At 44.7% G+C, this 116181-nt stretch overlaps 5 protein-coding genes and 1 pseudogene across 11 annotated transcripts; 4 read left to right on the top strand and 2 right to left on the bottom strand.

Annotated features, from left to right (window-relative positions):
• Positions 1-14453: 14453 nt before the first annotated feature.
• On the top strand, positions 14454-23823 carry SMU1 (SMU1 DNA replication regulator and spliceosomal factor). The gene is made up of 12 exons (XM_071581269.1): positions 14454-14592; positions 14946-15156; positions 15263-15415; positions 16010-16120; positions 16531-16659; positions 17957-18076; positions 18469-18585; positions 18789-18916; positions 19636-19762; positions 21341-21508; positions 21794-21946; positions 22585-23823. Exons 1-12 carry the CDS (start codon positions 14567-14569, stop codon positions 22681-22683), a joined length of 1542 nt encoding a protein of 513 aa, XP_071437370.1. The 5' UTR covers positions 14454-14566; the 3' UTR covers positions 22684-23823.
• A 9396-nt stretch (positions 23824-33219) lies between these two features.
• On the bottom strand, positions 33220-41058 carry DNAJA1 (DnaJ heat shock protein family (Hsp40) member A1). Of its 3 annotated transcripts, none has more exons than XM_071580300.1 (9): positions 40951-41058; positions 40316-40531; positions 40056-40233; positions 38847-38951; positions 38517-38744; positions 37055-37169; positions 35022-35137; positions 34347-34447; positions 33220-33594 (listed from the first exon to the last, which is right to left on the bottom strand). In XM_071580300.1, the coding sequence occupies exons 2-9, from the start codon at positions 40445-40447 to the stop codon at positions 33376-33378; spliced, it is 1194 nt and encodes a 397-aa protein (XP_071436401.1). In that variant the 5' UTR covers positions 40448-40531; positions 40951-41058; the 3' UTR covers positions 33220-33375. The 3 variants fall into 3 exon arrangements, with proteins under 3 accessions (XP_071436401.1, XP_071436402.1, XP_071436400.1); XM_071580301.1 differs by having other exon boundaries at positions 40316-40528; positions 40951-41033; XM_071580299.1 differs by lacking the exon at positions 40951-41058 and having other exon boundaries at positions 40316-40586.
• On the top strand, positions 40761-51203 carry APTX (aprataxin). 3 transcript variants are annotated; one of them, XM_071580303.1, is made up of 8 exons: positions 40761-40824; positions 41775-41911; positions 42613-42659; positions 44262-44591; positions 46008-46067; positions 48763-48989; positions 50474-50577; positions 50856-51203. In XM_071580303.1, exons 2-8 carry the CDS (start codon positions 41782-41784, stop codon positions 51008-51010), a joined length of 1053 nt encoding a protein of 350 aa, XP_071436404.1. In that variant the 5' UTR covers positions 40761-40824; positions 41775-41781; the 3' UTR covers positions 51011-51203. The 3 variants fall into 3 exon arrangements, with proteins under 3 accessions (XP_071436404.1, XP_071436406.1, XP_071436405.1); XM_071580305.1 differs by lacking the exon at positions 40761-40824 and adding an exon at positions 40851-41108; XM_071580304.1 differs by lacking the exon at positions 40761-40824 and adding an exon at positions 41173-41648.
• Positions 51204-52227: 1024 nt separating this feature from the next.
• LOC139685033 (actin-like protein 7A) lies at positions 52228-54171 on the top strand (annotated as a pseudogene).
• A 2877-nt stretch (positions 54172-57048) lies between these two features.
• On the bottom strand, positions 57049-88932 carry ELP1 (elongator acetyltransferase complex subunit 1). The gene is made up of 36 exons (XM_071580298.1): positions 88735-88932; positions 87507-87659; positions 85749-85830; positions 83807-83887; positions 83390-83475; positions 82104-82203; positions 81156-81246; positions 80118-80241; positions 79400-79490; positions 78123-78353; positions 77720-77890; positions 77011-77110; positions 76183-76365; positions 75264-75370; positions 74664-74767; positions 73860-73913; positions 73656-73761; positions 72874-72989; positions 72142-72215; positions 71445-71523; positions 71094-71173; positions 70069-70209; positions 68884-68969; positions 67273-67421; positions 66297-66420; positions 65779-65876; positions 64457-64658; positions 63523-63584; positions 62934-62996; positions 62741-62801; positions 61866-61976; positions 61108-61219; positions 59757-59884; positions 59200-59354; positions 58115-58193; positions 57049-57189 (listed from the first exon to the last, which is right to left on the bottom strand). The coding sequence occupies exons 1-36, from the start codon at positions 88870-88872 to the stop codon at positions 57122-57124; spliced, it is 3990 nt and encodes a 1329-aa protein (XP_071436399.1). The 5' UTR covers positions 88873-88932; the 3' UTR covers positions 57049-57121.
• A 3235-nt stretch (positions 88933-92167) lies between these two features.
• On the top strand, positions 92168-113160 carry TBC1D2 (TBC1 domain family member 2). Of its 3 annotated transcripts, none has more exons than XM_071581246.1 (14): positions 92168-92443; positions 94082-94572; positions 95223-95355; positions 96287-96422; positions 98451-98587; positions 99198-99385; positions 100466-100852; positions 101652-101762; positions 104462-104649; positions 105894-106364; positions 107931-108051; positions 109010-109195; positions 109884-109972; positions 110666-113160. In XM_071581246.1, the coding sequence occupies exons 2-14, from the start codon at positions 94165-94167 to the stop codon at positions 110874-110876; spliced, it is 2766 nt and encodes a 921-aa protein (XP_071437347.1). In that variant the 5' UTR covers positions 92168-92443; positions 94082-94164; the 3' UTR covers positions 110877-113160. The 3 variants fall into 3 exon arrangements, with proteins under 3 accessions (XP_071437347.1, XP_071437345.1, XP_071437348.1); XM_071581244.1 differs by having other exon boundaries at positions 109851-109972; XM_071581247.1 differs by lacking the exon at positions 94082-94572 and having other exon boundaries at positions 109851-109972.
• Positions 113161-116181: the final 3021 nt, after the last annotated feature.

The raw sequence follows: 116181 nt of genomic DNA, 5'->3' as shown, positions 1-116181 counted from the left end.
AGACAGACCTGTTGGAGAAACTCCAGAGCAGGACCATCAAGATGATCAGAGGGCTGGAGCACCTCTCCTATGAAGCCAGGCTGAATTAGGACTGTACAGCTTGGAGAGGAGGAGGCTTCGGGATGACCTTGTAGCAGCCTTCCAGTACCTGAAGGGGGCTACAAGAGAGCTGGAGAGGGGCTTTTCATAAGGGTGTGTAGTGATAGGACAAGGGGAATGATAGGCAAGGGGAAATGGCTTTAAACTGAAATAAGACAGGTTTAGATTAGGTACTAGGAAGGACTCTTTTACTGGCAGGGTGGTGAAGCACTGGCACAGGTTGCCCAGAGAGATTGTGGATGCCCTATCACTGCAAAGTCAGTTGGATGGGGCTCTGAGCAACCTGGTCTAGAGGAAATTGCTCCTGCCTAGGTGGCCTTGCAGGGGAAAGGGTGGTGGGACTGTATAGTCTTTAAGGTCCCTTACAACCCAAACCACTCTGTGATTCTACAAGTTGTGTGAGTCACTCATGCCACTTTAACACTGCAAAGCTGCAGGATGCGTCCCACAGTTACTGTTCTCCGGAGGATGCTGAAGGTACCAGACACAGCAAACCTATCAGGAGAGAGGGTCTGATTTAGCCTGGTGGCCTTTCCCAGAGAGACAGACCAGGGACAACAGCTGGTATCAGATGAAAGAATGTTTCACATATGAGAATGTGACCAAGAAGTAGTTCCTAAAGGCTGCAAAAGTCCAACCAGCAGGGTCCTCAAGCTTTAGTAATACCTTATTGATTTTGTCTTGGCTGCCTCTGACAAGGGCCTGTGAATGATGTCCAAATGTGAGGGTGCAGGGAGAAACAAAAGGCCACAAAAACATAATTCCAGGGGTCGAGGCTGTGAGAGGTAACCTGCAAACCTCGTAAATACAATTAATCTCAAGTAGCCTGTAGGGAAGACTGAACCCATCCCCCTCACCCCTTTGCTTCTAGAGGCACTGCGTCCAGCCTGAAAGCACAGGAGATGGGCAGAGGCAGTGCTGGATGAAGCCCTGCCCAGCCACATTTTTCTGCACTTGTGCTGGTTTAAAGGTAAACCAGCAGAAGAAACAAACCCACCACAAGAGAGATTGTAAGTCAGAGTTACAATTTAATAAAAATATTACAATAAATGCAATAGCATGAAGAGAAAATGGTTTTAACCCACAAAACCCAGAAGTGTAACCCAGCACCCTGGGGCACAAACACAATGGTGTTTGTTAGCCCCTGTGCTGAGACCCATGTGGTTTCCCCAAGTCCAAAGTAAAGGAGGTGAAAAACCTGTTGCTACAGATGATAGTCACAGCCTGGTCAAGAGTGGTGGTCTCCTCATGTCGAGGTTCTGATCCTCCTCTGATCCAACAAGTGGTTCCCCTGAGTCCCAAAACCCCTCAGGTCCAGGTGGGACTGCCCAGTACCTCTCAGGGCAGGGGTACTCTCTTAGTTTAAGGGAAAAAAACCCAAAATGTTGATCAAAAAAACAGAAGAGAGGATTCATCCTCAATAATCACATCACTCCTTATTAAATTTGAGAAAAAAGAACTTTAATTAGAAAAATGGATATAAGAAGGATAACTGTTCTTAACTACTATATATACTGTAAACAGATCAGAGCAAACTACTAGCCCAGCACCAAATGTAAAAACAAAAGAGAACAACCCCCAAACAGTAGATTCCTCCTGGTACAGTTACATTTATGGACAGTGTCAGTGTCACACTTTGGCTGGCTGCAAGGTGCATTCTCAGTCTTTTCCCAGCAAGGCAGAGACAAGACTTATGTGGTACGGGATGGAGCCTTCTTCATGGAGGAAAAGCAGACTCTCTCTCTCCTTGTCCTTTGTTCAAAAGAAGGAAAAGCTGTAAGTGGAGGAATGGTGACAGTTCCCAGGAATCTCCTTGCCGTCTAAGTTGGTCCCCAGGAAGAAAAGGTCTGCAGTATGTTCCAAAGCAGCCCTGACTCTCCTCTCTCTGTCTCTCTCTGAAGCTCAGGGTGCCCAGAGGTGGAGGGGGAAAAGCAAAGAGCAGAGCCAGAGAAAGAGCTCTCACCACCAAGCAGTGGCTCTTTTTCTGCAGCTGCCCAAAGAAAAACCCCCAAAAAAGTCAAACCAGCAGACAGGGAAAAAGAAAGAAAAACCTCTCCCCACCCCCAGGTGCTGGGGTTCTGTTTTCTCACCTCCAGCCCACCATTCAGCTGGAATCTGAAAGTTATCAGCCATCTTTTGTCCTCAGTCCTGGCACTCCAAGCCCCAACCTTTTCTGTTCGTAGGGTGAGAAAAATTCTCTGAGGGACTCCTCCAAACACCACCTTCCTGTGTTTGAACCTTTAACAGGTACACAATGGGTGATCTCTGTGAGTCATAGGGTATGTTGGAACCATAGCTGGCCCATTAGCAGACATGACACCTTAGACTGCATGTGAAGGTGCTAGCAACTTCCTGGAGGGGAGTTATCACAGCTCTTATCTCACAGGTGTCTTTAACACCCAGCTCAGATCATGAAGGGTCAGGTGTGCCCTGGGCAGCTGCTGCAAATGGTCCATTGTTAACAGTTCTTGGGAAACGGCATAGAGATTTTAGGACACACAGCTTTGGTCCCACCCACACGGTGATAAACTGGTCCTGGCTTGCTGAACTAGAACAGTGTTATTTTCAGAATGGTGGTAGATAGAAAGTGGTCTGACCCTAGCACATTCTGGCCCTTCACTTTGGGGTGTCTGCCATTGGTTCATCCCAAGCTGAGCCATCCTTGCACAGCACTCTGCACCTCCATACTCTGCCAGAGGTCCACCTCATGTACCAGACCCAGCTGTGGCCAGAGATCCAGACTAGTCCCTCCACCCATCCTCCAGTCCTGCTTAGCTACCATGTAATGTCTCTCCACACCAGCATTTCTTCTCACCATGTCTCCTAAATTTCAGCCATGCCCATGTGCAAACTGCTCTACCCTTAGCTCAGCATAGCTTCATTCCCCACCAGAAGCTGAATCCTCCCTGCTTTGCTCCTACTTAGGTTTCTTCAACCCCAGGAATCCTCTTGCAGTCCAAATCTGGTTTCCCAGAGATGCTCATTACTCATGCTGATTATGCATTCCTGGTTGACTAATATCCCCCAAACCAAACAACCATCTGTGTTCACATATAAACATAGAAATGTCTTTCAGACCTGGTGTTAATAAAAGTTACTGATTTGCAATTGGGTGAACAAGAGGAAAACTGAAGAGAAGAGGAAATAGTTCCTGTATAAGAAAAATCTTTCTACCATAAAAAAATGCCTGGATAGCTCTCGAATCTTCTTGTATCTGAGCACAGAGAGGAGACAGTTGCTGATGCTCTGCTGTATTAGCTGTTGGTCCAAAATTTGTGCCTGGAACTGATTAAATTGAAATCCTTCTCATAGCTTCTCCAAAGTATTCCATCTATGGTAATTTGAATGCACTAGAAAAATCTTTGCCATTCTGGCATTTTTGGACTAAGAATAATTACATACAGAAACAACTTCAGACCAAAGCTCTTATTCTAATAGCAAAGACTCCATCTTCCATCCCTCCACTGGGCTTGCTTGTAAATTAGAATAAACACAAAACTTGGAACAAATGGAGACATCTAATTACTATGTTTGGGAAATTTTTGTTGGAAAAATAAAACAGTAAGGAGTTCCTTTGTTAGCAAAGAAAATGCTGCTTCTTTTGTGAGCAGCTTCCATGGTTGCACATGAGTAAGTGATTATCCTGTTACAATAACATCCAGGAAACTCTGAAAAAGCACCAGACATAATGCCATTGCAATGTCTTAACAAATCAAATTTCTAACCCCTGCTGTCAGAGTTATAGTATTGCTGGAACTACAGTACAAAATAAGGGCAGAGCTATAAAGATCCTCCTTTAGGGTAAATAAGTAACTTCTGCTAGTGTTTAATGCTGGTGTTGCACCAACAGCTTAGGGCAGAGACTGCTCCAGCCGTTTCAGCAACCCCCACTCCATTAGCATGAGAAAAAGAGATAGTAAGAAACCCACCCAGCAGGAACCACGGTGATATTTGGCAAGAACAACACTGTGGAAACCCAGGCCTTCAGAGAAAATGCCACCTCACAGCAGCAACACAAGCTGAAGGACAGCAGACAATGACAAAATAACTTCCATTTTCTTCTGACAAAGGAAAAGGCTGTGTTGCAAGACTCATTCTAACTTTTACCTTACCAGCATGCTGGGACTGATAGCCCTGGGAGGAAGCAGAAGGGACGGTGCTGCTGGTACCCTGCACCCTGGCACAACTCTCACAGCTGTCCCATTCAGGCAGTGGATTATTCAGGCCATACCAGCAAAGTGTATATTCCTCACTCCAGTGCCTAACATACAACAAGACATCTTGCCTGAACACCTGCACACTTCAGTCTCCCTGCTGGAACACTTGGGTTTTCACTGGTCTGTCTACTGGTGACCTCAGCATTTTTGTGCAAGGTCACAAAGGAATCTTTTCTGAACTTTTCTAGCACCAATATCCATTTCTTCATATTATAAAGCATCACCTTAAAGAGCTTTTTGGACTTACACCTATACAAGGGTCTCCAACATCCCTCCACTGGGCTGCCTGTGGTCCACCTGTACGGCCCAGTAAGCAGTTTGCTTTCTGCACAATGAGAATTACTTTTGGACCATGCTCAAACTCATGTTCAGTCACTTCCAAGTCCTATCAAAGCAGATCCACCAGTCACTACTCAGCCTGAGGGGGTGCTCAGGGTTATCCCTCCTTCACCGCCATGCACCAGAGGCTGCTGACACTTCTGCTTGCTGGGCTTTGTAAACATGCTTATGGTCCAGACTTGCCATTTAGAGACATTCCTCTGGATTGAGGCTCTGTCTTTCACCAGGTCAGTCTCTCCCTCATAATGATGATTTCCAGCACTGTAAAAAAGCAGAAGAGTATGTAAGAACACATCTACATTTATAGGTATGTGTGGGGAGAGAGGGAGGGAGGGAGGGAGGGAGGGAGGGAGACGTAACATTCATTCCTGGTTTCTAGAACTTGTCTGCAGACATGTGCTGTTGAACTTCTGCTTTTTTATATTTCCTGGTAAATGAAGACTTCCATTAAAAGCAATAAATACAGAAATGCCCAAAGAACAAAAGAGGAGCCAAAGTTTTCTTGAGGTTCTTACCTATAGATGCCAGTAATGAGACTCTGCAACCATTATTGGCCTCTGTTGTTGGCATGGTGCCGTGACTTGGCTAACAAGTTCAAACGGCCCAAGGTGATCAAATGTCGCATGCTGGATGGCAACCTGCCCTTTTGGTAAATCTCTCCTGGGGTGGCAGTTAAAGAAGGCTCTGCACAGCCTTCCCACTAAAACAGTACTCCTGCTATGGCAAAGTTGTTCTCAATAGATTCTTGTGCAGAGGAACAAGAACTAAAGCTAAGTGAACCTGCTATTACAGCTGAAGCCTGTGAAAGTTTAGGTTGGAAGGGACTTCTGGAGGTGCCCAGCTCCAAAGCCCTGCTCACTATGCAAACTCGTGTGTCACCCTGGACTCAGTCCTGTGACCCAGCCTTTCTGAACAGGTGAGAGCAGGAGGAGTTGTGTGTACACTTCACTACCCAAGTTGCAGTGAGATCTGCCCTGGGTATCTCCACTACCCCAGGGCCATCTCCAGCCCTGCCTCCTCTGCTGCTGTTACAGTAAAATCAAAAGTGAGCAATTCAGATCTATAGAAAACCCTGTGACACTTAGCTATCAGCCAGAGGCAGCAAGGAGCTCAGCTGCTGCTGGCTGATAGGGAGGAGGTTACTCCCCAAGAATTCACATAGTAAGAATTCACAAGACTCTGCAGGTGCACAAAAACAGCCAGGATGAAATAATATAAACATGGGACTTGTGAGAGATAGGTTTTAACCAACTGAAGTATCTAGTGTGGTGGTGTGTAACTCCTTAAGCTAATAAGCTGTAGTCCTAACCCTATATAAACTGTGTGCTTTGTGTAATAAAATGTCTTCACTATGAATCTCATAGATTTGTACTGTGAAGTCCTTTTTTTCTGTGAAAGTTTGTTTACTTTACTCTGCTTCAGATCTCTCATCCCTGGTTTGAATGGAGAAGGTTGGAGACCCCAAAAGGCTCAACCACGACCATCAGCATTGCTAGGGATCTGAAACCACTCAGGTGAGACAAAGTGGTTATAAACAGCAGTGGCTGAAGGTGCTTTACTAAATTACTCAATGAAACACTAAACACAATCTGTGGTACACAACTGAAATGACCTACAGCTTCTCACATTGCATAGATAAAAGAAAATACTACTTAGGTGCAAATACTCACAAAGTTTGTCATTTCTGGGACCTGGGTGCAAACTGACCCACCCTGGCATCTGGCATTCCCACCTCAGCTTAGAAAGATACTGCTGGCAAAGATGACAACTCAGCAACTGCTTTGCGTTTTCTGAATGTCAAATAGCTGGTTTTCCTGCCTATGCCAGGAGAAGCTGGGCTTCCTCCACTCGGCTTGAGATTCTGACTGTGAAAACTGTAAGAGCAGGGTCCCAGCAGATGTTTCCAATACTCTCAGTCTTTGACTTCAGCTCCTGTGAGGTATGTGTGTGCTTCTCAGTGACAGGGACAGAATACTCAGGGATCTCATTCACCCACCATGTTGCATGATGATATTACAGATATTAATTAAAAAAAACCAAACCACTTGTATTTGGAGGATTGTGCTTGTCTCCTTAATGTGCCTTATTCACTCCAAGGTTTGTTACTGTCAGGCTACACACAAAACTGCGAGGCCTCCACTGTCCAGCAGCAGTACAGGCTGCCAGAATCTCTCTGTCCCTGTGGCTATCCCTCTTGTAAGCCCATCATTCTTTTGCCATCTGGGAAAGAAGCCTGGCGAGTCTTCCCTCTGGCCAGGCTGCCACAGAGATGGGTGAGAGGAGTTGTGGTTCTGCACTCACTTAATCTGGGAAAAAGTCCTGTTCTCCAGTTGGATACTGCTCGTTCTAAGAGACAGCAGCTGCTCTCCTCCACTGTGCCTCTCAGGACATACCCAGAGACAGAGGCAACCAAAGAGCAGGTAGCTCAGTGATTTTGAGGCACCAAAACTGCTTTTGTTTGGAGTAGCAGAAGGAATGGCCTGAAGAGAGAGCTGGTGTCTGAAATCCCAGCTATCTGGATGCTTTCTTGCCATGGTGCACGAGGAAGAGTAGTGGCCAGTGTGTGGTATCGAATCCCAAATCCCCAAGTCTGCAACCTGGGCACAGACTCAGCCTTGCTGTGCTGTCAAACTGTTTTTCTCCAGAGCCAAACCTTAGTCATGGGCAGAGGCATTTCACACCAGCTACAGAGCAGTAAGATCACTGCTCGTGGAAGAGTAGACTGAGTGTCTTGCTGGTGTTGATGATCACAAGGCAGGGACTGAGACCAGGGCTAATCCTGAAGAAAGGCTGCCACCTGCCAAGCCACAAACACCATTCCCTGTCACTTCCTTACTTCTACCAATCCTGTTATTGCATCTTGCCTCATTTGTAAATGCATCCAAGAGCCCTGCCCAAGATTATGACTTGGAAGAATAACACAGCCTGCAAGTTAAATATACTCAATCCTATCTAACGTCATCAGGAAGTTTTGTTATTCATTAGTCCCCAGTTACATAGAAATTACTCTTCTCACAGTTCTCCCTTGCCTGCAGTCCTTAGGAGCAAAAGGTCTTGAATCAATTTTTGCCAGCTTTTTCAGCCTAATTTTTAATTTCACTTCTAACCTTGAAGTAGTTTTGATACGTCAGATGTGAAAATTGTTTCAATGAGTTGGTAAGTCCAGCTTGTGAAATAAACCTGTAACGTGGTCTCCCTCTCTAAGATGACACAGCCAAAATACATCATGTCACATTTTCCTTTCAGGAGGCCTCCTCTGCTCTGTATGCACCCAAGTCAATGCCTGGTTGTCCCCATATCACAAGTTGTTTAAGGACTTCAAAAGCCATGCAGATAAGAAGCATAGCAGGCACCTCTGTGAAAACTGTGCTGGGGCTCTATTGGTTTAATGCATCCTGTGCCCCTACACCAAAGCATAGCTGCCTATGTGGGGCTTCTGCAGACATGTTCTGCTAATTGCATGTGGAAATACTACCTGAAAGCAGTCCTTTCTGGGGACTCCAGCAACTGCCTCCATCTGCAAGCTGTGCTGATCTCCCCCCATGCTTCTCACTGCAAACAGCAGAAAACCACTCTGCAAAATGTGGTGCTAGCATCCCTAACCAGCCTTCGGTCAGCTGCTCCTCCCAGCTGGGGGCAGGCATCAGTGCCTCCAAGGTGCCTAAGCCAGAAGTCAGAGGGCTGAGAAGAAGTTGGTGGGCAGTCTGAGCATGGGTCCTTTACATGCTGCTACAGACCCCATGCATGCACTTGTGAGGAGCACCAGAAAAGCTGCAGACTCCCTGTCACCAGTGGTTTACTCGAAACAGAGCTCAGCCTCTGCAGCAGCCAGATTTGGTTCTCTTCCTCACAGCTGTGGGGTAGGCTTGGTCTGAAACAGGATTTGAAACCTCCAGCCTAAGGACTGCAGGTGGCCACTGAATGTAGGTGTGGGAAATCTCTGACCACACTTGGGCCAGCCTCTCACCTCTCAAAAGGAGAAGTGAGAATTCCTCCAGCTCCAACTACACTCATGTGAGCCACCTTTAGCAGCAAGGCCACCTTCCAGGGAGCTAGTAGTTTCTACAGCTCGCCTTGGATCCCCTCCCCAGAGAGGAGGAAACCCTGCACAGTTTTCAGGACCCTTGCCAACCTGCTGCACATATGTCTGGTGGAAAAGGAGGTTCAGCATATCCCAAGGAGGGATCAGAAAAAGCCCTTAGCTAATATCAACTGGGAACAGTCACTGTGTTTTGAGAGGCCTGTCATCTGAGGTGACCTCAACAGGCTGGAAGAATGGGCCAGAAGCCACCTCATGAAGTTGAGCACAGAAGACGTGATTCTTGCTTACCACTTAGTGCTGCTGAAAACTCATCTTTGTACTGCAATCAGCTTTGACCTACCCAGTACAAAGAAGACACTGACAAACTTGAGAGAATCAGCAGTGACTACCAAGGTGGTGATGAGGCTGTGGCACGGGGTGTATTGAGGGAACTGAGATTCTCTAGCATGGGAGAGTTCTCACAGGAGTAATCCACTTTCTGAATGGTAGTGTCACGTGAAAGGGAGAGGGGCAGAAATGCAAAGATTTCTAGTCCCACCTGCATTAATGTAAAGTGACAGTGAAGTCCTTGGGACTGTCACAGCACCCGGTACTAACCAGGGCTGACCCTGCTGAGCATCCAAGATCTGATGGGGTCGGATGGCAGGGAGGCATTGAACTGCCAGGGGATGGTCCCCACTGAGACTCGAACTCAGGTCCTTGGGATTCAGAGTCCAGAGTGCTCTCCTTTACACCACAGGACTGCCCAGTAGGGCTCCCTCTGTATTCCTAGAAGATATTGCAAAGGAGGTCCATGTCATCTCCACAACACTCCATCCTTTGTTAATCTTAACAGTCTGGCCTTAGCACTTTTGGAAAGCCACTGGGATGTCTTTGTCCTCTGACAAAGGCTCTGGGAGCACCCTTCCGGGGAGCTGAGGTGTTTCCCTCAACTCATGAAGACTTTATCAGAGCTATCACCCCACAGGTGGTCATGAAAAAAAATGGGGCCAGAGGGGCAGACAAGGACAGGACATGGGACAACATACACATGCTGCAAGACAGGACTTCCCATCTGGGCATGAAAAAATCCCGGCACTGAATGTAGTGCAACTCAGAGCTCAGATGTCTGTCCTTGGATGTATGCAGAACTCAATAGGTCCGAACACAACCTGATCTAGCTTTAGACTGGGGGGTTGGACTAGAGACCTAGCAAGGTGCCTTCCTAACAAGACCTCCTGGCAATCTGGTGTTACAGTGGGAGGGAAGGAATGTAGCTGCCTTCCTTTGGGGCTTTTGGTTTCCCCCTGCTCTGAAACATCACTGGTGTCCACGACAGATCTGAGGCACTATGTGCCTCTCCCTCATCGTGTCTGGGCTTTCCTCCTTGTGCAATGTTAACATGGGAGTTTCATGGCCTGGCAAAGGCTGGAAGGTGTGTGTTGCAGCAATCTGGCCTGGGAAAAAGGTGTGAAAACACAGCGGTGAGCTGGAGCTGACACCACTGTATTGCATGATGCTGTGCACTTCCAGCTGGCTCAGGAACTAATACAGGTGCTGCAACTCAGAGCCCTCTAACATGCTCTGGAAGACCTCCTCTACTACCTCGTTGAGAAGTATTTGTGCCTGGGCCTCTACAGCTTTACTAATGCAGAGCAGTGGCTGAGCAGTCAGAGGACTATGAGACCAGGATGGAAAATGACTGCAGGCATGTATTGAAGTATTCAGCTTGTCCAGCTGAAACAGATTTCTGCAAAACGATTTTATAAGGAATGAGGCATTTTACAGGAAGAGCAGGGCCTCTCCTCTCATTTCCTTTCTCTTCTTCTCCATGAACTTCAAAGAAAATAGAGGTCAAAACAGAGGCCAGGCAACTGGAACTGTGTTCCTGAGCCCTAATGCCTAATAAGTCCAAGATACCTTTTATTGAGTATCTTTCAGAGACTAGCCTAAATTGCCAAACTTCCCTGCTGTGCTGCTGAGGGTTGGATAAAGCCACAGTGTGGTCCACAGTTTGCAGAGCCCCAGCAGCACCAGAGCTCTCATGGGGGTGGCAGGTCTCAGCCCAAGTCCAGTTGTGACAAGGTTTTTCGAGTCCCTACAGGCTTCTGTGGCCACAGCTAAAACCCCTTCTCCAGGACAGGGATCATCCTCAGCTCTCTAGCGTGTAGTCCCAGGGCTGATGGTAACTGCAGCCAACTAACATCCCCCACAACTGTGTGGCTGCTGCCCCTCGTTGCGTCAGCTGAGGCTATCGAAGAGGTTCAGCCTTTTGGAATTGCCCTTCCGTAGTTTTAGGCTGGTGTTAAGCCCCCTCTCGCCTCACCTCATCTGAGCAAGCCAAGCTCAGCTCCTGCCAGCTCTGCCTGCAGGCCATGTGCCCCACGCTCTTTCGTGCCTAGAAGTTGTTTGCTGTCCCTCTCCAGCTTCTCCACATCCTTCCCAGACGGATACCCATAAGAAGGGATAATAATATCCCTTTGTGTCTCCTCATATGGCCCAGCATGTGGTCTGCCTCACCCGCAATGACAAACAAAGCTTGGTTTTGCCCAGGTTTAACTGCTCTCGGGCACCACACCCTAATTTCAAGTCACAGGTCTCTCCCTGCAAGACACCACTCTTGGGGTGGGTTTTTTCCTTTTTTTTTGGTGTCCCACAAAAAATATTCTCAACAACAGAGAAACAGAAACCACACAGGTTGTTTCCCCTGCACAGCCTCTCTCAAGAGGCTGACCTCAGAGAGGTGCACCTCATTTTGAGACTACAGTAAATGCACTTTGATGGAAGGACTTGTTTCTGGCCTTGTGGCCTGAAAGCTGAGAAAAGCAAAACTACCACTGCAGGTCACTAGAGTAATTTGGAGCAGGGAAAGGACATAATTGTCACTGTAAGCTTATATGGTCTCCTGGTTCTGTAGCACAGCTCTGGAGCATAGGAAACAAGTTTTGCAGCTTCTGAGGCAGCAGACAGTTGCATGTGAAGCCATATGGCTCTCTGGAAGGAAATGTTATGTCCTCCTGGATGTGGGGTGGGCTGTGATTCTTCACCCCATCTGCTCCATGGATTCAGCTCCCCAGCCACCGCAGATTGGTGACCTGGTCAACCTAAGGTAGGGCTCCTAGCCTGGTGCTCAACTGCTCTCCCAGGGAAGCAAGAGAGCATGGGGCATGTAGGAGGAGAGTGCAAGAAATTGACTACTTTTGAATCAGGAGGAATCTGAAAAATATTTCATTAAATTTTCTGTCAGAAAGAAAGGTAAACTTATTCCCTTAACAATTTTGATTCCAAGGCTCTTGCTCAGCTTCCTTTTAAAGAGTGTGTCTGGGACTGATGAGGCCTGGGTTCAGCTCCAGTGTACTGCAGATCTCTGTGCAGCCTAACTGCAGCAAGACTGCTTCTCTCCCTTTGCATCCATTTCCCAGTGGAGCCGAAATATATATTGGAAACATTTCCTTCCCTTATGTAATGCTTTGCCAGAGCTGGCATCCTGTGAGAGTTGGCTGGAAGGATCTCTGGAGGTCTCTAGACACTGGACTGCTGCCAGCACCAGATTAGATTGGCTGTAGCTGTGTCTAGCCACAAAGTTTGCTTCTCATGTGCTTGCACAGCACTTGGATGAAGTTCATGGAGAGCACAGGAAGGTTTACTGGGGTGTCCACCTCCCTTCACATGTATCAGGGAAGGAAGGCCAGAGGCGGCATAAAAACCAACATCTGTCCAATCAGTTGGCATCTTCACCTCTCAGAAAAATGCCATCCTGAGGACTGGGAGGTTCAGGAACAGGTAGCCTGACTGTTCGGTTTTTCCTGCTGGAGGCCAGTTAGCACTGGAGGGAAAGCAGGCAAGAGGGCACCAGCTGAATTTACTGAGGAATTGAGCCAGATTCCTATGTGCTGCCAGCACAAAAATAGCTGCCATGTTTGAAATTTACGGCTTTGCTTTGTTACAGTCTGGATCAGCGTTGTTTTCAGAACAACCTTCAACCCACATAAATACACCTGTCATTGAAAACGAATTTGCTGGAATAATTAGCCAATACTTCCCTGCAGTAATACCCTGTACACCTCTGTACAAGCATCATGCAGAAGAAACAACAGCAAACAAAATGTTAGCCATGTGCCTCGCTCACTATTTTTTCAGCTTCATGCTATTGGGTTACTTTTTAAAGCACTCTAGGGACAGAGACAGCGAAGAACAGCTTTCCTTGGCAAAGGGAGGCAGTTTCTCACACATGGCTCTATTTTCCATGGCTCATTGAGCAAAATGTACACGACTAAAAAAACAGCAAGAAACAAGTCCATCCAGGAGGGGCCGAGTACCGTGGATTTCACACCCCTATGCACTGGCAGTCTAGCACTGGTATCAGGCACTCACTGATAAGTAAAATCATCAGGCAGGTGACAAATAACTAATGCCAGGAAGACATGAGCAGCAAGATCCTCAGTGCTGCCCAGGAAGCAAGGAGCTCCTTTCCTGACAAGGGCACCTAACATGTAGGCAGGCACCTTCTACACAGCCAGGAGGGATACAGTCAGTTTTACACCTCTTGTTGCATTAACCAGGGCTTCAAGACTTTTGGCCTCGGTCAGAGTCTCAAGCAGCAAGGATGGACTGCCACAGCCACGCTTTGTGTGTCTAAAGGACATTGTCTTCTCATGCCCATCCCTGCACTACTGGAGGGCTCTGCACAGTAGAGCAGATTTCTTAGTCTGTAAATAAAGCAACCAATTAATTTTCTTACTCATGAGACATTACTTTGTGTACTGTCATTCTCTCATACATGACCACACTCTTGAAATGCAGAGCTCACAACAGCTTATTAAGGCTTGCAAGCTGCAAAAAACACTCCTGACTTGCTCTTGCAAACTGACACATGCAAAGAAGCAGAAGGCCAAGGAACTGTTCCATGTCCATGCCCAGATGCGTGACCTGCAGCCAGACCTGTCTGTGTCACCACAGAGAATCTTCTGGAGATCCCAATGGATGAAAGACAGCGGGTGGAATCACAGAATCGAGTAGTTTCGAGAAGACCTCTGAGGTCATCAAGTCCAACTTATGACTGAACACTACCTTGTCAACTAGACCATGGCACTGAGTGCCACGTCCAGTCTTTCCTTAAACACCTCCTGAAACAGTGACTGCACCACCGCCCTGGGCAGCCCATTCCAATGTCTAATTACTCTTTCAGTGAAGACATTCCTCCTGATGTCCAACCTAAACCTCCTCTGGCACAGCTTGAGGCCATGTCCTCTCATCCTGTCACTGACTGCCTGGAAGAAGAGCCTGATCCCCACCTGGCCACAACCTCCTTTCAGGTAGTTGTAGAAAGTGATAAGGTCACCTGAGTGACATTTTCTCCAACCTCCCTCAGCCACTCCTCATAGGACCTGTGCTCTATACCGTTCCCCAGCTCTTTTCCTTCTCTGGACCCGCTCCAGTACCTCAGTGCCCTTCATTAACGGAGGGGCCCAGAACTGGACACAAAACTCGAGGTGAGGCCTCACCAGTGCTGAGGTGTCCCTGCCCTGGCCCTGCTGCCCACACTGTTGCAGACACAGGCCAGGATGGCACTGGCCTTCCCGGCCACCTGGGCACATGCTGGCTCATGCTTAGGCAGCTGGAGCTGGACGGCGGCTGTGCAGGGACCCAGTGGCACCTCCGCGTTCCACACTCAGCGGTGCCGCAGCCCATCCATTCCGCTGGAGCCAATCCCGCGGGAGCGCCGCGCGCCCATGACGTCACCGCGCCAGCGGGGGAAGCGGAAGTCGGAGGGCGGGCGGAAGTCGCGGGGGAGGCCGCGCAGAAGAGCGGGCAGAGGAGCTGGCGGAAGGTCTGGTGGTGGCGGCAGCAGCAGCAGCGGTAGCGGTAGCAGCGACAGCGACCACTCAAGATGTCGATCGAAATCGAGTCCTCAGAGTACGTTCGGCGGCGGGCGCGGGGCAGAGGGCTGGAGCCGGGGCGAGGGGCGACCGCGGCGGCGCGGGGTCCCTGCGCGGGGAGCGGGAGTGGGAGGGCGGACCGAAGTCGCGGAGGGGGGGGTGGGGCAGAAAAGCTGGCGGAAGGCATGGCGGCGGCGGTGGCTCAAGATGTCGATCGAAATCGAGTCCTCAGACTACGGGCGGCGGCGGGCGCGGGACAGAGGGCCGGGGCAGGGGCCGGGGGCGGGCGCGGCGGCGCGGGGGTGGTTGTGAGGGGATGGTGGCCCTGGCCCCGGCGGCCAGGTGGATGCGGGGCCCGATCTTACCGCACGCTCTCCCGGCCCCCGGCAGTGTGATCCGGCTCATCATGCAATACCTGAAGGAGAACAGCCTCCACCGGGCGCTTGCCACCCTTCAGGAGGAGACCACCGTGTCTCTCAACACTGTGGACAGCATTGAGAGCTTCGTGGCGGACATCAACAGCGGGCACTGGGACACGGTGCTGCAGGCCATACAGTCGCTCAAGCTGCCCGACAAGACCCTCATCGATCTCTACGAGCAGGTGAGCGAGTGCGGGGTGCGTGCGGGCTCTGTGGTCCGTGTGGGAGCCTCTGTGTGGCGTTTTCCACTTGCTTTTTGGTGGTAAAGGCATTGGTCTCTCCGTGCAGGTTGTGTTGGAGTTGATTGAACTCCGGGAACTGGGGGCTGCCAGGTCTCTGCTGAGACAAACAGATCCCATGATCATGCTGAAACAAACCCAGCCGGAGCGCTACATCCACCTGGAAAACCTCCTGGCAAGATCCTACTTTGATCCTCGTGAGGTATGTTATGCTCTCTCTCTCAGGCACCTCTCCTGCACGACCCCCAGCGTCAGTCCAAGCTGCTGATGGCTCGTGGCATCTTCCTTATCTGTGTGCAAGATGGTGCAGTTTCCCAGTCTGATGATTTTACACATCTTACGAAGTGTTTGGGAAGTGATGTGTGACTCTTGATCACAAGGCAGCAGCAGAGGGGTGGGAATTTGGGGATTTATACCTGTGTTGTGCCCCAGGATAGCATCTGCACCTTGCTTCTTCTGTTTTATGTAGACAGTAAATGAAAATGCACCTTGTGCAAATAAAAGTACTGCTGTGTAATAACAATAATAGCAAGGCATTATTTCTGACTGCTTATGTTAGTCTGACATTTGTGGTGAAAGCCTGTGAGGGTAGTGGATAACAGGTGGTTAGTGGACTAATCTTAGAGGTCTTTTCCAGCCCTGATACTGTACCTTCAAGAGTTGGTACTATGAGAATTTTGAAGGCCTAATAGAAAATGGACATGGAAGGGGCTTCAATTCAGAGAAACTGAGATTTTTATAGAAAAAGATTATTATGCTTCAGAATAATCACCTCATAAAATTAACCCCTCTCTAGGCATACCCAGATGGGAGCAGCAAAGAGAAGCGGAGAGCTGCTATTGCACAAGCTTTGGCTGGAGAGGTCAGTGTGGTACCTCCATCTCGCCTTATGGCCTTGTTGGGGCAGGTAAGTCTTGGAAAAGTATTTTAATAGCCATGTCAGCTCCTTTACATCTTTGCTGCAGATAACTAGCTATAGTGTAGTTGATTCTCCAACTCTGTAAATGTAAAGTTCAAATACTACACATTTACATGTGGTATAGTTAATTTAAAAATTAATTTTTTTCCATGTGGCAAGGACTTAGCTGTTGTAGGAAGTCATCACTCCAGTGGTAGATTTCTTCCAACAGAAGAAACACTCAGCACATAGTATGCTTTTTGAAAGTTACATTCTGTAACGTGCTGTTTCTGTTGCACTTTCAACCCTTTTTTGATACTCAGCATGTTTTCATTGATATTCTGTGCAGACAATTATTTCCTGTACGATAGGTCTGTGTTAACTGATATCTAATGGTGTGGCTTTCAACTCCTCTAAAGGCACTGAAATGGCAACAGCATCAGGGCCTGCTTCCTCCTGGTATGACAATTGACTTGTTCAGAGGCAAAGCAGCTGTGAAAGATGTAGAAGAAGAAAAGTTCCCCACGCAGCTGAGCAGGCATATTAAGGTGATGTGTTTGCTTCTGTGTGTTACTGCTGGTTTTTCCTTTCTATGCTTTATGTTGGGGGGGGGATGGGGTAAATATTCTGAATTCTTCTGTCCCTTTTGTTGTAAGCCATCTCCTCCCTCCATTTTCCCCTCCTTACACACCTTCCTTTTCTCATCAGGAGACTCTTCTTCGTGGGAGTCTGAAATGAGGTCTTTTAACAATATTGAGTGCTTATGTATTTGTGATTAAGATAAATGTGTTGTTTCTTTCACTTCACAGTTCAGAATCAATCAGCTTCCAGAAGTTTATTCCCTTTTTTACTTGTGCAGGGAAATACTAATGTATTAAACTGTTTTTAGAAGTTGTGAGTTGGAACTTGTGATCTGATTTTGTGATGTTGGGTAACAGCTTGCTAAAAATACTTTGCTAGAAATTGTTTTGTTTACCAGTGCTGATACTGCATTTTTGTTTTGACTAGTGAAGATGTTTTTGTCTATACTCAGTTGTCATGGTGACTTATCCAATTTTTAAATTCCTATATTTTTAAATATATTAAAAGTTATCAAACATTCCCTGTGAAAGTTACACTAAAAAAAATCACTTCAAGTGAAGCAACTTACACTGCTTCAGAAATTTCTGAAGTCTGCTAGAGATATATGTTGGTTGTTGGAAAGGTGTTTGTTAACACACAATTCATTGCAAAAAACGAAACTATGACAACCAACTCAGCTGGTGCTGTAAGCATTGAGTGTTGGATGTAAGTTTCACAGACATTACCGGATCAATAGCAGGGGTTTTTGTCTTTTGATTTTTTTAAAATGCTATTATGTGTGTATTGACAGGAGTTTTAAGGCAGTTAAATGCCACCCTGACTCCCGACCCTGTCAGATCTCAGAAGCTTAGCAGGGTCAACCCTGGTCAGTACTTGGATGGGAGACCTCATGGGAATACCGGGTGCTGTAGGTTCTAGTCCTGAGGACTTCACTGTCACTGTCCAAGCTCACTCAGCCATGGCAGATAAACTTTAGGACTGAAACGGTGGGGCCAGTTCTGCGCACGCTGTGCCTCACATAAAAAATCCACTGTGCAGGCTGGAAGGGCACACCCACGTGGGGAGAGCCCTTCCCAAACCTTCATTAGTGAAGCCTGGCCATACATACACACAATACAGGGGGTTTGTACCTATGCATCAAATTTGTGAATGCATACCTCTGGGAAATATTTTTACCATTAAAATGAGATTACAATTTTATTTTAATGAGTTGTTTCTTTTAAATTGCATAGTAATATTTTCTTGTATTTTTCCATAAAACAGTTTGGGCAGAAGTCACATGTGGAATGTGCTCGGTTTTCTCCAGATGGACAGTATCTGGTTACTGGCTCAGTCGATGGCTTCATTGAAGTGTGGAACTTCACTACAGGAAAGATTAGGAAGGTAAGTTACTCCTTATTTCACATGGATGGTTCATTTGCCAGAGCACCTGGATTTATTCTGTGAGATTATTTTAGTTTCTCAGGGAATGTGAACCTGAGAAGGTTGTCTGCTTAGGAGATTCAGGTATTGATCTGGAATACTTACACAGGTTTAATTGTTTGGTTTGTCATGGATTTCCCTCTGTGATAACTTTTTTTACCTTTCTGCATCGGTGTTGCCTTTGAAATGGTGACAGTGGCAGAATTCTGTATTATAAGGCTATGAAGTCTGCTTGGTGATAGGTTGTAAAATGCAACTGAAGATAAAACTGCTGTAATATGTTTGCACTTTACCCTAAAATAGATTTCACTGATGTCACTGCTTTGACTGCTGGATCTTCTGCTTTTGTTTAGGATCTGAAGTACCAGGCACAAGATAACTTTATGATGATGGATGATGCAGTGCTGTGCATGTGCTTCAGTAGAGATACAGAAATGCTAGCAACTGGAGCACAGGATGGAAAGATCAAGGTACAAATCTTTTAGTACAGTGTGTTGGGAGAGGCAGTGATGAAAAATACTACTTTGCCAATTGCAGGCATGTTGCCATTCCATATTAAAATAAATTAATTTTAGCATGGCTCAGAAACAGATAGGTATTGGCTTTGACGATTAAACTGTGACCTCATAACAGAGGTAATAGCTTTTATTTCATCTGCTGTTTTCTCTTTCAGGTGTGGAAAATCCAGAGTGGTCAGTGTCTGAGAAGATTTGAAAGAGCACACAGTAAAGGTGTTACGTGCCTCAGTTTCTCTAAAGACAGCAGCCAAATTCTTAGTGCTTCTTTTGATCAGACAATCAGGTAAATAAACTGAGAAAGCTACAGCGAGGGAAAACAAAAACAGAATTTTCACATTAAGCAGCTAAACTGTAAAATAGTTTAATTTAGACAGTACCTGTAGAGGTCCTTAGTCCACTGTGCTTCTCAAAGCACAGTGAACCTTTCAGTTAGAACAGCTTGCTCAGGGCCTTGTCCAGCTGAGTTTTCAACATCTCTGTGGTTGAAGACCCTGCTGCTTCTCTTGCCATCTGTCCTGGGGCTCTACAGCTCTCTTGGGGAAAATCCTGTTTGGACATAGGGAGAGGCATTTTGGGTTGGTTTGATACTGCCTGTTTTTTTCCCCTTTTAACTTGTATCCTTTGCCTTTTGTACTTCATCTGTGAGCCTTTGAGAAGAACTTGACTCCCTTTATTCTATAAAAACATGGTGGGTAGGGATGTTTGACCAAATAGTTACAAGTTTTCAGGTCTTCAGTAAGGACTCAGATATTCTTCCTCTTTATTTTTTTTCAGATTCATTGCAGGGTGGGTTAAAAGTAAGAATAAAAATACTCAACCTCTGTTCTAATCTTAAGCTAACAGACAGCAACAACCTCATCAAACCCTTTTTCCTGCAGCTTTTAACACCTGGAAGATGTTGCTTAATGTTGGTGTAATGCAGTAATTCTGATCATGCACCTGCTTGGTGTCTTGTTACTGAATTGAATTTACTCATGCATTTGCACTTGTGTTATCTGACAGGATTCATGGTTTAAAATCTGGGAAAACTTTAAAGGAATTCCGTGGTCATTCTTCCTTTGTCAATGAAGCTACTTTTACCCAGGATGGCCACTACATTATCAGTGCCTCTTCTGATGGCACAGTGAAGGTAAGATGCCATTTATCATTTGTAAATAACTCATTCAGACTCTTGCTGTCTTGTAGCTCATTTGGTATAGTAGTTGCAGTCTTTGGAGAAGGACTTCGGGTTATCTGCATTAATGAGTCTGCCTGTGGCCTTTACTGTAGGTTGGTGTGAGAACTGATGAAATTTCATACTGTTCTTACAGTCTCTTTCAGAGCCTGTCTCTGCTGTATTTGTAAAAGAGGGTGTGCTGGTTTAAAGGTAACCCCTCAGGTCCAGGTGGGACTGCCCAGTACCCCCTCAGGGCAGGGATACACAATGGGTGGTCTCACTCTGTGAGTCATGGAGTACTCGGAATCATTGATGGCCCATTAGCAAACCGTGACCCCTTGGGCTGCGTGTGAAGGAGTTATCACAGCTCTTATCTCACAGGTGTCTAACACCCAGCTCAGATCATGAGGGCTCAGGTGTGCCCTGGACAGCTGCTGCAAATGGTCCATTGTTAACAGTTCTTGGGAAATGGCATACAGAGTTTAGAATGCACAGCTTTGGTCCCACCCACCCGGTGATAAACTGGTCCCGGCTTGCTGAACTAGGACAGAGGGGCATAGGTGCAGTACTTCCCTGCCTGTTCTTTCTTCTGGACATAATGTTGATCATGACATCTCTTGTCCTAGGACGAGGGCATTACCTTCTCTGGAATATTTGCATTTTCCTGTGTTGGTCGCTCACTTACTTCTTTGTGCTTAAGAATCCCTTGCCATGTAAACTGGATAATCTGACTTTAGTGGAGCTCATGGTAGAATGAGTAGGTTCAGCTTTTAGTCTCAGCAAAGTGTGGAACTGTACAGTTTGTAGTATTTAAGAGGTGCAAAGCATTATTACATAAAGGGCACTACTGACTAATTTTTTTAATATATCTGTTTCTGTATTAATTTATAAGTAGAGCATTGATGGAGTGCATTGAGGATGGGTAAATAGATTTTGTTCATAGATGTGCCCGGGAAACTATGATAGATTTGCTCCTATCAAATGGGATGTTACTTCAGACTTGTATCCTTTGCTTGACTGCCCCAATCATGGGAATAGCGTAAGAAGGTGGTTTCTTTTGGTTGTACGAGTAGGTACACCACAAAAATATTCCACAGATGATGAATGACATCTTATTTTAATATTAAACAAGTAGCAAATAGCCTGGTGTTGAGCCTGAGGTAGCTGTAGGCTGGGATATCCCACTAAAAGCAGTGAGGCTTTGCTTTGCAGTTTTCATGTCTTGTGTAAGGTAAATTGCATGTGTGGTGGCTCCACGTACATTCACAGATACCAGGTAAATCCAGAAAACAAGCCTGGACTCACCCCTCAGGGAATATGCTTAAGGTAAGGGAGGCAGACTGAATTCAGATAATGGAAGTTCACCTGCAGTTCAGTTGTAGTGAAACTGTTCACACTTCAGAATAGATGTGATAACTTTCTTTTTCAAAATCTGTATTAAGCTACAACATATTTCCCTCCAGGAGCCTTAAAAAATCTGAATCTTCTATCAGCTTGTTCTTGTTTTAATTTTTTAAAGCTCATTAGTTTAATATTTATTTTTATTACTAGGTTTGGAATGTGAAGACGACAGAGTGCTCAAACACCTTCAAGTCTCTTGGCAGCACTGCTGGGACAGACATCACTGTGAACAGTGTCATTCTGCTGCCTAAAAACCCAGAACACTTTGTTGTTTGCAACAGATCGAACACAGTTGTCATTATGAATATGCAAGGACAAGTATGTGATCTTACTGGCATCCTTTCACGTTTCTCTGTCATTTCCAGAATGCATAAATACCTAGTTAATAACCTAGTCTTGGGTTAAACCTGGTTTCTCTGGTTTGCTTTCATGACAAACCATCCTGTGCTCAGTTTATAGAATGCAGAAAGCATGTTTAGCTATGCATAGGAGACATCATGTGTTCTAAACAGACCTAGTACTGCTCAAATATTTTGCCCTCAACAGAGTAATGATATGCTGATGTTTAATCCTGGCAATTATTTTCGGGGGGTGTCTTTACAGATTGTAAGAAGCTTTAGCTCTGGTAAGAGGGAAGGTGGTGACTTTGTCTGCTGTGCGCTTTCACCTCGTGGTGAATGGATCTACTGTGTTGGTGAAGATTTTGTGCTTTACTGCTTCAGCACAGTGACTGGCAAGCTGGAGAGAACTCTGACGGTGAGTTTTTAGCTTTGAACTTTTGTAGAGATTGAACACAAATATGATGTAAATATTCACCATAACGTCCATAAGGAGCAATCTCAGACCAAGGAATCTTTCACGTTTAGTAGCTGTGATTGGTAACAAACATATTGCAAAACATTTGGCTATAGAATATTTTTGGTTTTTCAGAAGCATTTGTTTGTCAAAATTAGGAAAATACTCACTAAGTCAAGAGTGAATCGATTCAAACTTACGTTAACAGAGCATGTCTTAGGCTGGACTCCAGCAGGTGGAGAATCAGTTCAAGCTGTGAGATTTAAAGCTGTCTGGCTTAAATTTGCCTTGGATTGAACTAAAAGGAGTACCAGATTAAATGTCTAATTTAACAAGGAACTCTTAAATTTCGTGGATATTTATGGAAATATACTTTGACTAAACTTTCCCTTGCCCAACAAAAAGTAACTGCCATGTCACAAAAGTTATTGTGACTGGAATTTAATATTGGGGGATGGTATGTACCTCTGCTTTTGCTATATGCACAAAGCATGTTAAAACTCAGTCCAGCTTTCCTCTAGCTCTTGTCTGAAGAGAGTATTTGTCTCAAATCTGCTAAAGGAAGACTCTTCTGATGCATCTTTCTACTTATTCTCTAGGTTCATGAAAAAGATGTCATTGGCATTGCTCATCACCCCCACCAGAACCTGATTGCCACCTACAGTGAAGATGGCCTCCTCAAGCTCTGGAAGCCATAGATGGATGTTACATGAGCTCTGAAGTGTGCCTGTTAGTTGCAGGTTATTCGTGTTTGTACTTTAACAAGATCTAAAAGTACAGAGTACGACGCTTGCTCAATTTTTAGTTCAGGTTTCCAGAGAATTTCAATTTTACCCACCTAGAGCAGAGTGATGCATAAATATAGCATCAGTTAATTTCATAGACTTTTGTTTTTACTAGAATAGTCAAAGCAACTTTGCTGAGAGTGCTTTTTGTGTCTCCTGAAGTCTGTACTCTTCCTACAGTGTTTGTAAAAGTTGAATGAGCCAGGAGGTATGTACACGTATGAGCGTGTATATATATATATATATTCCTGGAATAAAACAAAATGTGGAAGCAATAATAATGAAGCAATGTGGAATGGGAAAGCTGTCTCTTGGCCACTGCTGAGACATTAACATAGTTTTCCTAGGAATGCAGGTGAGACTGTATTTCAGCTTGAATACAGGGCCATTTCTTGTCCATTGGGTTTTCCTCTGTTCAAGTTTCAGTATAATTTTTTGAATTGTGTTGGAAAATAGTGTCACAGTAGCTTTCTCTGAAGCCAGCACTTCCTAGTTTGCTGATGTGGCACTGACATACAGTTCTTTTTTTTTCTATTGTTTTACTCTGCTTCCAGAGTAAAAAGAATATTACTGAAGCTCTCTTCCTGTAAGTGCAAAATATCTTCAGACCAGTTGTAACTGAAAGAGGCTTTAGGGGATCAGTATTTTACAATGTGCAAAAGTTGATTCACATAGGCTGAGCCTCTAGTGCTGTGATAATTAATGCTTTACATAACTATATTTAAAGTTTTTCTCTTTTAATTTCATATGCCTGTGGGCCTAGTTAAGGTGATACTTACATCCCACAGATAAAAAGACACTTCCAGGCTCTTCAGTGTGGAGGACATTAGTTTATGATTTGAGATCCTATCTAATGCACACTGTTGTGAGTGTACATCAGAATCTGAGCATGTCTTTTCTAGGAAGCAGAAAAATGAGGTTTTTCCTGTAATGATGAGTCAAATGCTTGTAGATTTGAATCTGTCCACATCTCTTGTACAATGCTTTCCTACCACAATAATCTTTCAAACAGTAGTAACCTCTCTTTGATTTAATAAATTGTTCTGAGTCAAATATTTTGTCTGTGTCTATACTGATCCAGGGAAATACATAAAAAGTTCAGCTGGAATTCTCACATAGCATTGTTTATTCACTACAAATGTAGTGTTTACTTTTCTGTTTAGCTGTTACATTTTAATTTCCAAGTTGTTTTTTAGTTCCTTAGATATATCAATCAAGAGGGTTTTTTTACATAGCAAAAAGAGATTATTTTTCCTGCCTGAAACTACAGAAATATCTGAAAGTGGCACATCTGACAAGCTCAGTTGGCCATTAGTATTTTTGATACAGAAGAAGATTTTGACAAAGTATTTTAGTACTACCTAACTTGTGGCTCATTTTGTCTTCAGATTACACAGAATTAATTCTCAATGTGAACTATATCTTAATTATTTTCTAAGAGAAAAATAGTTGTAAACACTCAATTCTGACAGTTTCATTTGTTAAAGATTGAAATACATTCTCTATCTTACAAATAGCAGAAACTCTGGCATTTCTTATGCTTTTCTTAGAAGAGTCAGTTTATTGCATTAAATACTCAAGACAAAAAAGCGAAATTTATCAGTAAGTATGAAAGGGCAGTGTTAAAACTTACTTCTGGGACTGCAGCTGTAATTTATAAAATAGCTGGCACTTGGCACAAAAATGCAGTGTTAATCTTGGAAATGTTAAATTTTTTTAATGTAATATGCAGTTGTTTTAATGTAAATGTTAATTTTTTAAATCTAGGAAGACATTTTCTCTCTGGGCAACCAGCCAGGTGTTACGCCACTTTCCTCTCTGTAAGACTGGAACAAGGTGACATCTAGTGCTTTAACTCATATTAAAAAAAACTTTGTTCACCTATGGGCCTTGCTTTCTTCTTGAATTATTTTGTTTGGAGCTGTCAAGTTCTGTCATACGTAGACTGGAAAATGTTTTGTGCCGGGTGTACCTTGTAGTGAAGTTTGAGATCAGTTCATCTTCCTGTTTCTAAACTGGAGATCAATGAATTTCAGCCTGGCTCAGGTGAAACTGAGCTGCCTTTATGTGCTTGCAAAATGTTTATAATAGAGCTACTGCTATCAGAAAAAAATTAGTTTAGTTTCCTGAATAGTTATTCAAGTTGTGGTGTAATCTTTTTTTTAATGTTACAGGAACATATTTCCTGTAGTTGTGCTTTGATACTGCTACCAGCTTGACATCCTCAAAAACCTTCCCTTGTAAAATTTAGAGATACTACCCGAAAACTGAAGATTGATCTCAACAACAGTGGATTCTTTGTGAATGTCTTGTAAAGCAGCTAAATTCTCATGAGGCCTGGGAAAATAGATGGCCTCCAGGGCTGCCTGTCAAGCCACATGAGTCTACGATTCTGCATTTGCAGAGGGTTTGAACCATAAGCCTCAGTGAGGGCCTGCCTCTGATGTGGATCACCTTGACAGGACTAGTGAGAAAAGAAAGTTGTTACATACATTTATCAGGAAGATGATGCCAGAAGTCAGCTATAAATGCTTTGGGATACAACTTTTCTTCCTGTTCTGCCTAGAGTCTCTGAGGGTTTTGGGGTGGTTAGTTCATCTCCAGTTCCTGTTGATGATATTGGCTTCCATGTGTTCACTGGATAATTGTAAATAAATCCTATGACCTGGACAGTATCAGGGGAAAAAGCATAGGCTCTGGGTGAATCTGAAGGAGAAAGGTAGCTAAATGCTTTGGTTTTGGGGACAGAATATGAGTTGTGGGAATTCTTTGTCTCGCCATGGAGCAAGAGATGGAGGCATAACAATTTTACTTTAACAGGCACTTGTATCATAAAACATAGTAATTTAGATCTCTTCAATTTCTTTATTTCCCTTGGTGCATAAAACTTCTCCCTATATAGTAACAAATTCTTTTGATAACAGTCTTTGTTGGGCAGGAAGTGGCGTTTGCTTGTCTGGGAGCAGTCATGTGCTGTTGTGAGCTAGTCAAGACTTTCCTGTATTCCAAAATTAGAAGTAAATGTTCTTCCAAGTTTTATTCATAGAATGACAGGATGTCTGATGTTGGAAGAATGAAGACTCCGCCACCTCTCTGGGCAGCCTGTACTAGTGCTTGGTCACCCCCAGTAAAAAGAATTCCAACATATTCAGAGGGAACCTTCTGTATTTCAGTTTGTTCCCATTGTCTCTGGTCCTGGGCACTGCCAGATAGAGCCTGGATGATTCTTTGCACCCTCCCTTCTCGTATTTCTACACATCAGTGAGATTCTCCTTGAGTCTTCTCCAGGCTGAACAGTCCCAACCCTCTTAGCTTTTCCCAATAGGAGAGATGCTCTGGTCCCTTCAGCATCTTTGTGACCCTTTGCTGGGCTCTCTCCAGTACAACCCTGTTCCTCTTGTATTGGGGAACCCAAAACTGTTGGGCACAACACCCAAAACTCACACCCTCCATGTTCCTTCACCTTCTGTGTGTTTTTTCCCTGAGGTTTTTCCATGCTGTGAAGGTACATTGATGGTTTCCCTGAGCCTGAGCTGGTGCAGCACCCCTTCCCTGCCCTCCTGCAGCAGAACCCACTACTCCTGAGGTGGCACAGAGTGGTAGATGTTCCTGAAGCCCAACTGCCCTCTGTTCACAGTCTGTATTCCCCAAGGTTCCTTCCCCTGCCCTGGAAGTCCCCATGTGGTTCCTCCCAGTACCTGAACCTCCCCTGTCCTTGCCTTTGAGCCTAGCCCTGCCCTCAGATGTACTGTCCAATCCCCTCTAAACCCCAACCCTATCCAAACCCTTAAGACACTGATCTGACCAGAAATAAAGGCTTTTGGTGTGTTCACGACCCCTACCTGTGTCTGGATTATTCTGGGAGCTGTCCCCCATCCCAGTTCCGAGACAAAACCAGACATAGCATTCCAGGTGTGGGGTAACTGATGCTGAGTAGATGGGGGGGGGGGGGGAATCACTTCCCTCTGCCTGCTGGCAACAAGGATGGCATTAGCCTTCTTTCCAGAAAGGGCACATTACTGGCTCATGTTAACCTTGGTGTCCATCAGGATCCTCAGGTTCCTTCTCTGCTAATTTCCAGCTCAGTGGTCCCCCGCATGTCCTGTTGCGTTGAGTTGTTCCTCCCCAGATGCACTTTGCACTTCCCCTTCACGAGGTTCTTGTCAGCCCCTTTCTCCAGCCTTTCCAGGTAGCTCTGGATGGCAACAGAACACCTCACTTTGTAACAGCTATATTGTGGTTTGACCTTGGCAAAATGCCAAGTATTCACTACAGCAATGTAGCCTCCTCCCCATTCCAAGGGAAAAGGGAGGGGAAAACCCCCTGAAACTGCAACTAGAAAGGCTTATGTATTTACACAGAAAAGGGAAAATTAAAAGCAAAATGCAATATAACACATACACACAAGAGTAAAATATAACTTTCCACTCCACCAAAGCGCAGATCCCACCCCTCCAGCAGCCCCAAATAACGCTCAGTTCCCGAGAGAGAGATACTGTGACAGAGAAAGAGAAAAGCTACAATGAAATGTTTATTTCACTGAGATAGAGTAGCGATGAGACGGCAGTGAGACTTGCCTCTCCCAGAACATCTCCAGCAATATTCCCGGGACTGCAGCCATGGGAAGAAGAAAGAGAAATACCTCCCACACTGGTTTTATACCCCGGTTTGCATCATATGGTATGAGATATGACTTTGGTTGTTTAAGTCAGCTGACAACGTGTGTCCCTTCTTATCTACATAGCGCCTTTCAGGGCCTACTAAAACTAAGGCCTAAACTACTACTTCTCCATAGTTTTGTGTCATCTGCAAACTTGCTGAAGGTATATGTTGTCCAGTTGTCCATCCAACTATCTATCATTAATGAGGATGACAGACAGGACTGGTGCCAGTGCTGCCCCTGGGATATACTGCTAGTCACTGCCCTCCAACTAGACTTTGTTACACTGATCACCACCCTGCGGGCCTGGACATTCAGCCAGTTTTCAATTTACCTCACTGTTCATCCATTCCATTCATCAACAGTTACTCCATGTGGGTCTTATGGGACAGTGTGATAGGCCTTACAGAAGTCCAGGCAGACAGCAAGCACTGCTCTTTTTGTCATGCACCAATTCAGTCATTTCATCACAAAAATTTACCTCTGGTTGGTTACGTGTGACTTCACCTTGGTGAAGCCACATTGACAACTGATAGTTTTGCTCTTGATGTGCCTGGAAATGGTTTCCAGGGTTAGCTGCTCTGTTACTTTCCAAGGGATCAAGGTGAGGCTAACAGACCTTTATTTAGTTCCTTGGGTCCTCTATCTTGCCCTTCTCAAAAGACAGATGAGCCATTTCCTTTCCAACAGTCATTGAGTACTTCTCCCAGACACCGACTATCAAGAAGATCCTCCCAATGACATCTGCCAGCTCCCACAACACTTGTAGATGCATCCCATTGGGGCCTGTGGGTATGTGTAAGTCCAGTTTCCTTAAGTCTTCCCGGACCTGATCCTCTTCCACCAAGGGTACGTAATTCTTCCTCCAGATTTTTCCCTTGGTCTCTGCAACCTGGGATTCTCTGAGAGCCCATGTCATCAATAAAACAGACAATGAAGGTATTCAGGCTATTTTTTATCCTGACAGTCCCAACAAGCCCTTTGTTCTTCAGTATGAGGTCCAGCAGAGGACTTCTTGTTGGTTCCTCTGTCAGTTGGGTCAGGAATTTCTCATTGATGCACTCCATGAACCTCCTGGATTGATTATCACAGAGTTCTTAGGGTTAGAAGGGACCTCTGGAGATCATCTAGTGTTTGCCCACCCCCTACCAAGGCAGGGTCATGTACAGCAGGTGGATTTTTAATGTCCCCAGAGAGAGAGAGAGAGACTCCATGACCTCCCTGGGCAGCCTGTTGCAGTGCTCTGCCACTCAACATAAAGTTCTTCCTCGTGTTGAGGAGACCTCAGTGGCTCTCATACAGCTTACCCTCCAGGCCATTCACCATCCTTGCTTCCCTTGACATTCTCTAATAGATTTGTATCTTTCTTATATTGCTATGCCCAAAACTGCCCACAATATTGAAGGTGAGGCCACCCCAGAGCAGAGCAGAGTGGGACAATCCTCTTGACCAGCTGGTGATGCTTTGCCTGATGCCCCCTAGGACATGATTCACCCTCCTGGATGCCAGGACCCACTGGGCAGTTCTCACCCATAAACTCTCATTTTGTTCATCTGTCCCTGGGTAGAGCTTGATACATTCCAATTGCTCTCTCAGATAAAGAGCAACTCCACCACCTCACCTTGCTGACCTGTCCTTTCTAAAAAGTACATAGCCATCCATGACAATATTCCAGTTGTGATCTGTTCCATATCTCAGTAACAGCAATGAGATCATGGCCCTGCGACTACACATGGATTTTCAGTTCTTGTTTATTCCCTATGCTTCATGTATTTGTATACAGGTACTTCACAGAGGTAAATCAAGCAATGGGGTTCCCTAGAAGGGGTGTAAGAGGATTCACCATAGCCATAGACAGCCTCGCTGTGATTAGTCCTTAGATCCCCAAGTTGAGAGGCAGCCAAGGAACATCTGTCAGTGCACTGGTTGGTATGACCTACTCTCCGAGGGAAGCAGTGGCACAAACATTGCCAGTTCAGACCCCACCCTTGAGTGCTTCAGTTTAAAGCCCATCTCATCAAACTGGCCAGCCTACTGCCAAAGACTCTCTTGTCCTTTTTAGATTGGTGGATCCCATATCTCGCTAACAGGCTACAATCATTAAAGCACAACTCATCATTATAAAAGCCAAAACCTCTCAATGGCACCAGCCACAAAGACATTCTGGCTGGCCTGATTTCTGTGACGAGGAGGATAAATGAGAAGATGACAGGCACCAGCGTTTTTCATCTACCTTGGCAGGCCTGAATTGTCTTTCCTGATTCTACCTATTTTTTGTGTTGTGGTGTCATTTGTACCCACATGAAAAACTAATAGTGGGTTGGGGTACCCTCTTGACAACACCACAATCTCAGCCCCCAGGAGGCAGCAGCAAACTTCTCGTGACTGTCTATCAGCCTGGCAGGTGGGTGCCCCAGTGTTCCTTAACAGAAAGTTGCCCATCATGATCACTCAACATTTTTTACAGTAACCACCATGCACTGCTGGTCCAGGTTCTCCCTTCTTGGTCTTGCTCACTGACAATCTAGAGCCTTTAACAGGTATATCATGTCTAGTTTTGGACTGGATCTTGGAGGTTGAATTGGAGCCTTGCTTTTGTGGGTCACCAGTGTCAGAAGTGCCTCAGGCTCAGTGGTATCCACTGTAGGTGTGTGGTTCTGAACCCATCTATCTACTTTTGCTTTGCCCCTCTAACATTGCACATCCCATTAATGTCTGTTGTAATTCAGCCACCTACCACAACAGATAGATAGATCATCAGCCTCACCAGTGGAGTGCCCACCATCATGGCAGAGAGCACTTCACACTTACCTGAGGTGTGGATCCACTTGAATAATTACATCCTGCTGTGTTTTCCTGACTGGTAGTTAAGTCCCCCTTTGTCTGGGCACTATAGCAGTGTTTATCTTGCCTCCTAAGAAAACATTGAGCCTGGCATTTCTTGATAGAGTCGTCTTGGAAAAACACAGCTTAAATTAAACCTCACTTCTCTCAGTGTGTCTCACTAATGCTCTGAGTAGTAATCAATCACGAACATGTCTTCGCAGATGAAGTTGCCACTGAAAAAGTCAGGGCAAAGTTGCTTTCTTGTTTGACCTTGGATCACAGTACAAGTTCAGAGCAGATTTGGGATGATTCAGTTTACTCCCCTGGACTGAGCAAACTTCTTGCACTGCTGCTGGGTAGCAGGTATTCAAATCTATGGGAAGGAAAGGACCTGTAGTTTAAGGCCTCTGAAAGCAGAAACCCTTAAATGAGTCTGCAGTGGGTGTTTCACAGCAAACCTACACAATAAAGGAACTGCTGGATTTCTGGGAAAAAAAAGTCCTAGAAGCCTGGTGTGCAGACTAACCAACTTGATGATACGAATTTAGTGGTGTCAGAACACTGAAGTCGCTGCAAGCATCAAGTCAGATTTACTACACTGGTAGTTACAGGAACAGCTATTTTGTGCTACTGTATCCTCAATTTCCCCAGTTGCCCATTCGTTTCATTTCCCAAAATGGGAAACCATACCCCACACTAACCAACAAGAAGTCAGAAAAAAAAAGTCTTTTCAGTGGTGTAGAACGTTTAGCTGCTTACTTTAACTGTATGATACTCAAGAATATCATGAGAACAAAGAGGCTTGGAAGAGGCTATATGTTGTACTTGAAGGTCTAAGGCCTTCTTGCTAGCTCTTGCCATCGACTAGTGCTTCCTCTGCTGCCACAATTTCTTTTTGGGACATAGATTTTATGAGCCACCAGCTCATTTCAAAGCAGAATCCTAAACTGGTGGTTTCTGCTGCCTTTCCTGCAAAACTGTATTTAGGATGAAGATAGTGTGTGATCCCAAATGCTGAGTAATAGACTAAAATTCAGTGGTTTTTGAATTGGATGAGCTTTTTGACTGGAAGGGCTCCAAAAGCCTAGGCTTCTGGGGGCAGCTTCTGTTTGGCCAAGAATCCTCCTGGAAACTAGACTCAGCCCACCCTCTTTCAGGTCACCAAGCACAAAGCAGAATTGATCATGGTTTGGAAACTACATCAAGACCAATACCTCAACTATGCAGCTGTGGGTGTGATGAAAGGAAAAGGAAAGTGTTCCTGGCAAAATAAGGCTATAGAATTTTCTTTCTCTTTTAGTAATACACAGTCATCTGAAGCAAAATAACATCCCCATATCCTCAAGGCACTGCACAGGTGTTGTATGCCCTTGCTGTTTTAATCCTGTCGTTAGGAGAAAATACACAAGGGTGCTTACTGAACTGAAAACAAGTAGCGTATTTTACTGCTGTTAAGTCTACAGCTGTGCAGAAGTCAGCTCTAGACAGAGGTAGGATTACTTTCCGTTTCTCCCCTTGACTCAAGGCAAACCATCCTTCTGAGAGAGCACAGGCACCTGCTGGTAACATTTGTACAGCTCACTGATGAGCTCATTCAATGTAGAATTTGGAAAAATACTTTGCCTACACAATTTTATTTCTGCTGAGATGAAGAAAGAAAACAAAAAAATAGAGGAAACATGCAGGCAATCACTGTTCTGTGGATACCTGAAAGGGCTGACGTACAAAACCCACTAGCTGTCTTTATAAAAAGAAACTTGTAACACTTGGAAAACAGCTAGAGCTATCATCCACGAGTTTCCAGATATTCAAATTCCAACACATGTACTGTCACATAGTGGCTACTTACAAGAGTTCTTTGTGACTCTTTTGCTTCAAAGCATTATGAAAAGGATAAGCTCTGTCCCAAGCCAGATGGTTGAACAAGACTACAACTACACTAGAGGTTAAATCTGGACCTGTCTTCTCAGCATATTTTCTGAAAGGTCTTTCTAAGAGTTTTCTGTGAAAAGCTGTCTAAAAAGAAGGGGGTGGTGTCTTTAAACCAACATCTGGTCTAAGAAAAGACGCAATGAACAATTTTGTAATTATATCAGAAATGCTTCATCTACAATAATTAGAACATTCATACAGAATTTTCAAGACTCAGCTTAAAAGTAATGCATACAATACATTAATTTCAGGACATCCTAGACGCATTGGTTGGTTGTATTCACTAAGCTTCTTTCCTCTGCAGGATCACATGCACCCACCAACACGGCCAGTACGTCTTTCCGTAACACACCACTGAGAGGTATCTGATTTCAGTAACCAAGGTGGAAGTCAAGCATCAGTCTGACAGATCCCAGGCCCCAGGTGTGCTGATAGAGCCTAGAGATTTCTACTCATGTGCGGTAGGGTAGCAAAGGAACTCCAAGCAAGCACTGGCTCTAGAGGCAGTGTGGTGCAGGACAGCCACCAAACAGGAGTCACTGGTGAAGCAAAGCAAGCTCCGCATCGAGCTTTGGGGTCAGGACTAGTGCTAGCACACAAAGGACCACCTGACCTTAAGTGCAATAGTTCAGAGGGCTTGTGGATCACATGGCTTTAATGGGTGGGGCTGTAAAGATTGACCACATCCATGTCAGCTTCACATATCATGTGGCTGCAGTAGAGTCAGAGCCTGTTTAACAAACACCAGTACAAGCCCAAAACATTGTTATCCTAAGTGGCACAAAACTTAACTACATCTTACCATGGATTGTAAGTACTTGTGCATACCTTATTGACAGAGTATAAGATCTAGAATTCCTAAAAAGCACACTACAGAATCTTAGTTTAAGCCTGGGCAATCGCACACATACAGGAATTACAAGGTTTGGAAGAAAAGCAGGTAAGGGAGTTTTCTGGACCAAGAGGCAGGGGTGAAGTGCAATCAACTTCATTTGAGGCTTGTATCCTGGAGCTTTATACAAATTAAAAAGTCAGTTTAATTACTTAGTTTATTTCTTTATGCTTTTAGAAATAACTATGGCTGGATAGAACAACATATAGCAGGAGGTGAGGGCAAACTGTCTGTAGTCCTTCACTCATCCACTACTGCATACAAAACAAGCATCACAAGTTATTCACTGGCCCATTTATGATGTCTGGCATTGAACACCACCTTTAGGCTGATGCTCATCATCTTCATACACTTCCCCATTATAGTGGTGTTTTCTCTTTTGAGATGGATCAAAGTCCACTAAATCCACTTGTTCCATTTCCTCAGTTTCTTCTATTTCCTGCCTTGTAGGTAGCAGTTTTTCAAGCAGAGACAGCTTATCTGAGGAGAGGAAGCCACTCTCTGGGAAGTTGACCTGAAATCATGAAGAACTGGGTTACTCACGCCTGTTTGAATGGCTCTTACCATCAGGCTTACAGGTTAAACATCTGCCAAAGTCAGCTTTATCATCACAAATGACTTAAATCCAGAGCTTAAAAAAATTACTGATGTCCCTAACCTACTTTTTAATGCCTGCATGAAGTTACCTTCTAACTCTGGCAACTCAACCCATACATTTCTTCTGCCTCAGACTGCCCTCTGGAATCACCCTAGAAATAAGGCATATATAAAACACATATAATAAAACTATAGATTTGTGTATATATAAACACAAAATGTCAACATTACAGATATGGTTAAATATCTTCTAAGCCATAGCAGACAGAGCGTGCTGCTACAGCACCCAGCATTAGCTTCTCCCCAGAGAAGAAATCAGCATTTTCCGGCCTACTCTTCTGCTCCAGCACAGGAGAAGCTTAAGTTACTCATTCATCCTTCCTACAGGATGATAGAAACTAAAGAGCATGTCAAGCAAAAGGAAATTCAGAAGGCCACTGAAGAAATTCGTCTGGTACTCCCAGCACATAGTGTTCAGGAGGTTTTCTTAGTTCTGAACTGTAATTCTGCTTGATGGATTACATGTTCTCAACCATTGTAAAAAACAAATACCAAAACCAGACATCTGATTACTGCTATCTCTTCCAGATAGAAATAATGCTTAGAGGTTAAATTTTGGATGGACATTCAGTCCTGAACTACGCTATCGAAGTCAGTTGACCCACTTACCCTGAATTCTATGATCAGACGTCCTTTCTCATATGGTCTGCGATAAATTGGCATACCTTCATTCAACACACACTTAATAGCCCCATGCTCAACAACTTGGCCTAAAAAACAAACCAAACCAACAAAAAAATCACACATAAAAATGAAGGAACCCATGCAGGTAACAGAAGCAGTTTTAGTTGTAAGTCCCTTCAATATTTATGTAGGTTTCTACATTGTGGTTAGGCACCTACACCAATCTGTGGATCTCTAACAGGGAATTGGTGCCTGGTAACACCTGAGTAGGAAAGCAGGTTGATACTAAATTACACTCCTGGAACCTTGTTATGCTTCCCCAAGGAAGCTTATTTAAAAATTTAAGCGCTCCGTCACTTCCAAGACTGAAAAAGTAGTTTTCAGAGACTCACAGCCTTCAACTGTCATGAGGCATCCTCAGGATGCAACTATGTCCATGAGGTAAGGTCTCTTACTATGTCATATGAAAAGAAAGTTACTGTTGACTGCCTTCTGAAAATCCTTCCTTATTTTGCAATTTGTACTGCGAAGACTGGGAAAAAGAGCTTTATACCAGCACACATCCCTTGCACATCAAAACTGGATGTTTCTGTTCCTTTAGTTTCCAGCTTACATTTACCATATGCTACAACTTTCAAAGGAAAGCAAAGCAACTCTTACCAGGATGGGAGGTAATAATAATAGTCCTGTTATCCAGTGTTGTGATAGGCTTTTGAAAGCCACAGAGTGCTTCAACCAGCTGAATATCCATAGACAGAAGAAGATCTTCATCTCGTCTAAGGCAGAACAAATCAAACAACTGTCACAGAGAAGCATAAACAGTAAAAGGATCATACCCAACCTCACTATTTAACTTGGAAATGACAATAAGCTGTAATTCTAATAGAACCCAGGCAATTAAAGAATACCAAACACTGATGTAGCATTTCAAGCCAGCAATTAGAGGAATGATACACACACTGAGAGCCATCACTGACCATATCTGGCTATCTAAAGGTGTAGAAGTGTTTGCTAAAAAGAAATACATATAGCAAGGGTCACTTGCATCCACTTTCACTTCACTGCTCCTGTCTAATTCTAAGAAAAAATAATTTCTCAGCCTCATAAACACTGCAGCTTGGACAATTAATCCCTTCACTTTCTTAAGTGCACCACCTTGGCTTTACGTTAATCTGTTACCCCCACTCTGCTAAGGAAGTTTGAATCGGTGATGGCCACTCTGGGTAACAGTGTAAGCCCCTTTTAGAAAGCACCAAGAACTATCTGGAATAGATAGTGTTAATTGCTTTAACTGCCTATTCTGACTTCAGTGTGGCAGTGCTAGTGATGTTGACATGTCCAAGGGCTACAAAATCATCCAGCCTACTCAAAGAACTTTACAGCACTCACCCTGTTTTTAAAAGGTCACTAGAAGGAGACTTGCATGAAAAGTTAATTTTAGACTGACAGGAGAGGAACATCCCACTTGTGCGAAAGCATGACCTCAGCATAACCCCACAAGACCAGTAATATCAAGGGTTATCTAAGGACATCAGAACTGAAGGCAGTGGGCAGAAAGATGGACAAAAATAATACAGCAGAATTGTGACTTCAAGTCCCAGGAAACCATGAGAACACTTTGGCATATCTGATTCAGTGTCTGGTTTCACTGGAAGTTAAGAAAAATCAGCTGAGTAAGCTTATCCAAAGGAAACAGAACTGATGCTTAACCTGTGAGCTCGGTGCTCTTTGGCATAGAATTCTGGCACCAGCTTCAAGAGCCCAGTGTCATAGACAATAGTCAGGCAGACCAGCCAGTTTTTACAAGAACCTTTGGCTCACTGTTTCTGTTTACAAGTACAAGGTCAGTGGCTGGTGTTGAAACAAATAAATGCTTTGTCTAAATCCACTGATTGCCTTTTAACTGCTCTGAGCAGAAGCAGTGAGACACCAAGTACAACACATTTCTGTGAGATGATCAGCAGTTCTTTTAATTGGACAAAAATGTACTGGACAGAGCAATTCCACAAACAGCAACTTGAAACAGGGACGTGCGCAACACCGAACAGGACTGTTCAGCAACATAAAAAATAGTTGAGATGTGGTCAATGCTGCTTAAGACACTTTTGCATTCACAGTAGAAACAGACAAGGTCCAACTACCCTGCCCACAGCACTCAGGCAGGAAGGAAGAGCAGGAAACCACCTTTGATCAGAAGGGTGCATACACTGAGTGAGTTTGTCATGAGTAAGATCCCTGAACTAATGGAACACACTCCAAGTTCTCCATGCCTTGAGGCCAAGTGAACAATACACTAAATGGTAATTTTCTGAACCTACGTAACAGAATGCTTTCCCAGAGAGAGCAAGGGAACAGTCACAAATATTCAAATTACTAAACAAGATCTTGGTATTTGAGGTCTTAAAGACTTCAACTCTTAGTAACTGCAATTGGTTTTGTTTGCCTTCTATTCCCTTCTGCTGCCAAAGCCCACAAATGATTCTCTCATTCTACTACAACACAAGTGGCTGAGAGTAGTTGCACAGAATTCCTGCATGTCAGTGCCCCTCTGGCCAACCAAACAAACGCATGGTGAGTTCTAGACACATGATCATATTCACCAACACTCCAGGAGGTACAAGGTGAGAGGTAACCATGGAAGCATGTGGACAAGTATTGCAGAAATTAACTCAAGAAGATTCAAGAGTTTTTACCTTGTAAATACAGAGTGGTCTTTTTGATCCAAGACAATAATAATGTCCCCTGGCTCCAGACCTGGCTCTTGGTCCCCTTCACCATGGAATGTTATTTTCTGACCATCCTTCATTCCTATTGCAGAAAACAAAATCATTTTCCTTATTTTAAGTGACAGGCACCAAAAAGAAATGTTTTTATAGACACAAGCTAGTATCAAGAAACTTCTGGATCTTTAAACATCAGGACCTTCCCTTGAAGCATTGTTTTTGTTTTCAACCCATTCACATGTCCAGCAGATCTTAGTGGTGCTAACCTGAACTCAATCTTATGCCTCAGGATCACTCAGCTTCATTGTACTGTGAAAATAGACACTGAGGTAAAATCCTTAAGGGACCACAGAAAGCTTAAATTATACACAAAAATACTAGGAAGACCACAGAAACACTGTACAAACTACATTTTGAGAGCAAGCGACCAATAAGTTTTCCCAGTTTTATAAATATGTGGCAAATTTCTTTATGAAACATCATTTCTGTGACTGCCAAGCACAAGAAGCACTCCCAGTGGGCTGTAACCCTGTCAGATGCTTCTTCCACCCACACACAAGTCTGTCTAACAGAATTTCTTGCTTCCTCTTGATAGATCTGTCTGTTTTTCTATAAAGGGAAAGGAAACCCTTCTCAGAGATTTCCCTGTTCAAACCGTCAGTAATATATCCCTATTAGTCCTCATACTTACTATTATTGTATGATTTTCCCTGTTAAAACAAATTCAGGCATTGCACAAGCCATGCTTACATGTACACCAGTCACAGGTGATAACTGGGGGCAATGTGCTTGCAAGCTTGCTGTCTTACAAGCTGCGCTACTCCAGAGACTTCTCCCACCAGCTTTTGAGCAGCCCTCCCTCAAGAGATGCATTTGTCATGCAATCCTGTCATGTTCACCCTTCACTGAGTTTGTGTGTGGAGATGCATTTTGCCAGACAAGGAAGGAGAACCTGTGCCAAGCAGCAGTGTCAGGGTTGTGTAGTCAACAGAACTTTAAGCATGAGAGGCTCAGCACTGTCTCGGCACCCTGTCACTGTAGAGATCAGGTTCCCCTTCACACTAAAACACAGCAGAAGTGCTCAGTGTCTGTGAGATTTCCCTACAAGCAATGTAAAGTGATTAGGCTACCTGATCATGAATTGTGCTTAGAGGGCACTCAAAGATAATTCTCCTCTTACAATAATGCAAGTTCCAGAATTCACTCTTCGTTTATGTGCTCAGGTTTTAGAATTGAACGCAGAAGCAGTCAACCTTCCCTAGAAACAAGTCTTCCACTTTAAGAAATGTAGCAACAGGCAGTTTTGCTGTATGTGTATCCAGCAGTGTTACTCACCACATTGACACTATGTATATTCTAAAACTTGTGGTTTATTGCTGCAAAGTCAGTCAGTACATCCCAGTGCAATACTTACTTTAGTAAGACACCTCACCTTTGTCAATGTGAACTTCTAGGATCTTCTTCTCTCTAACGATTTTTCTGCCATTGCAGCTCTTACACCGGTCCTTGGGGCTGATGCGCTCCCCATGCCCCTGACACTCCATGCACACAGACTGGACTTGTTGCACCATTCCTGGTCCGATCTGGTGAATTCTGATCTGCATGCCTGACCCCCTGCAATTAGGGCAGCATTCTACTGCACCTTTCTTGCCACCACGACCTGAGAAAGAAATTTGAAGATGGCCATTATGTGCTGCCAGCAGGAAAAAAAAACCTGAAAACTTTAAGAGCAACTTGTGTTTAGTTTCAGTTTCACAGTTACCTTCACATTTGTCACAGATAACATTTTTCTGCAGTGCAAGTTTCCTCATCGCACCATTGTACATATCTTCTAAGCTTACTGACAACTGGTGGACCACGTTTTTACCTGTAAAAGAAAATGGTTACTTCTGTCTGAGAGCCTGGTCTCCAACTTCCCATGTCTCTAAGCTCAAGACAGGAAACCAAGTCTTTGGGCTTTAACGTTTAGTTTCAATAGAGCTCTGTGTTGTTTTGCTGGCGTTAGTCAATAGCCCCTTCCCACATGATTTCAAATTGGGTAACAATTCTAATGGCTTTGTTGTTATGAAGGACTTTCTGGAAACCAAAACAGTAATAGAAACAAAACATACAGAACCTCAAACATTTAAGTTATATAATAACGGACTCTTGTTTTAACAAGGTCACTGAACATGTCTCCTATAAGAAAGTGGGAGACACTATCGAGAATATGCACTTCAACCTTTTTTGTCTCCCCAGGGCACTTTATGGAAACAGAATTAAGCAATTATGTTTTTGCACTCAATAATTTCTTGGGACTTTAGCTGCTGCAGGCTTAGTTTTGTGAAGGATGCTGAGCTCTGGCTTACTAGGAGTACTTTGATACAAACCCTTTTTTCTTCACTTTGTCACCAGATCTGCACTACGAAGTGATGGGGTCTGCACTGCTCTTAACCACTTTATAGTTTTTCCCAGCGTGATTAATCTGGAGCATAACTTCTGAGCAACATTTTACTGCGGCTTCAACTTACTTCCATTGAACAGTACAGGAGAACAAAAGGTTTCACAGTCTGAATTTGATTCTGGTATTTATAGGCACAGTTGCTTGCAATTAAACATGGAATTCACATTTAGGCACTATGCTTACAATAGCAGGGTTAACAAATCAAGTTAAGCTACGTTACCCTCCCGTTTCCCATTCAGCCTATTGGAAGCTGGGCTTACGCTAAGGTAAAGGTTATTCAAACACAGCACCGGGTTAGCGATTAACAGAGGACAACGCTCAGGAGACCAAACTACCACCGTACGAACGAAACATGCTCTCTCTCCTGTAGATTCAGGCATAAGGAACGGCAACAGCATACTCTGATTTTGAGACTTAAGTCCGTAACTTCTCTTTAAATTCGTACATCTAAGGCATTCTCATGGGAGAATGTGACCCTGCCTACCACCGCGGACACGCTGAGAAAGTGTCGGACAGCCGGCACGTTACCCCGCCTCTCCCGCTGCATCCTCCCTCCTCCGCCGAAGAACATATCGAATATATCCATGGGTGACCCGAAGCCGCCACCGGAGCCGCCCTCCTTGATAGCCTGCTCGCCTCCTTTGTCATACAGCTCCCTCTTCTTCGGGTCCGACAGCACCTCGTAGGCTTGGGAGATCTGCTTGAACTGCGGGAGAGACACCGGCACTCAGACACCCGCAGCCCCCAGGCGGGACCCCCGTCCCGCTCCCGCCCCATCCCGCCCCGACCTTCTCGCCCTCATTGGGGTTCTTGTCCGGGTGGTACTTGAGTGCGAGCTTGCGGTAGGCCTTCTTCAGTTCCTCGGCGGATGCGTTGGGCTTCACGCCCAACACGTCGTAGTAAGTGGTCTCCTTCACCATGGCGATGGTGATGGCGGTGGCGGTGGGGGACGCCTGGGGCTACGGGCAAGGATCCCGCACACAGCGGCTCCGCTCCCGACTCTTCTGGAAAGTTCGGGTCAGTCCCGCAGCGCCGCCGCTTTTCACCCGACCCCGCCCCGCCCCGCCCCGCCCCGCTCCGCCCCGCCCCGCTCCGGAAGTTCCGCCCGCGCGCGCGCCGGGCGCGGGCCAGGGGCCCGCCAATGGCTGTTGCGTTGGGGAGGGTGGCTGGCCAATCAGCGCCCGTTCTCTCCTCCATGACCGCGTGCGAGCCCCGCCCCACCCCGCGCGCCGATGGCCTCGCGCCTGCGCGCCGGCCGCGTCCCGCCCCCGCCAGCGACAGCGCAGAGCGGCACCGGGTACGCAGCGCCGGCCCCGCCGCCGCCTCCCGGCCCCGCTCCGCGCCCCTTCCCTGCCCCCGGCCCCGCCGCCGCCTCCCGGCCCCGCTCCGCGCCCCTTCCCCGCCCCTGCTCCCGCCGCCGCACCGGTCTGCCGTCCGCCGCCTCACTCCGCGCCACTGCGCTTGCGCCAACCCCGGCGTCTCCCCGGAGCGCGGGGGCCCGGCGCGCCTGCGCCGCGGCGGCCACAGCTGCCTGGTCACGTGGGGGGCGCTGCAAGCAGGCGATTGGCTGCGCCGGCGGCGGTAAAGGACGGGGCGGGGCGGCGCGGCGGCGGGGGGGGGGGGGGGGGGGGGGGCACTCCGGAGTTCCCATGGAAACGGGGCCTGAAGTTGCCAAGGGGATGAGGGCCGTGGGCATGGGAACTCTGCTACGGCTGCGCTGGGGCCTTGCTTTCCACCGGCATGAGCTCACGACGGGGCTGGGAGGAGGAGCCCTCGGCGCCGAGCATCGGGCAGGGGAGGGGGAGGCATATTTTCTGTCCAGGGTCAAGTTGGTTTAAACGTGGGAGTTTAATAGCATTATCCGTGTGCTGACTGTCACTGGATGCGGCTATCCTCCCTCGTCTTCTCTGTCTACTGCTCTTTTTGTTATGGTGGTTAAGTTAGTCTCTAGGATTAACTCTCAGTGGGAAACAACACTTTTTTGTAGGTAGGCTTTTCTGTCAGATGGAGCTGTCAATCCAGTTGATTTTTCCTATATGTGATCTATGATTTTGAGAACATATGGTAATGTAGGAAGGAAGATGGGATTGCACTTTCAACAGGAAGCTTCTTGTACGTTATGTGAGTGTTAATGCTGTGCTTTGCCTTGAATTGGGGCAGCAGCAAAATTCCTGGACCCTACTCCATGGGAAGGTGGCCTAGAGGGAAGTGGAGAGTTGGTAACACACTGTTTATCTTGCTCTATAGCACAGTGATGCGTGTGTGCTGGCTCGTGGGGAAAGAGAAATGCAGTCAGCGAGTGAAGCTGCCACACTTGGAAGCAGTGGTAATTGGGCGTGGCCCAGAGACTGGGATAAGGGATAAGAAGTGTTCACGGCAGCAAGGTAAGGTGGCTTAGCCCAAATCCTGCTTTCCACATGCAGCAGCAACCCAACTTACCTCCTTCCTCTGTGCGGTCCATGGTGTTGCCTGGTTCTTGAAGTCATCAAGCTTTTTCAGTAAGCATTTAGGGAGAACTCTGGGTCCTGAAAAGTCTGAGACAGGACATTTCCCTTTGTAAACCAAAGCAGTGAACCTCAGTGTGAGTTCCCAGGCCCACAGTTGTGTTCCACGGCCTGCATTCTTGCTTTGTGAGTGGCACTTCTTCCTAGTATTTCACCTACTGATTTTTAGTATGATTTGTTATCCTATACATGAAATAACATGCTTTTTGAGAATATATGAAAATACCTGTGAGCTGTGAAATACTGCACATCTTCCCTGCCATATCTTTTGGCTCTCTGGACACAGTCCTGTTTCATGCCTTATTGTCATGGAGCACTGGTAAGAACGTGTAGGAGACCTTCACACAGTCCACTTTATTGTGAAGTAATTTTGCTGAGTGTGGCATGGCTCAGTGTGTGGGCTGGTTCTGTTTTACCTGTGCTCCTGGAAGAAGAGGCAGAAGAACTCTTTGCATACGTTCACGGCAATCAGCTTCAGAAGGAAGCAGACCTTCAAAGAGAGGAGTGCTTTCTGTGCTGGGTGGTTCAGCAGAGTTCTTTTTATTTACACTGTTTTTTGACACTTTGTTCTTTCTTTCCAGTTCAGTTAAGAGCGGATTGTAACAAGGGCTATGTCACGGTTAAGCAGGTATGTTTTTATGCATGGATGTACAGTATTTTGGATATTTACTGGGATGGTTGTTGTACTTAAGTTCACAAATGCCCCAGGTGATGATTCTGACCACTGATCACTGGGTCAGAAGGACCTGAAGCTGTTTTATCATCAAAGGAGAGCACTGCAAGTGGTCCTCAGAAGTTGTCTTTTTTGACTGTGTACCTCAGTGACAGACTTCACAGTTCCTTCCAGATAGGCTGAAGACTAAAGAGAGCCAGACTTGCAGCATCCAGGAATGCTGCTGTGAATCCTCAATCAGTTCTTCTAGGTGGCACATTTGGGAGATTTTGGAGTTCTTCCCCTAAACTTTTTTATTTGCCTCCTGAGCCTTAAACTTCTAAAGCTGAGGCAGCCCTTCATTTGAGGTTGTGCATGGACTACACAGTTGTGCAAGGATTTTGTTTAGATGGCTGATAAGAACCAAAGATATGGTTACTTCTCGGAAGGGATGGGATGTGAGACAGCACTGAAGACATTTTCATGGTACCAGCAGGATGGATGTAGGTGCACTCCCTCACACTTACGAGACCCAGTATCCCTGAGATAATACATAGGGAAAAATCTCTGGTTTCAGGTGCTGGGGTCTGTGTCTGCACCCACAGCATCAGCATGTGTGGACAGCACATTCTGCCTGCTGAGGAACGTCTTCTCTCCAAATGCCTCCAGAGCTCAGTAAGCACAGAGACCCCACCAGTATCTGGTGAATCTGACAGAGATCTCTCAGACAGTTTTTTGCATAAATCAGCCACAATTTGAATATTGTGTTACTGGAATCTCAGAGCTGGGAATATTTCCAGGTGATGGGTGCTAGCATGTTTTCACTGCCTGAAGAGTTGCTTCCCAGGTGACAGGCGTGCAGCACAGGGTTCCAGTGATCAGATAGTTTATTAGCCCAGGGAATGTGAAGTGTCCTTGACTTGAGCAAAACTGCAGACCTGTAGACTAAAGACATCCTGGCTGAATTCAGGCATGTGCTTCATTGCACTGAATACCAGGGGAGAAGGCACGGTACCACCTTGTGAAGCAGCCCTCACCTCAGTGACAAAGCTAAAGGAACACTTTGTGACAGTTAAAAATCCCAGGAGAGATCTGGTTTCCCAAAGCCTGTTTCATGCATAAACCTTACCCTAAAGCATTTTGCTGAAGACTCCTAATTTTTCTGGGGTCACCCTCACGATGGGGCAAAATCCATCTATCAAGCAGTCGCTGTAAGTTGCCCACACCACCTCTGATTGGACTAAAATGATTCATTAAAGCTGTTACTCCTCAGAAATAGTAGCTACTGCAGGAATTGTGGCAGAAATTATGCTGTAACTCTGTTGGCAGCTGTGCAGACCTGCAGGCTCCGTGCCTGAGGCTGTGTGCTGACAGCTGTGATTGCAAGAGGGGCCATAGACAGGTGTCCTCAGCACGGCACTTCCTGGTCTTCTCAAGCAGGTCGATGTGTACAGGGGGACAGTGAATACAAAATGCATTTGCTTTCCAGGATAATGGTATTCCAGGACAACAGGGCTGAAGTTGGCAATTCCACTTACAACATCATTTGCTACTATTTTTCCTTTTTCTGTCTACCAGATAGGAGTCAACCCAAGTAGCGTTGATCTTGTGAATATTGGCAAGGATGAAGTGGTGAAAATGAAGCCAGGCCAAGTTCTGCATATTGTGAATAACCTGTATCCCTACACGGTGCAATTTGCTGAAGGGTCAGGGAACAGTGTTACAGAAGCAGAAGAGAGAACACAAACCCATGAGATGCCATATGAGGACTCCTGTGAGCATGAGGATACAGAGCTTGTGCCCAGAAAAACTATGAAGATGGAGGTGGTGGATGCACAAGGCAGTTCTGCAAATCCCAAGCGAAGCAATACCAGTGTGTCTCCACACAAAGGAACCTCTAGCAAAAAGGCAAGTGTATTGGTATTAGTACTGATTACATAGTTCTGATTGTCCTGTGGTTGTCTCCTCCTCCTTTGGTGTTTTACTTTGCTGCTGGGGAGGTGTCTTGGGTGAACACAGATCCTCAGAGTACACAGAGCATGTGAGCTGATCTGTGCTGATGCAGAGACTGTGCTCCTGACATCACCCAGGCCCTGAGAAAGTTACTTGGGATCCATTCTAATCTGAGATGAGGGTTGGGTGTGTGCGAGGGGCCTTGCTTATAGTTAGTGAGGATTTAGTCTTTGGTTTCTGTTGCAGTTTGTTCTAGAAGGACAGTCCACATGAACTCAGTTTAATGGGAATCACCAAAGGATATTGTCCTGGCTTTTGCGGAGTTGCCTAAAAGCAAATGTACAGACAATGGAAGAATTTTTTTGCATGTTTGTTTTTAATTGCATAGGGTTTTTTCGCCTCCATATTTGTTCATTATGTACAGTAAAACCATGTTTATGTTAATGAATGTAACCAGCCAAAATCATTTGAAAGGGAGTTTTTAGCCCTGCAAATGTGGACAAAATAAAAGACTCCTTAATGCATTTGGAACTAGTGCAGTTGCTGAGGGAAAATGCACAGAAAGTAAACACCTCAGGGCAAAATTTCAGTCTCAAGTTGCAGTGGCTTAATCACTCCATTTGTGGACTTGGGCTAGTTATGTCAGGGCCAAAGTTGTGGAATGAGCAGGCAGACAGGACAGTTCACACTGTTTCTCTGCCAGCACTATAATAATGTTTGAACATTTTCCTCTACATGAAAATGATGCAGGTCATCATTGATAATGCTTGTAAAGTGATCTGAACAGATCAAACATCTGTTTTGAAAAAGGTACACTCAAGGTACCCCTCCTGTTAGGCACTGAGTAGCCAAATGAAGTGAGCTGCTAGTGCTGGCTGGATCTTTCTCTGCCTCTCTTGTTTTCTCTACAAGCCACTGCACAATATAAAAAAATCAGTACATCTAAGAGTGGGGCCACACACCACAACTACTTGTTCTGGGCAGAGCAGTATGGGATAGGACAATTAATAGAGCTCTTTGTACTTCCTTTGGCCCTTGAGATCTCCTAAGCAGAGGACCTTGTGTCCGTGATTTGTGCATGCAAATTATTAAATTAAAACAGAATCAGAGCTCCCTGATGTTAAATATCCAACGTTGGAAAGATTTAACTTTTCATCTTCACAGTATCTTGTTAAAAGTTTTCAAAAAAGTAGCTTTTTGAGGGCAATTGGAATAGGTGTGTTGGCATTTTATAAAATGGAAATAATTAAGCTGTTGTTCAGCTGTTATTTTACTCTTATATACTAATGGATGTTTTTAACTGAATCCTTTAAAATACATAATCACGTGCTTAATTGTCTAATAATTTATTTTTTTCCTTCTGTGCTATAGGAACATTTAGGACACTGGAGTCAGGGTCTAAAGAGCTCCATGCAAGATCCAAAGATGCAGGTGAGAGCTGTGCACTTGTATTTTACAGTAGTTTCTGTTCTAGCAAAGCTAAATGAGCTTGCTTTCTTTCCTCCTGCAGTTCATTTTTCTGGTTAACCAATGGAGTGCTGCATCAAGGGCTGAAATGTACTTGCATCTCTCTCTGTAGTAACATTAATTTGGGAGTCTGTACTGATTTTGCAGAGTGTCATTATCCTAACTTTCTTTGAGCGCTCTGTACTGTCAGATTTGGCCAACAGATTTCCAAAAGGTTGGGGGAAGAGCGGGGAGCTGTGCTTTGTTTCCTCAGGGAAACCAACTAAAACAGGGCTGTGGTTTGAGGTCAGTCATGGAGGTTCCCATTTCCTATAGTTAGCACTGCCTTGTTTGTAAGCTAGTGCAGTGTCCTGGTTTCCAGCAAACTTAATGTTGACATCTTTGTGCCAGGGCACAAGATCTGACCCCTGGCTCCTCCTCCACCTGGTTTATTTGTGCCAACAGGATTTGCCTGGGTAATTTCTTCTAACCTTTTTGCAGATGCTCCAGATGCACCTCCTTTGCTCAGCTTCCCCTGTAGCTGCATAATGCTTTTCCTTGAGCTCTTTTTTTTTTGTTGTCTTTTGCCTGGTTTTAGGGAAGTCAGACTCAAGACATAGAAATCTGATAAATGTCTTTTGTGGCTGCAGTGTAAACACACTTTCTCATTCTTGTGTTCTGAGAGAAACTTGAGAGATTCTTCCCCATTCATCTATACAACCTACTTTCATTTTTAAGTTATGAAAAAATATTTAGATATATTTTAGCTTTTTCTTGAACTCCAAAACAGGAAGAATGCTGTCCATCAATATTCCATTGTCTGGCCTGAAGCTTGGGACTGCTGAGCTGGGATTTTGGCTGGCTGACTACTGCCTGGCCATCTTATCATTGGAGATGTGTTTTCCCCTTTCTGCTTCTCATCCCGTCTTTCAGAGGGATGGGTATCACAGATACCTGTGATACTTGGTTCTTGAAATCACTGCATAATTTTAGTTGAAAAAGACCTTTGAAAGTCACCCAGTCTGACTCCTTGCACTCAGTGCGATTGCCCCAACCGTTGTCCATTTGAGTTGAGATGATCTTCAAGGGTGAAGATCCCACAGCCTTACTGGGCCCCTTTGATAAATTCAGCCCCTCAGGTTGAAAATGATTTAGAATAATAGAATTGTAGAATATGCTGAGTTGGAAAGGACCCACAAGGATCATCCAAGTGCAACTCCTGGCCCTGCGCAGGACCATTCCCAAGAGTCACATCACGTGCCCAAGAGTGTTGTCCAAACCCTTCTTCAACTCTGTCAGGCTTGGTGCTGTAACCACTTCCCTGGGGAGCCTTTCCAGTGCCCAACCACCCTCTGGGTAAAAATCCTTTTCCTGATGACCACCCTAAACCTCTCCTGCCTCAGCTTCATGCCATTTCCTCCAGTGCAGTCACTGGCCACCAAAGAAAAGAGTGCCCCTCCTCTTGCCCTCACAAGGAAGTTGTAGACTGCAGTGAGGTCTCCTCTCAGTCTCCTCCAGGCTGAGCACGCCAAGTGACCTCAGCAACTTCTCACAGCTTCCCCTCCAGGCCCTTCACCGTTTTTGTTGCCCTCCTTTGGACACTTTGTAATAGCTTGATATCTTTCTTATATTGTGGTGCCCAGAACTGCACACAATATCCAAGGTGAGGCTGCCCCAGTGCAGAGCAGAGCAGGACAATCCCCTCCCTCGACTGGCTGGTGATGCTGTGCCTGATGCCCCCCAGGACACGGCTGGCCCTCCTGGCTGCCAGGGCACTGCTGACTCACATTCAACTTGCTGTCAACCAGGCCCCCCAGGTCCCTTTCCATGGCATTGCTTTCCAGCCTCTCATTCCCTAACCTATACACACAACCAAGGTTGCCCTATACCAGGAGCAGAATCCAGCACATTCCCTTGTTGAACTTCACATGGTTGGTGATTGCCCAGTCCTCTAAATTTGTCGAGGTCTCTGCAGGCCCTTTTTGACTTCAAGGGATTCAACAGTTCCTCCCAATTTAGTGCCATTAGCAAACTTGCTTAGAATTCCTTCAAGTCCTGTGTCCAGGTCACTTATGAAGATGCTGAAGAGCACAGGGCCTGTGATGGGACCCTGTGGAACCCCACTAGAGACAGGTCACCAGCCGGATGTCACCCCATTCACTGTAAGTCTTTGTGCCCAGCCTGTGAGCTAGTTGCTCACTTAGTTGACAACTAATCAGAAGGTCCCTAATTCTTGATTTTTTATTCCAGTCTAAATTGTTGAACTGGATGCCCACTGTCCTGGAATCGCCAGCACTTTCTGCTCATAGGATTAAAAAAACCTGATGAAATTACAGAAATTTTTGCTTGTTTTTAAACATGAAGCTTACTTCTCATCCCTGAAGTACAATTTCATATAGCACTAACTAAAACAGTGTTTTCTTGACCAAAAATACAAGCATAAAATGTAAGAATAGACAGTTTTTGGCTTTTATAAAATATATGAAGAGAGATGGTTGGAACACTTCTCTAAAGCTGCCTGGTTCATGTTATGGAAGAGGGTGCTTATCTTGGAACAAGTTAGTTCCAGCAAAAGTTCTCCTTGGATAACATCTCAAAATCCACTAAATATGGTGCTTACAGGAATAATATAATTAACTTTCAATCAGAAAGTAATCTAGTTATTTGGTTTTTTCGTAAGGTTTACAAAGATGAAAAAACTGTAGTTATCAAGGATAAATATCCCAAAGCACGTTACCATTGGCTTATCTTACCATGGGACCCCATTTCAAGCCTGAAGTCAGTCACCAAGGACCATCTTGAACTCCTGGAACATATGCATGGAGTTGGGCAAAAAATGATTGAGCAGTGCCCTGCCAGAGAGAGCCTGGAGTTCAGACTGGGTTACCATGCTGTCCCCAGTATGAGGTAAGGCCTGGAAGAGTCATCAGGTGCAGACTCTGTTCTTCCAGTTACACACACTTGGGGCTAAATCCGTGAGGTGATTGGCATTGCTAAAGAAGAGCTAATCCTCATAAATACTGGAGACAGACAGCTCAGTGCCCAAGTCTTCTGTAGCACACTGCTCTGTAGATGCGAGTAGACTACACAGGTGTCTTGGGTCCTGTGGGAAATGCCTGCTGGGTTCTGCTGGCTGCGGCTGATGCTGTGACTGTGGCTGCGGCTGTGACTGCGGCTGTGGCTGTGACTGCGGCTGTGGCTGCGGCTGTGACTGCGGCTGTGGCTGGGACTGCGGCTGTGGCTGTGGCTGGGACTGCGGCTGTGGCTGTGACTGCGGCTGCGACTGTGGCTGTGGCTGGGACTGCGGCTGGGACTGCGGCTGTGACTGCGGCTGGGACTGCGGCTGTGACTGCGGCTGCGGCTGTGACTGCGGCTGGGACTGCGGCTGTGGCTGGGACTGCGGCTGTGGCTGGGACTGCGGCTGGGACTGCGGCTGTGACTGCAGCTGCGACTGTGGCTGCGGCTGTGACTGCAGCTGTGGCTGGGACTGCGGCTGCGGCTGCGGCTGTGACTGCGGCTGCGGCTGTGACTGCGTCTGTGGCTGTGACTGCGTCTGTGGCTGTGACTGTGGATGTGGCTGCAGCTGCGGATGGATGTGGCTGTGACTGCGGCTGTGGCTGTGACTGCGGCTGTGGCTGCGGCTGGATGTGGCTGCGGCTGCGGCTGGATGTGGCTGCGGCTGGATGTGGCTGTGGCTGCGGCTGTGGATGTGGCTGCACCTGCGGATGGATGTGGCTGCGGCTGCGTCTGCATCTGCGGATGTGGCTGCGGCTGCGGCTGCAGCTGCGGATGGATGTGGCTGTGGCTGTGGCTGTGACTGTGGCTGCGTGATGCCAGCAGACCAGCCCCAGTAAAAGAGGCAGCGCTGCCACTGCCCAGTGCTGGGGCATCCACATCCCAGGGCACCAGTGTGACGTTACAGAGTGACTCTCAGGCCTGTCAAGTCCTGACTGATACCAAGCAAGGATTAGAGTTTGTGTGCAAGTAAAGTCCAGTCCCAGAGCATCCAAATGCCTGCAGCTATTGCAGTCAGTGCTCCCAAGTTGTTCTCTGGTTCTTGAACAAAGCTTTTGGTCACTGATCAAGTCCCATTCAGTCACTCTACAGATTTGAAACCCTTGGTTTATTAAAACCACTGTCTACCTTTTAGGAAACTAGCAGGATTGTACTGTAGTGAGGAGCCAATGGAATATGCAGGCTAATGACCTTGACTATTTGAGTGAAATGCTTGGCAAGAGACAGTGCTTCCAGAACAAGACTGTGTTTCCTGTCAAGATTGACCCACAAGACTGGCACTCTGCTGAATCATCAGCTTGCAACTGATACTAGTGCAAAAGAACTTGGAGCATTAACATTCGTCTCTCATATCTACATTATGTGTTTTTTTTCAGTCAGCTACATTTGCATGTAATCAGCCAGGATTTTGATTCTCCAGCCCTGAAAACCAAGAAGCACTGGAACTCTTTTACCACTGACTATTTCTTAAACTCTCAAGGTAATATCAGAAAATGTATTTCATAAAACATGTAATCCTGCTTGCAGGTTCTGGCCTTGGGCTTTTTTTCCAAACAAATGTGCAAGCCATACATTTTGGTGCAGTAAGTTTTATTTGATTGCAGATATTTGGGAGTAGCAGTGGGTAATAGTCAGTGAATTTTGTGGCTGATTTAAATTAGAAAGCTATGCATGCAAAATAGTGCAGAGATTTGCAGTGCCATGTGTTTCATGATGCTATGTGGTCTCAATACCTCTGGTTTCTTTTTTTTTCCCCAGATGTGATAGAGATGGTAAGAAGCAAGGGAAAATTGATGGTAAAAGATCATGTCTGTGAACTTCTCAAACTGCCTCTGAGATGCCATCGTTGTAAACAACAGCTGTCCACAATCCCAGAGTTAAAGGAACATCTCAGGAAACACTGGCCAAAATGACTTTGCAAAAAATTGTCTCTCAGCCTGCCCTCAGATTTCAGGCCAAAACAAAGACTGCAAAATATAAGTGGAATGACAAACGTAATGTTGAGAAAAGTAGCCTAGAGGCAGCAGCATACTAACTTTGTAATAGCTTAGACAAAAAACCACATCCCCCTCAGCAAAAAAAAATAAAGTGACTTCTGAAATTGAAGGTGTGTTTGCAACTTTGCTGTGTACAGCCACACTAATGTGTATGTGAGCCAAAGTCTGTAAGTAGTGTGTTGCTTGGATGAAAGGATTTCTTTCAATTCAGAAGCTGAACTGAGCCCAGATCTAGGTTTCTACTGAGAAAGCAAAGAATGATTTAGAGATCCTTCTCCTCATGTCTTCTGCCTATCACTGAAGTTTCTCCTAAGTGATAACATGCAAGTGCTGGTGTGGCTGACAGAATGTACTGTCAGCATAGGGGAAGGAGCATCTGCTACAGCATCCACACTCTGGTGTGCCACTGAATGGCTTGACATTGCAGTGCTGCTGAACTTCCCCTCAGCTGTGAAGCAGGCCTTGCCCCTCACCAGGGTGCCAAGATAGCCACTGCTCAGGTTCTAAGTGGGGTAGACAATCTCTTTTATGTACAAGGCTGTATTTAAGCATTTATATGTAAAAATATATGCATAATATGCAATGATCAGCTTTACTGCTCCCCAGAGTAATGAACTATCAAGGTTTGCAGTTGCTGGTCTACGTATGTTGTGTTTGGTGCAGAAATAGTGTTGTTAAATCCTGCCCTGTTTCTCCACATCAGGATTTTGGTAAACCTCTAATCATTTGATAGTTTTCAAGATGTGAACTTCCAGAGAAGCAGCAGAGCAGTACTAACAAAAATCTGTTTCTGGGTCCAGAACTGGTGTGTACAGTTCAATTTTATCCGAAGCCCAGCTTTGACTTTTTAAATAAGATGCCCTCTGGGTGAAATGACTTTCAGTAAAACAGCACACAGATGTTTTGCTACACAAGAAAAATGCTGCTCCTAACTTTTGATAACATGCTGTGGGAAGAGGTTGTGCCTCTGCCCCCTGTGCAGCTCTATGTTGCTACACACACTCCAAATGGGCAAATAGTAACTTGTTGCCACTGGAAAAGAGCAAAGATGTTCCTGTCATGGAATTGTCCCCAGAAATGGGTTCTTTCATATGGTGTGCAAGGAGCCAAGTTTATCTCATGCTGGCGCAGAGATGGGTGCTGGGTGGTGAATCCACAGAGCCAGCACAGCCAGTTACAGCCAAGCAGCATGTTTATATTTTCAAAATACCCAAGTCAGAAATTACCCAATTTCTACATACATGCCTACTCAATAGCTCTTGGACAATCTTTTGCTTGCTTCAATTTAAAGGTATAAAGCATTTCAAATTTATTGTGCATGTTCTGTAGGTAGGGATCTTCACTTGGAGGTAGGTAACCTAAGCTTGAGAGGTGTGGTTTTCATGTTATAATGGGCTAAGTTCATTTAAAGGACACATTTTTAGCCGATTTAGCTAACTTCAGTAAAACTTACTGGCAACTCCACATTGCCAAATGCAGTAACCAGTATCTGGTTCAAGATCTTTCTCACCTCTTTACTTGTTTTGAAACTATTCTGCAAGACTTTGCTGTTTCCCACTTTCCTGAGTCTTGAGAATATTTATTTTTCTCTTCTGATTCACCCCACAAGATCTTTTCTTAAACCATTCATCTTTCACCAGAATGGGGTACACCCTAAGGGTGAAGGGTTGGCTCTGGCCTAATTTCAAATGCCAGTCACACTTTTGCTTTGTAAATTAAGGCATATTATTAATAATGTCAGCAAAAGCGTAACTTAGGAGAGTAAGAAATAATGACAAAAGCATAGCCAGTCTGCGGATTCACTCAACACAAACTAGGGCTTCAACTGGCCCCAGAGATGAAGTAGTGTTGATACTTTGCAACAGGAACTATTCTGGACCCAGACCAGTTGGAAATGCTAGAGAACTGTGATCTTCCTCATGGCAGACAGGTCAGGGAAAAGCCCCAGTGATTCACAGTTAAATGCAGTTGAAGCCACAAGTCTGTGACTAAGGGCAGTTTCAAGGCCAAAGGTTACTGCAAGTGTGGCTTTGAAGGGATCTGTGGTCTTCCTAAATCCTCTCATGTACAGCTGGTAAGCCCATACAAGAGACTGGGAGCAACCAAAGAGACATCTTTGTTGGAAGAGAGCTTCAGAGTAGGAGCATAACCTTAATACTCATCAACCCAGTAAGACATGGCAGATTGGTAGACTGAAACTCTGCCCAAGTTACTTTGGAGCATATTTTCCAAATGGAGATGAATATTCAGCTAGAGGGCCACACCATGCTGTTCTGGTGTCACTGCCCCCCCTGTGTTCAGTCACTGACAAGGAAAGAGTTGCAAGAATTTCAGCTGTCCACGTTGCCTACCACTCCCATTTATCCATGTATTTTTATGGAAAAACAACTCTTGCCGTGGAGAGGAGCCATGGCAACTTGGCATGTGGCTCCCATGAAGGTTATGTTATTCGTAGCATCACTGCGAGTATGCTAGCTTGGAAATCATGTTACCACATGAAATTACTAAATGAGTGGAAATATGTTCAGAGAACAACAGCTACATATCATACAAGATCTCAAAAAAGAAGTGCTGTTACAGTTCCCTGAACCTTATGCAGGAGTTCACCTGTTCAGAAGCAACAAATGTGGATTATAATCTGCAGGATGGACACCTTGTTGCTGTGGACAAGGGAATTCCTTTGTGCTGAAGCACTATTCAAGCCAGCCTTACTTGGCTCACAGGAGCAAGGGCTTCTGCAACTGACACCTGTCTTAAAAAACATGAAGCTGATGTCAACAAAAAATGGTGGGGAATATCGTGCTGTGCAGGAGCAACACAGGGAGGCTTTACCAACTGCTTCCAGACAGAACTGGACAAAAAGTTGCTCCAGTGGCAGCCTCATCACAGCCATGGTCCCCTCATAGTCATCTGTCTGGATTGGTGGGTCTCTTCTAGCTTCACTCCACTCTTTCCAGGAGCTCTGGGTTTCAAGGAGTGAATATAGGGAACATGGTCATTCCTACATCTTCACAGAAGTGCTTCTGAGGAAGACAGTGGATGCCTTAGTAGGACCAGAGACGACAAAGGGTACCTGAATCAACTCAAAAGCACTTCCCTTCCACTCCTGGCTGTATTACATTTTGGGATACTTTTAAAGGAATGAAGCCTACAGCCAAGGGGTATGTGGTGAAGGGATTTCCATGAGATGTGCTATGAGATACGTGGAAAAAGATTAACATGGGCAGGATGGCAGGCTAATGGAGGGGACAGGTAATCAGGAAGAGGCCAGATCACTCTTACCACTGCCACCATCCAGATGGAAAAGGGAGTGGTGCAATGGTTTTGTTTCACCCCTGTGTAAACACCACAGCCTTTGTCATTGTTCTCTTTGTAACTCTTTATAGCCCTAATGTACATACCCCCGCCTTTATGATGGCAGTAACATCTCCACTTCTCTCCAAAAATATGAAGTATCCCTCAAAATCCTACAAGGCAAAGGATTCCCCCTTGCAGACAAGTTCACAGGCTTGCTCCTCTCTCCACCCCAAAGCAGAGATGCCTTTTTTGGTAAGATCTGTGCCTCCAACTGCATTGGAGGATACCCAGGAACAGTTGCACATAGCACTAGACACATTACTTTGCAGGCCAGTGCATTTATTACTGGCAATCTAACAAGAACCTAAAATCTGTTGCTCTAATAAACTGCAGTATTTGTGAACCTGTGTTTGTGAAAGTTCTTAATGTACTTGACTAGACATTGGTTTTTTTTCTTTTGTGTTTTGTATTTAATGAAGCTAATCAGCAGACAGGTGACAAATTTCTACTCTAACAAGAGAATCAGGCTTCCATACAGCCAAATTTGCTCGGAGTTCAGGATGTTTTTAAAGTTAACTCCATATTTCTGTGTTAATTCCTGATAGCTCCATTTGTTTGTAGGAACTTCCACAGAACTCAGAAGAGTACATTTAACATGTTTGTAAAGACCGTAATTAAGGCAAAACATATTTCAAGATTATGTGCATCACTAAGAAAGCAAAAGAACACCCCAGCAGAAATCAAGGGAAAGCAGACTCCCAGCTGCTGCTGCTAAGAAGCTAAGGTTCAGCAAATACAGAACTAGAAAGCAGGAGGCAGGACATCCCTCCTGGAGGCTCATGCACACTAGGTGCTGCTTCCAGCTGTACTGCTCCTTAGTTGAAGTTCACCCATGAAGGAGAGCTTAGGGGAAGACAATGGAGTTCAGTGATAAATGATTTAAAAGACTGGTCTTGCACCTAGATGACAGATTTAAAGGGGCTTTGCCTTGATGGGAGAACAAGAAAGTGTGCCTAAGACCAAGGCACCTTTGATCATCACCATGATGGAAAAGCAGAAGAACTCATAGCTGTACTTAGGCATAAGCATGAATTCTCAGTAAGCCAGCAGCAATTTCACCTTGTGTTCTTTAAAGAGGGAATCTGGTTCTAGGCAATAGGTAGTGTTGTGGGAGACCATAGCAGTTCCTGGCATCAGGTTTAGGAATGCAGGAATTACCAAAGTTGGTGTCACATTTCAATTGCAGGGTCAGAGCCCTCTATAGAGGCCGACAGACTCCCCCATGACCCCTTTTGCCAGACCTGACAAATGGTTCCTTTATTTCATCCTGAACTGTGCTATGCTACTCTTTTGAAGATCCAGATCCAGTACAACAGTCCTACCCTGTAAGGTCTTTAACGTGTTTCGCCATCTCAAAAGTTTTACTCTTGGAGAATCTCTTTCCAGTGTAGTCACACCACTTGACAAACACCACCCAGAACAGGCCACATAACTCAGAAACAGCTGGAAACAAGAGGCATTCTGATGCTTCACACTGAAAAAGGACTGCTTACCTCTCCACTCTAACAAGCCCAAGCCAACACACACAACGCAAGACCAAATGGCCATCCTTGTATGAGGCACAAAAACAATGGTCTGCAGCACTGGACATGCTAATACCATGCAGTAAGAACACAGCTCACTGCTGTGTCATTGAATACCTCCAACAGGTAAGAAGTGCCTTGTTTTTGCTGGCATTTTTTCACAGCACTGAACTGAAATAGCCTGAATTGAACACAGCAGCTGCCAGAACAGAATTAACTCTGAGGGGGCTGCTTCCACTGAAAGGGTTTCCAGCCTTGCCCTCTTCCTCTGCTCCTAGAACTGCTGCTTTTACTTCTTGCATCATAATGCAGAAGTATTCTGGGATGAAACTTAATTCTCAGGTATGAGATCAGTTACCAAATGACACAGTTCTGCAATAGTGCACAGCATTATCAGAGGGCAGCTGTTGATCTATCAGTGCCATATAGCAGCATTAGTCTATCTTTAAAGTCAAATAATCAGATAATTATCAGGTGGTGTTGCCCAGCAGAGCATGACACTGACACTCTCTACCCTGCTTTTATTCATGTCTTCCTCTGGCCAAGATCTCCCTGGTGTGAATGGGCACAGTTTCAGTACAGCAATGGCTGTTGTCACTGCAGAGTTCACTCTGATGTAACAAAGCAGTACTTGAAAAACTGGTATTAGCAACATCCAACTTCAGCAGATAAAACAATTAATTTGTTTAGCAACTACAACAATTTGCTACTGGTACAGACTTACTGGTGAGACCTAAAGCAGGCTGAAGTGCTTAAAATGTGGCCTGTCATCACTGTAGGTACTATCCATGGGAGAGTGCGATGGCAGAGAAAATAGCCCATCCAATACTGGTGGGATTGCTTCATCCAGAAGGGAGGGAACAGTGGTAGGAGATGCTGGTGTCAGCCAGCAGCATTCAGAGCTACACACCCTTCTGCTTCCCAGCCTCACAAGCCACCTCTGCAGTGGGATGTGAGTGGTTGCCCCCATGAGTGTGACACCATAAAGCTCATAGTCACAGCTGCATCAGGTGGAGGGACCCTTCATTTGCACAGCTGTAAGAACAGCGTATCAGAAACACCAGGACAACAACAGTTTCTGTAAAGATATAATGAAATTATATGAAAAGGTACAGTTCAGAGTCCACAGGGATACCTTAGCTTTTAGTTACTGCAGAAGATGCAGTTTCCACTGCAGATTTTTATTGAATTTTGGTGGAGTAATTAATTCTGCACCTGAAAGGAAAATAGAACAAGTGTCAGAACAGGGGGTAACAGCAATATAGTTTTTTCAAGTTATCAACTACTTAGTTCACTTTTCTTTACATCAAAGGATGCTGAGAAATCTCTTGACATCTGTCATTCCCTTTAGTGACTGATCACCAGCCTGTACAGAGGAGTATCCCTAGCAGACCTGCTTACACAAGAAAATCTCTGCAGTACATCAAGTCTCCTCTCAATTATTGTTATGGATCAGAAAGAGCATGCAACAATCACTAGCACAAAGCAGAAATTCATTCATTCACCTGTCACTGGGCAATCATACACAACAGCCAGCTGTTAATAGAAGGCACAAGGCTTTTCCTGGAGCCAGCCCTGTCAACTGGCAATAGGCAGGTCACATCTAGAGGGTTCATTAGAGGATTTCCCCAGTCAATTCCGGGACTAATAGGGGAAGAAACTGAGGAACTAATGGGAAGAGGGAAGACAGGGAAGTTGGGACCAGCCCTTCCAAGGTCTCTCAGCCCTAGGTTGGCATCAGCTGCTCAAGGATTCCAAGATGGCAAAGTAACACAACAGACTGTAACCTGCCCTGACTGCCAAAGCCAGACAGAAAAATTCAGCAGACAAGAATTATTTAATACATTCCTTAAGAAATCAGATTTTTCAATTCCCTTGCAAGAGACTGACATGACACACAAAGGAAGCCAGGAGCACAACTGAGACAGTTTTAGTACAGGAATTCAGAGTAGATAAACCTTTATAAGAAGGCTGTACACTTGCTAGGAGGCAGAATGGTACACCATAAAGAAAAGTAAGAAACTCCTACAAGCTGAATAACTGGTACAACTGTTGGCAAGTAGCAATGTTTGGAGAGCCTCAAAGCCTGCTACCCTCACTGACATTTCATATCCACACCTAAATTGGAGACTCAACTAACCTTGAACAACAGGAGGCATCATCCTTTTCTGCTGGTACGCAGCCGTAATGCTGTTTGCAGTTGAATTGGGTCCCAGGACCTGCAGTAAGAAGCAACAGCCATGTTTCAACCTGAACAAAGCAATGCTGAGGGCAGACATACCCTCAAAAGAAGCTCTGCTCTTGGTGTCCAAAGGCAGAAGCAGCTGCCTGAAGGAGAGCTCAAGCACAGAGTGGACAGGAATGTGTGATCAAGTCCAGTAATGTCCCAGAAAAGTTAACAAGAGAGGCAGAAAAACTGCTTTCACACAGCTTTGCAGGACACAGAACCCTTATCCCAACACTTACTTCTTCACAGCTCTGTAAATGTGATTTGTTTGTACTAATTTCATTACAGCACCATTAACATTTAACATTCTTTTGGGAGTCTCAGTTCCCTGTCACACAGAAGAGCGTCCTTACAAGTCCTGCTAATTAGCAGTTTGGGAGAAGATACCGGGGAACATCTTATGTTCACCATGAATGCTCAGAAACCACTTTTTAAAAATAAAGACTTTTACTCTGGAAAGGAGCTAACTACAGTTCTAGTGATTTCCTTATTCTGCATTAAACTGAAGCTTGGAAACCTGACATAAGCCTTCTTTTTGCAATATACTCCTTATGATATACTGGTTCAGACTAAACTGACTAAGCTTTTCACTTCACACCACCAGGCTAGAGAACCACTACCCTAGTACAAAAAAACTATGCTAACACTTCTACTATTAGGCCTAAAAGAGAAAACAGTGTTCTTATGTTCTACAAATGGCTTAAGATAGAGCTTACAAAAAGAAGTCACCACTAGGACAAGGTAACACAAGCATCAGGATGTCCAATGTGGCATTCAGTGGAAGGGACACAGTAGGCTATACCTGTTGTACACATCCAGAGTGTCCTGACTTGGCAGGTACTGCCACTGAATGTCTACTGAACCTGTACATAAAAATAAACCAAACCAGCTTTTGAAAGCCAAGGGAAGATTCTGGGGTCTTTGCTGGCTAATATGAAATAGTGCTAACACTTGGCATTGTATAGCAGGTGTGATAGGCATTGTGGATGAGCACAGACCAGGTTGACAGAGCTCTGCTGCAGGTCTGGAGTCCATATTTCTGGGATTGAGGTCTCCATCAACTGCAAAACCTCTTCCAGGACTTGCTGCAGTGTCCCAGCTTGTTCATCATAACCAAATAGCACAAGCTGCTTCAGAAGGATGTGTGCATCTCCTGCAGTGGGGAACAGAAGTACAAGCAATAGCAATTAACACAGGTAGGCTAAATAAACAGCTATATTTCTTTGCTATCAGTGCATAGGAAGGAGAGCAGCAACCAAGAACTGCTTCTGTCCCTATCCAGCCCCGCCAGTGCCCAAGTACAAAAGCATGACAAACCTGTAGGACCACTGACAAGGCCTCACTTCTCTGTTCTCAAATTTCAAATGCAGAAAGCTCACACATTATTACATATTACTCCAACCAGAGAGGCAGATGAACTTAACCAAATTCCAACACAGATGGTTGTAAGGACCGGACAGCTTTTCCTCTCAGCACACACAAAAACAAGAGAGGGCACACTGCCTCAGCTGTATTCACAAGCTGCAGAGTGGATTAAGACCACCAAATGTCCTACCCTTCACAGTCTCAACAGCACGAACATTTTCTCCCAGGACTTCCAAAAGGGCAACATCTTCAAAAGGACTCCCCTCCTTCAAGCTGTATCTCTTACGCTCAGCCTTGCGCCGGTTCTTTGAGGATCGCCTGAGGAGGAGTGTGCTTAATTACAGTCTGCACAACAGTATCAGCTGTTAACAGGGTTAAGACTGAAGGAACATCGGCAGCGTGCATGAAACTTGTTACTCAAGTCCTTACTCTCTCCAGTGACAGAGGACTGTGTGTAAACTTATGCAGTGTGACCATGTTTTCAGTGCTACTCAACCAATATCCTCTGGGGTCTGGAATACCAGACAGGAGTCAGGCTGTTTCTCTACTACAAAAAAGACTGCTCTGTGTTTCAGCAAGGTTAAAGCATGGCTCTAAGCACAAAACAGGAGCATCTCTATGCACAAAGCAATAAACACTATCAGACAAAGATGAGCTCCACTTAAAACACTGCTGCCAGGGTCTGCACTTTTGTACACACATTTTAATTTTTGCTATCCCCAGAGCTTGCTCAGCTCTTACCCACCATCACATGAAACCAACTTAATTCATAAGCCAGACCTAGCTGCATGATGTTTTCAAGTGATCAGCACAATCTGGCACAGGTATGCTGAACACTAAGGCTGCATTCTCTTTCTTTTTATATCTGGTTCACAACAAAAAAGTGTCCTAAAACGCCCACAATTTTCTCACAATTTTATTTTTCCACAATTCAGCTGGGAATTCAGAACTGGTCCCACAGGATACACCAATCTATAACACACACCACCCCACACTTCAGCTCATATTCTTAAGAGCACTCAAAAACCAGGCAGATGCCCATTGTGGAAAGACTTCAGTATGAGAGTTAGCAGCAACCCTCACACACCAAGTGCAAAACCAGGGACAAAGAACACAAGTCATGCGCACAAGCTGTTAATGTTTGAGAGGCTCTCCCTGTATTGTGTGTCAAGCTTTCTACAGCCAGCTATTCTAGCAACATGCCCAACACCCACAGAGCCAGATCCTGCCCAGAGTCTGTGTTCACAGCTCCTCTGCTGGGCACTCAGTTCCTGTTGCATTAGAGGCTTCTAGCATTTTCTGCTTTTTCCCTTCCAGGAAGAGTTAAAATAACTAGGTGTCTTGCTTTCGTTTCTATCCCCTCCCTAGTTACATCTGGTTACCAGGGAAAGCCTGGATCAAACCATCACAGTACGAAATGCTCGTAATTAAAGCAGCTTCAAGGCACACCAGTTGCAAGAAGTATGCTAACCATGAGCAAGCTGGCCTCCCAAATGCTGATCCCAGAACACTCACTACCTAATCTGGAGGCAGATACCTACACTGATATTCTTGAATTGCTGTGTGAATATTTGCTGTTCATGTCACTGGATGTCACAACACTGCTGGTTTCAGAGAAAAGCTCCAATTCTGGGCAATTTGGCATTTCATAATCTGCAAAAAATGGTAGATAACAACTGTCACAGTATAGAAAAGTTATTTCAAGCTTTCTCTCTGGGTGACCCATGTAGTTTGCTGGGCAAATTCATCTACCTGCTGGTGTTACGGACCATTATAGCTCTCGATCCCACTCAGCCGGCACACAGAAAGAAACAGCAATTGTGAAAAGAAAACTGCTTCTCTGTCTTAGGTGGGGATGGTGATATTGAAAAGCATAAAGAGATGACAATCCCAGTGCAGCAGATCTGGACTAGGACAAAGAATTCTGCCTCAGAAAAATTCCCTGAGCCTGTGTGAGCTGGCAGGTGAACACACCTACAGGTACTCAACTCAAAGGACATGCTGAGCACTGTCTCACCCAGCCAAGATGGCACCATGGAGACAATGCTGTGTCATTTTGAAAAGCTTTCAGGTGCATTTTGATCCAAAGAAAGCTTAACAGAAGACAGCGCTGAAAATACGGTGTAAGCAAGGTAAAACAATCACACTCCAAGTATGATTGTGTATGTTGTGAGAAGAGTGCTATTCTACTGTTGTAGATGCCATTGGAGCTGCTCCACCAGAGCAGAAGGAAACCACAAAGGAAAAGATTACCACAGTTACTCATGCAGGATAAAGTCATATGCACTACAATACCAACCCTGCAGGCTCTCACAGGCCTTCTTCAGCTCTCGGACCACTTGCAGGCGACTCTTATAGTGAAGAAATGCTGTTTTCTGAGAATCCAGGAAGATCAGCTGACTTTTCTGAGCTGCTCATTAAGACAATCCAAACATGATTTGTGCAAGAGAAATGGAAAAGCATTTCTTTACACAAGCACAGTCCTCAACAAACTCCGAAGTCAGGTGCAAAGCACACAAAAGGACTCAAGTAGAAGAAAGTTCAAAGCTTGTAACACAGGAGGCCATCAAACAAGATACACTTGGATGTGGAATGAATTAACATGCAAGACAAGTGCTTTCTAGAACAAGAGTCTTGTTCTAGATGGAAATGCAGAAAGTTCTGTAGGAAGTTTCTTTCCATTAATTAGGTTTAAATTAAGAAAAATATACCTTAACTCATAAGGCCTAATGTTTAGAGCATGAAAAGGAAGAACAATGAATAGTAACAAAATATCCTTCCTGAGTTGGAGATTATGGCGCTTTTTTCCCCCCAATAACTAATCATAAAAGCTTATAGGACAGCTAGCAATTTCCCTAGTCCATAGCCCTGCTGCAATATGTGCTCTGGAACAACAACTGTCCTGCTTGCTCATGGACATGCAGACACAGACACCTTTGCAATTTGTGACTGTTGAGGTCTGGAAAAACCCAAAAGGGCCCTAACTAAGCTAAAAAGAGCCCATGACACTGTCGGGCTTTGAGATGCATTGACTACAGCCAAATGAGCTGCATCAGTTAGGTGGAAGAACAGCATCTTTCCATACAGCTTCCAGTACTGGAGTGTTGTGACCTAGTAACGACCTTCTTTAGCCTCTACCGCACAGAGAAATCTCAGATTCTTGCACAGATTCACCTTCCAGAATAGCAGGTTTCAGGTTGGTCTCCAAGATATCCAGTCTACCATACTTGTGAATCTGGATTACGGAAAGGAAAGTAGGTATTATTTAAGGATCTAACCCAAGTCACATCCCTTCATTCTTGAACTCTAAAGAAGCACTTCCTTGTCACAAGAAAGGAAATTTTTCTTGTGCTCTGAAATTTCTTACCAGTCTTAAAGCATCTTCCCAAAGAGCCCCTTCTAAGAGCAGGAGAACAGCCTCTTCATAGTCCTAGAAAGAAAGAGCAACCATGGACTGCTACTGATGCTAGTAATACACACTGGGGTAGCAGCTATTCAGATGCATATTTCTATGCAGCAGTATCACAGCCAAGACAGGAAAACACTACTATGCCAGGTACTTGGAAGAGTTGACATAAAAAAACCAAACAAACAATCAAAAAACACCAGAAAACCCCAGCAAAGTTATTTCTCCCACGCTTAAGGGGACATCCCTCTGGAACTCTGTCCTCCTTACTCCAGTCCTCATGCTTCAGCTTTCTGTGACAAAAGCTTTTCACACCAAAGCATGGGCAGCTTCAGGAGTGCAAAAACTCAGGGATACAGCATTTAACCCCACCCTGCTCACTGTCTCAGTGAACCTGCTTTGCCCTCCCCAGGGAAGCCCACGGCACAGACTTTTTTGCTGTCAGCATGCATAAAGTCACACATGGTGCAGGAGAACAGAGAAAACACAGATGGTGTATCTGTCTGACAGAGGGTATTACTGGAGCACAGATATGAGGGTGACGTGTTACCTGAGTGTACTGTTCCAGGAGTAGGGCTGCCTCTGCGTGCCTTCTCTGTTCAACTAGTTTTCCTACAAGTAAAAGTGGAGTTTGAGCTTTTCAGAAACAGCTGGATTGTTTCACAAAACTACAAAGCAGAGGAAAATGCCACTCACCGAGGCACTTTCTATCTCCTCACACACATACTCAATTGCTGAATTACAGCTGTAACTTAAGAGGGGCACCAGAAGAAAGTATTAAATGCAAGACACAAAGAATATACTTCCAGAAACCATACTCTTCCTGTGTAAAGCAGGCCCTTCATAAACTCTACCTCTGAGCAAGGCTGAAGTCAGGATGATGCTCCATTTCTCTTGCTGCAGTAATATGCCAGGTCCACACATCTCACACATGCAGTCTGATGCACACTAGTAAGTATGAATTCTGAGACCAGCTACCCTTTTCCCCTTGCTTTAGGACAGCACATAGCTTTACATGTACCAGGTGTTTCTAACTGCTAGCAGGCTTAAAGGAAAAAAACATTAAGAAGCAGCTTCAAAGTACCCAACAACTTTTAAGGTCTGTTACTAGGCACAGTACTTGCATCCATGGTGTTTAGAGACCTTACTAATGTCAGACACTTCAGAGCATGTCCATTCCCTGAGGTTAACCAAAGAGGCAATTTGAAGAAGCAGTTTAGGTTGCAAGGAATCAATGCATGAAGCAGTAAGCTTGGGGCCACAAGCTAGCCAAGGTCACAGCTAGCTCAGCAACTCCTGTCCTTTGAGAAACAAAGGTGACATGAAATTGCACAAACTCTTGGGAAACATGAGATCTTTGCTCTCATGTAAGAAAAATGCTGCTGAATACTGATGTTTTCAATGAATTTTAGCAAAAACCAAAATGAACCATAAGTAACAGCAGCCACTTCTGCGCTGCACACTTCCATCTCCTGAAAGCCTACCTGCCATGCTCTGTGCCAGACTAGACAGCTTATCCTTCGTGTAACCAAGCTGTGATGCCATGCACAGGGCTTGCTGCCAGCTGCCGCTGCTCTCAAAAGCATCAAGTGCTTTTGCAAAGATGCCAGCACGAGCAAATACCAATGCAGCCTCTTCACACAACTGCTTCTGAATCAAGTACTCCCCATAAGCATCACTGATATCCTGCAAGAAGAAATACAAAAAATTAGCTGTAAAGCCAGTAGCAGTCCTCCACTAGTAAATATTAAGGGCCCATCAACAAAAGCCAGTTACCCCCTCCTCCAATGAGTTTCCAGGCACAGTGTTTCTACCACATTTCAAACATTTTATAAAGCCAAAGGCTGATGATCAGCACATGAAGACATTTCACAGAGCCAGAGGAAGTGCCACAGGGAGGTACCTGACTCTCTAAACCGAAGCCTGGGTAAACTATATATTGCAGGAAATCAGACCCTTTTTCCCCACTCACAGGAGCAGTTTTTGTTGAATGTCTGTCTGAACTAACCTACTTCATGAGGCAAACACTAGCACAAGCAAACAAGCAAGCCTTGCAATTTTAGGCATAGGCAATTAAAGCTCACTACCTCCATGAAGAATGGGCAGGTGGATTTGACTGGAAGGACATGAAAGGAATAACAGAAGACTCCCAATGCATCATTCAGGAACAGATCTCCCTCATGAATACAGTCCTTTCTGCTTTCACTGTATTGCAAATAGACCAAGTTTCTCTATTTCCCCTCTTATTCACCTAGTTCTTTTACAAAGGCTCATGTGTTATGTATTTACAATATCTAAATTAAATTTTATTAAATGCATTTACATTTTACCTCAGCCTCAGGCAAGCTAATGTTCTTCAGTAATACCAAAACCAACAAGGGCCACAATATACTAGGAAACAGCACAGCTACCAGTGTATCAAGCTCTACAGCACTTTTCAGATTAGTTTAGGGAAAACAGAAGTGTCTCCACACAATCTGCAAGCCAGACAGAGGTCAAGACAGGAAGAAGTCTTCCTGTGGCAACGAGAGTTCTTCAGCACACCACAACATAGTGCAGCACAAGAAACAGAATTCCAGTTGCTCTCTGGGTCATGGGTTCAAAGAAATAACAGCCAGTCCTTCAATGACCAGGCCCCACAGGGTTAGTCCTAAAAGTCATTCCAGAGGAAGGTCTCAGAAAACACTGGAATAGCAATGAGCTGCAGAACTTGAACACAAGCAGCTGCTGTTTCATTCCTGCCCTCACGCAAACATATGCATAAGAGTAAGACGCTTGGATGCTGCAGTGTCACATGCTTACACACCCTGTACTCCTGAGAGCTGGAGGGGTACAGCTTCAAGGCCTCACAATACAGATTCTGATCCTTCACCAAGTTCAGAAGTTCAGAGAAATGTTCAGGACCTGCAGAAATAATTTTCTTTTTGTAAAAATTAAAAGAGAAAGCACATGGCCCTCACAGCTCCCAGACAGTCTGGGTTCACTGCATCAAGAAGCAACTAGAGGTACTTGGGTGGAAGAGCAAAAAAGCACGCATCTATTCAACTACTGTAAAATGAAGGTGTTCAATTCCTTGAGGCTTGCTCTGCCTTTGCCAGAGAGTATTAACTGGGCACAAGTCACTTAAAAGGAACAAACCAAAACTTGCTTCATGATCACTCCGTGCACCAAGCTACACTACAAAAACATGTAGCAGAAGTTAACCATGCTCTACCAGGAAGGAAGATGATATTGTGCAATCCTTCTCTTTATTCAGCTATTTTACCCCAAAGGCTCTCCAAAGTGGAAATGTTACACTGCAGAAATTGTCCTTAGGACACCTACCACATTTGCTGAGGTGCCCAAGAGCTTTTGTGTATCTCTTCAAGTGTCTGTCTATTGTATAGCGCTGATAATTGGTTTCCATTTTCCGGAGGCTATTTAAGAAGGGCAAGTATTCTTTTGGGTCCTGCAAAGGATAGTAAAAACTACAGTTGAGCTAATCTGCTAAAATTCTTATTTGCCCCCATCTTCACCAACAGACAGTCCCATATTTAAAATATAATACCCTAAAAAGGCTATTTTTTTCTTTCCAAATGTAAGCCATCTCAAAGATCCATTCTGTGTATGTACTCTTGCCAGGAATTACTAACTTAAATTACCAGGCTCCAACAAGGACTTCAGCAGTATCTAAGAGCTGGTGACATTTAAATTTCAAGGCTGTATGTCATATCAAATATTATTTTCTATTAGCTATCATCATGCATAAATTTTCAGTCATAAAGCTGATCAACTTCCTCCACACCAAACGTCATAAAATCCATTAACATGAATGGGGTGTTCTAAGTGATGGACAGCAGGCTTTATTGTAACATTAGGAATCCCTGAAGATCCTGATGGGCATTTCCATTCAGAGATTTCTCATTAAATCTGTGTGAAGATAAACTCTACTATCATGGGCACCACTAAATAAGCAAGAATCAAAAGAGTATAGAACTGGGAATGTAGGGCATGCAGCCACAACACTTCCAGACACCAGTCCCTCTGTTCCTCAGAGCTACTTTGCTCTACTGCTCTAGAAGAGCACCATTTCATCTTAAGCACAACAAAGTTCCCAGAGCTGTGCTCAAGAAGTACTAAGGGATGCAGAGACACGACACCTTTCCAGAATCATCCAAGCACACACAGTACTTCTGGGCAACTGGAATCCTGCCTGGGTGGAGAGCTATTACTAAAAGAACATGTGGGCTGATCCACAGACTCCAATGAACACTTGAGAAAGCAACAAAATATTTCCTTGGCTGGAACTACAAGCAAAGACCTTTTGAGATTTTTCTGCCACCATGATGACTAAATCAAAGTCGTATGTCCCCAAGGAATAATCATACAATTCATTGACATCCACAAGGAAAAGCAGGTACTTCAGTGCTTCTTCTGCACTCACAGCTTTGACATCTGGAGTAACGCTTTCTGTAACAAGATAAAGAAGCTATGATATGATTTATTTCACCACCAGCAGTGGAAGCCTGATGTGAGGAAAGGAGGCATCATCAAGGACAACCCTGACATCAGACAGGGACCCTCAAACGAACAGCTTGGTCTGTCTTGAAGAAGGGGTTACTTTGCCTTTCCTGGGCAACTTCAAGAACCATCCCAAGCATAGTAATTTTTTAATTATGCAACAGTGACAAGTTAGGAGCATCAGCACAAAATAAAAGTTTGCCAGTTTGAGACACCAAGCCTCAGAACAGGAACTTCTTATCCCATGTCTGGAGAACTAGAGTTCTGACTGGAAACCAAGAACAAGTCCAACCCTGGGGTATCTGCTGACAAAACTAGATAAACAGATAGCTGAGGGCATGTAGAGGAGCATATCTCAGCTGATATGCCACTGTACCTAAACACACAGAAAGTTTTAATTACATTTGTTTTCTGTCTGACTCCATAAACAGTCACCTTAAAATATATATGGCCAAACTTCGTGGATGAAGATTTGGGAAGGGCTCTCCCCATGTGGGTGTGCCCTTCCAGCCTGCACAGTGGATTTTTTAGGTGAGGCACAGCATGCGCAGAACTGGACCCACCATTTAAGTCCTGAGGTCCATCTGCCACGGCCGAGCGACCTTGCACAGTGACAGGGAAGTCCTCAGGACTGTCACAGCACCCGGTACTAACCGGGGCTGACCCTGCTGAGCATCCGAGATCTGACGGGATCGGATGGCAGGGAGGCATCGAACTGCCCGGTACGGTCTCCAGTGAGACTCGAACTCATGACCCTGTGATCCAGAGTCCAGAGTGCCCACCATTACACCACGGGACTGCCCTCACCTTAAAATAATTGTCTGGGTAAGCCACATTAACAAATGAAACCCTTGAGGAACACATTCACTGAATGCAGCTCAGTGTCCAGCTGCAGTAGGAGCTTCAGTCTGAGCTCTCAGGGGGCAGGAGCTCAAGATAAGAGGCCATGAACTGCCAATCCTTTGAGCCCAGGGACCTCTGGCCCAGCCAGGAGACCTGACACTTGGGAGAAACAGCAGGAGCCAAGGACAACCAGACTTCCGCAGGGATAGACTGTGAGGGTATAAAAGCCCACAAAGGGCCAGGGATTCCTTTGTTCTGAGTCCCTTCTCAGAGGTACCAGCTCAACCTGTCATTTTGTAATTTAGTTATTGCACCAAGATAATAATATTTTAAGGATCTGCATGTCTGAGACTCTGCTATGGGAAACCTGGGATTGAGCTGGTAAGGAAACCTGGTCTGACTGTGTTAGTGTGGGGTTTGCAGCTGCGGGTGGGTCTTTGGTCCCAACTCAGGTTATGCAAGTGTGACTGCCACAGTGGCTCTTGGGATGGCTGGACAGGGAAGTTTCCTTAACAGAAAGTTCCAGCAAATCACTCATTTTCAAAACTTTTAGTTCATGATACAAAACCTCGGAGATCATGAACCTTCTGGAGAGCAATGTCGAGTTCTGGAGGACTTTTCTTTACATGTGCTGTCAGTATTGATAGGCAATACCTGGAGAAACAGAAGTAGTCAATGAAAAAGGGAGAAGGCAAACATTGCTTATTCATTTTTAACACAGTTTGTGCAAGTTCTAGTTTACATCTTAGCAAAACACCCCCCAAAACAAAAACCCAAAAACCAACTTCCCATTCACTTTGATCTTTCTAAAGGAAGGCAGGAAATATGGGAAAAGAACAGAATATACAAGAAAGGTTTTTCTATTCTGCATGACTCCTCAAACATGTCACAAAGCTGGAGGTGTGTTTTGAGCAGAATGAACTTCCTTATCATGCCAGCCAGTATAATGAAGAGAACACTCTGAAAGTTCACATAGCTGGACAGTTTTCAAAAGAAAATCTGACATGAAAATAGGGTTTTTTATAAAATTAAAGCTCTCCAGGACATTATTTATACTCTCATATATTTCACAGTTACTATTTCAAAATAGCTTTACCAGCTAAGGAGATGCTTTATTTCTGAAACAGTTTGCTGAAGTGTGTCATAATTCTCAGGGCTCAGCAGCAACTCACCACCTGTTGCTTCTCTATCCCCTATGTAACACTTAAGCTCTCAATGGTTTAACATTATTTCACTAACTACTGCTGTTATCTCACCCTTATCCATGTCTGGTGCTGACTGACACAAGGAGGATAGCTACCAAAAAGGTAATCATTGAGAAACATGCAGTTCATAATTCACAAAACAATTGAGTCTCAAATGGAACAGCTGAGACCTCTCCAAAAGGCCAGCTGCTTCAAAGAGTCAAAAACTCACTGAGATGAGAATCTTGCTCATGTCTCCATCCCCATAACACACAGACTGATCCTAAACTGAGTGTATTTCTTTAACCCTTACAAGCATCCTGCATCTATTATGTTAATTCCGATAGTAAAAAGCTATTTTGTCATCTGTGGAATTACTAGATGTTGTGGTTTCCAGGACAACATCCTCAGCAGATGGAAGGTATGGTATACCTAAGTTTTGTGGAGCACAAGCTCACCTCAGAGAACCTCAAGCAAACTAACTGATGTCAAAGATAGCTGCCTTCTCCCAATCCCTGACTAGAAATCTCTCTAATGGTTCCCTTCACCTACAACAAGAAAGTGCTCACTTTTGAGGGTCAATGTGTTCCATCGCAACCCTCATCACATCACATATGAGGTTAACTTTTTTCTGGCCAGGATGCTGGAGTGCTTGGGTATTACAGCTACCATTCAGAGACGGGTATATACTCTTTGTGAAATCTTCTTCTCTAAACAAAAACAGATGACATCAGTAACAGCACCATCCATCACACAGCCCAGAACAAAGACAATAATGTTAAGAAACACAAATGCACGTAGAAAATAACTACGCAACAAAACAGCTATGTCATGCAGTACTGACACGCATTCTGCCACGCTACCAGAAAGCTCTCCAAAATCTCTCATCAGTCCCAATTGATTGTCAGCCAAAAGAGGCATTAAAAAAACCCCCAACAAATGATTAGAACAACTTCAGTTGCACAAAAAAATCAGAAAGTAAGATTTACAAGACACATCTGTCTTCTACTAAATCCACTATGGTTTTATCCACTGAGAACATCTGAAAAATAAGCCATTTGCTATAATTTCTGGTCAGGTCAAAACCTGAAAATAAAACAGAACAGCTAAGTGGTAGCTCTAGCTCCTAAACAATTACTTATGTCAGCAAGCTTCAGAAGTCCTGAAGCTACCAATACCTTAAAGTTCCATCATTCAGCCTTCAAGAAAGAAGTCAAGGGAACTAATTAGGGAAACGAAGCAAGTATCTTGGCCTCAGGCTCTAGATAAGCCGTGCCATCTTGCTCCTCTTTATGTGGGAACAAAACTTTCTCTGTTCTCATTTACCACTGTACAGCAAATCAGAAGACAAGTCAAAGCAGTCGGACAACGTACTAATTCCTTGCTGCAAAAATCTAATGGCTGCCTGCAAGCTGAACTCCCCAAAAGCCATATTGTCCCTGAAACTACTGAGTTTATTTGAGCCTTTATGACTCATCATGCCAGATTTCTGACTGACTCTTTGCACTCACACTGAAGAGCTGCCAAAATTTTGACAAAAGTAATGTACCACCACTGACTATGTGCATGCTTCCATTTGCAGAATTATACTCACTTCAGTTCTGTGAAAAACAAGTTGATATAGTTCACAGAATCTATCTGCCTGATAAAGGTTTCTGTGTTTTCCAGAAATACCTGAAATGAACAAGAGTAATACCACTGTTATTCTGAATATTGATAGCACATTAAGCACAAGAACAAAGTCAGATGCTTTCTCGGAAAGTACAAGGTAAAGGCAATGCTAAATCTAATCTCCCTGCATGATGATGTTGTAGTGCAGGGAAGTCATCTCTGCTGAAAGCAGAAATGACAGCACCATCTACTCGTTTGAGCCCAATGTTCAATTGTGATGGATTCCACGGTGGATTAGCATGGCAAACAACACAATACAACCGGACATACTTGCCTTGGGATTGTGGTCATAGAGAAGATTGAGGTTGATTCGTAGCTTCCTCATACACTGAAAAGCTTCCCTGAACATAAGCCTGGAGAAATGAGTCAAGTTGGACAGTTCAGATAGTGGATAAGATGCAATATCCACAAATAAAGGCAACTGACTGGAGCTAAGCACAGAACCAATCGGAAGAAAACAGCCCATACCATAAGCTCTGTAGATTGCCTTCCAGAAAAAATGTGCAAGGTCAGTACTGTTTATTATCAGCCCTTGCTGGGGGACACATCACCATGACAGGTTAATGAAGCAATACAGAACTTGCAGTATTTTTAACTTGTAAAAAGTGAGTGCTACATTTTAACCTAATGGATCAATTTCCGTTTCAGAAAATTTCAATGTAAATTAATTAAGTAAAAAATGGAAAACATCTGGCTTCATCATGAAGTGATCTGAGATGTCCGCAGAATGAAGGAGATGATTTCTCCCACCTACACAATCTCAGCACATGTAATAAGCCCGTTGGTGGTGAAGTCAGAAGGACCTGACACTGCTGAAAGATGGACTTCTTGCTGGTAGCCCCAGAAACAGTTTTGTTCCCTCTAACAAGGTCAATTCCCCTGATTTCAGCTTCCCTCTCTTTTCCAGGTCAGTTAGCCTGCAACAGCTCAGACTCGGGAAGGGAGGAGCAGAATACACCAGTGCCATTTACCTGTCTAACCACTTCCGAATCTGGGCAAGAACCAGAGCTCGGTGGTGAACAGTCTCCAGATTTCCTCTTGGCATCTACAACATAAGACCCATACAATTATTTATTTGTAGTTCCTCTGCCTACGTTGTAGGCAAAGTGAGGACTGGCCAGTTTTCTAAGCCTGTCTGCTACTTGCAGGTGCATGGGCCTGTTCGTTCACTTCAAAGGACATGTAATTTCCATGGCTGTGGGAAAATATCTGAGAATTTTTCTCAGTTCAGAAACATTCCTTCCTTAGGAGGCTGGACTCCATTCAAACAGGCAAGACCCAGAGCAATCTGAGCAAGTTATTCAGGTTAGCTCTGCTCTGGGGAGGCTGTTGGGCTCCTCACCTCCAGTGCTGTCTCTCAAATGACACCCTTCACCATTCTGTGAATCTCTGCTGCTTCTGAACAGTGAGCTCAGCACTTCAGACAAACTTAGGGCCAAGGCTAATGGAGGGCCGCTAGCAAGTGCTAGGAACAGAGTCTGAGATCCATGGTGAGAGGCCACAGTATGTAGCACTATGCTATCTCAGCCATTACGAATTGTCCTTCCCAATTCTGTACATAGGCAGCTGCCTATGCTGCAGGACTAGAGGGCAGCAGCTTTGTAGCACTGCACACATTGTTTGCAAGTTGGCTAGGTGCCCATTGAGACAGCCTCCTACACACCCTCGTAACAGACCTCACCAGACCTAGGCAGAGCACTGACCTGCAGCACAACCTTTGTGTCCTGGGAAACAACAGTGACGATTCGTGAACCTCGCTCCACCTTGCGCAGGGTGTCACTGTTGGATGCAGCAGCACTGCTCAGGCCAGCCTGAAGGGCTGAAGAAAATGCATTTATCAGCACACATGGCACACTACAGCACAGTGCCCTAGTAAAGCCCTTTGAGTTTGTACTGGACCAACTGGGTCAAAACCCACTGATCTTTAACAATTCCTGACAGGATAAGAACCCCACAGTGCTAATCACTGCTGTACCTGTACACAAAGCAGATATGTCCTCTATATAACAGGATCATAAAGCTCAACAGAGCAGACGAGAGGAGCACTGGAAGGTGTAAGGCACTAGGAAGTTGCCATCCTGCCTTTACCAAGGTCATCATACTTCTCATAGCCAGACACCACCAGAAATTCCTTCTAGAGTGTTCCCTTCTTCACCACACACCCACAAATATCATAGATGGTTCTTTTTTCGGACATGGAGAGGAGGGAGAGCATGCAGAGCCAAGCTGCTGAAAACGGTGAAAACACTACAACTACAGGACAAATACTGCTCCCTGTGAGAAGCATGTGACATACAAAGTCAGTTTCTTGCACTCCTTGCACTCTGATACATTTCTGAAAGCAGCTGTCCTACTCTCATCTCTTAAACAGTTCCTTTGAGGGAGGCAAACACAGCAGATCTGAATGCGAAAAATGGAGACATATTGTGCTTCCAAGACAATGGTCCTGAGCTACCAGCAGCACTCAGACAGTGCTGACATTTACCTTTCACTGATAAGTTCTTCAAGCAGAAGCACTGACAGGTGTGGGAGTTGGTTGTCACCAACAAAAACTCATTGTATGTTGTGAATGAGGTGATGTTGGAAGCAACCTGTAGAAAAATGGAGTTTATCACTGTATAGACCACAAAACGAAAGGTGCCTTTGGCAGAGGAAAAGGGGATGCAATAAGGGGCAAAAACTTTGGTACCTCAACATCATTAACAAAAAAACGGCATCGATCCGTGAGGCCCAGGATCATCTCCTGTAAATAAAAAGGATGACAACTATCAACAACACTGACAAGCACTGGACTGATGCACCTTATGTAACAAGTACCTCATGTGAATTACTTACAGAAGCTGGGACAGGAAGTCATGCAACCTCTATTCCAGAAGGGCTTAAACTTAAACATCTTTAAATACTGTTGGCTGGAAATCTAGCTTGGCCTACCCTGTAACTGCACAGTCACAAAACAGCAGAAACTACACCATAAATTTAGGTTTCTCCATTCGGCAGCATTTGGTCTAAAATACCACAGGAAAAGCGGCAGTACAGAGCAGAGTAAAGCAACTGCATACAGCATTCACCTGGATGCATGCTGAAGGCAAGAAACCCTGAAACTATTAGCAAAACATGTATTCATTCTTAAAACTGTTGTAGCTATGAAGAAACTGCCACCAGTAGGAACAACAGTAGCAGGAGATCTGCAACAACTCAGTGCAGCCTAATTTGCTAACACGTTCGTGTAAAACAGAGCAAAACACTCTGAAAAAAGCATGAAAATTTTCAATCCAAAATTTCTCATTCTTTAATGACATTATTCATTTTCATCATAGATTGGGATGACTGGGTGTTTTGGAAGGCAAGGAAAGATACGCTCTTAGCTCTGCACAGGGCCTCATGAATAATGCCATAAATAAGTATCAATGGACCCTGGGCAGAGGATCACACTGCACTTTTGACGCAGAGAACAATTGTGTAGGGAATTTAATCTGCTCACAGTCTCACTTACTTCACCATTGATCCTTGTGATAGAAGTCTGCACACAAGGGTAGGGGAACTGAACAGGAGAGCCAATGCTAGTCCACCAGGGCTCAAGGACTGGAGTGGAAGCCTCTAAGGAGCGAAGAAGATCAAATTGTTTTCCAGCCAACCAAAAATTCACACATTAAAACCATGTGACACATTATCTCAAGAAAACCAGAGCTATGAATAAGTTACGCTATCTGACAGAGGAGTGGAATGCTGACACAGAAGTCCAGGCCTCAGTGAACAAGAAGGTATAAACTTCTGCAGCTCAGTAGCACCTTTATTCCACTGTGGAATGAGAGAGAAGTACTAAGGATGTGACAGTCAGTCAGCATTGAACTTTGTGTGTGTGTAAACATATGTGTGTGCAAATACACATATATAAATATATATATACACATAAAGTTAACAACTTTAACTGCTTTCTGACACAAATTACGAATTTCAGCACATTTCTGGGAGCAGAGGGAGCATGAAAGACAACACCAACTACTCAGCAAGAGTCATTCAAGTCCCTGAAAGACAAATCATCTCATAAACCTTTTAAGAAATCTGTAAAGTCCAGGTACTTTAACAAGCTTACCCCACAGGTATTTTAGGATCTGTCCATCAGCCAGCTGCAGAGCTACAGTTTTGGTCAGTGGGCTGCAGTACAGGCTGATCACTTCTCCATCTACAGGCACAGACAACCTAAAGCGAGACAGAGGGAAATACAGAACATTGGTCAAGAGCAGATACACTTAAAACCCAGATCCTGCCTTTCTCATGCCAGATGGAAAGATGCACGTTTCCAGCACAGCCAGATCATATAAAGATCTTTTGCAGTCTTTTCACACTGTCAGTTGACATTGGGACCACAGAGCACCAGAAACTCCAGCCAACAGGGATCTGCCTAACTGTACAGGACACTGTCTGCATGCCTGCAGCACTCTGCATAGCCACACCTCTTTTGTTCTGTTCTGCAGTTCATATGTGAATCAGTCTGTCTTTGCCATGTGAGTGCTGCAGAAAGCAAGTCTCCAGATATCTTTGGAAAGAGTATTTCTGTACTCCACGTGGTTTCTTTCTGTGATCTTGTTTTAATTACATTGGCTACACAAAGACCAGGCAGGTGAAGAGGAGAGGGCAGAGCAGTTACAAGGGCTACTAGTCCCCTCCTGGACCTTGGTAATGGTGGGCAAAGGGTAGAATGGAGGAATTCAGTATCACGTCCCCTCCTCCTCCCCCAAGGGCCACAAATTCAAGGGAACAGAGCTATGCTGTAATGACACAGGCCTGTTGGTGTGCATGCTTTTGCTAGGCTGGGTAAAGGCATTAGGATTACACAGACAGGTGGTGACCAGTAGGCAGTTTAACGAACTGTTTGGTTCCCCTGCAGGAAGAGAGCCAAACTCCCCAACCCACAGCTTCCAGGCTGCATGTCTAACAAGGGAATTAATTCCTTCTAGGCACAGTCTAGAGGTGTTCTCAGACTTCAGTCACAGCTGACAGATCTCTAGTACCGTAAATTCAGGCACTGCTCTTCAGGTCCAGCCACTTGAGGCACTGCAGTCAGATGGTGAAGGACAGACTGAGCAGCATGATGACCTTGACCAATCACCAGGAAGCTGCCATCTGGTAGCCAGGTGAGAAATCGCAGCCCCAGAGGATTCATCACTTCATTGCTGTCACTGTGCACATGAACTCTGTCACAAAATAAGAGAGACTGGGAAGCAACTAGAACTTGGATTTCAGTGGGCCATCTTACTGGAGAGGCAAAGGTCTTCTTAGGTATAGCCTGGCTGTTCAGACACGTAGCATGGCTGGGAGGGCTTCAGTGCAAAAACACACAGGCACCCAAAGCATAAATCCTGCCACAGGCTGGGCTGGAGATAAAGGATGAAAACCTGGCAGCCCCATTTGCTTTCCCTAGGCAGTACTGCTTCCATGCCAACTGCATATAGGAACAAAGGGAGAGCACGTGGGATTTTTAACCTTTGTCACTGTCTCTGCCATGCAAGCAACTCAGCTGCTCAGTGTGCTGTGATCATGGGCCTGGGCACTGCACAGCAATTCCTCTGTGCTCCTGCTCCCAGAGACTAAATGCAGCACAGGGCACAGGAAAGGCCACCTCAGGGCTGTCACTGACAGTCATTGCTTCCACCGGACAGGGACCTTAGTCAAGGGCACTCCTCAGCACTAGCTGCAGCCAGAGTGTCAACAAAATGAAACCACATTATCTGACAACCTCTTAAAAATCTTGAGACAAGTGGTCAGTGCTGTGACCGCTAAAGCATCCAACCAGGCACAACCCTCTTCCCCCCACTATAATTGTACTAGTTCTGTATTACCTGTAGGCTTTATCCAGGTATGGTGTTTCCACAGTTGCTTTAAACCCATTTCCACCCACAGCTCCTAACTTGACAGTAGGGTCATTCACTGTACTATGTCCTAGTAAACACAAAGCAGAATAAAGCAGAGTTTAGAGATTCTCCCAACAGAGCCCATTCAGTCTTCAATCTTATAAAAAAATGCTACATGAAACTATTAAAAAAGTCAGAAAATGCCATACCTACATGTACATCTAACACATAATTCCCAATAATACTCACCTTGAGGCACCTATCTTGCAATGTTACACTACAAAACAGAGACAGGAGTAATAGCTTGTTTCCTCCCAACACACTGTACGTGGAACTGCTTTTGGAACTGCTGGGTGCCCCAGATAGATTATCAGACACTTCCAGTGCCAATCAGCAACATAGTATCAGAACAATTTACACAAGATACCATGTACTGCACTCAAGCTGAAGCTAGTCAGGGGTATAATACCAGCAAACATATACACTCAAATGTTGAACAAAGTCAGTGCACCACCAAAATGCTTCTGGGTCACCCAAAGTACTGGAAATGAGAGTAGAGCTTGAACTCACAATTAAACCAAACATACCTTTTTCGTAACTACTAAAGGTTTGAGTGACCACTACCCTATTAGTCCCCAGAGTATTGCACTCAGGAACATAGGGTTTCTTTTAATAAGGCTGTGCAAAATGTTCTTACCATATCTGTATAAAGAGATCCTGTTATCAGCATCCAGGACAGCCATGTCCCCACTATGTTTAGGGTCTGTGTGAAATGCAACCTGATTAACTGCCTGTTGGAGCTGGAGCTCATAGGTACACATGGGTGGAGGCACCACAGCATGCTGGAACACTGTGACAAGCACCTTATCTGTGGAAAAAAAAGAAGAAAATCCAAGCTGTATCCCACTCCAAATGTTAGTGAGACTCTTGCTGGGTTCTTTACTGGTAGTAGGAATAATGTTACAGGAAAATTGTTGCTGTGCTCTTAGCAGTTAACCTTTAAAACAAGAGCTAAAAGAACATAATCCCATACAACCTGGACACAAAAGGCTGTGCCACATCTTCTAACCAAATTGCTGCAAAGCTGTTTTACTGCTTACCTCCATCTATTACAGCCACATTTGCCCCATGTTGACTGTTCTCTCCCATCCCACAGTCTGTGGTCCAGTGCCAGTCATAGGAGAGGTAATGCCAGCCCTGGCAGAGTATATGTAGTCTATATGGGTTCTCTCGGTCCCACAGCAGTGACACCAACCAATCTTCCTCCAAGCTACCAAAATGCAGACTTTGCTTCAGGTACCAGTGATAGTTCCCTGTGGTCCACAGCTGAACTGTAAGAAAAACAAAGTTACTACAGACTAGTACTTGAGACCCAGCTCAAACTCTTCCTCACCACCCACTGCTCTTCTAGGGGTGGTTTATGTGCAATGAAAACAATAGTTCTGGCCTTCAGTCCATAAGTTGTATCACATAACACCCAGCACAAGAAAGCTTAACAGACATTATGCAGAAAATTCAATTCCAGAATTTATTGAGCTACTCTTGTGAGAGAAGATACCCTTGTTTTATGAATGTCTCAGACCTTTAGCATTCCATTCATACCACTTCCAGCTACAGCAGCCTGCAAGATGCTTTTAGCTCACGCTGAACTACCCGTTCTTCCTGACCAGCTGTGCTGGTTTTAACTGTGGGAATTTTCTTCACATTGGCTAGTAGGGTACTTTGTTTTAGATTTGTGCTGAACACAGGGTTAATACTATAGAGATGTTTTTGTTATTGCTCAGCAGCGCTTAACAGGGCCAAGGTTCTTCTGCTTTTAGTACTGCCACACTGGTAAGGAAGTTGGGGGTGCATGGGAGGTTGTGAGGAGACAGTCAGGACCCCAAGTGACCAAAGGGATATTCCATACTATATGACATCATGCTCGGTATGTAAAGTGGGGGGAAGAAGGAGGAAAGGGGGATATTTAAAGTGATGGTGTTTGTTTTCCTAAGTAACCATTACATGTGATGGGGTCCTGCTCTCCTGGAGATGGTTGAACACCTGCCTGCCCATGGGAAGCTGTGGATTAATTCCTTGCTTTGCTTTTTTTGGCACGCACAGCTTTTGCTTTCTCTATTGAACTGTCTTTATCTCAACCCATGAGCTTTCTAGCTTTAACCCTTCTGATTTTCCCCCAGATTCTGCTGGTGCTGGTGGGGAAGTAGGTGAACAACACAGAGGGTTGGCTGCCAGATGGGGTTAAACCATGACACCAGCACAGTGGTCTCAAAGCAACTGGTAAGCTTCCATAGTGTCTCAACTTGCACATAAGTACCTTCTGCTGACCATATTTGCAGGCAAGTGTAAGAGACAGAGCCTCAAATAGTGCTCTCACCGTAACTGTTTGCACTGGAGTTTTCCACCCTCAAATCTTCCAGCCAGATAGCCAGGACAGTAGAATCTGCATTCCAAAGCAGTTCATTAACCTGCAGAAACAAGCATGGCTCTCACTGATATTGTCACTCCCAACTTGTTTGTCAGATCAGGAATTCTCCCTTATCTTCAGCAATACAAGGAGCATGGGTGAATAGACAAACACAGCCCTTGTGTGTTGTAAAGCTCCTGACAGCTGGAGCAAGGCATTCTGAGAACCACACAGTTGAAAAGGCCACAAACATGACAGTGGTGTTCTCTTTACTTTCCTTGGCAATGAAGAAGCATCTGCCAAAAGACCTCTCAGCATCCAAAGGCAGAAGTTTAAGTAACATCCTAGCAGTAGATTCTCACTTCTCCTATTTGGGATGATGCAAGTATTTGACCTCACTCTTGCATCAGCCGACATGCTGAACAGCCCTTTTGAATCATTTGCCTCACAGAAAGTACACAGTGCCCAGAAGCATCCTAGGGCTACAATCACCCTGCACTACATGTTGCTGTACTTCTGCTTGCACACATCTTCTCCACAGGCTTCTTCATTGTTCTCTTCTCAGATCACTTCTTCCACTATGACAAGCACTAAGTGTCAAGTTAAAAACTTTCTCCCAGAATCTGCAAAAAATCCGGTCCTCCTCTCCACCACACTCTCATCAAAGAAGCCCAAACACAGAACTTACTTTGACCTGCCCTTTCTGGAATGGCAGGGAGAATTCGCCATGAAGAAGTCCATTCTTCTCCAAAAAAACCACATCATGTCTATTGGGTTTTTCTTGTGTAGAGGCTATCAGGTTTCCAGAAGGCCTTAAAAAAGAGCCGAATCAAAAGCTGTTGCTCACAGTCAGTAGCTGTCATTTTAAACACCAAGGATTTCACATTTTCTCCAGTGACATGAAGAAAAGGGTAGTGGACTGATATCTAAAATTCCTGCAAAAAGTCTCAAAACATCATTAATGGAGATGGATAGAAAAGTGCCTTTATTTAGAAGCTTCCAGGTGCACACCGAAGCATGCGCATGCACGGTTCACTGATGTTACAGTTTTTGTAACCTTCAATAACTGGCATATGTGTTATCTATAGCCAACTTGTGGTAGCAATTTCCCGTGGTGCCCCACCCTCAGAGAGCTCAGACCTGCCCCTTGGAGAGGCTTCAACCCATCTTGCAGGTGCTTCTTCAGAACAGTGTGTCCTTGGGAGAACTCAGGAATGTGTGACAAAACATCTTAGTAACTTCTAACACAATCGAATTATGTGAGCAACACAGGAGAATCCATGCAATCTATCTAATTCTAAAAATCTACAAAATACATCCTAAAAATCCTTAGGCATCAAGAGGATGTGTTTTCCTCTGCACTGTACAGACAGTCATAGGTCCAGCACAGACATGTTCCAGAGTTCATGACATTCCCGGGTGAGCAAGTAAACCTCAGCACTGGCAACAGGACCTTTAATATTGCTATTTATATATCTGAGTCCCAACCCACCTAACATAACACTAAACAGAGAATCTAGCCCTTCTCCCCACATGTAAGGCAAATATAAGGCTTTTCAAGGTTTAAAGGGCCACTCCTCCTCATGGTGAATCAGAAGGCTGCTTTCTTCAAATTTTGAGAAAAATCGACAAACACAGAAGAAATTAAATTGATGCTGATCAAAGACTGTGACCAAACGTTAAAAAGCAACACTGCTGCCAGCATTTAGACTGCTTTATTACTCACTTCCAGGACAGCGCTTGTTGTAATCCTGAGATGGGCTCACTTGTTGACTGCAGCACAAGCTCTCTGTTCCATACCCTGACCTTCCGAGCACCTACAGGTTGAGAGAGCAATGAGACGAAGCTGTAGGAAAACACTGGGAAGAGACTTTCCTAATTTTATGAGGGTAAAAGAGCAAATATTGGTGCATATGAATAAAAATAAGATTTCTTTTGTACATTTTGAGGGCTAAGAACTTATTCTGTCTCAAGCAGTTCTCCTGTAGTAACTGAGCAACTAAAGGAACTGAGTTAGGAACTTCAGTTTGAGGTAGTCCAATCATAGCCATTTCCCCCTCCAGCTTTCACCATGGAAATGTTAAGATCTTTGTATACATCTGAGATTCTCCCTAAACGGAAGTACTGAAGGTAAAACCCCCAACCTATGGAAAAGCAATGCAGTTTGATTCACTTCAATATGCTGACCAATACATTTAAACTGCTCAAAAAGTTGTATTTATCATGGAAGATATCAGTTACAGTCTTATAAGAAATGCATATGCTCATCACCTCTTCGACTTGAGGGCAAAACCAAGTTAAAACTATTTACCAGTACATAAAAAGCAGTGTGCAATGCTAAACTGATAGTATGAGGGACAGTGAGTCTACCAACCCAAATAACTTCATCGGTTTGGCACCGAAAGAAGCAGTTTGGATAGTATCTACACGGTACCACCCTCTCCTGGCATCTCACTGAACTGAAAAGCAAACTGCAAAGAAAGTGTTCAAAAGATCATGTCTGTAAAAGGTCTCTGAGAACATCAGAACAGAGAAAAAAAAAAAGCAACTAACTAGATCAACTCACGCCTGCTTTAAGAGGCCAAAAGACCCCAAACACCAGCCAGTTCTTGCCTTGCCTGTATTTTGCTTAAGAAGTCCCTTATGCATGCTGGTATTCCAAAGAATTCCATACCTGTCTCTGGACAGACAGTGCTCACTGCAACAAACTGCCCATCTCCCCTCCATGTCACCCGAGGCCTGCTGTCATCCCAGGCTGAAGTCGGCAACACTTCCTGAAGTCACATACAAGAAAGCTGCATCAAACTTGGGAAGGCAACTGCTGTCTTTATCTAAACAGACTGCTCTTTGAATGGCCTTGGCATGGCATCCAAATGTCAAGGCTACAACGTTAAAAATTCGTTATTCAAAATGTTATTTTAGAAAATACTAGAATTAAAACTGAACTAATTCAATGCACTTCTCCTGCACTGTTCTACCCCTTCACTGGGGTCCCTACCAGCTGAGCATAAGCTGAACACAAGGGTGAATCAAGACTGTTCATTACTGACGCTGGGAGTCACAACGCCTTGGAAAGAGAACAGCATGCCATCCAGGCAATCTCTATGGCAGACAGATGCTGAGATCAGAAGCAGTGTTCTTTAAGGCAAATAGGTTCTTCACAGAACACAGGATAAAAGGAATTTCAACAGAATACACATAACAAGGCAGCTATTCCAAAGTTTTAACTTTGTCAAACTAGACATATTTTCCCAGGTACAGACAAGCTTTGTCCTGTTTATCCCAACAGTAAAGCTGGAACAGGCCATACTTCATGTCTGCACTGTAGCCTGTGAGATTTCAGTACCAACTGATTTAATGAAACAGTTCTAATTTAAGATGTTAAACACACACAAAAAATTTAATTTTTAGCTGCCAGACTTTTGACAGAACAAAATGTAGGGAAAACAAGACCCAAACAAGAAAGTGTCAGACAAAGAAGCAAAATGCCAAAATGTGAAGAAGACACAGTGAATCGCCTCACAGGTGATGCTCGGATAGCCCAAATCCTTTTACTCTGCCCTTCTGGGAGTTCAATCTACTGTTATTTCTGCTCCTTTCAGTCACATTGTATGCTATTTCTCTTGTTCAAGTGAACACTTCACTATACACCCCACACTTAGCAAAATCTATCATACTGATTTAAGGAAGGGTTTACCTCTCCAAGCACTAGTGTTTGCAAATCTTCTTGCTTTGAGCTTTACATGAAAAGTGCTTAGTAATCCTGGCTACTTTCTTGATTTAGGAGGAGAATAAAAAGGCAGGATTTCAAATAACACAGAAACAGACCAGAAGTAGCCTATGAAGAGAACTATCAGAAAGGTGGTGGGAAACCAGCACCACAGGCATAATAGAAATGCTCTTTATATAATGTTCTCCCAGAGACAGCATGGGCTTGACACAAAAAAACTAGCATCATACCGTCTGTTTGCAATGTGCTGCCTGTTTCCCTTCTGATCCATGGAACTGTGTCTCCTTTTTACCCCAGCCAAGAGCAACGAACTTTCCTGAAAAAGAAATAATCATTGTGGTGGAAGATTTACAGTACTACTGTACTCTATACACACAATTACAGCTTCAAGCCACTCACACCTTCCTTCCAGATTTCATTCTAAAAACCTGCAGGAAAGTTACATAGCCCTGACAGTCCTTTAGTGCATGCAACTTACTTGAATTTATGCTGACAAATAAAAATATTGACTTTCCTCTTCAGCTGTCCAGCAGCATTACAGTCTAAAATGTCTCCCAGGGCCCATAAGTTCTCGGTTCCATTTCCTTACTTTACTTATATGCTCACAACATACCAATGGGACAACTTCATTTCAATGCACCTCTTACCTTCCCCAAACTCATCTTGGTGGATTTGCTTCTCAGTAACTGGTTCAAAATCCCTTGTCATCATGATGAGTGTTTGCTGACCTGCAAGGCAGACACTAAATAAAGTACTGGTGCAGATGAACACCCAACATTCTCCTGTGTGGTCCTATTATTCTGTTGTGGTCCCGAGCATAGAAAATATGGTACTATAGGGAACACACTCTTCAAAGCATGAAATCTCAGACTGGAACAGAAAAATACTTCCAAATTTTTTCTCTTCAAAAACATGCTTCCCAGTCCAACCTTGGTAAGTTCTTTCACCTTCAAAACAAGTACCTGGCGCCGTGAAGTATTTTCCCTAGAGATATGAAGGACAAGATGACTGCGAGCAGTCAGCATGGATTTATGCAGAAGAAATCACGCCTGACCATTCTGCGAGCCTCCTATAATGAGATGACTAGCTTGTGCATGGGTGGAGAGCAGTGTTATTAATTTATCGTGACTCTAATAAGGTTTTTGATGCTGTGTTCCACAACACCATGACAGACAAATCCTGGAAGTGTGGCATAGATAAGAGGACAGTGAAAAACAGCCAAACTGCCAAGCTCAAAAGCTTGCTATTAGTGGCAAAAAGTGCAGCTTGTGGTAGGTTACCACTGGTGCCCCTCCCTCAATGTCCTGAAGGATGGGACCCTCAGCAAGTCTGTAGATAACATAAAACTGGGGAAAGCAGCATGTGTACAGCAGCAGGTTGTGCTGCTGTTCATAGCAACCTTGTCATGCAGATGAGATGGGCAGTCCAGAACTTCATAAACCTCAACAAGAAAAAGGCACGTCCTGAGCATGGAGAATAATAATCTCAGGCACTAAGATAGACTGGGAACCAAGTAGCTGGAGAGCAGCTTGACAAAAAAGATTAACTGTGTTTCCTGGGGCATACCAGCTTGAAAATGAGCTAGCAGTAGGCCCCTGCTGCACAGGTAGGCAACAGCATTCTGGGCTGCATTAGGAGTGCTGTCAGCAGGTTGAGGGAGGTGATCCCACTCCTTTACTCAATGCTGGTGGAGACACATGCAGAATGCTGACTTCATTTCTGGGCTTTCCAGTACAAGATAGATAAGGGCATACTGGAATGACTCCCACAAAAGGTCATGCAATTATTAAGGACTTGGAGATTCTGTCACATGAGTTGAGATTGAGAGAAGCCAGACTGCTTTAGAGAGAAGGCTCTGGGGGAATCTCATCAGTGTGTGTAAATATTTCATGTTGGAGGCAGAGTACAGAAGACACCAGACACACTGTTAGTGGTGCTGAGTGACAGTGCAAGAGACAATCGCACTGAAATACAGAAAATTAACTTAAAATATGAAAGCATTTGTTTACTTTGAGACTGGTCACAGAGAGCAAAAGGATGCCCACAGGGATGTGGGGGTCTCAGACTTCAGAGATCTTTAAAAAACTGTGGCATGCTCCCTAGCTTGGAGTAATGTGATTGGAATATGTCATCTCCAGGGTTCCATTTCATCCTCAAGCATTCTGTGACTCTCATTTTGTCTGAGAATAATTTCACTTTCTGGGTGAGACATTTGTGTACCCGTTTGGCCTAGGACACATATATTTCCAACCAAAGGCCAAAAACAAATTGGGAAATAAAGGAGTCGTCTTTCATGTTTTGGAGGCAAGATCAAATCTACTTCCTCCAAAGAGCTGAAGAACTAATAACTCTTCTACAAAACTCAGCTTTTGGGGCCTGAACAGCTTCTGCTTGGATCATCAAAGCACCTCATGGATCACGAAATGAATCTCTCATGCTAATCAGGTAGGGGGTCTTCCCGCTTTAAGTTCTACTTCCAAATTTGTAACTTTGCCTTTTTATTATTTTCTGCAAAACTTAGTTGTGTTTTATGTTTTGGCCATGAGTTTCAGTCCTAAAGGCAGAAAACTTACAGGCTGCTGTTAATACCTGTTGCAAGCAAAACAAGCTCTTGGTCAGGACTCCAGCTCATGGTACTCACACCACTGTCCACACTTCCAACACATTCCACCTGCAAAACCAAAGTAAGATCACAGAGAAACAGGAATAGGAGTGCAGCACTATTCCAGTACAAAAGCAACCAGTCAGCAAGGCAGGAAAATCCCCACCTATTTAAAGAAGTCCCAAGTCTTACTTTACACTTTCTGCTGAATGAAAAAAGAAACATTTCTGACTAAAGAATAGTTCCAGAATGATTATGTATCAGGGCCCAGATAACCTAAAGATTAACACTTTATACCACTCAGTTTTAATTCTGCAACTTTCAGTTTTGTATCAGCCTGGATAGTGTCAATATTCATATTGCCTGACAGGGCTTCTAATTACATCAGTAAATATTCTCAGTCACAAAATACAGAGATAATGGTTCCAACCTAGAGAATTCCAACAAGCAGTTAAAAATCTGATCAGCCAGTGCACGCTGAATGTGACAACTGTATAGAGCTGCACCAACTTCAAATTGTATGAAAAACTGAGCCAGTTCTACTAGGCCATAATGAACATATAACAGCAGTGGCAAAGAACTTATGGAATGCATTGTTATCCTTATTTGCAAAAAGCATGAAACAGTAGACTAAATATTTCATTTGTTGTGATAAACAGCAAGATGATGCCACTCAAGGAATTAGGCCTAGGTGTCACAATCTTTCCAAGGAGGCAAAGTGAGACGGGGCATCAGTGGCAGAGTAACTATCACCCATGTACAAAGGGTTTCAGAACATGCAGAGGAACCTTCAAGATTTCCTTCTTGCTGCCCTGACTGCACTAAAAGAACACAACCTTAAAATTCAAAAGTAAGCCAAAAAAACGTTGAAACAAAGAATCTGAAGTCAAACCTCATCTCTGATGCATCTATCAGTGCAAGAAAAGTCTTGTGTACTACACACTTTGTTAATTTCTATTCCTCTGTGACATGTTTTCAGTTGCAACACAGGACATGCTTTTCAGATGCAGCTGATTGCATATTTAAGTACTATTTGCAAATCAAACCCTAACAAGAACCAAAACAGGTGAGTTTCAAATAACCACAACCTTATGGCTAACCCAGACAAACCACTGCCATCTCATGCTCACCTACACATGCACTGTTTGGCTGGTATTGCTGGAGCTGATGGAGACTTCAGAGGGTGCTGCTGTCTTGCTGAAGACAGTACAAACCTCACACTGAGAAAGCAAGCATCTCAGCTCCTGCCATATCTGCTCACCTATTTCACTTCCCCTTTAATGTTTCCTAGCACTTTTTTATTCCAAATGTTCTTCAAATCACAACACAGAATACTTTCTTCTCTCTTCAGTTAAGTCATGTCAATATGATGTTCTGGATGGACTGATAATACAAAGGTAGCTACATTTTGAGTTATGAATGAACCACTTTATTCTGCATCTAGTGTCAGCAATATCCTGTTTCTGTAAGACTTCATCAGATCCTGTGCTGCTGGGTGTTTGCCAAGAGCCTTCTGAGTAAACTTAGAGGACATGCAAGACATCACTTCAATTCCTGTTCTTTTACAGAGTGTATAGTCTGTCCTTAATTCTGCTCAAGGCTCTCACAAAAATCAGCCTGACTGCCCAGAGAAGGGAGACTAACCATAGCTCAGTATCCAATGAACATACAATTGCCCCCTCAAGAAATTACAATTCTTTCTTTTGAAGTCCCTCAGTACTGTTGTGCCTTTTCTGCTGTGTTACCTGCTTTGTGCTCAAACTGCAGAGTAGGATGTCTCCAGCTGCTGTAGCAACACACACACACTCCTGTTCCGGAAGATCTTCAATACCCACAATGCAGCCACTTCCATCTTCAGGCAAGAAACCCTCCTCAATCAAGGAAACTTCTCTTGTCACCTTAACGCAGAGAAGACAATGACTTATTAATTACACAATACCTCAGTGGGTTTTTTATAGAAATGACAAATATCAATGGCTATATTTCGTCCTACTGCAGTTACACAAAATATTAAAGCAGAAGAGAGTATGTGAATAGCACCAGGAAACAGCAAATGTCGAATTACCTATCTTCACTTACCCACAGGAAACTGTGAAGATCCTCTTATGTGAAAAGTGCTAGACAGACAATGAGGAAACTCACATAAGGAAGCAAACAATAAATTACCCACAACTTCCAACCTGTCTTGCTAATTATCTGGCAAGCCCCTTTCATATGTCCCCACATAGTGTCAACACCTAGGGGGTGCATCAGTAGCTGCTTAAAGTGTCCCAGTACTTTTAGGAGGAGATGCAGACTTTAGAGACACAGCATATAAAAAAACTTCTAAGGAAATGCATTTGGATGTGCACTAAGCTTTAGCAATCTTTGAAAATGAGATCCCTGGAAAGCCCCAAAACTCTTCTGCCAAGTTAATTTCAGAACTAAGTGTACTGAAGATTAGATGCCTCAGAGCTGCATAGTAAGAAGATGGCAACCCAGTTCTAACAACAATTCGTGACTCAGTGGCATTATTTTACTTTAGCAGTACGCTGGGGGTTTTCCCCTTGACCATGCTTCCGAAAGCTTCCTGCTGTGCTCCTGCCTAGCTGTTTGCCTCCGTGGTTCTGTTTTGTGAACCGTGTCTCTGATGCAACTGTTCACCAGGTCATACCTAAAACAAAACCACGCGACTGACCCCTGTCAGAGCAACAGCCAAGCTCTTAAACGGCTCATTTAGTATTTTAAAGGCACAGAAAGCCTCTCCAGCCACCAAGGCCGCAGAGCAGCTACACCTGAGGCCCGGTCGGTGCATCCCGGACCAGCCCGGCGGGATGGCCTCAGTGGCCGGGACACGGCCGGGACGCGCACCAGGCGTCAGGAGAGCTCCCGGCGGGCAGGAACAAACGCTTTATTGCAGCTTTGCAGGCAAAGCTGACCCCAGCAACACGGCGGCGAGCACGACCCGCCTCCCCCGAAGCCGCCGGCTCTCACCGAGTCACGCAGCTCCACCAGCCCGTACTGGGAGCCCACCAGGACGGTGTCGGGCTCACTGCCGACGCAGAAGCACCGCGGAGCGCCCGCGGCGGCCGAGCGGCGGCCACGGGCCCGCACCAGCCGCAGGTTCCTCATGGCGCAGGGTACGACCCACGTCCGCCGGCCCTCATGGCACCGCCATGTCCTGCGGGGCGGCGCAGGCGCCGTGCGCCCTCGCTGTCTGCCCGCCCTCGCCCCGCGCCCTGACTGCCTGTGTCCCGCGCGTCCTCCCTCCCTCCCTGCCTGTGCCCCGCGCGTCCGCCCTGCTGCCCCGCCGCGTGTGCCGCGCCAGGCAGTGGCTCAGGCAACAAAGGCTCCTCAGCAGCTCAGCTCCTTGTGGGGCTGCACATGGAATCGCAGAATCCAAGGACAGTCAGGGCTGGAAGAGACTTTTGAGATCACCCCGTTCGAGCGCCTGCCCGGCATTACCCGCTATAACCACTTAACCAGGTCACCCAGCGCCAGATGCAGGCGCCTCCTGACTTACCTCCACGGACGGCAACTGCACCACCTCCCTAGGCAACCTATTCCAATGCCTGAGCATCCTGACAAGGAAGATGTTTTTAATAGCTAACCTGAATGTCTGCTGTCTCAGTTTAAGGCCATTTCTTCCAGGCCACCCACTGCACTGTAGAGAGCAATGAGGTCCCCCTGAGCCTCCTTTTCTTAAGGCTAAGCAAATCCAGCTCCCTCACCTGTTCTTCATAAGACATGTTTTCCAGGCCTTCCATGAGTCTTGTGGCCCTTCGCTGAATGCACTCCAGCACCTCAATGTCCTGTTTAAAGTGAGGGGCCCAGAACTGAACTCAGCACTCATTGAGAGGCCTCACCAAGGCCTGTTTGCCAGTGCTAGTGTATAAAGTGACATCAGGAGCAGGATGATTCTTTTACAGCCACTCTGACACTAGCTGGTTGAGGAACTCCAGCAGAAACTTTTAAGGTGCTTCCAAGCCAGCCTTCACACAGGCCAGTGCTGCCTTGTACCACCATTTGTGTCACACTCTGCCACCACCTTCCAGGTGCAGCTGAGGGGGAGAAAGCAGCTCAGTTTTGAATTAAGAAATAATCAAAGTCAATAGAATAGAACAAAATCCTTCCTTTCATTCAGCACTGGGAGCATGGGGAGTTACCTCACCAAAGATGTTCAAGGCGACCTTCATGTTTCCAGGTTTATAGACTTAGTTACAACTGAAAACCCCTCCCCAAAGTTAAGCAATATATTTTGGGTGACTCTTAACAGCTTTCATGGGCTGCTCTTATCTCTGCAGCACGATATTTCGTTTTAACTAAATAATGTTACTGTTTCAGGCCTCTAATTTAGACAGGTTTTCTGATTTTTTTCTTACAGCTCAGCCTATAAACAGCGTGTTTGGTTTGTTTCTTAAAGTTCACCTTACAGAGTTAAATTCCTCTTTGTCTAAAGCTATGCATGGTTAAGATAACTGACTAGCTTAGGTACAGCTAAAATTAAAAAATCAATAAAAAGTTAGTACAGGTCTCATTAAAAATTAGGAAAGATCATTATGATTTTACAGAGAAGGATAAAATCAATTTTCTTGAGGGGTCCCTGTATCAGTTTTTAGTGGGGGGTAAGGACTTTATGCAATTACAGTGATAACCTTTGCACTTTCCTCTTTTCCTAGTGGGGCTAGATTCCATCAGTGCTGATCCTCAGCACAAGAAAGACAAGGAACTACTGGAGAGGGTGCAGCGGAGGACACAAAGATAGTTAGAAGTCTGAAGCATCTCTCTTATGGGTAGGAACTGTGAGACTGGGCCTTTTTAGTCCAGAGAAGAGAAAACTGAGATGGGATCTCATCAAAACACATAAATACCTCGAAGGCTGGTGTCAAGAGAATGGTGCCAGACTCTTTCAGTGGTGCCTAGTGACAGGACAAGGAGCAGTGGCCATAAACTATAACATAAGAGGTTTTATCTCAACATGAGAAAGAACTTCTTTACACTGAGAGTGGCAGAGCACTGGAACAGGCTGCCCAGCAAGGTTGTGGAGTCTCTCTCTTTGGAGACATTACAATCCCACCTGGATCCCTTCCTGTGTAATGTGCTCTAGGTGACTCTGGTTTGGCAAGGGAATTGGACTAAATAATATCCAGAGATCCCTTCCAACCCTGACAGTTCTGTGATTGTGTGATTTTCTGTGATCCAATCTCATGGCCAAATACCAAAACCAGAAAAATTTAGGACAAATCATTTTCGGCTGTGGAAATCTGTAGATTTTGCATGCTGTAATAGGCTTCACATGTGTTACAGTTTGGCAGTTTAGACCAGTGAAAAGATGGCACATCAGACACTTACGTTTGCTTTTTCCTGTTTGCTAGTACTAAACTCGTCTAAAATCAGTGATAAAACTCACCATCAAAGGTCAGATATCACTGCACAAAAAGTCAAAGCCATCCAGGCTCCTCATTGTGGGGACAAGGGCATAAGAAGTGCCTTCCTGGGCCAGTCCAGGACCTGCCAAGCCCAGCAGTGCCTGGCAGCACTGACAGGAGAGAAGGCAGCTGCCTGAGACCATGTGAACCTGCCTGCGCTGTGCCCCATTCCCTTGTGCTCCCTCAGCCCTGCACTGCTTGGTTAGGGGTGGTCTTCAACATCTCTGTTTCTTACTGTATCTCTTCTGGAAGTTTTTTCAGTGATTAGTCTAGACCCCCTGGGCCAGCCTGATCCTATCAGTCTCCAGTCTCCCGTGGCACCAAGTTAACCACTCTTCTCTACCCATTGGAATTTGCCTGCCTTAGCTTATTTACGCCAGCTGATGCACGCCTGTGGCTCTCACACTGCGGGGTGCGGTGAGCAGCGGGTTTGCATCGCCACCCGGTGGTTTTGGAGGAGAATCCCTCCTAGCACACGGGATTTGCGAATCCTCCCCTACCCCACGAGTTGTCGCTGTTTAGGCTTGCCTCCTTTCCATGTGATCCATCAGCCTGGTGAATAATTTTCTTCCCGACGGTCAGCTGAAATACCCATTTTTATTATTACTTTTTTCCTCCCCGCGGCTGCAGCCGGCGTCCCCCACTTCGCAGCCCTCTCGCTCCGCTGTCCCCCACCTCGCAGCCCCCTGACTCCGCTGCCCCGTCTCCGCTGCCCTGCCGGGCCGCCCCGCCCCGCCCCGCCGGGCACCGCCGCCGGACCGGCGGCGCCGGAAGCGCGGGGAGGCGGCCGCCGCAGGTATTCCCGGCGGGAGCTGCGGGCCCAGCACCGCCATCACCCCACCCCGCAAAATCCTCTGACCAGCGAGCAGGTCGGGTGCCCCCCCACCCCAGACTGCTACAAGCGGTGCCAGGGTCAACCCCGTGCCAGGCTCCGCCAGTAACGCTCCAGCTGGGCTGGGAGGCGCTTCTGCGGTGCTGGGAGAGGGACGGGGCGGGGCTCTGGGACTGCCTTGTGCCACTCACGCCAGCAGCTCCAGTTTGTACACAGTTCACCCCGTTTTCATTGATGAGTCAGTGTCAGGGCAGCTTTCGGCTAAATATATGTTTCAAACAGTTCCCTGGCAACGACTGGACCGAAGAAAACCTGAAGAAGAAGACGCTTTGCTGTTGCTCTTGGGTTTGTTGTAGGCTGTGGTTATCTGCTTGGTGGTGCAAGCAGTAGCGCTATGCCAGCAGACGGTGACTTCCAGGAGCACATCTCTACTTCTCTTAAGGTGAGGTCTTCTCTAGGGGGCTTTGCAATGCAGATCTGACATGACTCATAACTTGGTGCTTGAAGCTAAAATGCTTACTTGATCCTGTTCATGGTATGGATCCATGAATCACCACGCTGGCAAGAGGTAGAAGTGTGATGGAGTCTTCAGACTGTACAGGAGATATGTGGTACTGCCATGAAAGCTCCAGGGTCTGTTAGTGAAAGCTGAGAGTGTTTCTTCCTCCTGATGATTGTTCATTTGTGCCAGGCAAAATCAGCTTGCAAATGAAGATTTTGGATGTTCCAGAACCTCAGCTGGGACAACACCTTTGCAAAAGGTCCTTGTTGTTGGCATTTGTGAATTTGTTCAGCACCAGGATCCATGTTCATGGAGTGAACTAAAAGGATTTCAGTAGTTTTCCCATAAGAGTGAACATTATCTGTTGTTATCTATAAAGCTAATGAGGGAACAGGAGGGGACAGCAATAAACATGATGGCGTTTAGCAAACGCCAGGATGGGTAAGGCTTCTGTCAGTCATGAGGATAAGTTATTCCTCAGAGTGTGAGCTTGGGCAATATCTCTGTGCTTCATTGTACTGTCTCCATTCATATGTTGTCATACACCTGGATGTTATGTTTAATAGTTTTGTGCCTGCAGTTAGATTCCCACTAACTTAACACTGCAACAATTTATTTGCTTACTTATTTACTTCAGATATATTAATGTCTGGAACCAAAATAAAAAAAAAATCAGGCCAAAAAAATTTTATAAATACTTTTCTGGAGTGTTATTAGCTTTCTTTATACTGGAGCGGTAAGTGTCAGCAGCTCTGAGAAAAAAAATCACCCCTGTCCTATGGTTAAGCAGAATTGCCACACTTACATAAGATTAAAATTCATCTGGATGTGTACCTGAGTAGCTGGCTACAGCTTTTAAGTTGGCCCCTTCTCTGAGAGACAATTTGAAGTAGAGATCTATGTAGATCCCTTCCAGTCTGATTTTTGTCTTTTGCACATTGTGTTCCTCCTGGGACCCAAGTGGTTACTTTGGTCACTGAGCAACCAAGTCTCTTTTGCAAGGACCTCAGAATTACTTTATCCAATGCAAAATCCATGGTATGAATCCATCTTTCTGGATGAAGAACTAACACATAGCATGGAGGCTTTTTAACTCTGCAGACACAAATAATTTAAAAGGATGCTGCATAAGGCTGAATTTTGCTCCGGATGTCATGGTTTAAAATATTAGTTGAACATTCAAGGTAAGTGCCAGGACATGCTTATCTCCAATGCATTTACCTGAGTATGTGCCTAACCCCAGAACTTGTTATCTTGCCATGGTTTCTGCAACCATTCCTTAACATCACATCCTGAATGCCCTGGTTATTGCTATGGATTTTGTATGCCCACAAGCTGTACTTATTTTTCACTCAAGGGTTTATGGTACTATTTCTTAGCTGCTAGTCCTGGCTAATTTAGGAATGAAAAGGGAAGAAAACAGAAATATATAAGTCATCTGAGGAGAGAAAGGCAGGATGTAATGACCAAAAGTAGAGTTGGAGACCTTGGCTGAGTAGTTTGAAAGCTAGAGAGTGTGGTTTTTTTGTCACAGTATGCCAGGTCTGAGCTTATTCCTTCTTTTTTCATTTGCTGCAGGTTCTGTAACAATGGTATAATCAGGATATGCTGTTACTTATTTACCTAGAGAATTTCCTGGTTCAATCTATTTCCTGAAAGAGATGAAGAAAGGACCAGAAAGCCTGGCTTGTCCCCTTACTGCTCTAGGCAATTTAGTGGAGTCAAATCCAGACAGTAACAGCAGAAATGGAGCCTCAGTGAAAGACAAAAACATGCTTTCCTCTCCCGGAGAACTGGAAAACATACAGCTGAATCCTAGCAGAGACACACCCAGAAAAAAACTCTGTGGCTATTTAAATAAGCTGGGCATCAAGGGGCCAATCAAGACGTGGAAGTCTCGCTGGTTCATTTACGATGAAAACAAATGTCACTTAGTATACTACAGAACTGCCCAGGACATTAACCCTTTGGGGTCTATTGAGCTCTCCAGTGCCAGCTTTAACTGTAAAATGGAAAATGAGGAAGGGATTTTTGAGATCAGAACACCATGCAGAATTTTTACTTTGAAGGTAAGGGGCAGCATCTTCTTGTAATAAAGCATTCACAGTCAGGACAGATGCATCTCTTAGGTATCTCTTAGCTTGAGTTTCACTCTAGTGTCCTCCCGGTGTGGATTGTTACCATTTAGAACTAAATTACTTGCTGTTTTGGCAAGAGTGGGACTCCAATAGGTGTGAGATGGCTGTTGTTTAACAGAATATGAATACAACTTGAACAGATTGCTGGATTAAAGTAATTGAGGAGTCCTGCAGTCCACATGTTATTTACTGAACAGAAATCAACTCCCTGTCTAAAATGATTGCTTCAGCAGGAATCTTTTCTAGATTTTTACTCCTGTGAAAGTCACTGTTAAGCAGCTCCATGGGTGATTCCAGTCTAAGATAATTATGACATTTCTGCTTAGCCTTGGAGCATAGGAAACCAAAAGACGTTTAAAATCAGGTCAGTGGTCCACTGAGATTCTGCTACTTGAAGCCATACTAAAGATTTACTCCCAAATCTGGTCTGTTAGGACCAGAGGATACAGTTTCAGCATAAGCTTGATACAGCCAGCCTTTATTTCTGCTGATTTGTGCAGCAAAATGGTGCTTATCCTCTCAGGATATGTCTCATGCTGATGTGATTATTCCCTTCCTTTTCCTGTTTTTTGTTATGTTAGGCAATCAGCAAACAGGCAATGATATACTGGCTGCAGCAGCTGCAAGTGAGACGTTGGGAATTTTGCAACAGTAAGAGCAGATTTCCTGTGGGCAACTCCCAGCTTGTGAATGAACCTCTAGCTGGCAGAACAAGTAAGTGTTGCATATGTCAGCCTTTCTTTTGCTTTCAGAGCACCCCCCCTCCACCTGTCCATGAATGGTGTTCCTCACCTGTAAGTGGGCAGAGGTTTTGGCGAGACTTTTAAATGCAGGTGCCCACTATCGATGCTTGGTCAATGTTTGGAACTTTTACCTTATTATGCATGAAAGTGAATAAGTTGCCTCCAAATCCACAGCATATGTTTGGAGATTTTGAGGTATTATCTTATGATCATGAATTCCATCTTGATTTTCCTCACACATGTGAAGTGTGCACATTTCGTATATCCCCATCCTCTTATGAAGTCTGTGAAATTTAGAACAAACAAGTTTATTTTCAACAGTGAAATGAAGCTGTCCATTTCTAGACATGGTAGTAAACGAGCTGGTGGATCAGGGGAGGGCACAAAGAGGGTGTCTGTCTGGTTAGTTATGACTAGATGAAGATTTTGTTTGAAACAAATAATCCACTCCCTACTAAGTGTCTGTTCTAAAATGTTCTAGGTACCTTGGCACTTTGCTACAATAGGCAAAAATTTGGTAACAAACTGTGCTTTGTGGAGTGTTATTTGCACATTAAATTATCAGACATAATTTGGGATGTGAGAAGAGAGAACAGCAAAATCACCCTTATTTCTTTAGGCAGTTAAAAGGTTTGATTGCTTAGGGTTAGTCATTCTCATATATGTAGTTGAAATCACTTGATTTTCCTTGAATAGATGATTATATTTGTACATGGAAACTTCTGTAAATTGACCAAAAACTAAGGAAGACTGCTCTGCTCTCCTTGTTCCAATCGACTGAACATAGAATGTATACCTGTAGTAAAAAGTAGCTCTCAGGTTACATGAAGGAACCAAATTCCTGTGGAATTCAGTCTTACTTATTTGCATTTGTGTCCTGTTTTCTTTTTATGTGGATGTAGTTGACAATGAAGACTTTCTGCCTCTGGTGAAAACACCAACTGAAGCAGTGGGTTTAAAGGCAGCATCCTTACCTGCACCCCAAACATCTACTGCTTTGCAGAACATCTCCCTTAAGCACCCTTGGACAGAGATACAGTAAGTGAATGAAGAGAACTGTAGTGTGGTTGACATGCTGGCCTGCCACTGTGTGCCTTCCCTGCCTGTCCTGTATTGTTTGAAATGGTGCCTACGTGGAAGAACTGTGAATCAGCTTTTTGAAGGCTATTACAGGCCACAGTAAACTTCCTGCCAGGGGGTCTTTCACATCTCACAGTTCTGATGCATTTCTCATCATCCAGCTCTCTTAGCAAAGATCCTAGTGGCAGATCTAGGACTCGGTTAAGCTCTCTTCAGTATAGGCAGTGCTTTCCATGCCTAGTGTGATGCATCTGCACTGCAGTCTTGGAAGGGTACATGGTCAGGTTCAGCTGTACCCAGTAGGTAGTGAGAGAAGCCCAACAGCACTTTCCATTTGTTTCAAAGTACCTTCAATGTAGTGCATTCTCTAAAGCAGGAACTTCAAGGGAAAGGTGCTTAAGCCTGTAATGTGGGGTGACTGCACAGCTTGCTGCTCTTCGCTGAATTTCAAGGGTGTGAGTATTCCCACTGTAGTGATACTTCTATCTGCTGTTGCAATGCATAGCTCCATCAGGGCTAAAAGTTGCAAGCCTTGGGCAGGTACAGTTGCACAATGACAAGCCCATCAATATCTCTGTAGGTGTTTCCTAATAATTTATTTACGTATAACCAAAAATGTTTAAGTGGCCGCAAGTATGGTAGGTAGCCAGGCACCTGCCAAGTATTTCTGGCTGGAAGGTTGCCTGTTGTTTTTTTGCCACCATTGCTCTGGCTACATTCTGATGCCCATAAGAAGAAAGATCCTCCATAGGAGCAGAGAGTATCAAAGTCAGCTGTACTATTTTGCAGGCTATGTATTTTCTCCTACTCCCTAACTTTTGATTAAAAATGATGTGAACATATCTTCCCCCTCCAACCTTCCAGCCATGCTTTTGCGAACCTGAGTAGCAACTGTCTCTTTAAGCTTAAAATTATATTGCTTCCCTGGTTCTATAAACATTTCTTTCATTGTCAGCGTGGGTCTTCATGAGCATAGCATATGCAGATCTCTGATCTGCTGCAGTCTCAGGGTAAAACCGAAGTGCAGCATGAAGTAGAGAAAAGCAGTAATGTTGCATTAGATGAATACTAACTGCAGGCTACAGAGATTGAAGGTCTGCTGATCTGATATGCCAGTTATGTTCTCTGAGGTCAGTAATGTCTGTTCTTCTGCTCTTGGAGCCAGTAGCAAGGCAAAAGGAGAACAATACCTGAATGGTAGCTTCACTTACAGCTAGGAAAGTAGCAGACACCGAGTCGTTTGTAGACCTCAGAAAAAGGGGCTTGTTTTGTTTTAACTGATGAACAACACAGGAGAAGAAGAAAAAAGATCTGTATGCATACCTTTTTGTATAGGTTTTATGGAAAACACTTGTACATTTGTGATTCTGCATGATGCTGTAAAGTTATCTCATAGTGCTTCTGGCAATATCTGATAGCAGCAGCGGTAACAAACTGTTTCTGGGTCTGACTGCAAATCTGTTCCTGAATCTCTCTACTACATTTAGTCTATTGACTTGGTTGTGGCAAGGTTCTTTTTTAAATGTGGTTTGGAGCACAGAACTTATGGCTGCTTCAAATGTGATCATTGTCCCAGTTTTGGCTCTGCTGTAGGTAGCTGAGTTTTTCTTGTCACCTTGGGATTTCTGCAGTGATCGAAGAGATGGGACAGAGGGAGGAAGGGAAGATGAGAGGGAAGGAGGAAAGATAGGGAGAGATGTGGTTGGTCTATTATGCATAAGGCTCAAGCACATGGGGAAATATTATCTGATTTTACATTGCTGTGCTTTTACTGATTTTGTGGCATCTTCCTGATTTACGCTATTTACAGCCTTGCTTCCCTTAGATCCACCAATGCTGTGAAGAGTTCATATTCTCAGCAAATGAAAAAGGTTTTAGGGGTGGAGAAGCCATTAAGGGGACGCAGAGGCATTGAATAGTTTGAATTTGCACTGACTACAGTGATCATGACTTCTCCTAACCTGTCTTGATCTTTTCATGTTTCAGAAACACTGTCTTCAATATCTGTGGTTCCAAGCAGCTCTGGGGGAACAATGAGAATGTCTTTAGCTTTGATGAATTCCAAGAGAATCCTGCAAACGTGGATGAGGAGCAAGAGACAAAAGTGGAGACAGAGTGTGCAGGTGATTGTTACTGATTTGCATGAGCTGGTCTGAATATGACTCCTTCTCTAGCAGGGATCTAGACTTAGCAGGAACGGGAAGCAGAGAGTGGCAAGTTGTCAAGGGATATTGAAACTGTATCACTTTGTCTCAAGTCTTTTCCCATGTTGTTGCCACAAGTGTGGCTCTTTTGGCACTGCTTCAGGTTGCGGCCGCCTCTATCTTCTGCCTCTGGAACCTTCTGCAGAGTTAAAAAAAAATCCATGGTGCCAGGCATATTTCTTTGAGGTAGAAATGTAATTGCTGCAAAGGCACAGGCTAAGCGTAGCAGCTCCACTTCATGCTTAGCTCTCCATGGTGGTAGCTTGCATTTGCTATGGGCAAGATAGATGCGCAGAGTGCAAGGTGGGTTAACAGGTGCCATAAAATAGCACAGCTTTGTTTATTCTGGGCATACCTGTGTCTGATCCTTGCTGTTTTGGCTTCAATCCTGTGGATCTCAGCAGGTCAATTTTCCCTGTCCTGCATGTCAGCCTTCTCTGCAGAATTGTTGGGAGTCCCCCTCATAGCAAGACCTGGGAGTCCATAGTAGCAAAGCAAATCTGTGTAAATTAAGCCTGTCTTCCTTCAGTTAAGGAGGGGACACTGGAAGATGGGAGGATGGAGTCCAGGCTGAACTGGATTAGGAAAGCCAGGTGGAAGAACAGTGGCTTCCCAGACTCACATGAAGAACTGTCCAGGGAGAGGAACCCAATGGATAAAGGGCGTGTCCTACAGCAACAAATTCTGACGCTCACAGAGGAAGTCAAATCACAGAAGGTAAGTGTGACGGAGACACTGCTGCTTCTAAGGCCAGGGCCTTGAGTCTGGTTGCAGGGACACCCTTATATGTTGTTGTTAGGCTGAGAAGTGCTCAACAGGCACCGACAGGACCACTTGAAGCTCCTGGTGTTACCACTTTGTGTGTGTCTGATTGTGCCCAGCACAAGGGACGACCTTCAGCCATTGCTAGGAAGAGCAGCTAGGTGGAAGAGGGAGGTAAAACAAATCCACGTGTATTCTGTTGGCGTTTTGATTGTGCATCTCTGTTGCTCACTGAATGTATGAAGTACAGTCCAAAATAGGTACTGTGACACTGGCAAGAACTTCTAGGTGGAGTCATGCTGTTAACAACAGGTTATTCTTTTTGAACAGTGATGCACCATTAAGATGTGGTCTGACTGTTGAAGTTAGGGCATGAGCCTCCAAGAGCTGTTTCTCACAAATTGTACTGCTCATCATAAGCATGGAGCAATGCCAGGTTTTCCATGAGTGATGCTGGCAGCTCTTCCAACAGAAGAAACAGGAGAGTCAGGTCACATGTTGGGCAGTCAGTTGCATCTTTGATTTGCTTTTTTAAGTGTCTGAGATGTCAAAACCTAAATCAACAATGTGTGGCTGGGCAAGGTTCCCTTCAGGTAGGATGGAATGATGGAGGACTCTGGCAAAGGGAAGATTAAAATGGGTACTGCAATTTCCTCCTGGTAGCACAGGTGGATGCAGACTGCATTATTTCTCTCCCTCCCATTTTACCACACTGCTGACCGGATCTCCAGGTTCTCTTCTGGGCCTCCTGGGTGATTATAGGAAATCCAGAATTCAGACAATGTGAGTAGGAGCTTTTCTGCTACAATCCAAGTAAAGTCAAGTCATCTGTGACCTGCTGCAGAGACCTTCCAGGCCCAGATCTATGAGCAGAACTTCTCTACTGTGGTTTCAATATGGTTTTAAGATTTCTGCATTCAATTTTCCTTCTGAAAGGAGCCAATTTCAAGATCTTGAGGACCTTTCACTGTTGAGTCTATGTTGCCATTGTCCTGGACAGCACTATGATATGATGACTTATCATTCCCTTTCCAGGAGCTGGTTAAACTTCTCCACAAAGCTCTGGAGGCAGCCCAGCAGGAGAAGCGAGTATCTAGCATGTATCTCACTGCAGCAGAAGACAAGGACAGGCTGGAGCTGGTGCGCCACAAAGTGAGACAAATTGCAGATCTGACCAGTCGACTGGAAGCTCTTGAACAAGAAAAGAAGGAACTGGAGCAGATTCTGACTTTGAGAGACAGCCACATCCAGGAACTCAAGGAACATGTGCAGCTTCTGATGGAGAAGAACCACGCCAAACAGGAAGTCATCATGGCCTTGACGGAACAGATGGCCCGAGAGCTCTCTGACCCTCTGCAAGAAGACAACACTATCACTGCAGAGACACTGTATAAGCAGCAGGAGGAGATTGAGCACCTGAAGGTGTGTGAGGTCTTTTGAGGGGCTCCGGTTTCTGTGCCTTCAGGTTCTATGGGAGGGTGTTCCTTGTGGGAAGCATAGGATATCCTTCTGCTAGTGGGTCCATCTGTCTCCAGTGGAGGAAGGCTGGAAGCGGCTCACCCGATGCCAATAGGATGCTAAAAAGGATCTGGGTCAGTTTGAGCTTCAGCTCAGAGCCTGGTTTGTTTGACTTTACATCATCGTTCAGTGCCTGTCTCTTTCTTTGCTTTCTGTTGTTTCAGGGCTGCAGTCTTATCTGCTGCCTTCGCTATCTTTGTTCCTCTGCATTTCTTTCTTGCAAACAGTTTCCCAGTTTCAGATCCATCCATGTCTCTGTGCAGTTACAATGACATAAGGTGGAGAATAGCCAAAAGAGCCACTTCCTGCATTGGGGGAAAGTGTTTTTGCTGCCAGCCATGGGGCTGAGATTTGTAATTTAAAAACAAAACAAAACCAAATCAATCAACCAAACAAAACCTAAACAAAAGACATGTATTCTTCATCTTATTTAGGTGCTTCTTTAACTTTATATGACCTGGATGTCTCTGTGTTTTTCATGCATGTACATGTATTTAGCATTTTCAAGTGTCTTGTTGACGCAGGATAGTCCTATTCAACATTGTACCTTGGTTTCCTTTGTAGTCAATATTTGTCCTGGGGAGACTTGTCTGCTCCCCAGAACACAAATTTGTTGAGATATTTTATTGTCCTTCACATAATCTGGTGTCCCTGAACTGGAAGGAATTTTAAGCCCCTCTGTGACTGTTTTCCTTCATGGCAGGATGATATAGATGCATACAGAACCCAAAACCAGTTTCTCAATTCGGAGATCCACCAGGTTACTCGACTCTGGACAAGTGTTGCTGAGAATGAAAAAGCCCTTCTGATGAAGGTAAGGCAAAATGACCTTTTTCCCTTGTGTGAACTGTTACTGATTTATTTTCAAAGTTGGCACTGGAATGATTTTGATCCACCAGGAATAAGCTTTCTTCTCAATGTCTCTTTTTAGTGTGACCTTTTTTCTGCTTTATGTTGTTCTCAAATTAGATGTGATCATTTTCATTTTTCAATAGAAATAGAATACCTGCAAAGCTTAATCTTAATGGTTCTGTACCTTAACCCAGATTTCTGCATTTCAGCTTTGCTTTTGGATACAAATTAAAAAGCAACACTGTGTAGGCATTCAGAAAAGTTTCCTGAGAGCTGACTGAGTCCTGGCTCCATCTAGTCATTCATCTGCTATGCCTGACACTGCCACGTGGCAACAGTCTTCATGTCCTGCAGTTACATCTGAGTTGCCTGTTTTTTTAAGTTTCATTTTTTTTCTAGCCTTTTAAGTGTGCTTGACCTGGTTAGTCTCAGACTTATCTAATCCTACCTTCTGGTCCTGAACCAATTCCAGGGCTGGTGGTGTGTGCTGGCATTTGTTTTGTGGCTTTTGCTGAGGTTTTACTTCCCTAGGTTTTAAGGTAGCATTGTGAATGAGTGCTTCAGGTTGCTCAAAGAATCACTGGCAAAGCTGTTGGCCAAAGCAGGTTTAATGTTAAAGTGAAAGCATGACAAAGTTTGTTGGCAAGGTTTGCTCTACAAACACACAGAGGAAAAATAGTACTAAAACCTGAAATCAATCAATCTACAACTAAAATCAGTCAAAAATTATCTATGTGGAGGCTGGGGATGGAAAAATGTGAGGATAGGAAATGGTAAGGGTAAAAGGAATAAGGGTGACCCTCCCATTGAGTCACAAGGTTTAGCATGGACCCCTTGCCAAACTGAACCTGGCGAACAGTTTAGGTCTAAAGGTTTAACAGCATTAAGCTTAGCAGCACTTAATCAGTAGTTTAATTTAACTAATGTAACAAAAGGTTCCTACAGAATTTATTACACCACAACAGTAACTCATTTACAGGCCTAACTTACTTACAAATCTATGGTACTTAACAGTCTAGGAGAGCAATATTCATCGTGAATTTGCTGTACCATATTCACACTTACACACATACATATCTAAACAAGTACGTACAAGGTATATACCTGTGAATATTTCCCCTCCAGTTCAGTGAAGTACTCATGTTGGCTGACTTTGCATCTTCTCAAAAGGCAGAGTTGAGCCTCGAGAAGTGAGGGTACCAGCCCAGGATCCATGGTCATTGGTAGTGGTCCTCCAAGAACTTGAGAGTTCTCTGGCTCTGAGAGGTGTCCCATTCAGAGTCAGGCCACTGGTGACCGCCCGCTGCAGTCCAGGAGAGTGCAAAGAGTCTCTGTTAGGGTCTCAAGAAAGTGAGCTTTAGTCATAGTAGTTTTGCATCCTGGCTACAATTTGGGTTGGTAGCTTTCTTGAAAAGTTTGGTAACAAAAATGTTATTCCACTTGGGTTTGCAAGGAAAAAAGTTTCCATTGCTGTTCATTAGAAAACAGGAGCTTGTTAGACAGTAGAATTTCGTGGTAGCAGACAATGTTTCTGGTAAGCTCAGGTGAAGCTTAGCTCAGGTGCTGTTCATAAAGGCTGAAGCCTAAGGAGCATTTATGAGATCACAGAGTGGCCTGAGGTGGGGGATGCACCACCACAGGAATGTCTCAAAAGTCATGGGTCCTGCAATATGGCAAAAATCTGCTTCTGAAGTGTTATTGCCATTCTTAATCTGTTTGCTTTCTAGTTCTTTGAAGCTCTACCTGCCTCTTAAGTTACTGCCTTTTCTGATCCTGAAACTGCTGTAACCTTCAGAAGCATGCTCAATGTGAAGGAAAATGCTGATTAAAGTGGTGGTATGAAAGTATCCCATGCTCCTTTCTGTCCTGTCTGTATGCCACCTAATTCTCTTTGTGGTTTCTGTTTTATTCTTGTTTTCAATTGCTGCTTCCCACTGAACAGGAGTCTTCACTGATCTTCCTTTGAGACACTGGGTGAGTCTTGTCACCTCTGTGGCCTCAGTCCCCCACTTGTGAAGTGGGCTAACAGTCGTCATGCATTTTTTCTGCTTTGTGTGCCCAGGAGTATGGTGGTGGCAGATACTGTCCTGGTGTTTGAACTCAACTGGGCTTCCTGTGCTTGAGGAATGATGTCTGCCAGTGTCGTGAGACTGGGCATGCTGAGGAGCATGTGGTTGCCTAATCTGTGGTTCTACCATGTATCTGGAAAATGGTACACTTATAACTTAGCCTCAAGAGTAGTATGTTTTGTCAGGATACAGCTCAGTGTGGTGTAGAGAACTTGTATGAGTGGCAGAGAAAAAGGCTGGAGAGAATTCAGATGCAGTGGTGGCTGTTGGACTGTGTCCTTTGTTGGGCTGGCTGGGATGTGCCCATCCACTGATGCAATGCAGTAGCTAAAGTAGATGATGATGTACTAGGTCTTCCACTCAATAAGCAACCCCTGTTGCATGCTAGTCCTGCAGCATGTGTTTGTTGACAGACTATGGCGATTCATTCACATCTGCAATCCAGTGACTGCAGAAAATTACTGAATGTGTTTTCTCAGGCTTTGCTGTTTAGGAGTCATTGCTTTATGTGCAGACCAGGCAGGTAGAGAGTAGTGGCAATGCAGGAAGAACTGCCACTTAGTTGGCTCTTTCCTTCTTGTTTCCCCATCAGTGTGCCTGCCTGCAAGCAAGAAACTGCCAGATGGAGAGCAAATACTTGACAGTCTTGCGGAAGCTGCAGGAGGCTGTGCCTGGCCTGCCCAGCTCCCATGCTGAGTTGGTGAAAAACCTCATCCAGGAAGCGCTCCAGTGGGATGTGAAGGAAGAAGGAGAAGGATGTTTTAACTTGAATCCTATAAGGTAAGAATCAAGAGCATGGGAATATTCACACCCTTGTAGAAACCTATCTGAGAAGGCAAATGTGCAGACAAGAGAAGTTTGGGAACATTTTTATAATAGGGACTTTGAGCTACAACATAGCAGAAGTTGAGGAGGCTGGTTTGGTTTGGTGGTGTAGAGACCATGAATATCTGATAGCAGCATGCCAGCGTAGGTACGGAAGGTTAAAGATGGTATTGTTAAACTTTTCTTGGGAATGGCAGACAGTATGGCAAGTGATGACAGCCATGGATTGCCTGGGAGGTAAATATTGGACATGAGGATACACTCCATCTGTAGGAGAGGAGGCCACCTGGGACTTGGAGCATCTCTGTCCTTAGGAGTTTTCTAGTCCCAGCCATATAAAGCCACCATTGCCCTGTGCTAGTCCTGAGGACAATCTTGCAGTGAGGCAGGTGGCACTGGAAGCCTCCAGAGAGCCTTGCCACAAGCACTGCTGGTGTCCCTACATTTGTGTTTATGCCTTCCTGCCCAGTCAGTGTCCCTTTTCTGTAGCAGTTCCCACTGTATCTGTTCATTCAGTCTTGCAGCTTTTCCAGGTAGCTTTGGAGATGAAACCTCTGGGCCAGGCTTGGTCTCTCTCTCAAGAACATGGTGTCTTACAAGTATCCCACAATGTGAACAGATGGTTCACAAACCCTCAATGAGCTGTACTATCAGTACTCCTGGTGTGTTCCAAACAGTAGGAGATTTACATTGTGTACAGGGATACATCAGAAGGAGCTGTGGTTTTCTATTCTTTGGTGTGAAGCCCCAAAGCCTTTGCAGTCCCTTCCTATAGAACTATCTCTGCCCTAGGATGTGGTGGACAGAAGGTGCACAAAGTGAGCTAAATACTCCCTTAGGAGCTAGTGAGCTGATGAGAGGGGGCTGGGGAACTAGTGAGAGAAGTCTGACGAGGCTGTTCTGCAGCTCAGAGGAAAGTTACGCTTGGGTCTGTGTGTGTACACCATTACTGCAGGCCTCCATTTGTCTTCAAGGTTGTGAAACAGTGGGCATGGCAAGCTGTCACATGCAGCTGCCAGAGAAGTGAAGGAGGAATACCTGTGCTGTGACAAGGGTGATGGAACCTGGCAGCAGATGGTAGCTGTGACAAGGGTGATGGAAACTGGTAGCAGATGGTAGCTGGCATGACCCCAAGCAGTGTCCTTTGCACAGGTAGTAGCCCTGTCATTTGAACTAACCGCTGCGTTGTGTTCCTCCAGTGAGTATGATGAGTATGGGTTTATGACTGTACCTGACTATGAAATTGAGGACTGGAAACTCCTGGCCAAAATCCAAGCCCTGGAGATAAAGTCCAACAAACTGCAGAGCCAGGAAATAGTGGAGAAGCCCCTCCGTGACAGGTGGAACAGCATTGGAGAGCTGAACCCCTCTGCAGAGCTGAAGAGCCTGATCCGAAGTGGCATTCCAGTGGAGCACCGGCAGCGGGTGTGGAGGTGGATTGTCAGCCAACACTGCAGCCATCTGCCTGACCACTACCAGCGGCTGCTGCAACAGAGCAAGAGCACTGAGCACCCTGCCTGCCGCCAGATTGAGCTCGATCTGCCACGCACCCTGACCAACAATAAGCATTTTTCCTCTCCCACCTCCCAGCTCATTCCCAAGCTCCGGAGGGTATTGTTGGCATTCTCCTGGCACAATCCTGCCATTGGATACTGCCAGGGACTGAACAGGTATGATGCTCCTCCTTATGGGATAGCACTGAAAAGGTGTAGATGTATATACTCTAGGCTGTGATTCAAGCAACTCCAGGCTCTCACCTCACTAGAGTTCTGTCCTGGTATTCCAGGTATTTTCCTGCAGTTTTGCATTTGGTGTCTTTTTTCATCCAGTGTTGTTGCTGGGATCCAGGAAGCAGTAGGATGCACTTGTTTAGCATCTCTGTAGCTAGAGAATAGGAAGGAACAGCTTTAGAAGGTAGAGTGAGGCAGTCCCAGAATAACAGTGTGAGACTGGGGCCAAATTTTTAAGTTGTAGTGTACTCCACAGAACACCTGGTGATTCCCCAGTTCTCTCTGAGGTGTTGAAGGAAATGTGAAGTTGATGCCTAAAATTCCTGGAAAAGACTCTCAACTCTCAAAAAAACATTAGTGGAGAAAGATAGAAATGTGCCTTTCTGTAGAAGCTTCTAGGTGCACACCGAGCATGCACACACCGGTTCAGAGATGTTATAGTTTTTATAATTTTCCATAATTAGCATATCTGATATCTACAGCCAACCTGGGTACCAATTTCCCTTGGTGCCTCCCTCATACAGGTCCTCAGAACTGCCCCTTGGAGAGGCTCCAAGGGCCCTGGGTCCTCTCTATGATTTTGTCATGAAGCTATCTTACAGCTGTTTCTTCAAAACGTCATGACCTTGGGAAAGCTTAAGAATGTGTGAAAAAATATCTCAGTAACTTCTAACACCACCTCATAGGTTAGCAACCCAGGAAAACTTATATAATTCTAAAACCTCTAAAAATCTACAAAATACACAGTAAAACCTCTAGGCATCAAGGTGTTAAGATACAAGGGAATTGCAGCAAATGACTCAAGGAGAGGCTGAGGAAAATGAAGTGGTTCTTTCTGGAGAAGAGAAGGTTCTGGGAACCTAAAAGCTTCTTTCAATTCCCAAAGAAGACCATAGGAAAAATAAATTGCAATTGTTACAATTCAAATAAGTTACAATTGTGCTACCAAGTAAAAAAAGCCCCCAGATGCAAGTTGCAAGAAGGGAATTTCTAGTTGGACATTTTCACATGAGGAAAGTCTATTTCTTTTGTTCTTTGTGTGGTCTTCAGAAAGACATTTTCCACCCCAGAGAACCCTTGATATTAGATATCTTTCCAGTCTGTCTGAAAGGCGTAAATCAAAGCTGAAGGAGGAAAGAGCTGTAAAAGAATGTATGGGAAGGTGAACTATGACACATAATGTGGAGTACCTGTGAGCAAGATTTTTTTGGTATTGAATTAGCCAAAATCAGCACACTACTAACTTCAGCAGGTTTGCGGAACATTCCATTAGCTGGGAAACCTAGCTTTGTCACACCAGTTCCATATTTTCTGACAGGCACATGGTTCCTTTCGTTCCTTCAGAAACACTCAGAATAGATGACTTGACTCTCTGTCCAGCTGTCCTCACACATTTGATATTTTGTATGCAGATGGAGATGGAGACTTGCCAGAAAGAGTCTTGTATTCTTCTGTTCTTGTGCTGATGACATCTCCTGCAGCTTCACCATACCTTCTCCATTGCAGATTGGCAGCTGTTGCCCTCCTGGTCTTGGAAGATGAGGAAACTGCTTTCTGGTGTCTAGTCCATATTGTGGAGAACCTAATGCCACCAGACTACTACAGTGACACACTGATAACATCACAGGTGAGCTGATCACCCTCACATCTACTTGGACCCTCATACAGTGATTTGCAGTAAAGGTTAAAAAGCAAGCAGTCTGCTTGTAATATGTTTGATTTCTTGCAGGACAGTGGTACCAGTTTGCAATTCCTTCCATTGCAGAGGGGTTGTACACTTGAGAGTACAAAAATGTTACACACAGAGGAGCAGCAAAGTTATGCCCAGCACTAGGAAATTGGGTGCCACTCCTGAGTAATGGCTGGAAAGTCAGCTTAGTCAGAGGGAAGGTGCCCATTAATTACACAGTTACTTATTTTGAGGAGGGCTTAGTAGAGGTGAAGCAGCAAACTGACATATGTAGAGCTAAGTATGAAGAAGACACAATTCTGCAGCCTTTCAGATACTTATTTTGAAACTGTGTTCTGTCTTTGGAGTGTCACATGCAGGTGGATGAAAATACCAGAATTTTTATATTCACTGTACTTCAGTTCACAATCAAATTCAGTGTTAGTTGCTGCTTTGGGGCTCTCCGCAGATCAGAAGGCCCTCTGGCCATTTGATATCAAATGTTACACTCTGAGTAAATTACCCACCTGGTTCAAAGTCACTGGATTTCAATGTTTTCAAGATGCCTTGTATCAGATATACTCTGTCTTATCAGGCAGACACAAAGACAAGATAAATCCTGTTTACTTCAATGGCATTGTAACTGTGTGCCTGTAACACCTGCACCTATCAGTGCCCAGTCTAGTGAGCCTGGCCATGACCTTGGGGTCTTTATAGTGTGTGATACTTTCAGAAAGAAGAGGGTTTGTTGGAATACAAAGGATGCTCTGCTCTTCCTGGGGTGTGGTTCGCTAGAAGGCAGCATGAAGTGATGACTGACACGCAAGGGCTGATGTCCTGTTGCATCTCTCCTCTCTTTCAATACTAGGCCTGCTATTGACTACGACTTTATTGTTTTCTTTTTTGTCAATTTTAGGTAGATCAGAGAGTCTTTAAAGACTTCCTATCTGAGAAGCTACCTCGCCTCATGACTCATTTTGAGCAGTATCAGATTGATGTCTCACTCATCACCTTCAACTGGTTTCTAGTGGTCTTTGTGGACAGCCTGGTCAGCGACATCCTCCTGCGAGTGTGGGATGCCTTCTTGTATGAGGGAACTAAGGTACAATTCTCAGTCTAGGCCTCTCTTGTATCTTCACCACCTCTGTGACACGGTGGTAGAGTGATGAACATACATATGTATCAGAAAGATGTGAGGTTGAACCCTTTATCCTAGCCTGCCTGTTTGATGGGATGCCTTGTTGTCTCCCAGTCTCTTGTGCTGTCTGTACACTTGCTGCCAGTAGACAGACCTAATCCCTGATACTGTGCACAGTATAACCTTAGCCCTTTCTACCAGGTAGTTGTGGTATGAAACAGCTCTCTAATAAGCTGTTGTATCTCCTGACCTATGAGACACAGTTGAGAGTATGACAGATGCAAGGACCATAAGATAGGCAGTTAGTATCTGAAAATGTGAGTCCCACATTGCTCCTGTGCATAGGGATAACTGGAGAACCCTTGTGAAATCCCTGTGGTGCCCTTTTGTAGGACCTGTTATTCTCTGGGGTTGTAAATTAGCTCTCAGAGGTTCATTCTCTTGAAATTAGCTCTGTATGTGTTTAGGCCTACCCTAAAGCAGCCTGTTGAGATTAGGAGTACCCCAGAGTCAAGCCTGTACTGCAGTGCTGTATGACCAATCGCATCTTTTATGCCAGGGAGGCCTGATCCCTTAGCTGCTTAAAACTTGTCAACTCAAATGCATTTCAACCCTCCAGGTAATTTTCCGCTATGCTCTTGCAATTTTTAAGTACAATGAGGAGGAAATCCTGAGAATTCATGACGGTGTGGAGATCTACCAGTACCTACGTTTTTTCACAAGAATGATCATGGATGGCAGGTAGGACTGTGAGTTATAGACAACCTTCCATATTGTATTTGTACTTGCTTGCCTGTTAGGTCAGCCTAACAAGAGTTATGACTGATCTATTAAGAGTGATGCATATGCATTGACAGATTCATCAGACATGGGTCAGTTTGTCTGTTTTTGACTCTCCCTTCATGTTGTTACTTAGAATATTTTTGGTCTGGGCAAAGGCACGCTACAGCAGAGCAAGCCACAGAGTCTGTGTCAGCCTCCTTTTTGTAGCAACTGGAACATGTTCTACTGCTTGCTGGATTTTCTTTCAGCTGTAAATGGGGTATTTGGGTACACAGCACAACTCACAGCCTTAAATGGCAACACATATCGGAGATGAAGATCTCTGTGTTTAAAAGAGCTCAGCATCAGGAATATTCCTTCCCGAGAGACCATTGGAATTGGCATCTGATCCGCTGTCTCTTGACAGTGAGTGCACAGTGGTATCTTAAAAGGTGGTGTGGTATATGTGTATTTAAAGTACTGCTTGGGTTGGTGATTGTGGGAGAAGGAATTGCCTGTGAATCCTTTGAGACTGCTGCTTGGTGACTTTGAGCTCACAGAGCTAAGTCTGAGGCCCTGTTCTTCGCCTACCCCAGGATAGTCTTGGTGTATCTGTTGCCATACATTACCAGATGGTGAATCAGTTGACCAAACTTGTCTTTTCTGTTGTAGGAAGCTGATGAACATTGCCTTCAATGACTTAAACCCTTTCCCCATGAAGCTGCTGAGGAACCGTCGGTCAATGCACAGGGAGGAGCTGGAGGCAGAGCTGTGCGAATTGGAACAGATCAAGGCAGCCTATGTAAAAGAGAGAGCAGAGCAGGGGCCGCAGAACCTGAAGGAGGTTGCTAGTGAAGAGGAAGAAGAGATTTCGCAAAAGTAGAGTTTGTTATCACTTCCTTCCCATCTTGCAGAAGGTCATCAGTAGCAACTGTGTGTAAGAGATGGACTAGGAGGGGAAGGATAGTGACAGCAGGAGTTCCTCTCCCCAGGAAGCAAGGCGGTAGTTACATGATCATTTGGGGACAAAGTCAGACTTCGTAATGCATTGGAAGGTGTCAGAGTAGTTTTATTCTATTCTTTTCTGTGCTTCTCCCCATTCAGCCCACTCTGTCCTGAGAGTTCAGGATTAAAGCTGAGGGTGCATATGAAAAATCATTTGTTGTACGATGACAGAAATTCACGTGGTGCAAAAGACCTAACCAGGCAGGGCTTTTCTACATTTTCTGATGGAGGCTTGAATGAGATCTTTATGTACAAGTAAAATCACTCAAAATAATGAACTGAGAACCCTCCCTCATTGGTACCTTAAAGCTTCTGAATTTGTCAAGAAGAAACCCCACTCTTTAAAGGCATGCTGCCTTCAGTGGCTAGCCTGCCAGGAGAGTGTGTGTTTAATGTTGCAGTTACTGAGTGAAGACACTGTCTCCAGATAAGTATTGGGTCTCAGGAAGTCCTGGAAGCCAGAGGACATCATCCCATGGGATTCAGGCTGAGACAAGGGAAATGGGTTGTGGCAGAGTGGAGTTACCTCTTCAGTTTGCTTCCTGTGAAAGTCCATGGGAGCACAAGTTGTGTCTCCCTGTCTGGCTGTAAAATGCTGGAAGTTATCTCTCCTCTTTGTTTAGCTTTGAGCAGAATCATCTATGGATTAGCCTGACACTGGTAGCACTCTGCCGTCTGGAGGTGAGTTAGCTCCACAGAGGAACTCTCATCTCACTGTGAAAGCAACTGCAGCCTACATTCAGGCAGGGCCCTAACATTACAGAGACTTTTACTGGGCTGAGTGGGTCTTCTGATTGCCTCACAGCTGGCCAGGATTAGTGTCTGGCTATGTCTTTCTGCCCCACAGTTACGTCTCCTGTGCTGATGTCCCTATCTCTGACTCCCATTCATAAGAGGAGGGACAAAATCTTTTCTGCAGGAGTTTACAATATTGAAGGTATTTTACCCATGGGATATGCCACTCTGGGAGTGAACCTGCAAGCCACAGGGACTAGATCACAAAAGATGACTTTAGAAAAGACATTTATTTCCCCTGACCCAAGAAGTTGGCCACTTGGTCTAGCACACAGAGATGCCCTGTCTGCCTTCCGGAATGAGGTCTGATAGCCTTCTCTGCTGCCTCCTAGGCTCACCCATCCCCTGGGCTATATACCCTGCTTGTGCAGCTGAGTTCTCCACAGACCCAGGATGAGTCAAGTGCTTTTGATAAATGCAACTTCTTTTTCCTAGCACAGTGCCAAACCCTGCTGCCCCACTTTTCTGCTGAGTGGTGCTTCATTCCAGATGTGCCTGCAGTGCTGGCACTGACCAGATGCAGCAGACCCTGCTGCAACGGGCGCTCTGCTCTATGTGTTTGGACTGACCTTGAATCCAAGTGGATTATGCCTCCTTCAAACATCTTGTGGTTGACAACCCAGCCCTTCAAGCTGTCAGTGCTTGCAGAGGAAGAGAAAGGAGGCATTCATAGCCCATAGTGTTCTCAGCCTGCTGCCACGGACTCTGGTGGAGACAGCACCAGCCTCTATTCACTTGAGATGCATGGTCTGCCTCAGCTCTGCCTTAAGCACAACTGGACAAGACAGCCAGTTGCAATGAATTGTAGAAGGCTGAGATGGGGAGAACTGTGGAGACCAACCACACAGTATGGAAGTAGTCAAAGTGGAAATGATGTTTTGAGAAGTGTGGATAGTTCCCCCACATGTCACTGAGAGCTGCACACATTGAATGTGTAGGGTGAGGAGAAAATGTTACTGGAATCTTACCACAATATCGCAAAATAATGCATTTGTTTTAAAATTATGCCACCTACCTAGGGAAGCCTGAAAAACAGAAAGTTTTTCCTCACAGATGATATTGCTAATCTGATTTACTCATACTCCTATGTGCATGGGTGTGCACAAGTACAGATTTTTGCTACTGTTACAGACTTCATCTTCTAAATCAAGACCATGAAAATTAGAAGTTTGCTTACAATTTTATTTTTTCTAGAGCTTTCTGCAACAGCTTAAAAATCTTTCTTTCCGACTTGTCCTTATGTTTATTTACAAAAGCATTTTAAACATGTATTATTTGACCAAAACATAGCCTGACATGTCTATGGTATAAAATAAACATTGGTCTATTTGGTATATAATGATCTGTTAAAAAATAAACTCCTCTGAAGTATATATAAGAACCAAGGTGTTGTTCCTGATGGGAAATTCTGAAAATAATTTTCAATTGAAATCAGAAGGGAAGGACATCTCAAGATTGTTAAGTTTCTTTTCTTCTGTATCTTCAACAGCTCTTGGTTTTGCTTCACATGTGTATTTGATGAGGGCTGTTTCATATTGCTAACTAGTCCCTTGTGGTCATTCTTTACTAAAATGTGGTGGATGCAGGAGTATTTGCAAAGCTTGGTACAGGCCTGTACACCTTGAAGCCAAACTCACATGTCCTCATGGGCCCTACTCTACTTACCTTGTGCTTCACAAACTTTAGAGGTACTGAAAAGCACTGAACTTGGGTCACAAGATGCCAGCTGGGCCCAGAGGTTAGCTTTGTCCAATGCAAATCAGTACCAGTTAATGCCACAGATGTTGTGAACAGAGGTTACTTCTGCATGAAGTACCAAGGATAATTTCTGCTGCCACTGCCAACTGTTTTGGCTGGGAAACAGTTTTACCTGGTCGTGCAGCCCAGCAGCTCCTCCTGCCTGTGCTGGCACCTGTGGATGAACCAGGTGTCCCTACCCAGTGCCAGTCTTTGCTGAGTTTTGCTGTATGCTAATAGTACTTGTTAAATTAAACTTTCTGTCTCTTTGTTAATCTAAACCTTGGAATACCAGCTCCAACCTTAAAAAGGGTGGTTTTGATTTCCACACTCACCCTCTGTCCTAAAATGTACCATTAATCTGTAGCTCACCTTGTTACTGGACCTTGGGACCATTTAGAGTTTATAGGGTTTGACCGAATAAATTGGTGGAAAGTGGCCAAACACACAGCAACTGCTGGCTCAGTAAGTCCCTGAGCTGCAAACAGGTAGAGGCCATGAGGGCTTCCCTTCTCCCCTGCGTTTTGTCCCTGGATGTTCTTGGGCCGGCAGGATCTATACTGCTGTATGCTGCAGCTAAGCCCTTGCATATAAAAGCACTAGTGCTCAGCAAAGACACTCGATCCACTCCTGCATTCTGGCATACTGCCCTGGACAGAAGCATAACTGGGGAGGTTGTTTCTGTGTTGGATTAATATTTAGTGCAAGCTCAAGCTTCTCATCCAGGGTGAGGGACAGAGCTAGGAGACAAGGGATTCTTTGGAATTTGGAAGCACCACCCTGTACCAGAAGGTATACCACAGTGCCGAGTTTTCCTTCCAGTTTGCAGGCTGGGCAACCTCCTGCCACCATCACAGGCATAAGGCCTGACTCTGGTTTTCTTCCCATTTAGGAGCTCACCTCCAAAGCTGAGACTTCTCCAGCTGTCTCCCAGTGTTAAGAGCTCCTCTATAAAACATTAGGTCTGTCTGGCCTAAGGACATTCCAAGTGCAAGAAGACAAACCGTCTTCCTATGACAGAGCCAGAGTGCTGGAGCAGACAGAATATAACGCCCTTCAAGATAATTTAACCCATTTCCTGGAGTTCAGTGAGAGGCCGTGGCCTGCACTGAGATGCTGAATCATGAGACTATGCCTGTGTGTTTTCTGCTCAACCTCAGGAGCTCTCCAGATGGGGAAACCACACATCAGGTTAGTCAGTGGTAGAGAAGACATCACTAAATGATGCCCAAGGATTTGAGTGTGTATTTTGTAACTTGGGGGATTATATTGGTCACATGGATTTTCCTGGGTTGCTCACATACTAGGTGGTTTTATAAGTCACTAAAACATTTTCTTATACATTCTTGAAGAAGCCACCTGCAAGATAGCTTGGAGACAAAACACAGGAAGAAGGCCTAGAGGTCCTGAGCTTCTCCAAGGGGCAGTTCTGAAGACCTCTGTGGGTGGGGCACCAGGGGAAATGAGAATCATGGTTGGTCATAGATATCTCATATGTTATTTGCTGGAGAGGTGATAAAAACTGAAACAGCCCTGGTCACATGTGTGCACGTGTGGGCCCGTGTGTGTGTGTGCACAGACCTTGGGTGTGCACCTTGAAAGCTTTCAATAAAGGTATACCATCCATCTTTCTCCATTATTATTGTTTCTGAGTGTCTGTTTCCATAGGAATTTAGGCAACAGGCAACATAACCATGGCACGTTCAAGGTGAGGGGTGTCCTGTCCTGCTGCAGCCAGCTGCCTGTTTTAGGTATGTGATCCACTATATTTGAGACAAAGTCCCTATTTCTCCTTGTTATTAAATGACAGTATTCTGCGAAGTGCAATGTCTACCTCTGAGATTCCAGGTAGTGGATCAATATCTGCTCTGGATTTAAGCTTACTTTTCATGATTCAGAATCTCTGGCATATTCTGGTGTCAAGCTGGTAGGAAACTTTGAGACTTGGAGCAATATCCAAGGTAAGTAAAATTAAATTTCTAGGTCCCTTGGGAAAATAATAGCACTCAGCCCATCATCACAACCTCTTTCTGAAAATAGTGCCTTTATTTTTTATTTTATGAAGTCATTCTGTTAGTACAAAAGTATTGTTTATTGGCAGAATTTTGCAGGGATGAAAAGGTCCAAAAAGAGATTAAAACCAACTGATGTTTTTTGCTGCATCTTGCATAATTTAACATTTTTCAACATGATAAAAAGTCTTGCACATTGAAGGGAAATGCCAATGCCACAACTCTGAAATGACTTTCAATTTTGACACTACCAGTAGAAAGTGTTTTAAATCAGTCCCTGGAGCTGGTGGGTGTTGCATGGTCCCAGCTTTCACCATACCACTCTGTGCTACCCATCCCTATACATGTGTCAGTCAGTGGTAGCGAACTTCTTAAGGCTGGAAATAATTATAGCAGAAGGTGTGGGAACTAGGAGAGTTCTTTTTAAATATGAAGCTAATTAGCAGTTTCTTCCACATGGCTCCATCCAAACCTATCAGAGGCACATCAGGCCCCTTGTCCTCTGCAGGGTGGGAATGAAGCAGAGTTCAGTGCTTGCTGTGATGCATCCCCTTCACTGCAGCTGTACTGGGCTGTGTGCTGGTATAACATAATCTTGAATTAAATCTACCTGAGAATATTGTGTCTTCAAACTTGTCA

Source organism: Pithys albifrons, chromosome Z (assembly GCF_047495875.1).
Source record: "Pithys albifrons albifrons isolate INPA30051 chromosome Z, PitAlb_v1, whole genome shotgun sequence".
Taxonomy (NCBI): domain Eukaryota; kingdom Metazoa; phylum Chordata; class Aves; order Passeriformes; family Thamnophilidae; genus Pithys; species Pithys albifrons.
Note: the sequence above shows the minus strand (reverse complement) of the source record. Positions and strands in the feature narration are given on the sequence as shown.

Coding starts and splice junctions, on each gene's coding strand:
- ELP1 (XM_071580298.1), bottom strand. CDS start 88,872: ATGAGGAACCTGCGGCTGGTGCGGGCCCGTGGCCGCCGCTCGGCCGCC. Junction 76,366..77,010: donor TACCTGGATAAAGCCTACAG/GTAATACAGAAC, acceptor ATTTTGTGACAG/AGTTCATGTGCACAGTGACA. Junction 62,997..63,522: donor TCCTGGAACAGTACACTCAG/GTAACACGTCAC, acceptor CTTTCTTTCTAG/GACTATGAAGAGGCTGTTCT.
- SMU1 (XM_071581269.1), top strand. CDS start 14,567: ATGTCGATCGAAATCGAGTCCTCAGA. Junction 19,763..21,340: donor CTTCTGATGGCACAGTGAAG/GTAAGATGCCAT, acceptor TTTTATTACTAG/GTTTGGAATGTGAAGACGAC. Junction 21,509..21,793: donor TTATGAATATGCAAGGACAA/GTATGTGATCTT, acceptor GTGTCTTTACAG/ATTGTAAGAAGCTTTAGCTC.
- APTX (XM_071580303.1), top strand. CDS start 41,782: ATGCGTGTGTGCTGGCTCGTGGGGAAAGAGAAATGCAGTCAGCGAGTG. Junction 44,592..46,007: donor AAGGAACCTCTAGCAAAAAG/GCAAGTGTATTG, acceptor TCTGTGCTATAG/GAACATTTAGGACACTGGAG. Junction 48,990..50,473: donor CATGCTGTCCCCAGTATGAG/GTAAGGCCTGGA, acceptor GTTTTTTTTCAG/TCAGCTACATTTGCATGTAA.
- DNAJA1 (XM_071580300.1), bottom strand. CDS start 40,447: ATGGTGAAGGAGACCACTTACTACGACGTGTTGGGCGTGAAGCCCAAC. Junction 38,952..40,055: donor GATGCAGCGGGAGAGGCGGG/GTAACGTGCCGG, acceptor TTTCTTTTACAG/GTAAAAACGTGGTCCACCAG. Junction 35,138..37,054: donor GACCACTCTGTATTTACAAG/GTAAAAACTCTT, acceptor GTTCTGCCTTAG/ACGAGATGAAGATCTTCTTC.
- TBC1D2 (XM_071581244.1), top strand. CDS start 94,165: ATGAAGAAAGGACCAGAAAGCCTGGCTTGTCCCCTTACTGCTCTAGGC. Junction 99,386..100,465: donor AGGAAGTCAAATCACAGAAG/GTAAGTGTGACG, acceptor TTCCCTTTCCAG/GAGCTGGTTAAACTTCTCCA. Junction 104,650..105,893: donor TTTAACTTGAATCCTATAAG/GTAAGAATCAAG, acceptor GTGTTCCTCCAG/TGAGTATGATGAGTATGGGT.